The sequence below is a fragment of the Centropristis striata genome, chromosome 15, assembly GCF_030273125.1.
Source record: "Centropristis striata isolate RG_2023a ecotype Rhode Island chromosome 15, C.striata_1.0, whole genome shotgun sequence".
NCBI classification, from domain to species: Eukaryota; Metazoa; Chordata; class Actinopteri; order Perciformes; family Serranidae; genus Centropristis; species Centropristis striata.
In genome coordinates, this window is record NC_081531.1 from 29,896,586 (window position 1) to 30,027,232 (window position 130,647).

The 130,647-nt window shown below is 38.6% G+C and overlaps 1 protein-coding gene across 1 annotated transcript; it reads left to right on the top strand.

Annotated features, from left to right (window-relative positions):
• The first annotated feature begins 34,765 nt into the window (after positions 1-34,765).
• On the top strand, positions 34,766-121,665 carry LOC131986685 (roundabout homolog 2-like). The gene is made up of 27 exons (XM_059351754.1): positions 34,766-35,268; positions 38,961-39,287; positions 83,920-84,077; positions 84,226-84,346; positions 84,486-84,624; positions 86,849-86,985; positions 90,198-90,322; positions 91,625-91,796; positions 95,334-95,539; positions 97,889-97,970; positions 98,102-98,267; positions 98,747-98,913; positions 99,004-99,125; positions 101,281-101,512; positions 106,718-106,842; positions 106,948-107,119; positions 108,250-108,426; positions 109,961-109,987; positions 110,134-110,173; positions 111,701-111,828; positions 112,460-112,732; positions 113,533-113,698; positions 114,665-114,922; positions 115,702-115,910; positions 118,889-119,050; positions 119,185-119,439; positions 121,110-121,665. Coding segments are annotated over exons 1-27 (4,203 nt in total). The 5' UTR covers positions 34,766-35,213; the 3' UTR covers positions 121,112-121,665.
• Positions 121,666-130,647: the final 8,982 nt, after the last annotated feature.

Consider the following 130,647-nt stretch of genomic DNA (forward strand, 5'->3'; position numbering starts at 1 on the left):
AGTGGCATGACAGTGTAAACAAATAACTTGAACAAATTGCTTTATTCAGACATAAGTACTGATGATGAAAGACATCAAATACCGATATTATTATGGTTGTAGGAATCGACTTTTGCACTGGATGCACAATGAAACAATCCTTCAACAGTGAAATGACTAAGGATTTACAGAGGTATGTAATAATGTAATATAATATGATATGATATAATATAATTCTAATTTATGAGAAAATGTCGTAAAATAAGAGCCAAACGTCTCGTTTTATATTATTCCCTTAATTGCTGAAGTAAGCTGAAATTTTCACACAGCATTAAAAATCTTAATGAACAACTTTACTGTGCATGGTGACAGAGATTTAATTGTAGACCTACATGATGTTTGGCTGCCATATTGCAACATTTTCAACGTGTTATAGTTTCCTGTCAGTACAAGAACAAATACTAGACAGAATAAAAACATTGCTTCCATTAGTTGCCATCAAGGTATTTCCTTTCTTTACAAAAGCCACAAGAGCATGGTGTTTTATGGCAACCAATTAAAGCACCAGTAAGCCATATAAGTTATAAAAGAAATACGTTGTTTTTCATCCTTTATATTTCAGCACATTGAACTGTTTTCTAAAAACAGCAAAAATACGAAATGAAAAAGAAATACAAAACATACAAAACATATTTTTTTTATTTTGTGAAGACCTGCCTGTGGCCCCTTATCAATACTAACATATAACAATTAATAATTTAGGTATAAATTAAATGACCAGGCTGCCATTAGCTAGTTAACATCACATGATCACCTGCAACAAGTGAAAAGTCATCATGAGTTGTGACGCAGGATGTCGCAGACACACAGCGGGAACGTTTAGAAGGGGATTTTTTATTTTTACATTTTATTTGTTGTTTTGGCGTTACGCAGCTTCATGTTCAAATTGTGCATTACGCAGCATAATATCGGTCCTGCCTGCTGGTTCTCCTGCTAGATAGTTGGACCTCACACCTCTGACTGTCTGTGAGCTTTTAACCCCTTGCTGTGCGGTGGTTGATGCAATGAGGTCATTTTGGCTTTCCTGAACACTAAAGTATGGACAGACTCTGCACCACTCTGAATCATTTTGTGCTGTTCAGTCACCTGTTAATCTATGTGAGTTGAATACTGTTCTACAAAGCAAACTGCAGTAACTATGCAAAGGGTTAAACTGAGAAAAACTGCTTTAAAGTTTTTTAGCGTTTCTTAACTGGCCAGCCAAATGGGTTATAGGTAGGTAAGTGATATGACACTTATTTCTACATGAATTGATGACGTAATTTTTATGCTCAAAATTAATCATGATAATTTATTTGACCTTTGACCCCAAAAATGTAGTTGTAAATGTAGCACTATGGTTTCGCTGTAAAATGTTCTAATGGTAATGCAGAAACAGTGCAATGTTGTTGTCTCCTTTCAGCTTTTATATTTTGTTTTCAGTGAATAAACATTTCGATTTCGTTTTGCCCACTTAAATAAATAAAATATTATGAAAAATAAATTATTTTATCATTCTTATATATTGGATAAACAGGCTTACAACAGACATTTTCAAATCAGTTTTCTAATAATTGTAATACCGGCAGTTTTTTTTACCGGCATTTTCTAAGGGAATTGATTTGTTAGTAGGCGGTGCTTTTATAGATGCTGATCTCTTATCTAGAACATAACCTGCCCGCGACCAGGTTAGCTTCTCAGCATGAGTTGCCATGGTGATGTAGTCAGATTAAAAGAGAACCACCTTTGTGACACCAAAAACCCAGGAGAGAGCTGAAGTTACCTCGCTTACCCTCAATTCCAGGTTCATAGTACAGGGCTCAGGTTGCTAACTGGGTATGTTATTTTAATCAGCGTATTATCAATTTTTACCAGTGCCTCTTTAACTCTACTGAGTTTAGAGTCAGTCTATCTCATGCAAGGAGGTCAAATATTCCTCTGTGTGTACTGAGCCAAGACCTTTTATTATATCCAACTTACTAATATTTTGGGTTATGTCATAGTTGGCTTAGGGCTTATGTCACAAGAGGTCAGAACAGCTAACAAGATGTGCCGGTAAGTTGTGGTAAAGAAATGTATGCTTTCTATAAAAAAAAAAAATCCAAAATATTAAGTTGATGTTTTACTTGATACATAGTTTGTTGATTTGGTGATGATTAAAGTTTTTACAATGATAATGATAACAAGTAGTCTTACTATCAAAGCAGTATTTTAAAAAAAAGTTTTAAAGTATTGTTCCGTGTGCCCTTTTTTTAAATGTCTTTTTTTATAGAACTTTGAGCACCTTACCCTCTAAATTCCTCTGCATGGCTGTGTTAGAAGTACTGCACTTTTGCTTTGGGCAACTTTTTTGTACTTGTTACTGAGTATTTCTATTTAATGCTACTTGATGTTTTTTAATACTCCACTAGCACTCTGTTATATTCAGTTGACAATTGTAGTCACACATTGCTTTTCAGATGAAGAATTCGGAGACATATGGGAATGTAAAGTACAACACATTGTTAAAGTCCTTGACTATACAGAGCTGTGTCGAGCAAAGTGTGAGCTGTACTCCCAGCTCCTTCTCAGAGTGTTCATGTGGGGAAACCCATGTTAAACGAACTATTATAAATCATATTTTTTTATACTTAAAAACATGTCTGAGGGGGGGCTTTAAAGATTAAACCAGTGGTTTCCAATCATTTTGGCTTGTGACCCCTTTAAAAAAGCAGTGTCTAATTGGGGTCTCTCATCACAAGTTTTAGATGTCTATGGGTTGTTAGCAGTTCTACCAAATACTCCCCTTTAAACCTTTCAGATGGATTCATTAGAATAACTGTCCAGGGCTCAAAGAAGTAAAATCATCCAATAGGTCTCAAAAAAAGCAGAGGCCAGATAATTCTTTTTTTTTTCTTTAAATGTCTACACATTTATAGAACAGGACTTCCTTTTTCTTCTTCGCCTCCCTTAGATCATCTCACTACCTCACAACATTTATCTGATGACACTTGGGGGGGACCCAGCCCCTAGGTTGGGAATCACTTATACCCCTTTTCAGCCAAAACAGTTCCAGGGCCGCTTCGAAGCTGGTGCCTAATCTTGAACAAGTTCCTCGCTTTTTGACAGCTAAAGAACCGGCTCTCAGCCAGGAAAACTGGCTCCAGAGAGACTCCAAGTCTTTGCTGGTCTCGAACCACAAACCGCTTACGACAGGTTCTGGGGGCAGGATTATCGTGACCACCAAGACCAACGAAAACGTGTATCATTCATTTGATTTAATTTGTTTAAATGTAATGTGATCGATATGGGCTCGCGTAAGCAGGCTACTGTTGGCTTACAACAAAGTCTAACATCAACATCTTACATTCAGTGTTAATAAGAATGTTCTCGCCGTCCATAGATCAAGACGAGCAGAACAAATGTGTTGAACCAGTCATGTTTGGATGCCAATGTAGGCTCATAAAGAGATATTGTTGTTATTATTCTTGCTGAGAGAGCGGAGACGTATACAGACCTATACAGTAATGTAATGATGTGGCTCTGGAGCCTATGGAAAAGCAAACCAGTTCTGAGACTGGCGTCAGCACCAGCCAGCATGAGAACTAGGTTTGCATTGGTCGAAAAAGGGGTATTAGTGTCACATAGTGAGATCTACCTCCACACTGCTGTGTCTGCTCTGCAGAAATATCTGGCAGCCCTTATTATCATGCTTGGATAAGAAAAAACTTGTTTGTATGTCTTTAAACCAGTCACATGTCTTGGGCAGCACTTAGCCCCACATGCATCCACGTTTTTCCTGCAAAATAGATAGCGGACATAGTGGAAGGGGAGGAGAATTCTGTGGGAGATGGCAGTCTTATCTGAGCAGTCTACATCCAGAGAGTCAGACGAGGAATCACTAGACTAAACAAGCTTACTATATATAAAGTTTTGAAAATAAGCTCCACCTGTACCAGCTACAACAGCAAAATGCTACTCACATTATTATTGACAATCTCCTCCACCTTCTGCTTGTGTCCATTAACACAAACTGCACTGACACTATTAAAAAATACTCTGAGTCACTCCTCCTTTTTTAAAATTTCCATTCTTATTATGAAAATATTTACTACACACCATTAAAATACATTCTTTCTAGGTGTCAACCCCCCTCCAGCTTCCTATGAAAATTAATTCAGAGCTGATAGTGGGCAGTCGCTCCCCACACACATGCTCATATAAGACAATTGTTCGTGAGACAACTGGGAAAGAAAGAAGCAGCAGCCTGGGAGAGCAGAGATATCCGAGCATGCATGAAGAAGCCTCTCTTTTTGCTTATGCTGCTTGGAATGAGACCCCAGCAGGGCAGTACTGTATCCTCTGTTAACTCAAGTGTGTGCCTGTAAGGCGAGGCCATAAAAGGTGTTTGGTTAATCTCTCGCTGTCATTTGTAGTCATGTGTGTCTTCCTATCACTCGGTGTGCAGTTTTAGTCCTCTCTAGATGACACTTTGCTTAAGTTTTTCGACAAACTGATTTCAGCAGTTGTTTGACCGTGAAAGGAATTTCTGCTTTGTTGCCCCTCATTAAGAGCTACTCTACTGTCTCCAGCTATGTTTATTTCAGGGTTGGACCAATAATTGGCTTTTATGACACATCAGTCATAAAGTGGTGGTGAGGTTCCTCTTCAACAGAAATAATAAAACCTCTGGCTTTGACTTTTCTTTTTTTTCATATAGCTGAGAAACACAATTTGGAGATAAGATGCTGTTTTTTTCATGCAGCTATATAATTTAGGATTCGGGGATTTTTTGTCATTTAGTTGTGGGATTTGGATGTTTGTTGCATTAATTTAAGAATGCATTTACAGTTTGGACTTTTGCAAATATTGTTATTCAGGCTTTACACCCTGCTTGTAAGGCGCAGCCTGCAACATTAAACTGTCCAACACTGTCATGGGTAGTGGTGTGTCTCTGCAAACGTTCCGTTCACTTTGAACTTTTTAATTAATGAAAATTAATTAATCTACACCTCAACCCGACTGAGCGAAGCCGCTGCTAATTCATGTTAGCATTAACTGGGATGTTAGTTTTGGCTAGCAAAAAACAAAAACAAAATGTATGTTACTTACCTCAGTAAACTGAACAGCGACTCCTTGGAGTGTCTGTTAGTCCAACCAAACGCTGAACAAGACATTTTTACTGAACAAAACATTCAAATAAACTGTCATCAAGTGAAAATACAGTGAAAGGGTCAAAGTTATGAGACCAAATCGGTAAACATATTTTTTTCTATCTATATAACGTTATATATAACTTTATTGACACGTTGTCGTGGGTACGCATTGTTCTGCTTCTCTCCTGATGACGGCTCGCCTTGTTAGTGACCTGTCAATCAAAGGTAGCCACGCCCCAAATCATATGATTCTTTATATTTTCTTCTAAATGGGGCCCTTATTAGAACAATTAACATCAAATTGTCTTGAAGAAGATTTTTTACTACTGACTGAGAGTATTTTGTTGTCCTTAAAAAAAAATCTGAGGTAATAAATCAAGAGAGAAGTTTTCTCATTTTGCATTGAAATGAATGGACAGAAATCTTTCTGCAGCCAAACTTAGCACCCCCTGCTGGAATTTTTGGTATAATGCAGCTTAAGGCTCTTCCTGGTTGATTTCTGGACTGGTGGAGGGTCATCCTACTCTAATTTTTGAATGGGTGGGGTCGGGGGGATGAGTAATATTTAACTGAAAAATGAAAGAATAAATTAATTGATTGTTCAATAAAATAATTAAAACTTGATAGTGTTCTACTTACAAATGAATCTGTCATGTTTTTTATTTTTTATTTTGAATATTTCCAAAATTCCCCAGCTTAACTTCCCATGGAAAGTTTCTGGAAACTCACCAGAAATTTTCCACCCCTTTGCAGGCCTACTTTGAACTAATCTTTAATTTGACTAGGGAGTAATGAGCAGTCTCAGTTGGTGATTCGTTCATTTTCACACAGTACGTGCCCACGTCACATGGCAGCTGTGTGTTTGTGACTCAACTATATTCTTTCGCTCTTTTGTCACATGACAGCTACCTAGGCACTGTAGACGAGCTTAATGATTCGTTCACGATAACAATTCTGCGCCAATCAGCACCCCAGTGGTCCCAGTACTGTGGTGCTTTTTCGCACCTCCTTGTTTTTCACAAGGTTTGAATTAGTTGTGACATTTGTGTTTTATGCTTTCTCAACTGAAGCGAACCTTGTTGCCTTCAGAGTCTTTTTTTTTTACATCGCCCTCAAGAGGGCTACAGCTCAGCACTAGTTAAAATGAGCCAAATTGCTTAAAAAAAGATTTGTTCAATTTCTTGCCCGATAGTCAGTGAACTTCCCAACACTAGTGATCACAAGTAAAACAGAGTCGTCTTCAGCAAGGTTTTATTTAATCACAGAATGTTTTTTCAGTTTTGGCTTTTGGGCAGACAATATAAACCACAATTAGTGCCACAAAAACCAAGAATCTAAGCAGCCTAGTGACTGGACTAACTTGGAAATCCTCATCTCAAAGAATGCTTTCATGTCGTCTTGACCCTTCTCTTCACCTGCTCTATGAAGCTATCTCCAAAATGGTACCAGGCTGATATTTACAGCCCTTAAAAGCCATTGACGGCTCCAACATAAATTAATGAGACATGTTTATCAGCAGTGCCAGGCCACACTTGGAAATTTAAAGAAACAATCTTCAATCGATACAGTAATCTTTCTTATACATATCAGAGACAGCACTTTGATAATTAACCTCTTATAGTTTATAAAAGCATTGAAAAATATTTTTTGAAACTATTCTTTCTTATAGTATTGCTATAAAATATGATAATTGTGGCATTGAATATTTCAAATCATAAAGAAACCATCATGACACAGAAGATAAAAGGTTTATCATTTTGTCATCGAGACAACAGCACAAGCATTTTCTTTCTTTTGTTTTTACTCCCCCGACACTAACTTACAGTATGACATTAAAGTATAAGACCTAGGGGTATCACTGTCCTTTGGTAAATGCTGAGGCGGCACAATAGCATCTCTTCCCCTCTAATGCCGCCTGTTTACAGTAGGCTGGGTAACACAGTTTGGAATTTATAGGCAGTTGTGATATGAACGCGCGCAAAGACATGAAAATGTCACAGTTTGTCAAATGGCTCCTGACCTGGAAAAAAAAGAGCACTGTTTACAAAGCAGTGTGAGGCTGTACAGTGTACACTGTAACATGCACGACCACGACTTATTATAATTACCCCTCTATTTAAACATGCATAATCTTGAAATCTCATATGAACAAAGTAAATATTGGTCTATCTTGACCATTTTCTTTGAAGTTGGTATTATTAAGAATGATGAAAAAAATAGCTTGGTGGATATAGATAAAATATTCATCAACCACCTGCACATGAGCATGTCTTTTGAACCTCTATAACCTAATGATAGCTAAATATATGGCATCATTTTGCATTAAAACAGGAACACCATTTAGTCACTGCGATAGCCATGTGAACAGCCACTCAAATGTACTCCTACTCATGGAAATCATATCCTCCCTGCAAATGACAGTGACCGTGTGTATATATAGTCATTCGTTCATTTAACTGTTTGTAGCATCAACATGAAAACTAAAATAATGAGCTTAAAATTGAACTGAGCAATTGCCAATTGCCTCTGAGATAAATAGCTTTTCAGTGTGTTCTTTGTTGCCAAAGACATACCAGGCGAGAGTTTAGCCTCTTAAACCTGAATAACAGGAAAGTAAAGTATTCCCTGGGTTTTAATGTATAATGTCACAACTGCTTATATGTTTTGATGTTGTTTTTGAATATAAATGGAAATTCTTCATCCAAAGGTGGTGGTATTTAACTGTTATCTATAGGTAGGGCCTTTACTCTTCCATATTTCTGTTCATGAACACCTGTTATCTAACCTGTATAAGTATGTATGAAACTGTGCCATGTATCGCAGCTTAAACTCCTCTCATATTTATATTCTTGTTAGGCGGCACCCTCTAGCAGCCATTGACATAAAAGTGAGGTTTTGGGCTGGAGAGTCAGTGGATGGGTCAAACAATCACAGGACTTTCATCCAGAGGCAGATGCATATCTACGTAACTTTCCTTGTCATTTTAACATCACCACTTATTTTAATCAGTTAGCTTCCCCTAAACTTAACCATGTAACTCAGGGCGCTTTCCCAACCCAAAGTATAGTATGTTTCAGTTGAACTCTGGTACGGTTAAATCCTTCTCGTGGTTCATTTGGTCATTTGTGAACACTCCAATCGTACTCTGGTGCATACCACAACAACCTGTCCAGGACCATGTGCAAGAAGGGGTCTGCTTCTAGACAAGCCCTAGTGCGTTCCGATTACACTGTGAATGTAATCTGACCCAATTACAGGAAATGAACCAAAACACTGCAGATTTATGGGGCATTATGTGAGATTGAGACAGAGCAACATGACTGGGAGAGGATTGACTTGGATGTTGCTTTTCACATACAGGAGATGCTGAATAAAGTCCACAAAAACTTGGGTTGTGAAAGTGCCCTTAGTTGACTAAACCCAACTTAACTGCAACCACTTTACAACATCAACAATACATTAAAAGGATTGGCATTACATGAGGGTGTATTGAACTTTTGCCACCAGTAAAATCAGAAAAGCTCCTGTGGGTTGAATTGTTCTGGAGGACTTGTTGGTGTGAACCTTTTAATGCTTCAGTTTTTTTCTGCACCTCGACAAAGATCTAGTGGTCACTTCACTTTTCTTGGACCGGAGATGTTAGAATTTGTTTTTGCAGCAGCATGTTCAGCTCAGTGTCGGCAACATCACACATAGCCAGACACCTATACAACATTATAGCACTTCAACGTGAATCACAGAAACCTAACAGCACCTGTTTAATAAATTATTGCATATTTGGTGCAGGGGTACATTTCTGGAGTTTTTATGTGTAGAGAAGAAGAAACTGAGACATAGATGTCTCAGTTTATTTTCTGCATTAAGAGTGTGAAAGCAATCTTTGTGTTTGAGAACAAAATAAACACATTTAACAATTACAAAAAGGAATGTGTCATGATTACTAATTATTTTAATTTCAACACGGTGCCATGAAAGCCAATATAAAGGAAACTTTTATTAAACTGATAACTTCACGTTGGTGTCATCAACGTTTTGGCACATTTCTTAATTTGCTTGTTGTGTTCCAATATGGTTAATGAATCTTGCTGAGTGGGCTGTGGGACTTAATGGGAGCCAGCTGTGCATATCTTCAGTTTTAATAGCTGGTTGTTCGGATTATGGTTTGCTTACGCTGAAGCGTGTTATTTTTCTTATTCGCATTATTCGTATTGTTATGACTGTGGGATGTAAATATTCAATTAACCAATTTCCATCACTTTTTTCAATTAAATAAAAAAAAATTGAGGGTAATGAATAGTTTCACAATAAAACCTAATATATGGGGGCTGAAAGTCACATTAAATCCTCAAGGACAAGAAATTCAATTGTAAAGTAACAATCACTAGCACTAAACACAGCAGCAAAGGTGGATTTTATTAGGTTAAATGCAAATTGGCAACATTTGTCAGCTATAATAGAGGACAGCCAGACTCCACTTTGATAAACATGTTACAGCAGAAAAAGCTCCAAAAAGGCCAAATCATTTGCAGCCAGTGGCAGGAGTATCGCTCCACCTGTGGTGCTTTCATGAACTATTTACGTTATTTTGTTCAACTCCTCATATTATTGGACGAACATTTTTAATAGGGCAGTATTTTCAGTTGTCAGTTCCAATTGCTTTTCTCCCCCATCCCCTCGTCTTTACATCCAAACCAATTACCTTCTGTGTCCCACATGGGTTTAAAGGCAATTAAACGTCAACAAATGTACACAAAACAACAATCAACCTCCTAGTTATGAACGCTGCCCCCAAGCAAACCCCCCCTGCATTATTTTTTCCTGGATTTATTCCTACTTGTCAACAGCCGTTACCAATCTCGCCTCCTTCAGTGACACAGTATTAAACGATATGTAAAGATCTGAGGAAAAGGGTCAAAAATATATAACTGAGTCTAATAAGAATACAAATCAAAAGTCCCAAAAGTCTGTAGATGCTGCGATATTCATCACACCCTACAAGATGAAATATTTGCATGAAATGCAATGCAAAAATGTTTTGATCATTTCTGCATTCCTAAACTGTAAAAGGGTATGAACTTGCTGGCAGTTGTTTTGAGCAGAGAGTCAGTATCAACATGCATATTTAACATTAATTTATCTGCAGTGTATTGTCACTTTCATGGCCAAAATAAACACTTATTTTTTGGCTTTTATTTCTCTAAGAACTCAGATATTCCCTTCATGGCGAAGGATCTTGGTCAGCTTTAAACTCACTGGACACGCTTTGCAAGGTCAGTGCTCAGCAAGACGGGTTAAAGTTCAAGTCATTTGAATTCTGTGGGCAGCAGAAGTGTAAAATCCAAGAAGCTCAAGTTGCAATGCTGCAAGGTTTGGCACCATATCCCTCCTCAGAATTAAACAATGGCTCAAGCTATTGCACATTGATTCTGCTGCTGATCCTGTGTAGACTGCCTTAGAGCCTCACTTTTAGTGGCACTAAAATATATTAGGTTTGAAGCCGTGGTGTGGTTTGTAGTGAGGGTTAGATGGGAGAGGCTTCAACTGGACTTGAACAGGTGAAGAAGTGTAGATGTTCAGTAAAGGTTGTTTGTGCATTAATAATGTAACCTTTACCTTAGTATAACCCTTCACATAAGCCAGACTATTTTCTGTTGCTATAGTAACTCATTACAGCCACCCGAGCACTGGGCTGCCCAAGTGAATTGTGACATGCAGAATAAATGCATTATCTTTCAAAAGTAGAGCATAAGAGCATGGATTTGAATGAGCTGGTACAGCTAAAAGGGTTATTTTTTTTCAAGCAAAGTGAATTGTATAAATGTGGCAAGTGCTGTGTAAATCGTGTAATTACACCTTGTTACCAGAAGATGGCAGCAAAGCTTAGTTTCAGTGACAAAATTATTTCTCCTGCCTTTCTCTGGCGGGTGTGGGTGTGAGCTGGCAGATTAGTCTCCCCATTGTTCATCCATTTATTGTATATTTGAAATTAAATGTCACAACTTGATTTGTAGACACACACACACACACACATAACACCAGCCTACTAATTCCTATATCATGAGAATACAGACATATTTACATATCCATATTTTTAATTTCCTCCAACAGTAAAACTGCCTCAGATTTCATCCCTTATAATTTACTCAAGCCCACCTCACAGTGTAGTCCAATTTATGTGAGTACCCTTAAATACCATGAATGATCTGTTACTACCAAATAAACAATAAGATACACATCTTTACAATATATTGTCTCCTTTCTCCTATTGGAATATTTCTTGGGAATAGTCTCCCTGAACCTTTAATGCCAGTTCAAGCTGGAGACCTGAATTATTTGTTGTCTGTGTCTACTGGAGGAATAAAATGCTGGGGGAGTCACAAGGAGTGACACCCATCATAAATACCAGATTACTGCTTTTCACCACTTGATGGCAGTGTGACTGTGGACATAATGCATTTGCCTAAATGATAAAAGCAAATCCGCAAAACTGATGTACCATGAAGGCAATCAGGGAAAGGTTTTTATTTTAAAAACATATATAAAGAGGGACACTCTGTACAGATGACATGATGCCACAAACATCATCTGACCAACAGAGAAGGAGAAATTACTTAAAAATATGGCCTATGACTGCTGTTCATCGTATAAAAAAGTATAGTATATTAAAGGGACAGCTTGATATTTTTCAAATGGGGTTGTGTGAGGTATTTCTCCATAGTCTGTATATTAGCTTTAGCAGTTAGCAGTCAAAGTATTACAGTTTGGAGAAGCAGGCAGGAGGGCAGGCACAGAAACTAGAAGCAATGTACTGCTGTTGATGAGGGCATCAGCAAAATGTATTTCATCTGAAAAAGTGCCACTATGATGAGTTCAGGCTTTCTTAAACAATGTGTACAGACATATTCTTTAAAAGGAGATTAATTAAACAGACAGTGAGTTAAAAGTATTTAAGGTGCCTAAATCTGTATTTTCACCACTGGGTCGCTGGAGTATTTATAGCTTATTTCGTGACACATCGGTGTCAAACAAAAAGAGAAGCTAAATCATGTATATTGCACTCTTTTCAAGCACTCCGGAGATTGTAGTATATTCAGTTTGAGTGTCTTTCTTATTCAGTGGAGCAGGAGAAGCCCAGCAGACAGCGCTGTTCGAAATGGTAAACAGCATTTTGTGAGACAGTCAACATCAGTGTAATGAAGACTAGAGGCAGCCTGCTGGCCAACTTTTAATGATAATCAGGGCACTGTGTACTGTGTTTAGATGAATATTCCATTATGAATGTCACCAGCATGCAGTGTGATGACCCCAGCACTGTATAAAATGACCAGCATCCTGCTACTATCTGTGCAGTGCTTTGGCAGGGATAATTAGATGAATCTCTGCCCTGAAGATGTCAGGCTGTTCTGGGGTCAGTGGGGTGTCCAGTCTGGTGCAAGACGACTGCAATATAATGTAATTATGTACCTAGTATACTACCCAGTGGATGTTGTTAGCTGTTTATATCTCTAAGTGGGCTACCCGAGGGCATTTTAAGACCACCAACTTTTTTTTCTCCATGACAAAATATTGCTTCTCTTAACTGTGTCACCATACTGTGCCAGACTGCATGTCATTTCAGCCTAATTTATTGTTTCTTATCAATTTCTAGAGGCCTAAAACAACAAGAGGACAAAGCATAAACCATCTTCCACCAAATGGTTATTTGATACTTTTGCAAATTAAAACATTTCCTAATTTTCTGCTCTAGTGATTCCTTCAGATCTCTGATATTACTTTTGTCAAAGTTATCTGCAAATTAACTTTTCTCCCCAGCCCTGTGTGTCAGCCCAAGTTAGGCTCTGTGGCAGTCATTCAGCGGGGAACGTGGTGAAGTTGTACAAGGTGTGTCAGCCAGATACAGCAGAGTCAAAAGCCCGGGGCGCAGCGTGTATTAAGGTTAATTCAAACTGATTAGATTAAGCAGTTGGGCTGTTGCTGTGGGGAGCAGGAGCATTGTGGTGTGTCCTGCCGTGAAGGGTGCGTGGTGGGTTTTATCTCGTGCTTCTAAGTGAGCTTGTGAGGGTGCTACTTCGTCCTTAGGGATAGCAGGTCACATGAGTTCAATTCTTTGATAGCATATATCCAGCAGCTTGTCACGCTTGATGGGAGAGTCAAATTGGCAGGGTCTGGAACAAGGGACGTTCTCTGGAGGAGGTTAGTAGATGCTGGTTTTTATTAATAGTACATTCGTCCTCACCATTTTTCTATTACTTAATGTGGATTATATTGAGTTTTGTCTGCAACGTGTCTTGGTATTATGCAGTCTGTCCCAAGAGAGCTGAAGTCATTTCCCTGTCATCCTTCCTTTTCCTATTTCTATAGGAATGCTGCCTGAGACAGAAATCTGCATGTATTTCAGCCACTTATGTTTGTCTTTCCTTCAGTGGGATTTCTGCACATCAGTAGCTTCACAACATTTTCTTTTCACGAGCAAGGTCCTTACAGTGTACTTTATTGTTTCTCCCTGGGCCCTTTGGAAGCCTGTTTTCCCCACGGTAAAGTATGTGCACTCTTAATAAGAGCTCAAACCACAACTGAGCATCAAAAAAAAAAAAAAATCAAGATCCGGAGTAGGAGAAAATACTGAGTGGTTTAAAAGGCACACATTTGCCTTGAGACATCCAAAGTGAAAAGCATCCAAACAACACAAATGGCCATATTTAAGCAATCAATAATGCATTGGACTGCTTAGTATCACTGTGTGTATTACTCCAATGTAGCTGCTTCTTAATATCTGAATAATGGGCCCATTAAACAGCAGGATACCAGCTTTCTGTTGGTCAATGGCACAATCGCTTTCTGATGCCTCAGGTTAGCATTGCACCAATAATGTACCTGACCAATTCACATTGAATCTAACTATTACATTTAGGCTACAGTGCACACTGCTTTGCACAAACTGCAAATATATAAATACATATAACAAAATGAAAAATAATTAAAAACTGAAAAATTAAATCTGCAGGAAATTAAAGTGAAGTGGTAATTGCATTTGTGCAGACACATTACAAGGGAAAAATGAGGGAGAGAGACACCTGGTTTACTCAGAGAGAAAATGATGAGCAGCTTGGTTAAGCTGACAGGTCTTAAATCTGCCTGTGCTGTTGTTTAGATATGCAGATTCCTTGGCCGTGAGGATGTGACAGAATGCTGCAAACCTAGCTGATAAGAAAGATGTAAACAGCTGGTATTAGATAAAGAAGAGCCAATTAAGACACAGCCAGATGTGATGCAAACATTACAAAAATAAGACTGAAACTACCTGTAAGTAGCAAAATTGGGGGCACTATGAATTTTGACAATATAACAACTGCTAATGTTTTTTTTCTTTGGATTGGAATGAGACGATTTAGAATGTGCATATTTGCTTTTTGCATTGCACAGTTTTTTCATATGGCATCATTCCATTATAGTAAGTTGAATGTGCATGGCCCATTTTTTTTTAGTAAAAATGTTTATAGATGCAAAAATGTATGCAACAAGATGTAGAAATGCAACTACTAAATGAAACAATTACTACAAGGTGAGTAGATGAAAGTGATGTCACCAGGATACCAAAGTGCTGCCCAGAACGGCACATGCTATTGATTTAAGAAAAAAATCACAATTCCTACTAAACTGAAATTGGCTGTGAATAACACAATCGGATTTCAAATATACATCACCTAGAGAAAATGAAATCTCAGAGGACATCACTGGATATGGATGGTTCACTTGCATTAATGTTGACATTGTTTAAAATCACATCAGGCACGAATGAAAGTGTCTACATCTCGTTTCCAATTAAGCTCTCTTTACTACATATTAAGTGCTCAACTTAAGCTGCGGGCAGCAGAGGATGGATTTTAACGGAGTTGGATTTCCTTTCATTCTGTCTGACATACAGTATATGTGAAGAAATTACTAAGCCCCACAAGATTTTAGTGTTTGGAGCAAAAAAAAATAAAAAAAATACTGCAGCCAAATTGAGACTCTCTTCATCGGTAAGCTGCTTTAAGCCTCACTAACGGCTTAGCTTTCCCTTATTAGTATTGGCTGCTGTGTAGATTCAGCACACTACCCCCTTTCCCTCTATTTGCCACCCATCTATTTACCTTTGATGCAACCATGTGCACTGATCATTTCAAGCAGACTCCTTAAGCTCCCTCCCCCCGTCTTCGATATGCATGTTAACACCAGAGCATGGTGGTTTTATGCAAGTAGATCCTATTGATTGTCCAGCATGTATGCTCTTCAAACACAGTTTTCCTTCTCAGACTCTACCTGAAGAAGCAGAACAATGTGTTTTGTCCAAATGTAAACTATTTGAGCTGCCGGCTCAGGTAAGCATAATTGCAGATTTTGTCCGTAGACATTGGAGGTGAAAGTAATAGGTGACAATACTTGTTTCTGAGGACAACACCATATTTTATGTATGAAAGAGTCACATCCGTTTCTGAATAATCTAAGAATAGGCTGATTTTCCAGCTCGATGTGCAGTAAGCAGCACCTCTCCTGGGAATTAATGCAAATGTCTCGGATATATTCCTTTGTATCTTTGCAGTCTTGAGAGTGCCATCTATTGTATATTATGTATCAGTTTTCCTCTATCTGTTTGACACCCAAAACAGCAGCACTGAATGAACAAGAGTCTTGAGGCTGCTGGAGACGGCTTGTCAGTCTTACTTTTATACATTGTTTGGAACAGAATGGGTGATTTTTATGGAAATTGCGAGATATGTCTGAGGTGTTGCATATTTAAATCACGCAAAACTCTACAAACTATTTTGTACAACTTAGTGAACACTGGGGTGGTAGAGGCAGCAAATATGTTGTTTTTTTTAAGAAACAGATGTCTTTGTCGCCTCCTGCATTCACAAAAGGGCTGTCAAATCCCCCTATATATGCTTTGTTTACCACAGCCCATAAGTAGGGGGCAGCAGTGCTGTGCAGACAGTTAGCTGCAGTTGTTAATTGCTGCATTAGGAAGGCGATAAAAAACAGCAGTGGCAGACTAGGCAGGTGCTTGTGGCAGAGGTTGGATAAACAGCCTGTAATGTGTGCTATTCTGTGCAACTAAACTGTAAAGAGTTCATAAATGTGCAGCAACACTAACTAACTTACCGTCACAAAATATGCCACTTTGGAAACTAGTGGGAAGTGTGATTTGCTCTGAACACTAGGCTAAAAAAAAAACAACAATAAGCCAATGGCGACCACCACCAATATTTAAAATAAGTACTTTAACAGCTGCTCAGCACCCACAGCTGTGGCACATTCTCTTTGATTACCTCCTAAAATTCTCTGTGCTTCACACAAACATCCTTCCAGCACTATAAACATACAGCAGGGCTTATTATGTCTCCATATATACTGTATGCCAGACCAAATGAAGGGGAATTCGGCTCTGTTGAATTGCATCCTCTGCTGCTTATTGCTTAAGTTGAAAACTTGACATGTAGTAAAGGGAGTTTGATTGGAAGGAAGATGTAGACACTTTACAAACCTACTGCATCTCCATCAGGCGGTATGTGTCCAAACAAACCCCAACATCAAACAGACTACATAGTTTATTTACCTTCATTAATTATGCCGAACAGCATGCAGACCATGTCGTGACCAAGATTTAAAGACGGAATTTAAAGTGTTTTTCATTAAAATGATGATCATTAAGGCTCAAAACTAAAAACTGCATATTTATGTTGGTTTCACATACTTTCTATTATCTGTCATGAAAACATGATTGGGCAGAGTTGCACCTGCAACAGTCGACTTTGAGCACATATTTTTCCAAATACCAAATAGATTAAACAACTTCATAAATTTGACAGAGAAGCATTTTATCAAAGATCTCTCATTAGTCGTAAATTAATTAACGCAGCCATATTTACCAGTAAATGAACAGAATAACAGAATAATTATTTAGAAAAGATTGCAAAATAAAAAAGGCTTTAGTCTAGCATTCGGCATTTTAGAATTTTTCTCTAGTTAAAGACATACATAGTTAGAGTCTGACAAAACACACAGCCTTGCAGTGAAACAATACAGTTCTTCTAGGTTTTTGGCAGATATTGCAAGGACACATCCAAGACCATCAGCACAGTGTGGTGAGTTCAGCAGTTCAACAGTTGAGTCAAGCCTAGAAAAAATGAAATACACAACTCAAAACTCCTCATAATTTCTACCAAAAACATAACCCCAGAAGATCCCAACTATGCCACACAAAAAGTAGTATTTACAACTGGTGCTTACTGTTCCATTGACTATTATGTTTTAGTGTCAACAGTGGCACTATCAAAGATTGAAGTTCACTGAAGAACAATTCCAGCTGAGAAAAATATATCCTTTCCCATTCTTCCCTACACCAAGACCTCTAGAGCTGATCTGGCCTCTTCAGCACCACGGTACTTAAACTAGACTCAGGAACACAGTTGCATGCACAAACACATTAGACAGTAAACTGTCCTTCACCTTTGAGACAAATAAAAGATCTTTTACAAAGAGAGAATGCAACTTCTCAAGAATGCAAGCATCACATTACGGTGGGCCTCTCAAGGATCAAATTGAGATTACTTTTTTACAGGGGACACCATATTATTCAGCAGAATAAAACAGAAACCTGAATTTATGGAGCTAATCTCCTTTGTCTGTTTTTTAAAAGTTCCTTCTACCTGCAAGGAAGGAGTGCTGAAGGTTAGTCTCAGGATAACGGCATCTGGCAGTGTGACTTTTTTTTTTTAATCAATTAATGGGCTATGAGTTCCTACCTACAGTAAGAAATGGGGTTTTGACACTCACAGGAAGGTTATCAGGTACTTTTGCAAGAATCAAGTGGCCTCCATGTACGTCCCCCACACTGCCAATCACTGCTAAGCATTTAACTGGTGGCAGAATAATTAGCTGCAGTTTGCAACAGCCTCAAGATCTGGACAAGCTGATCTGGACAAGCACTGAATGAAGGGACTGTTGAAGTTGGAGCGTGCTAGCACAGGTGGATTTTCAAATGCAGCTTGACAGTGGGGTATTTACTTTGCCCCTTTTTTCTTCCAGGAACTTGGAAGCTGCTAACTTCCTCTGACAGACCGGGATCCACATGGACTCCTGTGGTGGCTGCTGCAGAGAAGTGCTGACTGGGCATAATTCACTCACCTGTGGTTCCTGTACTGATCTGCTTGCTCCAGTACATTTGTAATGAACCTGAGATGGTGCAAGTGCATATCTCCATGATTTGATGTTGTCATATTGTGACAGAACAGGTAGTGGGCAAACAGTGCCATTACAGAGATTATGTGTTATTTTAAAGGTGCTCTGTGGAGATAGTATTTAGTGTTACTCACCAAAACTCAGAGATAATGTATCTCTGAGGTCTAACACATGAATTGAAAGCATTTCCTTCCTAATTAAACACTAGCCAAATCGACTCATTTTAAGTATATTTTCAAATCCAGCATTATTGAATCCATGGTAGCAGTCTAGGTGCCTTTGTTGGCACGTTGGGGTATATGGCATCAGATGCGCCTTAGTAATGCTCTAGGCCCTTGGGCTACACACATTACCTCCACAATATGTCATGGCAACATTAATCCAGATCCCAACAAATTAGAATTTGAGTGACCTCCTAAACAGTAAACAGAATATGATACTCATCCTTATGGGATAGTACACCAACAATAACTCAAGATAAATCTATAAATCTGCCATGTAGGCCTGTGTGAACAGAGGCAACATGAGAAGATCAGTCACAAGTAGTGTACAAACTCATATCACTTTTGTGTTAGTTGATTTCCTGAACTGTCTTCCAGCTTTAGAGAGAGAATAGATATAATATATATGATATATGTAAACATGTGTAAATAATGTGAATAAAAAATAAATGCATCAAAAAAACTGATTGCTTGCATTCTGTTTACTTTACATTTTCGACAATGTCTATACCTTTTTTGTTATCTGGGTTGCATTTAAAATGAATCTGTAGTTGCATTCAAAAGTCCAGAAAATGTATTTAATATTATGTATGTTATTAGTATAGCCCGCCCTTAAAAAACAGTCCTGCCAAACACTTTCCTCTGGCTGCGACTGTCGATGGGAGGCCTGTGGCCTGGAACTTAAGCCTCGATAAGCCAGTGCATTAGGGCACCATTGTATGCTGTATACCATGACCTGTTGATCAGTGAATAAGTGAAACCACTTACTGTGTATTGCATTCATATACATCCTTGTGCACATGCATGAGATAAACAACACAAAGACCCACTCACAGAAAAACATAAAGGTCAAAGACTCCACAGGGAACCTTGAAATCCCAACACACTGATGCACCAGCAGGATGTTATTGCATCACAGCTAGTCTTGAGCTAATTGTGGTTTCCGATCCAACTTACTGATACATGTGTGATCTCCAGTGCACTGAGAATTAGCTTTTTAGTGAGAGAGACATACTATCCAGCAGTTTTCTTCCTTCTTTTGATATAAACAATATGTGCATGTTGATAGATTCTGCACTTAAACACAATTTATTATTCTTTTGTTATGTGTTTTAAAATATTCAGGGAGGGGATCTTTGTCTGGCAAAATAATGTGCAAGGTTGAACTAATGTCCCGGTAAAGCCACGCAAAACATGTAGCCTACAAAGCGTTATTTATCTACTTCTCTATTGCCTAATATATCATTCAGTTAAATCCAGTTTAGCTCATCAAAACAAACTTGTGTGGCTCACACTGGTAGAGCGCTTACCATTAAGGCTGAGTCCTTGCTGCGGTGGAGCCGGGTTCGAATCCAGCCTGAGCTCCCTTTGCCGCATGTCCTCCCCTCTGTCACCCCCTTTCTATCTGTCACTTTCAATAAAAAAGCATTAAAAGTACCAAAAAAAATATCTTTAAAAAAAAAAAAATGCACCATGGAAAATCACAATGAAGTATATAAAATGCCCACGATCGCAGTAAGGTTACCAAGGTTACGCCCTCTAGTCATCAATCATCACACATTGTTTCTGAGTCAGCACCGCCAATTCTTCAGGGGTTAATCTTGTCCAAAGGTAAAACAAATCTTGTCCTACTGTTTTATCCACAAAGTCCTTCCTCCAAAGACACACATCCTGTTTACCACAAGCAGTGCTCTCAAACTGGCATGGAGTAACTTGTGTTACTACTGTTGTATGAATGTATTAGCCATGTAAACATGAGGCCTAAATCCACTGATGTCCATGAAGACTTGAGCAAGTCAGAATAACATCAAGTAAGACTAGTTTTCAAGCTATGTAAGGGGCATTTTGATTGGATAATTGGATGATTGCTTGTTTGGCTTTTGAAAATATGAAATATGGCCAAACGGCGATAATGATGCACTCACTATAAGCCTACATTTACAAACAAGGTGGGAATATAAAGGAAAATACAGGCATTGTGCGTCAGAAAACAATTTTCAAAACAATAGATATAAACATGGCTCAGTAGCATAATCTCTGTAAGAGCACCAACTATAATGGTAGATCTGCTGCTCTTAAAACTAGTGATGATGTTACCCTGCCATTAAAGAGCCAATGTGCAAAAACAGATATCTTTGTTTTGATTTACCATTTAAATCATGGTTGTTTCTTTTTTGGGTGCAGTCCAGGAAAGGTCAATCAAACTGCTGCTGGGTTGTTTTTAAAACAAATTCAATTTATTTTTAAATGTTGCTAAATCATGTATCTTAAATTGTGCAATCAAGGGAAAGTGGATCAATGTGCTGTTAGTGTATTCACTTTTAAAATGTATTTGTTTTGACAAATGAACTCTTTGTTTATGTTTGTTTAATTTCAGCAGTGTTGTAAAAGGTTTCCTTTATTTTACCAGTTACTTTAATTGGTTACATTTATTTTCTATTATGGTACATGTCATTTTATTACATACTCCGAATATACAGTCATGGAAAAAGCTATTTGAGCACCCTTTTTCTGAAATTTCTTGTTCATTTTAATGCCTGGTACAACTAAAGGTGCATTTGTTAGGACAAATGTAATGATAACAACAAAAATAGCTCGTAAGAGTTTTTGATATAGCCATTTTCCATGGTGAAAATGATAATAACAAAAATCACAATCAAGAAAACCATGGAAAATGGCTAGTTATCAGCTTTTAAAATAAACTCTTATGAGCTGTTGTTGTTGTTATCTTTATATTTGTCCAAAAAAATGTACCTTTAGTTGTACCAGGCATTAAAATGAACAAGAAATTGAAGAAAGCAAGGGTGGTCTAATAATTTTTTCCATGTCTGTATATCGCACTATATATGACATCTGTGCCTCCCTCAGAAATCTTATGACTTATGCTGCCAACTCTGTCATCAATCACTGTTTTAAAATGTAATTACATTTGTAATAGTATTCGTGATGTTTTAAAAGAGTCAGACAGTGTCGTTTATACCAGGCACCGAGGTCGCTCTGCTTCTCAGGTAGCTCATCTGAATGTAAAACACAATGAGGCCTAATGACAAGAGCAGAAATAATCCATCCGCCTGCTCATATTATCATCATCTGTCACAAACATAGCCTCCAAAAATATCACTCATCATACAAATCAACAGTCCTATGTTAGGGGAAAAAAGTAATAGGCTTCCATTTACTGAAGGCCTTCACTCAGCCAATAGTTAATCCTGTGTACAGTATTAGGAATGGCATGTTACATTAACAAAACCTGACAACGTTCTCTATCATGAAGGCCAGCCGTAGAGGCTGCCTCTGCCATTCATTTCATGCGTGACATCAGTGGATAGTGAAAGAACTATAGTTACTTCAGTGACACCTGAGGGCATCACTGTAGTTAAGTTTTCTATTAGATCTGACAAATGAAGTTATTACTAAGTTCAGGAACAAAGATACACATCATAGAGGTATGCATGTCCTATTGCAGTCCTGTTTAAATGTCTCACATCCTTGTGTAGGGTCTAAATCAGCTTCACAAGTACCTTTCTTTCTAAACCTAATCACTCTCATCTGTCAATCTAAGTTTATTACCCAATTTAGCCACATATAAGAGCTTCTCCTTCAGACATTGATCTCTTTAATGAAGATCTACCAAGACCTGTCTAATTCTCTCCAACTACCCTCAAGCTGTATCACAGCCTTCCTGATTGAGCTCCACCGAGACGCATTCCACCACACAGGAATGATCCCATAGTGAGGAAAAAGAAGACAAATCTAAAGCTTAACTAGATGTCGACAGATGCTTGAACTTTTCAGTAATAGCTAGTCAGACTTGAGACTGTCCTTCCGCAAAATATGACCCAAAGGGTCCCTTATACAGCAGCTTATTACTCCCCAAATTTACGTTGTAGTTAGCTGGGCCCTCTAGTGGCCATAATCATTTTGAAGGATGTCATGGCGGTGTGAGAGCAAAGTGCAGAGTATAAAGAATGAAAAGGACCACTTCGTGTGGGCAGGAGGGGAGACAAACTCAAGACTTTTACCCAGGAGACCAAAGTAAACAGTGTTTGAAACAACACAATTAGAATTTCATGCATCACACTTTACGTCACCAATGTAAACTACCTTATTTCTGCTAGCTATGTCAGCTATGTAACTACCTCACGTCTGGCAGTTTTGTGCCTTTATTTCACTCTTAACATTTTTTGTAATGCCTGACCATGTACTTTTTTTGCCCTAAACCCTAAACAAAACTGCAACTGTTTCAAAGCGGTAACAATTCGGCATAGGGACATGTTGATCTCATGCTACTGGTTGTAATGGAGGTTAGGATCAAATGATATACTGTACGTGGTCACACGATTTGGAGGTCATGATGCCATGGTGCTTTTATTGTTTATGATTTTTGTGTCCTGAATTTCTTGTATGACCAAATATAGCACATTCTAATAACCAACATTCAGAGTGAGTGTAAATAATAATGAATAAATGGATAGGGTGAAGAAGCTGTGGTCACAGCATGATGTAATACAGTTCTTCAACATGTTTGTGCAATATTTAAGTAAACTGTTCAGCTTCCACCTGTGAATAACCTGCAAAACAAGGTGATTTAAACAAAAGCACTGACTTCAGGTTGCAGTGTTCAAGGTTAATTAATGACATATTTTTAGTCATTAGCCCTCTTACAATACTATTGCCATTAAAATTGATACAGATATTGTCAAGGTGACATCATATATCTATATATATTATATTCCCTGTATTCTCTCCTTCCAAATCAACCTTGCACATAAAAGTCTTGGCAGAATTTTGACCTCCTGTAGGTGACATTCATTCCCCTTCTCGATCACTTCATTTAAAGACCAGAGAACAGAAGTGTGTCTTCTGCAAATGCTTTTGTTTCCAATTCTTGCTTTCAAGTGGACAAAAAAAAAGAAGGACTCTAGTGTTATACTTTCTGTTCCTAACGCTCTTAACTGCTTCTTCAACCAATTGAATTTCCAATATCCAGCAACTGAATTGTACTTCTGGGCCTTCTGGGTTTTATGAGATATGAATCATGTATATGAAACAATGGATCAGCTATGTGATGATGAGTCACATATCATCTCCCCGTTGTGTTGAAAGCGCATCAATCTTTGTTGAGAATGATGGTGGGATCAGAACGGTCTGTGTGCAATGCTTTGGCGGTGTAAGTGTCTGAGTAATGTCAGGGCAGTGCAGATGTAGCAGGCTTCATGTGAGTATAGGTCTGCTGTCATTTGTCTCATGGACAGCAACACTGTACAACATTGTGTCCTTGGCTGTGTAGTACACAATGTTTTTCCAAGGTTGAGAGTCAGGAGTATTGAATTTTCCACATCAAGTGTGACTCACCTGTAAGCTAAGCTCCATCTCAGTTCTATGCTCGCTGTCATCACTGGGGATAAGATTGACTCTAATGCAATGCTTCAACTGCAGTTATGTCAGGGCTTACAGGGCTTACTGTATCTGTTGCACCAACGTGATATCTTAAAAGGCTCATATGAACTTAAGATGGAAAACTAAATTTGTTGAAAGGCCAATTGTAGTTGAAAAGGCCAAAGCTACCAGTTACAAGTTTACCTTGGACACTGAGGAAACCTGTGTATGGTATGATGGAAGACCAAAACCTTAGCAGGCATCCTCATGTATCCAGCGGTGGAATGTAACTAAGTACATTTACTCAAGTACTGTACTTAAGTATAGTTTTGAGGTATGTGTACTTTGCTTGAGTATTTCCATTTGTGTAACTTTATACTTCTACTTCACTACATTTGGAGGCAAATATTGTACTTTTTACTCCACTACATTTAGCTGCCAGCTTTAGTTACTTATCAGGAAGAGATTTAACATAAAAACTTGATCAATTTAAAATGATTAGAGCTTTTTTTTTTTATAAACTAAACCTCATAACCAGCCTGTTCTCCTGTCAAAAACGCTTATTTTGGTCATGTGTACAGGCAGCGAAAAATGAGCTATCTTGTCTGTTTTTCAATGCTTCTGGCGCCATCTTGCTGACATAGTAGTGACAGCAAAGTGAAGTAAACCATTTTTAACTTAAGATACATTGTTTACATGAATCACGTTTTTGAACGTAACTTGCCGCAGTCACGTGACCCTTGTAGCTACTCCACTTCCAGCATCTACGTACATTAATTTACTGTTTAAACTGTCTTTTATAATGCCATACCATGAGTTTTTTGGTCCTAAACCTAAGGTCAGTGGTATTACAACATAAATCCACAGAAACTGTGGTCTTTTTTTACAACTGCGGACCATACGTGTGTGCTTTTTTTTTAGAACGTGCTGTACCACGAGCTGTGATACGTACCAACATGCTGCAATTTGTGGTACTGACACACAACCTCCTGTGCCGTTTATGTAGGAGAACTTGTTGGCAAAACAGTAAGTTACGTAGGTCAAGTATCTTTACAAAATTAAAACGCTGCTTATATAAATGCATCAATACAAATAATCTGATACTATATTTAGAATATGTACAACAATCTAATCAGTCCATTCTGCATAACAAGTACTTTTACTTTTGATTCTTTAAGTACATTTTGATGCTGATGCTTTTGTTATTTTACTCCAGTAAGTTTTGAATGCAGGACTTTTACTTGAAGTGGAGTAATTTCACAGTGTAGTATTAGAACTTTTACTTAAGTAAAGAACCTGAATACTTTTTCCACCACTGCATGTATCAAGTACATCATATAAGAACTCCCCATTGTCACTTATTTGCTCTAATATATCTTACTTTTGACACTACTATGCAAATCAGTTGATAGGATCACTCATCCATCTGCTACTTGATAAATGGCTCTGTACTGCATATTTGATTTTTTTTTTAAATGCTTATGTTTTATTTTATTCTATTCTATTTTTTTTATTCCACTTTCAGATGCTCCCAAACCAGTGACCCTATGTAAGAAAAATCACAGCAGCATAAGTGCTCTGGTGTGAAAGTGTGTTGCATCTTTTTTCAGAGGTAAATCAGTTTGCAATAGGCAACAATCCAGGAATAACTTTTTATTGCAGAATGAAATGTTTTCACTACACTCTCTGCTGAATTTGGCGACACCCCAGGGTGCACGCTGAACTACCATAGCACTTTATGCCAGTATAAAGTAGCAGCAGTGATACCAAGGTCCTTTTGGATCACTAAATCTCTCACCCTGTCACGCAGAGTGAGGCCATAAACCCTTGGTTGCGAGTATCCACAATCTTATTCTTTCGGTCACTGCCCAGAAACCCCATGACCATAGGTCAGGAACACACGGAAGACTGACCAGAAAACATAGAGTCGGAAGTGATGCGCAAAATCGTTGGTCAAACTCACTGTCCCTCTTCCTCCCACTCCCTGACACACCTGAACTCTTCTGTGTGGATCATAGGACCCCATTAATGGAGCAGCCCATCATTTATCCAGGAGGGAACCATGTCCTCCGAGGTGGAGGTGCTGCCTGAGCGAGAAAATAGAATATAATAAATGTAATTTTCCTCACGTACATGCAAATTTATGCGGCAAAAGTCTCTAAAATCTAATCAAATCATCTACTATGGAGGAGTGCACCACAGGTTTCTAGGGGAAACCTGTGTTTCTGGGGGAAACCTGTGGTGTAAGTATAAGGTTTTGGCATGTATTGTTCTTGAGTTATTATGTTCTCCAGACTGTGCCTACACTGACAGACACCACGATGATGGCATAACGTCCCACGGCACTCTGAAATAAGACAGGCTTGCTACATTTTCTTATTCTTGTGAAATGAAATGAATGCTGTATAAGGTATTAATGCAATTTCTAAATTATAAGAAATGCTTTGTTAGGATTCTATAAAATACCCAGACTTGAAATGGTGTAATAATAAGAATCTAAAGAATAATAACAATCATACTGCAGATCATAATTGCCATTGTCACTTATTTCTGTAATAAATTATTTGAAATGTGGAAAATGGAAACTGCTTATAATCTTTTATTGTCCATCAACATAAAACAATAATATAAAACTAATACTCATTTAACCTCCATTTAGGGTTGTAGTTTTGAATATTGAAGAAACATTGATGCATTTAAATGAATTATCTATTCATATTGTTCATACACAACACATCTGCTGAACACATCGTAGTTCATAAAGTAATGTATCTATAAATTTTGTGCTTTTTGGAATTTCATGATCCTACAAAGTGTTGAATGTTAAAGAGCTGCATCTTTCTATTTCTCAGCTTGTTAAAACAGCAAATAATTAAAGATAATCCAAAGAAAGATAAACAGATTTATTTTATTTATCAAGTATTATTTATTTACTGAAGAATCAATTATTTCAATTTTGCATCCCTAAATGTGGCAACCTATACAAGACATTTTGTAGATACATTTTTGTTTAATATTGAATTTTTACAATGATTATGTATAAACTAAAACAACCTTGGTCTCGTGACTTCACAATGACAGAAAGTGCCTTCATATTCATAATACCAGTGACTTTATACAGTAAGTAACACATTTTTTTTTTTAAATCAATTTAATTGAAATTAAAGGAGATAACTTAAAGCGTGACATCAGGCCTGTAGTCATCAGATAAAAGCGATTGTTTAAAGTTACACACTGTGTGAAGCATTACTTTAACATATGACTGCATTTTTTTTTCTGTTTTTAAACCAGAGACCTGGTGCTGTTTTAGAAACATCTAATAAGATTAAGAGGTGAGTGATACATAACTCTCTCACCCATGACTACCCGTATGAGGCACAGAAAGAGGCCATTTCTATGGAAATGCAATGTTTACACGCATGGGAGAAGTCTATTATCTGCCATTTTGAAAATGTTAAGAGCACAGTGCTTCCTTGGGTTTCTCCTTCATATTGCTCTCAGCATTTTCTTCCTTGTTGTTCTATTTTTTGCCTGTGCTCATCCGGAGGAAAAACAAATGGTGTAAATGTCCTTGCGCCTGATTAAACAGAAGCCCTTTCTCTCTCCTACACGTCTGTATCGCTAGAGAGATACCTCGCTTGTGTCCCCCAAAGTACTGCTTCCACTTCAAGAAGCTGAATGGGGCCTTTTTCACCTTGAAAGCATTTATATAGAGTTGGTAGGATTGGGTCCTTCTCCTTCCACTCTAGCAAGGTGTGTCAGGAGTTCAATGGTGTTTTGTGGAGCGTGAAGGTAAACAGAGGAAGCAATGTGTCCACTATGAGAGAATAAAGTGATAGTAATGCATTGACAACACCACTCGTCTCCAAGAAAGAAAACCATATCTCTAGAGAAGAGGCTCCTTGTGATGTAGCCTTGATTTTGAGAGTCCTCTTTACATTACTTCAAAAGTGTCCCAAGAGGTATGGTACAGTTGAGACTTAAAGAGCAGCCTCTACTCAGAAAACCACAGTTACACAAGAGCTCAAAAGAACCCATATAGTAGAGGCAATTATCACATAACTATATTTTTTCAAAACATCCCTTTGCTTCGCAGTAGCAGAACAGAAGCATGGTTGTTGCTTCTGATGGAACGGGTATTTTGTGGGTTCATAAAGCAATATAAGATATTAGACAGCCTGTGATCTCTCTATGTAAGTGGCGGAGACGTGGTATTTTTCAAATATGCAAGCAAATACTGCAGCCTGTATCATTGCACTTTGTCCTTTATTATATGTCAGACTGGTCTCCCTCTGAAAAATGACCCCATAGGTCGTTTGTACAGGCAATAAACAGCCTGCTCTCCTGTCAAAAACGTTAATATAGGTCACATGTACAGTCAGTTGTCAGTTGGAGGTCGGAGTGGTGAATGGGTTCGACAAGCAGCGAACTTTCACCCAGGAGATTCGTGTCCCATGTGAAATCAAAAGTAAACCATTTTTAACTTAAGTTACGTTGCTTACGTAAGTTACATGAATCGCGTTTTTGAACTTGCGGCAGTCATGTGACCCTTATAAGTACCTCATTTCTGGTGTTTATGTTTATTTATTTACTGTTTAAATTGTCTTACCAGACGTTTTTTGCCCTAAACCTAAGGTTAGTGGTTTTACAACATAAATCCAGAGAAACTGCACAGCACAGTATGTGTGGGCTATTTTTAGAATGCACGCAAGTTGGCCCGTGTCGCAATACATACATATGTGCCGTGAAACGCGAGTTGCGATATGTGCCTACTTGCCTTAATTTGTGGTACTGATACATGACCTCTTCTGCCGTTTCTGTTGGAGAACTTGTTGCAACAAAATACGACCAATATTTAGACTGCACCCTCTAGCGGCAGCAATAAGTAATGAGTTATGGCAAGGTGAAGTTTAAACTTCAAAACATTTTTCGCTCGAGGAGGGGGGTGGATGGGTCGGACAACAATGTGATTTAAACATCACCGAACTTCCATGCCTCGCGTTTTGTGCATCACCTTTTTACATAACTACTGTATGTCACTTACGGTAGTCACGTCACCCTCGTAACTTCTTTACTTCGGGCATTCACGTACACTAGCGCTCAATAGTTGGGGGTCAGCTTGAAAATGTCTGTTGTTTTCCATGAAAACAAACTTCATGAAATTCAAGAAATAAGTTACAAAATGATTCGAAAATATAGTAAAGACATTGACATGGGCAGAAATAATAATTTTAACCTGTACAAATCTCCAACTTTACCTCTAGATACTCAGCTTGCCTAAAGAAGAATCATTTTATTGCTTCTCGAATTGGCACAAAACTGTTTTCAGCTCTGCTAACTAATGCATAGGTGTTTTAATGATCATTGAGCCTTTCAACACTATAAACGTGGATTAACACAATGTGCCATAGATATTTCATAAGAAAATTAGCCGTTTCCAGTTTAGCTAGTCATTTCACACATTAACAATGTCTAGACTGTATGTCTGATTGATTTAATGTTATTTTAATAAAAAAAATTTGCTTTCTCTTTAAAAAAAATAAAGACATTTGTAATTGGCCCCAAACTTTTGAGCAGTAGTGGAAATGTATTTACTTTTTATTTACTCTTTTATAATGCCTTACCAGGGAGTTTTGGCCCTAAACCTGAATCAGTAGTTTTGAAGCCTAAATTCAACAAATCTGCAGCCTTTTTTTTTTTTTTACAGCCACAAACCATACATGTATGCATAATGACATATGCTATTTTTTAGAACCTCCGCTTCTATGGGTCGATTTTTACAAACGCCCGTATGTTTCGTTATGGGTGGTATTTACAAACAACTTATTCAGCCGTTAAGGTTGGAGAAGTTGTTGTTTTACAACACAAATTGATAATCTTTTGCTTTTGCTAATCAATAAGAACTCTTACCAAGGCTTACCAAGATATTGAAATAATGAATGTGTAAACCAAGGTTAGTTCATACATGTGCTGCTGGTGCTGATGCTGATGTAAAAACTATATCAGTTAGTTATGAACTGACCTGCTGGCACTAGCACACGGCCCAGAGGCATCCGTTAGTTGTTGTGAGGAAATTGATCAGCTTAACTTGTGTTGTTTTATTGTTTTCATTGTTTTTTATTTATTTATACCTATTTATGTATGATTTTATTCTATTTTAATGTTTAATTTAACTTAATTTACCTTAACTTAACTTAATTTAACTTAATTTAACTGTACAGCACTTTGGTCAACTGAGGTTGTTTTTAAATGTGCTTTGACTTGACTTGACTTGACTTGTTTTTACTCTGTAAGGCTTTGGAGTACCACAGTGATGCTGTCCAGGTACCATTGTGTTGTGTTGGGACTGTTGAAGCAGGAAATCCCCAACAGGGATTTGCCCCTTGAACAGTCAGCTGAACCGTCCCCACTTCCACAAATAGGATAAGAGTGCAATGGGCATGCCAACCATCATGACGACAGGGTGGATAGTGCTATGCCCGCTCTACTTCTATTCAATCACTACGGCCTTTCCTTCCTCCGTTACTGACTAGCTTGTGTTGTATTAGTAAGGAAGCACAGAACCCATTTCCCTGACAGCCATGGAAACACCCCTACACATTACCCTAATAACTTGTGGAACTCAGCCAATCCCAACAATAGGGGGAGAGGCTCAACGCAGAGACTAACAACGGCCACCAAAGGCCCAAGCCACTGCAGCTGATGGATTGCACAATGCATTAATCCATAGTTGATCTCACGTGGAGAAATTTACAGCTCAATATTAGTACAATTTTATTTTTCATATACAGCAATTTGAGGGTGACTGCAATCCAAAATGATGAGCAGAAACCAGTTGGATCAGTACTGTAAATCATTTGATTACCTGGTTTTAATGATAGAAGTATTGCTCAATGAAGGTTTCGGTCACAGTAGAACGTAATACAGAGGTTTTCCTCTGTTGTGTATTTAATGTCTTTCTTTCTTAAAAACAAGCTGTGGAGTACAATGCAATTATGGAGCAGTTATAATGACAAAGTATAAAGAAAAAAGCATAAAAATGCAAGTGTTGCAGCCAAGGCCAGGGTTTTTAAAATAATAGGTTAATTGTATATCTTATAGTGCATGTAATAACATAGGAAATTTAACAGCAAGATGAAAAAGTCATGTTGGTATTGCACAATTAATACATTGCATATAAACTAAAATTAGTGTTATCTGCTTGTCACTGAAACTCAATCCAGAATGCAATTTCTAATTATTCATTCATTCATTATTGAACTTTCGCACGACAGACACATAGAGACAGAAAGCCATTCACACTCTCACTCACTCCTACGGGTAATTTAAAGTCACCAATTAAACCTAAGCTGCATGTCTTTGGACTGTGGGAGGAAGCCAGAAAAGGAGAACCCACGCTGACAGTGGAAGAACATCCAAGCTTGACACAGATAAGTCGCAAGCCGGATTCAAACTACGAACCTCTTGCTGTAAAGCAAAAATGTTTACCACCACACCACTTCTAATTATGATGTTTGAAAATAAGCCCAATTGCAACAACAGTGTTCATGCTGCATTTTAAAAAATGGTGAGGAGGGTTGCAAAATTCCAGGATTTTTCAAAGTTGGAAACCTTCCATGGGAATTAACAGGAATTTAGGGGAATAAACCAGGAATATTCAAAATTGAAAGTTGGCCCTTAACAGCAACAGGGAACTTAAATATAGTTGGGAAAATATATTTTAACATAATCTTGATAAACAGAATTCAAGCAAGATTTTTGGAGGGGGTGTATTTAAGTCAACAAGAAAATAAAGAATTGATTGTTAAAATAATTAAAACTTGCTGAAGTACTGCTTACCAATAAATCTGTTGAAATGTTTTAATTGTATTATTTTGCATGGATGTCTGCTCATGACAAAACAGAATGTTTATATTTATGTTTGGATATGATACAGTTTGTTTAAATTACCTCCAATTCCCATCAATTTCCCATAAATATACATAATTCCCATTTTTCAATATTTCCAAAATTTCCCAGCTTAATTTTCCATGGAAATTTACTGGAAATGTTCCACCCCTTTGCAACCCTATTGGTGAGTGAAACAGTGTGGCTATGACAAAAAAAAAATCGTTTGCTTGCTGTGGCTTTTAGTTGTACATAGGATGAAAATACTTGGTGTACATTTCAAGGCCCTGTGTCGGGCATCCACTGGACTTAGCACCTTAAGCTGTTAGACAGAGCTTTGTCACTTGTATACAGGTTTAGACTTTGTGGTCAGGACACATGTCTACTCTGTCTACTCTTACTAAGGCTGAGCATGCCTGCTGCTGAAACACACTGCCACACACACCATCTGTTACCTTCAGCACTCCTGGCTTGGACAAACACAGTTATGAGTAGGTAATGGTGCGGACAAAACTTGTGACCTTGACACTGTCTCCTATGTGTGATCAACAGAGTCGGAGAAAGGGAGAGAGAGGTAGATTGATGAGACCCAGTAGCTCTTTTGATTTTGGTTTGTGTGAGCAGAAAAGCAGCAGAGTCCCCATGTTGCCTGGAAACATGTCTGTCTCAGTGTGTGAGTCTTTCACTGCGTCTCTTATCTTATTCAACTTCAAAGATAAACATCAAATCGCCTCACTCAATAAATGTACATTCTCTTTTCTTGACCTTATGCGAGACATAAAATGCCATTGTGCAATTACTTATGCCACATGCCTTTCCACCTGGATTTCTTCACTTAAATGCTATTTTCTATCTCCCAACCATATTTCCAGTAAGAAGGTGGTCTTCAAAGATGATCGGCAACTCTTAGTATCCAGTAATGCAAGTTGTGTAATCTATGATACTTATTTAGAGTGATCTGATTTTGATGCTAACATTTTGTCCTTTTAAGGAGGAACTTTTTGTGTGTGTGCGTGTATACGTTTGTGAGGCACAGTGAGAAGCTATATAATCAGCTCTAGGTTGTCACTAAGCTAAAAATGAACTGGCCTGACAGATGCAGCCAAATCCCACGACATGTTAATGCTTTATTCTAAAATCTCTCATTTGAGTTATTTACAGTAGCTGCAGTCTGTGTTGCATACAACATTAGCAATGTCTCAAACAGGGGTTTCTGATGCAATGCATTTCACCATTTACAGTTGTGTTTATACTGTCTTAAACTTCAAGTCTGTAACACTGGATGATGCTCATTTATCATCATATTTTCAGCATTTAGATTTAATATTCTAATCTCTTTAGACATTGATATTTTGGCTTCAGATCTATTGCAGTTCTCCACTATGAACTGTATATATTACTTACTCTCACAATTCTCTGTGGTGAGACAGTCCTGAAAGTGCTAATGATGAATAGCAGCACCACTGTGTATTAAGTCATTTGGTACAATTAGCACTAACGTGTTCTTGAAGTTTCCTTCTCAGATCATTAAAGATCACCTTGATGGGTTTTGTGAGGTTATTCATTTCTTCAAAAGCCTATTTATTATCTCCTCACACTTTTGAAAGACAGTACGTGCAATAGGTTAAGGTCATCCTCAGCATAAAATCTGAAAAACAGTCTGTGCTGAGTATCTTCCTTCAAGTCATTGTGCTTTGCAGGAACAGGAAGACATTATTTTTTATTTTTTTATTTTATTTTTTCCAAAAATGCCACTTAAATATCATAGCACTTGAGAAGCAATAAGTCTTCACAACACCATAAGTGAGCTGAGCTGCCATAGTTACAATCTGACAGGTAAAATTGCATTGAAACCTCTGATGGATGAGATCTATCCAATTAAAATGATTGTGTTCACTTTACACCCCCTTCATATAGGCTCGATTTAGCCATCGTCCACAATTACTATTCAATCTACAGCTGTGAACACAATGCCAAAAATGGTTTAATTTCACCCTGTGGATCAATAACACCTGATACAGCCCATCTCGTTCTCGTCTCATGGCGAGGCACTGCATTTATAATGCTATTGACAATATTGAGCAGTATTGACGACATGCAGGATAAACACCTTAGGCAGTGGGTGTGAATGAAGTGCCATTTCTTTACATCTTTTGTAAAAGCTATTTCAACCATGAACATGAAAATAAAATGCCACCTGGTTAAACTAGGGGGGTTGTTTACATTTTTTAAATCTGAGAAAGGAAGGTGGTACACAATGGTGAGGAGGTAATAGGGGAAAAACAATACAGAAATAATGCTTCAACTCTGAGATCAGATGTGCAAGATAGAGGAGGCGTGTTTATTTGTTGGATAAACAAAATGGCTGAAGAGGCAAAATTGTATTATGAAGTTGCAATATTGCATACCAGAGCATTAAATTGGAGATGTAAACCTGGTGGACTGCCATTCACGTGTGCACAGAAAAGTATCCTGATGCTGCATGTAATAAAGAAACAAAATACAGAAATCATTCAGTACCAAATTACTTTTATTTATTTCTGTATAAATACAAATAAATAATGATTAAAAAGTTAATCACAGGTAATTTTAATCATCTAATTTGTATTAGTACAAACAGAAAGAAAGATCCTGAGCAACAAAGTGGCCATAACAGCACACTTCAATTTAAATACATATTGATCATGCTGCAAAAACATAATTGTTTAGATGTTTGTGTTAAATTGCCTTCCAGAGAAAAAGGAAAGAAACCCAATGATCACCATTATCAGCACGTAATTATCCAGAATGCAAAGTGCTGCTGAGTTTAAGTGTTCACATCTATTGTGTATGTTAGTTTCTCCCCGGGCAGCGGAGCGGAGTGGAGTGGAGGAGAGGAGAGGAGAGGAGAGGAGGGGCTGCGCTGCTGCACCGTGCAGCTACTCACCTCTGACTGAATCCCAGCTCCACCTTTCATCTCTCAACTTGTCCCGCGTGAGGATGAACGCGTTCCCCCGCGGTCGGACCCGGTAAAGTGTCAGCAGAATGCGGTCGGACGTGGGAACCGTCAGGAACTGGAGTGTCTTTGGGCGTCGGTGATGTTTCCAATTGGTGACTGCAGAAATTTCCAACGTGTCGGCGAGTCGACAGACCACTGCTGACTGGTGCGCTCCTGGAGAGGAAGAATGGACATGTGAATGATTTCTTTCAGCTGCTCTAATAACTGATTCGCTTCTATTTAGTTCACTAACTTGAAACAGTAAATTGTCTCAAAGTGGCACAAGTGGAAACAGGATTGATTGATTAATTGATTGTTTTTCGCTTGAGGAGGAATCCATGCGCCGATAGCTTAATACGGGGCCAATATGCCAGAATGGGTCCTCTACAGTATTTATTTCTCTGTGGACTTCTACACACCCAAACCGAGGGTAAGTTTACCATCTATTACTGCAGGCTGTGGTTGGAATAATGTCTTGCCTCACATTTAGCAGCTTCAGAAAGACACAGTGGGCTGTGACCTGGAGCGTATTCGACCCGTGGTGTTGTCAGTTCAAGTGCATCAAGAAGATACCGAGCAGCCTATGATATCCCACACGATGTACAGTGATTATGTTTCTTCTTAAATTCATGTTTGAAATCATAAATGCACCATGCCAATGCGCCATATCCTTGTTGCTTCATCCAGTCTTCATATAAGATATTGTGCCAGCCAACTGTTTAATGGCTAAGGCAGACGAAAGTTGCTTATTTATTCATAAGGGCTGCTCTAATTGCACACATTTGTTACTAGAGTACAATCTCTGGCAGCTTTAAAATTGCCTGATTTTATTTATTTATTTATTTATTTCAAATATTGAGGTTTGAATTGGTTGCTGGCATAAAAAACAGTCCACACTAAACTTTTTGTATTCTTAAAGAAAAATACTAATTAATTACGGTATAGAGAATTTAACCCTCCATATTGTATATGCTTGTCTTGTACTTGTATAGTCCTTTCAAAGTGTGGCAAACCTATCATACATCAGACTGTGCTCACAGTTTGCTGTAATGGATTTATCTCTTGTCATATTCTGTGTGGCCTGTAATGCAAAAGGTTACTCATACAGTTGGATGAGCTAGCTGTATGTCTTCTTGCTGAAATAGCTAATGTGCCATAGAGAAGATGCTTACTCACATTCTGCAAATTCACTCCTGACTATTTGTGCCTACAGGTTATTCATACAACACCTAATTTGTAAAACTGCAGCTGCATCTAAGCGATATATCTGTGCTTCTTGACAGGAAGTGTTGTCCTTATCATGAAGTGTTTTGTACCACTTTGTCCCCTGTAGCCTATATAACATAAATCTGTGTCAGTGGAGTAAATCATGTGCAGGTGTAGATTTGGGTGGTTCCAGGACACTGGAGTTGCTGTGTTGCCAGTTTATTTGGAAAAGCACATCTGTGCAATCTAAAGCAATGGCTTAGCAATTAATCCTACAGTGTCTTTGTGAAGCATAGTGATTAGTTTTTGTTGACATAATTTCGGGGAAGTGTTGATTGCATTCTAAGAGTATTCGGGACGCTGTAATTTGTATTGATCTGCTGCTGAAAGGTGTTTCTAATATTTTGAACACCCCATTTAACATCCGTTTAATCAGCATGTTTGATACAGTCTCAACAAAAAAAATCACAAGCTTCACAAAAACAGGATTGATTGCAGAACTATTGCAATATATTCAATGTGCTTTTCACCCATTTTGATTTTAGTTAAAATTCAAACATCCATGAGTAGGAGGCACCTAATACTGTAGGTAATGTGTGATACATCAGAGAGGATAATGCTGCGAGTTTGTAGTCTGTGCACCCATAAATTTTAAATTACACAGATAGTGTGCCCATTTTGACCATTTATCTATCCATCCAAGTCTTTTATAGGTTTAACTGATTATGATTTGGCAGGGCTCTGTCTGACTTTGCGGTTATGACATGTCAAACTTAATTTTCAAATGATAACGAACCTGAAATACAGGTGCTCTTTGCCTGACAATCAAATTATTCTTTTGGTTATAAACTGAAATTGAGTTCCTCTGAACTCAGCTGGTAGACAGATGTCCCCTCAAAGTGACTTTTATTGAAGCGGTCCCTGCTTACAAGCCCTAACATGTTCCTGACCAGCTTTTTCTGCCAGACCTTGAGTTTTAGCCTCAGCACCATGGACAGTTCCCCACAAACAGACCCACTGGCGGCGGAAAAAGACCTTGGTGTACACAAGCTTGATGCTTAAGAGCTTTAGGCAGGCGTAGGCTAAAGGATAAGCCCAATGTTGGCAAAAATGTATTCTAAGTAAGACAGCATTAGATTTATAACCTAAGAAGTCATCAACACGAGACTAGTTGGCTCTTAAAATGCCAACATATAAATCAAGGAGCTACATAGAATATGCCTCATTTAATTCATTTTCTATTCACACTTATTCATATTCAGGGTCATGTGGTGCCCCTAGATGGGTTGCCAGTCCGTCACAGGGCAAACAGACTGACAGGACCCCGCAGGACCTTCTTGCTGTTAGATGACAGTTTAAACCACTGAGCCACTGCACCACACACAACTTAAATCATCTAATTTCAATTCTGTTGTCTGACAGCACAAGTCAAATTGTACATTAGCCGCAGTGGAGACTGTGTAATGGGACAACCAATTAGAAAAAGTCAGTATTCCATGGACTGTGTGTTTGTTTGTGCATTCTCGTGGATGTACACACATGTTATTTACCCCAGGGACACATGTATAGGTTTTTAAAAGCACGTTAAAAACATAATGTATCACAATGGTTTGGTTTGTTGGCGCCAGCTAATGGAATGCTTTGTGTCAACAAACCTCTTATCAGTATCGACAGTCACATCAATTTTACTTCCAATTGCAGCTTTATTTTTGTTGATGTGTAGCAGCCAATCATCATGGTTGCCTTTGCAGTTTGTATGATTTGTCACCATCAAAGGCAAAAAGACAAGGGGCTAGTGCAACATCATTGTCATTTATTTATATCTTATTTATTTCTTTGCCTTGGGACAGTCCAAAAAGTCTTTTTTAGCATCTCTAAAAGTCACTTTCTAGGTTTGTTTGGCTACATGCAACGGATAGAGGAAGACCTTTTAACACAGATATTATAATGTGTTCATACACCATGAAACAGATGAGAGTTGTGACGCTGTCGTGTCTGTAAACAAACACAGCGCCACTGCGTTTGGTTTGTCTCTGTGACATTTAAAGCTAGAGTTTAAGAAGTAGAACTGAGGTGTTCACACGGCCAAATAAATGGGAAGACGGACTGCTAACTGGGTTGCGGTTACACAAATGATGATGTTATGCATATCAGGATAGGCAGGATTATTCTAGTGACATTTGCTGAGGATTGACTATCAAACACTCTGGTAAAAATCTAAGTATTAATAATGTAGCCTTTAGGGAAGGATTGTACTTTTTATATCCACACTAATATATTACAAATAAAAATCCAATGTCGCCGCCGCTGTTCTACACGCACTGAGACAACATGTTTGATGATGTCAGTGTTTGATGGAACGTGTTAATGAAAAAGCTAATGAGATGTAATGACTCCTCAGCTCCTGTCTGTGAAAGTAAATATGGGAGCCTGAGTGTAGTAACACTGCATGTAGTGCAGCCAGTAAGAAACCAACACTAATCAACTTTCCTTTCAAAGGACTGGAATGAAATTAAACTTTAAACTACCAATCACATTTACAAATGTGTGCACATCTAATGTTTCCTGTTTAAAAAGCAGGGAAAAGATATTAGTGAGAGATGAGAACTATATAGACCACTTATTATGAGATATGACTCGACATTTCTGTCTCTCATCTTATTTTAAACAGCAGTGCTATGGTATGATAATCAATACCTCCCTTAAATGTACTGTTTTTAGCTTGGTGATGCTTATTGAGCAGTTTTGGCACTGTACTTTGCACTCTGTTCAGCCGCTCCGACTAAATAGTTAACTTAATTTTTATCAAACAGACTGCTGCTACTGCCGCAGCAAAATTAAGATGCATTATTTATGTGTATGTATTTATTATGACTATTTCTTTAGTGGAACTTTTTTACTCATTTCTCCCTCCAGGGTCTCGTCTCCGCCAGGAAGACTTCCCTCCCCGCATTGTGGAGCACCCCTCTGACCTCATTGTGTCCAAAGGGGAACCAGCCACTCTCAACTGCAAGGCAGAAGGCCGTCCAACCCCCACGGTGGAATGGTACAAAGATGGGGAGCGCGTTGAGACGGACCGCGACAACCCCCGCTCCCACCGTATGCTGCTGCCCAGCGGGTCCCTCTTCTTCCTACGTATCATCCATGGACGAAGGAGCAAGCCTGACGATGGCAGCTACGTGTGTGTGGCCCGAAACTATCTGGGAGAGGCTGTAAGCCGGAACGCATCTCTAGAAGTAGCATGTAAGTCTGAGTTTTCATCACGTCCCTGTCGGCTCAAAGGTGATTCTCTGGTCAAAGGAATCTCAGTGTTGCATGGCAATAAAATGGAATATTATGCAGCTTGTATTGGGGTTGGTAACCTTTCGGTGGGTATATGAAATGTGAGTGTTAATGTTAAATCTGAAAAAGGTTTGTTAAATTAAGCATAACATTTTGAGGCTGTTGTGCTGAGATACCATATATTACATGTCATCTGTCATAATATGAGCAACGTCACCTTTTCCACCTTAGAGTGTGTGTATGCTCAACCATGTGCATAACATGTGTGCACATATGTGTGTGAATATGTGTTCATGCTGCTAGTGAGACCTGTTTGGATGACCTGTTTGAGTAATGTATGGGCAGAGCTGTGAATCGCTCCGGGGAGGAAGAGGAAAGGGGGGCAGGATTTTAACCTAGCTAACTCTCTTTCACTGTTTGGATTTGGAAAGATGCAGCCTGCTCCCAGCCAGTTCTCTCCCTGTGTGGGAGAGAGGCGCTCTGGGCTATTCACATTTCCATTATGTGCTAAACTGAGCTGATTTCTTGCCATGAACAAGATGCACACACGCTCGGACGCACACACACAAATATACTTGCGTGCACACACATACACCCACACTGTCTCTCCTTCTCTCACATTCTCACTCCTCATAGAGAAGTACTACACAAGGAGGAAATAGGGAATTCCATGCAGGCTGCATACTGACGTTGGAGTTTACATTTACAAAACATTTACCTGCCCAATAATTTCTATGGACTTGATTATGATTTATCCTCTATTTTCTTGTAATGAGAAATAGACGGGGCTCTTCCCATCAGAATTATGGTCTTTACTGCACTATTGTGGTGATTTGTTACCCACTCTTTCTGTATTTGGCTTTAAGTGGAAATCATGAAATAGGAAGTGGGGGAAAAAGGGGGAGGAACACGAGATAAGAGCCCTGCACCTAATAGCGACTCAGTGAAGACATTATCTGAGATCTTTGTGACGTTTTGTGCACCACATCCTCTCTTTGTCTTCCTGCCTTTTCCACGTTAGACACTTGTATTTCTATTATCTTATTTTACTGGTGCAGTTTCCTCTCCTTTGTCTCAAATCAATAGCGCTGAACTGTCCTGGAAATACTAATGCTTGAGAAGATGTGTGTAAATAGGAATGTGTGTGTTTGTCGTGTTACATGAGACAGCATTGGCTTATAAAAGGAGACACTGGTGTTGGATATTGGAATTGATTATATCTAGTGCTAACACTATTATCCCTGTCTCACTGTAGTCTGAAACTACACTGCGCCATACATCACATTTAGATTTCACATCTTAAGCAGTATAGTTGCATTTGAAGACAGCCACTAACTCTATCTCATAAAGAAACCAGAGACCCAAAACTGTCGTTATAGTGTCAAGAGACAAATGTTATAGCCGCTCCACTGATTCCCTTGACTGAATAGAGGCCGACTTTATAAACACAATGACTGTGTCAGAGTGATTTTGTGGGGGATTTTCTGGTTCTCCTTAAATACAATAAAGCTCATTTGTATTTTGCAGCTCTGAATTTGTTGTCTGAGTTAATTGTCACATTCATTGTAAGTGTTGGAGCTGCAATTATTATTGACAAATCGCTTTTTTCCGGTTGTAGCAGTGTGCTACTTATGTATCAGGAACACATTGGTGGGAAAATAACAAACACAACATATTGTTGTACCAAAATAAATAGGAATATGGATTATTCTTTCACTTCTTCCACTCCACAACAGCTGTGTGTTTTGAATGATGTATTGTAGTATAGGGCTGTAAGAAAGTATTGACACACTTGAGTATCGCATTATCCAAGTGCTAATTGAAAATAAATTTCCGCCTAATGGAAAATGCTGTAACATGACATATATCATATCACCAGATTCTTGCCAGCCATATTGCAGTATATTGAATCATTCATGAAGCCTTGTTTAGATCCACTCATGAATGTGGATATATAGAGTATGGGGGCAGTACCATTTTACCATTTTAGGATGTGGGGTATAGTCTGCGAATGCATACCTCAGTTAGTCCTCAGCTAAAGGAGCATGCAGACTAAATGTAGACCTAAATAATAAATTTTCAATCTACAATAAATTTCAAGTGTCTGCTGTTTGATTACTGTGAATTTTCACTTGCTGATTGGCTGAAGCTGGCACACAGCTGCAAAATGACTTTTTTTGTGTCTAACCACGTTTTTTTATTAACGTCCTATAGTTCTAGACAGTAAATCTTGCTCAGTTTACACTGAAAATTAAGTTATTTCAGTCTGTAAAAGACACTAACCTATGTTGTTCTGTGTTGTCTCCTCTTGTGCAGACAATGTCAAAAGGTTGTTTTTTTTCTGGAGCTTCTCTTACATAAAAAAAACAGTATGTCCAAGGCAGCCTCTAGTCTTCTTTGTGTAATTCAGAACAACATGGCTACAGGGATGCATAATCGCATGACTCCTTCAGGGGCTGCAGGATCCTGCCAGTATTGCTGCAGCCAAAGTTGTCATGCAATGCTGCGGGTGGGAGCAAGCGGGTAGATGAAAGTGCTGTGGGGATGCTCTGACAGTGAGCCTAGCTCAGAATGGTCCGTTTCCTTAGAGTCCACACACATCCTCAAATTTTCTAATGTGCTGTAGCATTGTATCTCAACCAGTGGCTTAGAAAATGTAGCTAACTTGAGGGGGTGCTGCTCCCTTGGGTGCATTTGTGCTGTACAAGCTCAATTTTGGTGGTTCGCCATGCATTTTATGAGCTTCAGTCTGACTTAAATTTGAAGGGGCATTATTCATTCCATGTGATGCAAAACACTTCAGCTGTTTAAGATGGTAGCAAAGCTTGAAATATGTAAATTATGTTGATTTTGCCAGAAATCTACATCTGGCAACCTGGCAAAAACAACTAATTTACCTCACAACAGTTGTTTGTGTTATAAATTCAGGAAGCCTTACTAAAAACATTTATTTCTACACTTGTTTTTCCATAGACGTTGCATAGAAGAGCTCATGACAAATGATCAATAGACAGTCACTTTGCAAATTCATTTTGAATGGCTTTTGTTGTATTAATCTGTGTAAAATAGCAAAGAAAGCAGAATATGTCAAACAAGCAGGCAACATTTTATTTTAAACCTTTATTTGCTGTATTACCCATTAACACATTTTTCAGTATTTAAAGGTTTTGCTTTTTTTGAGATTCTTTCTTACAGATATGCTTGTTCCTCTGGTGCCTAATCATTTGACTCCAGGCTCTCTTTAATACAACTATGATGTCTGTCAAGATGGTATAAACATAATTTTATTCCATCTGCACGGTTATTTTAATTTCATTACTGTCAAATCGATATTTTCCAGAATGGTTGATTTACAGCTGCAGTGCTTGACATTGAACATATATTTTGCTGAAGTTAAAAATGACTGACCTGTAAGAATTCAAAATTGTGTTTTTCTCAGAAAGCTGAAAGAGGGACCCTGGAGAAAAGCAAATTTGATCCAAGGCCAGTAAGGGAACATGGCACTGCATTCGCTGATAGACCATCACTGGGCAGAAATCTGGAATATTCTTACCCTTGTTGAAATTCTATTTCCTGTACCGTTGGGTGCATATTTGACACAAATGATAACATCAGCCATTTCACAGAGAAATGAGGCCATATCTGTTTATTATTAGACGGTCTTTTGGTGTTTTTTGCTTGATAAACAAGGCTCATTGTGTTTCTCATACTGTTGCAGCATGTCACTTGTTTCGCACATCCAAATATGTAATTTTAATAATCAACAGTCACCTGCTGTCAATGTGTACAATCACACATGGCCAACCACTGAGCCAGCTTTTCACATCTTCAGTCTATTTATTCAGACGCCGCAGCTGAGCACTACTTCAGAGCTGCGTCAACAAACAACTGTGCGACCTCCAGGCCACCAGTGGACTGGCACTAATCATCAGAGTGAGTGGCTGTTGATGGAATTAGAACAGCTCCCGCAAACTATAAAGAAGGGACAGAAAGACATAAACAGTGATGTGTTGAAGGGAGGTGTGGGTGGAAGGGCGGAGGATCCAAGGGTGTTCATTAGTACAAAACTCGAGAGCAAGATGAGTCCCCTCTGTTTGACTGTGCTAAGTGAATTAGAAGTATAGTCACTCAGCCAGACAATCATCAATTAAATCCTCCCAGTTACAGTCGGCCAACAAACTAAGCAGCCACAATGCTAGATAAATCTATTTTCTGTGTTTTAGCGTACTGTGGTAATTATTTTGCTGAGAGAAATAACATGCTGGACATTTATTTTAATTTTATTAGAATGAGTGGAATTAGTGCTTGAGATTTATTGTTTATAGTACAGTTGGGGGGTTTTCACTCTTCAAAAATGAGCATGTAATAATTGAAATAAAGGCAGGTAGCCCAGTTTTGAGTTGGTGCCTAACCTAGCATAATCATAATCAATTGTAAGTAGCAAATGTACTTGCACCCATCTGTGCGCCCATGGGCGTGTTGGTCTTTAACATGAGGTGAGGTCAGACACATTGTTGGCGCATTGTTATCTTGAGGCAGCAGAAAGTGATTAAACCACTGACCAACAAAAGCCTTGTCTGAAGCCAAGGGCATACTATTTTCCTTCTTTTTAAACAGGACATTATTCAGATATCAAGAAGAAGCTATATAGGAATTACACATACAGGGATACTGAGCAGTCTGATTCATTATCATTAAAATATGGTCATTTGTGTTGTTTGGATGCTTTTCACTTTGGATATCTCAAGGCAAATTTGTCTTTACAACCATTCACTAATTTCTGGTACTCCAAATCTTCGCTGCTCAGTTGTACTTTGAGCACACATTCGTATTAAGAGTGAAAATACTTTACCATGGGGAAAACAGGCTTCCAAAAGGTTCCCTCGACATAGGCAAGTTCACAACGTGCATACACTCAGTTTTTCTTGGGACAAATTGGGAAAACATGTCTGCTTGCTTCTCCAATTTGCTAAATCCACAATGTAAATAGCAAGGTGCCAGGTTCCCAGCTGCTAATAAATAAGCTAAAACAAAATATTTGAGAATTAGTCAATTAACTAATTAGATTAATTAGCGAGTTAGCAAAACTAAAGACTGGGGGCCTGTTTCACCAGATTTGTAATATTCAAGCTGTGATTGGCAACATGAGATTGTGTCACTAATCAAAACAAACAGCATAATTACGTCCCATGCAAAGTCCTGTAGCACTCACTTTATCTATAATTTGAAAGACTGCAATCTCTGCAAAGCAGTGCTCACAAATCCCTTTAGTAAAAGGAGATGGGGAACCAGTAGCTGATCCCTGATGTCCACACATGAGTATCTTAGAGTCACCAGTCCACATCTTTTAAAATGTGTGCGCATATTTAGAATTTAAGGATAATCTGTGCCTGCAAGCTGTATGTTGAAAGGGATGGGAAGTATCTTTAGGAAGAACTATGAACTCTAAAGCCACATATACTGTATTTCATGTTGTGTGATAAAAACTGGTCAACAATTCTACCCACTATATGTATATTACCCATGTGAAGAAGTAAAATGTTAATTTAAAGTGGTATTATTAACATTATTGAATGTTGGACAAATTGGTTGTCTAAATTTGACCTCAGCTTGTGTTTTGCCTGTTGAGAATTCATCCTCATCCTCGTTCTCTGCTTCCTTGTCACTGTGTTCTCCTCGGTGATGGCCATTCCTTTGAGCCATTCAACACTGCAGACTACACAGTAAACAACATTAGCCTAATTGGCATAATTTGAGAGTCAAATCCATGCTTTCTCCAGGCATGAAATAGTGTCCTCTCCCAAAGTGCATCACATGGAAGAATCATTTATTCCCACCTCCATATTTGTGCTTTAAAACTGGCATACAATGGCTCCATGTGGGTGGCGGATTACAAAGTATTTGTGTTTCGTCAGACCTCGGTTCTGATTGGGATTTTTTTTATGTGGTACCAGAAATGACATTAATATTATTAAGTGCCTATTTAGCGCTAGTGTTGAGATTCTAGAAAATTTAGCACACGACTAGTCGGGATTCTACTGGGAGGCACTCTCTGGTGTTTTGGAAAGTGGCAAGTTGCCATCAATCATGCGTTTCACTCTTACCCATTGACAGCATCCAAAGTTAGTGCCTGCCAGCCCTGTGTGTTCCCAGGCAGATTGTCAATGTTTTCTGTGAGTAGATAGGTTGGCCACATTGCACCATCTGTTGCCAGTCCAACAGCCCTCCTGTGTACTTATCCCCTGTTTGCCTTCCTCTGCCTTGCTCTCGTTAAGCCGGTGCGGACGCAGTTTTGTAAACCCAGCTGATCAGAACTGATCTTTCTCAGCTGTTGAGGTGTGGAGGATAAGTTTTTGTTCCCATTCTTTGCTTTCTGCCATCACCATCGGCAGTCATCTTCATGTTTTAAATAATATAATTATCTAATATAATATATAACTATAAACTCGGATGGTGGAGACCTTTGCCAAGGCAATCGGTGCATTCACGTAAGTGATCCTCCAAGTAATCCTTCCAACTTTGTGGTTTGTTCATGAGCTTTAAGTCTTAATTTGGAAAAAAAAAACATGGATGCAACAAAGAAGATGTGTTGAAAAAACACAATGATAGATGTTTCCAGTATGTGATGGGTTCTGCCATGGCTCATGCAGTCACCTTGCACCTTGTTTCATGAAAATCATTTGACTAGTTTTCACATATTAATTTGTTACCTCCTTGACAAAAGGAATAAATGATTGACTTAAATTGAATAACTTAATTGCTTCATATTTTTGACATTACAAGGCCAGAAAAAAAATCTTTGGTGACCCGCTCTGGTAAAAATCTGTACAATTTTAGAGATGTTGTAGGAAAATGCTATCATTTATAATGCTTCCACATTGTGTAATAATTCAGTTTCAACATTCATAATTAGGTGAATATTACCATATGCTTTAAAGCTGGATATTTAGTTGGATTTGTGGTAAAATAACAATCATTGAAGCACAGACACAACTAAAATTTGCAGTAGAATGTGATTCTTTAAAGGCGTTAAGTTGCAACTGATCTGTAACAAATCCTTTCCATCATATATTTCTTATCCCTGTCACACTTGGGCGTTTGTTGCAGTGGTGGCATCTTGCTGTTGCTGGGCAGCACATAATCCGCTATCAATGTCTTCTGTGCCAGCAAGCTACACATATAACTATTTACAGCCGCAATGTTAAGGCAACCAAAAACACAGCAGTAGCCGAAATACAAATCTAAAAACTTACCCGAAGGCTCAAGTGCCCCACTAATGTTCCTCTTAGCTTGATGTGTGTTGTTTATGTCGTGGTAAGTTTTGTCCGTTTAATCAGATACTGTAGCTCCGGGTGGTCAGTAATAAGCACTACTAGCCTTTTCCTCCGTTTCTGTTGTTGACAGTGCAGTAGAGAAGAACCCCCCCTGAGCTCTTACTATTAGGCGGCTGAGAAAAAGCTGCAGAGCTTTTATCTGTTCAGAGTTGAACTTTTTCCAACAAGGGTCGTTTGAGCCCTCTTTCTAGGCCACACAAAACACATAAGGAACCCAAATTACAGCTATACAGCCTATTTTCATAGACAGACAGACATATGACTTTATTTATCCCGCAGTGGGGAAATGTAGTCATAACAGCAGCTAAATGTGTAGACTCATAGATATAAAAAGCAGAATAAAGAATATAACAAATAAGAAATAGACTTCAAACATTCCATACACCTAATATACATACATTTCTTATATGGATGCTATGTGGCATTTAATATTAATAAGTGTATATTTTTTGTGTTTATTTATTTTCCTGGGACTACTTTGCATTTTTCAGATATTGCACATTCAAGAAAATATATGTAAGCATGTTAAATAGGTTAAATAGGTTGTTACATGTAGTAGTATGAACATCAATGAATAAATGCAGATGATATACACAGTACAGTATATTATATAATACATATATAATAGTATATATATTCTTTATGATATTTATTGATTAATATTCTTTTCATAGGTTAGCATTTTTTATTCACATTAAATTTAATCCTGCCATAGTATATTGGGATGGATATAATCATGAAAGGTGATGAATTGAGAGCTGCCTTTGTCTTCACTCTTCACTGATTGATTTACAACACTGTCTGCAAGGATGAGGGAAATGTTAGGAAGGTTGAAATAGGACAACCCGTGTTGGGAGGGCCTGACAATGTAATTTTTGAAGGATTCCATTAGATTAAGTAACCTATTCTTAACACTTTTGATTATTTTTGGAATACTTAAAATCAATTTGTAAAATATGCCTGGCTCTTGTTTTTTCATTCCAAAGAGAGAGAGAGCTGGGTGCCTCGTGATTTTTTTAGAGCAACAAAACAAAAACAAACTCTCAGACACCTCCACCAAGGCCATGCCCTATCTTGCAGTGTGAACAAAAGCAAACAATATTTTTTTGTTTCCACCACATGATTTTGATGCTCTTAACAATTTAATCAGTTCTACCCTCACCCTAACTCTACACCCTTTTACCAAGTTTACATGAGAACCGGGCCAATAGTTCCTCCTGAAATACTGCTGAACAGCAAACAAACCAAACTGAAAACATAACCTCTATTGGAAATAAATAAATTTATTTTTAAAGACAGTTCAGAATACCACCATTTTAATGCTTTAAGTTTCGAGCAATATAGTTAATCATATTTTGTATTTTAAATATGTAATCCTCTAACTTGTATTCCTTTACTCAGCCACTATGAAATGGGTTATTGATTTCAGTTATGTCATGTAGAAAGCCTAATGTATGTATAATTATAATGTGCAGTTGATTACCATCTGAGGTTTCACTCCATTTAGAGTACTGTAGTAAAATCCTAATGGTCTATTTACATTTTGTACATACTCGCTGTAATTGCTGTCCACTACAGTGGTTAATTATGACACATTTTCCTGTAATCTTGCTGATGAAATGACTTTGAGTAGCTCAACATGTCTCATCATTTGGTATTTGGTCATTTCCTCATTGTAAGACAATAATTAACAATACCAGCTGATTTCATAGAGCTTTGGAACTATATACAAGATATGTTCCCCTCTGTTTAAAGTGGTCTAATGCTTATAACAGAGCAGATACAGAGGTGGCCAGGGCAGGCAAGTGGAACTAATTTATGCATATTTTTTGGCTGAAGACAGTGAGATAAGGGGCTAGCATCTGGTGCTAACTGGACCATGCTCACTCCTTGGAGGTCTGTGCATTATGAGGTTCGGTAAGTTAGCTAAGGGCTAGCATCTGGTGTTAATTGGACCATGCAAACACCTTTAAGAGCTCTGGTGCACTTTCTTACAGTTGGTTGGAAGAAACATATGCCTGGTGTGAAGAAGCATACTAACTGAATTTATTGTGTTGAAGCTTGCTGTTGCTCTCTAATTCTCTAAAGAAGCAGCTGCATGTTTGTGTAAATTAAAATGATAACGGAATGTGTTACATTTTAGCATCAATTAGTGTCATTTTAATAACATGTTAAGTGTTTTCGGAATGGTTTTATGCATTCAGTGGCCACTTTATTAGATTGCACAGTCTTAAGCAACCCAATAAAACTATTTTACCATAAAGTCTTTCATGACTCCTATAATCAGTTTTTGTTGATGCTGTTTTTGCATCGAGGTAATAGTTAGTGTTGGTATTGGACTTTCCTGCAATCATGATACGTGTTTCTAATATTCTACCTCCCCATCTGAAATTGGAAGAAAACATTATTAGAAACACCTAAATATCATGTAGCTACAATGACCTCCGTAATAAACATATAATTGAGTTTACACATATCCAGCAATGTCCGCAAAAACTGAACATTATGAGTTTAAAGACATGTTATGGCAGGCCTGCTGTATTGTATTGCATTAGATTGACAGGTGTAGCTAATGAAGTGGCCTATTATACCCTGGTAAATGCTTTTAGGTGGTCATGACATTTTCTTGAATTGTATTATCTGACTTCAAATAAATGTCAGGATATGCATAGGCAATATAGGCGACTTCACTTCAATTTAAATTTAGCTTTCATTTAAATTGTCCATTTGGCACTACCACTTCTCTTAGTTCTCTAAAATCTGCTTAATCAACATTTGCAATAATGTTCATATTGAAATTGTATTTCAATTTAAATAATACATTAACTCACCATTGCATCCACCCCCTACCGAGAAGCAATGATCATTTTGTCAAGGAAAACTATGACAAAAGATATGCTGATTAAAAGATGTTAATCAGCATTTTTCCATGAAAAAAAACTAGACTGCTGAGTCTGACTAAATAAATAGTGTGCAAGGCAAAAACCCTGATTAAATTATATAATTTGATTTAATATTATGCTCTGTATCTTTGTCTTTATCTTTGATTTATTTTTTCAAAAATTGCCTGGATAAACTGTTTTACTGAATACATCATCAAATGTAGGACTATAGTGGGAATTCTATGAAAATTAAAGACCTGGCTGATACTATAGCATGATGGCATTGTAAAGAGTTCAATTCAATTCAAATTAGAAATAAGGCTGGGCTGTATTCATGGTAAAGTCCAGTCTAATGACAGCAGCAGTCACTGCCACCCATTAGTATAACTGTGGTTGTGTTCAAGAAGTCATTGGCAAAACTCTGGTAAAGGTCATATTGGGTCAAGCTGCTCCCATGCACCTGTCATATCCTGTGTCTGAGGATCCCTGTTATGAATAAACCAAATATTCCTGTCTGCCTGAGGTGTCCTGCCCACAGATTGAAAATCCTCCAGTAAAACAGTGTGGAAGGCTTCAGCTGCCAGCTTCTCCGTCCCTGTCTGACAGACAGAGCTTCTCATACAGTGAGAAATTAAATCTGTTTACTGTCAGGGCAGCTGTGAGTGTTCATGCTTAAGAATATTTACTAAAAATGCATCCAGATTTTTATCTTAAATCCAGCCAATGAAATGATTTATATTATTTGTCATACGCATACCTGATAGATTTACATAGAGAAACATTTGATCATATTGTTTCGTGCATGCACATTTGGGCTGGGTCTTGGCAGCCGCCACACCATACAATTCATCTTCAATATGATGGATCACAAAATGATTCATTACACACCCCTGTGTACCTTTCAAGGTGGTATATTGTGATGCCAAACACACTACATTATTGGCTATAATTTAATGCATTCATGTTTCAGCATTTGAATTTGAAATATGGCTATACATCTCCTTTTAGATGAGTTGGCGCTGGCTTAAGCTACTCCATTAGCAGACCTTGAATGAGGCCTTCACACTATTACAGATACAGCTGTAACTTATTGCTGCTGTCATCTATGGAAGCAGCAGCTGGCTGTAGCCTTCTGTTTTCTGAAAGCTGCATCCAGCCATGTTTTATAACCATCATATAAAGTTTGGTATCAATATTAGAATGAACAGAAGGGATTATGGTTAGAAAAAAGCAAAAAAAATCACATGAGTAATATTCACCCATGTGCCCATTCGACATGTTATGAGTGGCTTTACTTGTGTGTGATTGTGTGTGCATCGGAGTGTGACAAAAGCTAAGTCATGTGTCTCTCAGCAAAATGATAATGGTTCATAATTGTTGCTGTGCAGTGATTGATGTGCAATCTCTGCATGAAGACTTGTCTTGGTACGTGGGTAGAAGGGCATCTTCAGGCAAATTTGTTTCTAATGAAAAAAGAACACCCAGGGACATTGGCGCATTCACAAGCAACATTATTATGTAGTATCTCCATTCTTTTCTGGTATATTACACTGGACTGGAAGCTAGTCATTGTGCTGAAATATCTTGTCTTTCATGGTGTAATGCCACTAATTTGAGTCAGTTTATTCACTCCCTTCAGTGGTCTCCAGTCTGGTGGGTGTGATGAGAGTGAAGAACATCACCAGCCAGCAAGAGGGACTCTGTAGTTGGTTTATTATTCATGTGGCCTACCCAACATCCCACCAATCTAGGCCAAAGCGCTGTTATATCTGCTAAGTGTCACCTCCCAGACTTCCGTTCATTTCTCCCATTCATTCAACTCCATCACATCAGTTTGTCCAGAACAACTCCATCCACCGTATCCTCCAATTTACAAGGAGTGGAAAGTGTCAGGGCCAGGGCAGCAAAAAAAAAAAATTACATCAGACTTCCTCAGTATACACCTCAGTGAGTAAAAAGGAAAGGGAATATCCGGAAGCTTGATTAATTCATGAAATCCACTGAATGTAGTGTCTTTCTTTTATCCAACCCCCCAGCCCACACACTCAAGCATGTGTTTGTGCACGCTTTTTACCTGGGTGAGGTTATTTCATAAATAAATGCTCTTTACAAGCCAGAGTGAGCAGAGTTCTTTGGTCTGTTGCTGCCTTTTATACCATTGAGTGCTGCCCCCCAATGTGTGTCAATTCATTCGCCACTGTTGTACAGGATGTAATTGCAACAAGACAGCAAGTAAGATTCCATCCACACCTGACATGTGTTTGTGCAAAGTGAGCAACAGTTACTGTTTGTGTTGGGAGTGCAAAGGACCGGATAGTGGATTCACAGTCAGTGTACCAGGGGTCTAAGTGCTGTATCTGACCACTCTCTACTGCATGCTTTTACTTTCTGTCCTTTGCACCAAATAGTCTGTTTTGATGCCTCATTCACGTACACAGTCCTGACTTCACATTGGGCCTCAAGTGAAAGCTTTTTCATACTATTATCTTAACTTTCTCTTACTTGTCAAATGTTTTTGTGTCTTAAAGAAAATTCAAAATGCAAGAAAACTCCTGCAAGTTCTTCCAAATCACTCAGCCTTTATGCTTATATCTTCCTTTTATCACTGCTGGCACATTATTCTGACAGTAGCACAATGCAAAACAATGACATCTACATCCAAACTGCTGAAAACATAGTCTACACAGTTGTGATGACACTGAACACCTGTGTACACCTACTCTTTTCCAAAGAGAAAAAAGATCAGAAAGCATATATAGAATTGGGCTAGCATGCAGAATCAGTAATGGCACTGGAATCAATCCTCAACTTTCAAGACAGCATGTCATTTGGTGTCCTTCATTTCCTCAACCCACAGAGCTGGGGACCTGCGAGCCCCACATTTAGACATTTGCACATTATTTGTAGAATTTAGTTTCTAGGTTTTTAGTATGGATCTGGGGTATTTATGTCATGCTACTATGCTTCACTTGCTGTGTGCTTTGAGGACTCTTAAGCCCTCCTCTGCAGCTGTAAAAATCCCTTATCAGAATTAAAAGTGATAGGAAGCACATGTCATGAGCCACAGGGCCTGCACTAGCTTAACTTCATACTTAAAGACACTTTACACAAGTTCACAATGAAGGATGGCATGCCATGTAATTGCATTTGTTGTAGAAGTGAAATATCTTTTTTTGTAAGATTCGAAGGCTTTTTCGTTCACAACCATTAGTTGTATTTTTTTTTTTTGGTTTCACAACAGGCCGACATGGCTGCTATATCCAGCAGAAAATGGTTATTGTAGGCTGGACTAAGTGTAAATGTGAGGCTAACACAGCAAGGCTAAGTGGATGTTGCACAATAGCAGCATTTGGTGCAGAGTGTAGGAGCAACACTTTGCTTTTTTCTTCTTTATACCGCTTCCTCACAGCAACACTTTATACCCCAGGCTGAGTCCCCTTTTCGGGGGAAAATGGCACAAGATAACACCTAATGTGCAGCTATGTCATAGTCAAATGTACATTTTAGTTTTTAGGTAACAGTGTGAGGGCAGTTTTATAAAGCACTTGTGTTCCTGTGGAAAGGATGATGCTCTCGTGGTTACCGGTTTAGCTTGGTCTCATGCTCCAGTAGTTAATGTGCACTAGTCCATTGCTGCAGATGTTGTCCGCATGGGGACTGGAACTGAGGAGTGACCAACAGAGCTCAGCACGGGGAGGGATGGACAGTGTGTTCCAGAACAGATGTTTCCAGCCTTTTGTCATTTGGGCTTTAATCTGGTCAGTGAAGGGCATTAGAGAATATAGAAGGCAAAGGGGAGGGATAGTGCATGCACGGGGACCCCAGCTGTTTGCACCCTTCAGAAGGCGGCCACCTCAAATCCAAGCTCCTCCCAGTCAAATCCATACCCATGTACACATGCAAACCAACCAAACAGCAAACACTATGTAATTGGCTCAGAATTAGGGCACATGGTGTATTGTTGAACCTGTGGAGATTATGCATTATGCTTGAATCTGTGGAGATTATGCAGCACTGGGATATTATGCCTCCATTTTCTCTGATTGCCTCTGTATTATTTCCCTGCCTGTGCTATGGTGAATATCCCACTCATTTCATCCTTTTTTCCTCCCTAATATTGGACCTCATTTTCTTTTCACTTCCCTCTCAATTCCCTTCTGTTGTTCTGCACCCGTTACTCCTCTCCCTCTACTATTCTCTTTCATTCTCCCCTCTTCAACCCCCCACCACCACCACCCCCCTCTCTTCTCCACTTCTCCTCCTTAGGGCCTCTGGCTGTCTCCCCACAAGTGATGTTCTCCTGGCCAGATGATGCATGCATTTCTCTTGTGTCTTCTTGATGCTAACTCACGTCGACATTTGCACGGCATTGTGGGATTATGCTCTCGGTCATATTTCATGTAATGATGAAAATGATGATGGTGATGAGGATTCAGGGAGAGGCGGGGGCTTCTATTTTCTGCCCTTGTCTTTTCTTCAATATCAATCAGTGCAGTGAGATAAGATGGAAGATAATGGTGTTCACAGAAAGTGGAGAAGGAACAACAACTTTTGGTTTCACTTTCGATGGGTTCATTTTCATTTTCCATATTTCTTGAGCAACAGCCAGTCTGCCACTTAAGGAGCCAACTTCCATTATTATTGGTGTTGTGCATTGGTGCTGAATTTTAAAACTGTCGCACTTTCACAGATGCTAATCCCTTGGTTTCTCATATTGGATGTTTTTTTGTTCACCTCATGGGCAACCGTGTTTACATGAACACCATGTTCCGATGAAGAGACAGGAAGTGAAAATCATCCCTAATAGAATATAATTTTCCTGCAAGAGCGCTAACAAGAGGAAATGTGTTCTAAGCAAAAACAGCGTTGGAGGAAAACAAGGAGGATAAACACATTCAGGGAAAAAGGGAGGGGTATGATTATTGGACTAACCCTGGAGAGAGGGAGGATGAGTGGGGGGCCATGGCAGACTTTTTGCCCTCCAACAGTGTCTCCCGTGTGCGTGTGTGTGTGTGTGTGTACAGTATATTTGTGTGTCTCTATGAAAGAGTTAGAGCGAGATGGGGGGTAGTGTGCACATTCCAGGGACTTGCTGGTATGCAAAGCTCTGTCAGTGGATATAGCATCTATGGAAGAGAGATTTCTTCACAGTCTTTGCTACACCCTAATTAATCTGCTTAAACCTGCTAGGCCTGTCTCCTGCACTCTTACACATCAGAAAAGCCAGGCAGCTCTGAATCCAACCAGGATTTTCTCCATGGATGCCAGTGGAAAATCACTCCAGCCCCACAGCTGACAGCTTTCTGTCAGAGTGTGCAGAAATGCATATAAAGTAGAGACAAATAAACACCTCATCATTTCCCATGATGGATGTTTTGTGGGGAAGCAGTTGTCACAAGGGGTCATGAAGCCCCTGAAACAATCAGGTTGTGGGTTTGTATTTCCTCTGCGCATCCTCTGCCCGTTGGGTTACATACACTGCTGTAGCTAACAGATGAAGCAATTTATGGTGAATAGTGTTCTTTTAGCCTTGCCCTGGGCTATAGTTGTGATCAAGACCTTACACAAATACCAATGACAAAATGGTGACAGTCATTTTTTGTCTCTTGCAGTCACTGTTCTTGCTAGACCTGATGTAAACAATCTTATTGAAATATAGTACATTCAGATCATACAGTTAACTGTTTGTAAAAGCTGCTGTGATTAACTGCCCAATCGTAACTTAAATCCAACATACTTGCATAACTTTATTAAAGAGTTTTTGCATGCACCATTTCCGCAGCTTGATTTCCAAGAAAGTCAGATTTCCAAATTCACAAGGAATGGATTGCATCATAGCTGCAAAACTTTATGGGTATGTTAGAAAATATTCGATTTACAAAACATATTGCACTAAAGATTTTACAGTGCAAACATACCCATAAAGTTTTGCAGCTGAAATTTCCCCTTTTTGTGACTGATTGCAATTATCCATGTGGCAAAGTATGAATGTTGGCTTTGTGCCAAGAACACAGTAGGCAGAACAATGGCAGAGAGAAAAAGAAAAAAAAAAAATTTCAGACTGCGAGCTACAGGTCCTGACTGATGAGATGCATTCCTCAAAAATTCCGGCAAGGAATTTGAACGTGATATTTTCCTTTTAAAATATTTGTTCACAAGCATGACTGTGCTGCCATAATCACTGGGAAGTTTGGGCGTGACACTATTAATAAGCTTCAGTTACCACTTACTCTCTGAAGATGCTAATAATTTCACTGTAACTGCATGGCAATATTAGCATCCACTGTTGACTTTTTTTGTAGTGAGGCTCATTTGCATGAACCAGGGCAAATTTTTGCACTAAATATGCATATTACCTAAAAAGCACAGGAGCATCAAGATGCTATTTGCTGGCAGCAGAGTTAGAGATGCATTCCGCTCTTTTTGTCAGTTTCTTTTTGTCTTATTTGTAACAGTTTAGCAGCTGCAGAAGCCATGCAAACCTTTTGGGATTTTTTTCTATTAGTTTCAAATAATTGCAGTTAGTAATTGCAAAACTAATCTTTGCAGCAGTATATTAATGACAGATTTTACCGAGCCAATCAAGATACCGGATTGTTTGGAGTTTATATCTGTAGGGCTTCTTCTCAGGTTGGCAAGCAACAATGTGACTCACTCAGTACACAGCCTTAGTACAAATTCAATCAGGTGATTTAAATTGATTGATTGTCATAAAGTAAGGATGAATGATTGTATTAAATATATAAACGTTTGTGGTGATTCTGAAAAATTGGCCTACATTCTGATGTGTATGAGGTTGCTCTAGGACAATTAAACAAGAAAATGTTTTAAGTGTTTTGGATATAAAACCTGTTCCCTTTTTAATTCACAAGACAATTAAGGTGTTACCACTTGACCTGCCTTTCTGTTGATTTGGAATTAAACATCTCTTTTACTGGAGCAGCTAATGCCTTTGCAGCCATATATATTAAACTTTGAGACAGCCTGCTCGAGCTTGCTTAACTAATATTCAGTCAGACGTGTAAGTGCCGGGGCTTTTTACTATTTTATCTAATTTAGCATCCATGTGTAGAAGCAATTTTTGCATGTTGAAAAGAACACACACAGAGTTTTTTGGAGCTTTTAACATAATTAATCGGTATTTTAAGGTGTTCCACTTGGTGAGTGGAAAATGGATGAGAAGATTAACAAAACGACTCCATTCATTTAATTTGTTAAGCCAAAAAGCACTGTTTGTGTGGATTTTAGTGATGTGTTTAGTAACCTGGTTGCTCATTGTGCAGTTTAAATGCCAATAGCTAAAGGGAAGGAATGGGAGGCAAATAGATCAGCTGAAGATGAAGGTGATTTCTCTGCTTTTGAATTGCAAAGTAAATCAGATCTATGCTATCTCTGCTTTATCTGTGAGGAAATGGATTTGGATCTCTGAGCTTTTTTGTTCAGTAATTTGCATATGTGGCATATATATACAGTTTAGTATTTTTGTGTAATCAAGGAAATCTTCTGCAAGCCAAAAAGACATTATACACAAAAAGTGATGTTGATAAGTGTGACATTAAGGCTAAAAAATATATTTTAAATGTGCCTATTTTCATTATTGTAGGGCCAGGGTGCTCTGCCATCAAAGTGCATGGACTGTACAAAAGAAATAGACATGGTCTTTGGAGCCAGATGTCTTGGGGTGCATCTGACTGTGAACCCCAAAGACCCAATGCTTTAAGCTCACTTTAAATCTACACAGTGCCATAGATACACATCGCTACGTCTCCATGCTAGTTGACAGGTCGCTGTGGTACTGACTTGTACCATGTATTTTACTCTATGAGTTACAAAATAAACACTATGCTGTATTGAAAAATACGTTAAACTATTGATTGAGATCAGGGAGTAAATCAAGTGAGAACAAAGGTCATGTTCTCATAGATTTCTCTTTTTTTTTTTAAACTTCTCTTAATTGGGGTTTTTTCCTTTCGTTCACATACAAAAAAAAAGAAGATACATGTTAATTTATGCCTCAAATCAACACGAATGAACAGAATGATAGTAGGAAAATAAAAGCAATAAAAAAAAAAACAACAACAAATAAACAAAAACCTAGGTGGAGTCAAATCAAATACCAAAACAGTAATAATAGGTTTACAAATAAAAGAAGGAGATTTAAATAGTAATAATACAACTTGGAGGGTGTCAAGTGTTCTAAAATTTACAGTTGTTAATTTTTCATGGGATTATATTTGGTATAATAGTCCATAAATGGCTGCCATATTGTGTAAAAGGTATTTATCTTACTTCTCAGGGTGAATTTTATTTTTTCGAACTGCAAATGTTTCATTATATCATTCATTAAACCTTGATAGACGGGACAAATTTTTTTGTTTCCAGTTCAGCAGAATTATTCTTCGTGCCACAAAACAAATCACATTCTTCCCGTTGTTTGATAAAGAGAGATCCATGGCATCTGACCCAACCCCAAACATTGCAAGAACTGGGTCTGGTTTAAAATGTTTCTGGAAAATCTCAGATAAACTTTGAAATATCTTATACCACCACCCAGTAGGTGGCGATGGACAAGTCCAAAACATATGTGCCTGTCCACATCGATCACAGAGTGGGTTTACAGCAGGGACATCCTCGTTCTCATAGATTTCTATATAAATGTAGAGTCGCCCCCTGCTGGCCTATATAAATAATACAAGGGCAAGGCGCTTAAAATTTGGCTTCACTTTTCCCGAATCTACGTTGTTTTGTTTTATACCAACTATGATTTTTTTTGGCTGGAAGAAAAAGAACATTAAATAACTATTTAACTCCAAGGGGTTTTTTTAAAATAATGATTTATGAAATAGCAATGTAGGCTGTGGATCTTAGGAGACAAGAGTTGGCGTAGTCACAGCACGAATGCTGTTGTGTTGTGAGAAGGTAAGTTTCAATCACTTTCAATCCAAGTTCCAGATAGTGCACACATCATTTGATAAGTGGGGACTATTTTTCCATTTAATGCTAGCGTCACCATCTACACTAAATTATTCAGTTATGTATTTTCTTTTACCTGACAGGGCCAATTTAAAGTCTTTTGTTTACTGTCTATACGGCTCGCAGCCAGTCTGATTGCTCACATCGCCTCGCTCTTCTGTCCAAAACAAAGACGAAGCAACAGATGATCATGAGACACGATCTCCATTGTTAAAGAAACTTTGAAACATTTTATAAGTACCATAATTATAGCCCACTGATGCATTGACATGGCTAGTTTAAAAAGTTCACAATAAGAAAAAAAAGCTGGCTTAAGTGGGACAGACAGTACTAATTTCACATAATTTGCAATTCAGGGTACAAGTTTGAGTGAGTGCACTTGTAAAGAGTCCATTCCTTTTATTTCTCAGCTCGGTCGCTCAGACTCCCTCAAATAACCAACTTCTGTACAACACAGCTCTATCCTTGTGCAGTCATCCATACAGGATGCTTTTCAACATCAAATATGGACATTTATCTTGTCCGTTTTGCATATTTAATGGAATTAATTCATGTTTTCATTAAGTATTTACAATATTAGCTTTTTATTACTTTGACTGTACCAAGTTGAGTCCCCACTAAAACAGACAAGTTTGTAAATATTTAGTTCTGTTCTTAAAATGGATCAATTTATAATCTTGCCAGGGCTCAGTACAAGGGACTATTATAAATAACCCAAAATATTTTTTTGTCGCTTGGCAAATGTAGTTTAAACTTATGAGTAGGCGAGTTTGAATTCATTATCTCCTCGCAGAAGAGTGGATTATTAAGATAATTTATGTCATTACTCATTGTGTGAAATGTCTGACCTGATTTTACTTTACTAAAAATCTTTAGGCTTTTTAAAATCAGACCAGAAGCTATTTCTCCTCCTCCAGTCTCATATTGTCACGCACAGCTCCTTTTTCCATAATGAAGTCTGGTTTAAATAGAAGAGGTGCTCACGTCTTTGCTGTCTTTGTGTCCAGCTTACTTGAGGAAACTGAGAGGGTATTTTTTAGTTTAGTCCTAATGTTAACCCACTCAAATACAATTTTTATACATGCTTTTATATGTATTTGTTGAAAAGAAGCTTTGTTGGCAATTGCTATTAGTTACTAGTAACAGTAACCAATGTATGAATGTCTATTGAACGGGTGTATGCTGACTTGTAATGTACACTCACCCACTTTATTAGGTGAGTGTGTACCTAATAAAGCTGCAGTGTGGTTTTCTGCTGCTGTAGCCCATCTGCTTCAAGGTTGGACGTGTTGTGCGTTCAGAGATGCTCTTCTGCAGACCTTGGTTGTAACGAGTGGTTGAGTTACTGTTGCCTTTCTATCATCTCCAACCAGTCTGATCATTCTCCTCTGACCTCTGACATCAACAAGGCATTTTGGCCCAGAAAACTGCAGCTCTCTGGATATTTTCTCTTTTTTGGACCATTCTCTGTAAACCCTAGAGATGGTTGTAGATCAGCAGTTTGTGAAATACTCAGACAAGTCCGTCTCGCACCAACAACCACGTTCAATGCCGTGTTCAAAGTCACTTAAATCACCTTTCTTACCCATTCTGATGCTTGCTTTCAACTCCAGCATGTCCTCTCTAACATGTCTGCATGCCAAAATGCATTGAATTTCGGCCATGTGATTGGCTGAGTAGATATTTAACGAGGGGTTGAACTGGTGTACCTAATAAAGTGGCCAGTGAGTCTAAAAGTGCTTTACAAATGGTGATGGTTGACCTCAGAAAAAAATGGTGAATCTACTTTTATTGGTACATTTGGTGGGTGCTTACAGTTATTTTCCTTGTTTGTTTTGAGTTCTGTTGTTACTGACACCAGCTCTGAGCAGGAATGTGCAGGCAATTAGTGGTTCATGACCTGCTTTAAGCTTTTGTTTAACTTAACTTGTTGACTCCATTCTTCTTGTTAGTGCAGGCTAAATCCTTGGGCCTGCAGCCAATTTATTTTTTTTACCATTTTTTAAAATCCTTTTTGTGGCTCCCACCCACAGCAAAGTTAAACAATTTGTGTTGTCCTGCAGATCATTGTCCCAATGCAGTACTGTATTCACCCCATGATTTGGATCTGCTCCAAAACTGAATGTTTTTTTTCTCAAATCATGCTACAACGTTCCAATAAGTTTCCTGAAAACTTGGCCAGTAGTTTTCCACAATCCTGCTGATAGACAAACATGACCTTATTCAATTCCTGACCTTGGTAAAGGCCTTAAGCACAGCATTCTCAACTCCATGCCTGCCTACTTTTCACGATATCACACAGTGCTCATAGGCAGTTAGTCTTTTTCCAGTTTTCATGAAACTATAGGGTGATGATCGAGATTCAAGCCATATCTGCACACATGCTCTGACAAATGCACATGCAGTTATAGTGAACAGACAGGCAATCAATGAAATTATGTTTTAATTGGACCTAGGATGAATGCTTAAGCAGAACAATTCCAAAACCACCCTTCTCCTTCTGTGTTAGCTCAATTAATCCCTGATTGGAGCTAATTGCTTGTGGAAAGTCTATCTGAAACAACAGTGGATATGAAGTAGGCTGATCGTGCTTGGCTGTGTCTCCTTCAATGTTTAATGCAGTCTTCCTGCCAAACAAATCAAATATTTGATGACAGAGTGTCTAATTGCCTCCTTTCTGTCTCACTTACTCTCTTCCTGCCTTTGATTAACAAGTATGGAGAGGTGCATAGCATGTTGATGTGTGTAGGCTTCAGGTTTACATCCACACACTATGGTTTATACATTAACGCTGCAATGGGCATTCTCAATCACTAATTCACCATCCGCCAGTCCAATAGCTATACTTGCTGTTCTCCAACCATTAGAACACTCTGCTCTGGCTTTGCTCAGGCTATTAGCAGCTGTTAAGCTGGCTGAATAAACTGTGAGCTAATGATTAGAATGCATCTGAAATCTGAACTCTATAGCACCACATTTAGCTACACTTAATTAATCTTAATGGATTCTGAAATAAGCCAGCCAAAAAAATATCTTATCCATAAATTACTTTCCTCTGTTCCGTACAACACATTGCCACAAAGCACTCCCCAGAGACGCTTTAACTCTCACACATTAATGTATATGTATGTGGTATATGTGTGTGTAAGCACTTACAGTATAGGGACCAACTCTCCGCCAGAAACGACGTGTTTACCACAATATTAACTCCTTAAATCAAACCTCTCCCTAGTTTTCCCCTTTTCATCACCTTCATCCAGCTCTTTAATTTTCCTTTTCTAACACCATAATTCTCTGCCTGTTTTTTTTATGATGTGAGGGAACAGGGGGAGTAAGGCACTGCACCAGTGCCGGCTCAGTTATTTGAAGGGATGCCATTTAAATTTAGTGTTGAAGTTGAATTTTCCAGCAAGTGGTATTTGCTGGAGTATGTTTATTTGTTTGCATGTATGTGTGTGTGCTTGTGTGTGTGTGTAGTGCCTGCCATAGCGTTCTTATCACCTCCTCACACACCTGCTTCCCTCGAAGACTGAGCCTCCCCTCTTCTCATGCCTCCTCATCAAAGCCAGATCCAGCCACAGTTGTCGCTTCCCTTTCCCAGCATGCGTTCCCCTCCCCCTGTGTAGCTGGCCTGGCTCACGTTCAACAGCCACCACTCCCCTTGTATCACTGTGTTGTCCAAGCAGTAAGACCCTGCCGGTATCATACCGTCCCTTGGAGGGAAATTCATGCGGCTTGGCGGATGAAGGTACAGGTGCTGTGTCTCTTGGAAGGACTATTAAGGATTAGAAAGGACTGCAAACTGCTAAAAGAGGAAAGCCTAAAGTTAGCTGGGACTGGAGGGAAGGGCATATTATTGCAAACTACAGGTGCAAATCATATGTTTTAGCGAACAAAGTCCCTGTCATCTAAGTAAGGGATTATGCCCAACAAGGTGTCCATAATCAGGAATTAATGGACAACTGGGGAGGCCCAGCAACTCAGTATCACATGTGATCAAAATGTGTCATAACTCTGTTAGTCCAGAGTGCAAAATGTTTTTCATTTCACAATAACAGCTCTGAAAGTGTGATTTTATTTCCCCCAGTGCAGTATTTTAAGATCGTTTCAATTTTAAAATGGGTTTTTATAACATTTCTAGCAAGAAAACTGGCATTTTATTTTCAGAATCTTTGTTTCGTGAATGCATCTTTAGATCGTTACAAAGATTATTTTCAAGTTTTCCATCATTGATATGGTGGTTGCTGCAGACACTGCTGAACCCACCTGCACCTTGCATGTTGTTTGTATCATTGATTATATTATTTCTCCTTCAAGTCTGAAAAACATAAATAATACTGTTTTGACTGTCTCTGTTGCTATGGTTACTCATTTTAGACACAGGCTGATACGATGTAGCCAGCACATTGATTTAGTAGGTGATCAGAAAGCTTCAATGGTATCATTTAGTCTAGTATTGGTAAATTATGGACACTGCAGCCAATCAGAAGCAAGTATTCTCCCAGACCATGTTATAATGTTCAATATCTCCTACAGATACGTACTGAAGTAAATGCACACAGGCAGGGTAACATTTTGCCCCTATTTATTGGCTTGGAGATCACACAAAGTTCTGTCTATACCCAGCTATTACATGGCTGTGAACACTGATGTCCTCTGTGCATTCTCAAGTGTTTTCCCTAAACCACAACAAAAATACCATCATTAGCAGACCTATCAAATTAAAAGGCATCTGTGTAGGTGGCATCAGTTTAAATTGGTTTCCAGTCAGCCTTTGTCCTCCATTATAAACAGATTCCCTCACAAACAACAATACAGCTTACAGGAAATTTAATTAAAGCCACAAATCTAAAGCAGCACAACAAAGAGAGGAAAATTACCTCAAATGGTAAAGAGAAGAAATCCATCCCAAGGTACTGTAACTAAGTGTGTATCTTTAAATCTTCTCTAATAGTCGACGCAGCAGTTTCCAGTTTTAGTGTACACAAGGTGACTTTAATATGTGCAGTGTTGTCAAATGGAGCTGCAACTAATGATCCTGTTTACTATTGATTAATCTGATTATTTTCTTTCTAAAATGTATAACAGTTGTGGGAAATATCCATCTCTGATTATCTAGATCAACAGTCAAAATCCTAAAGATATTCAATTCACTTTCTGGTAGTTTTTGACTCCAATGGTTATAAACAGAAGTCCCATTGTATGAAAGCCTGAATTGCTAGAATCATAATAGTTTCGAAAATGATGGTCCCATTTCGAGTAAAATGGACAATCAAGCACATATGCTTTACGATGATTGATAGGTTCTTTCAAAGCAAGCTGTGTTGATGTTTTAGAACTCCATGGAGCTGGCGGGTGATTTTGAATTACAGATTCACCTTGTAGCTCCTATCCAGATATGGTCAGTTCTGGTTCCAAAATACCAAGATGGCAGTAGCCAAAATGCCAGACTTGAGGCTTAACCATAGTCCAATGAACAATCAGTGACATCACAGTGACTACGTTCACTTCTGTTATAAGGTCTGTGGTGCAGTCATGACTTCTTAATGACAAATCAGAATAATCAGATTATCAGAATTGTTGCAAATCATCTGAACACTGTGTAATTGATCAATTGACATGATCATTTTTGCTGAATTGTCAAATTAGAATTCAAAATAGAGATCAAGATTTAAGGCTATTGTTACTCACTATAATGACTTTATATGTATATATATGTGTATATATATGTGTATATATATATGTGTGTATATATATATACATACATGCATACATACCTCTCCATCTTCTTTTACAGAACTAACAAGACCTTCAATCAGCCAACCACTTAACATCTTCTAATTGCCTTCTTGTCTGGCATTGATGTACGTGCAACATGAACTCTCCATTAATTCCCCTTCCTTTTCCTTCTCATTCACTCTTATGGTTCATTTCCACATACCTCTTCATAGCAGTGGTAAAGTGTGCACATTTTAATTAACTTTTTCAAAAGAAGGAATGTCTTTGGGTTTCTAATTAACAGGGGCTGAGGTTTAAGTATACTGGAAAAGTAAAATGAGAATCTCCATTTCTTTGTCTCCCCTGAGGCTAGGCTTTTAGGAGCAATTTTGTTATGTCTCATCAAGCATCTAGTGCAGGGTTATCGTATCTGGGTACTCACCACTTTCCTGATTGGTTTGATGATAATGTGTCTGTTAAAGGATTACGTTTTGCTGGATGCTTTTTGTATCTCTTTTTATAGAGGAGCAGCTTTTTTTCTCGTCACTGAAACAATGCAGACCTCATCCATGCATGTAATGTAAACAATCCTACCTCTAGTCATAGAGCTTTTATGCCAGCATCTGTATGTGTGGCGTGCGTCCCTCCCTCACTGCCTGCTCTGCCCTCCCAAGAGAGCTGCAGCATTAATAACTGTAAGTGGATAATGCCCTAGCTCGAATTCCGATCAAGGTTTAATAAGAGCATGATTCAGTCGGCCACTGGCGGCAGGAGGCACTTTGTGTATGTGCGTGTGGTTGTGTTTGCAGGCATGTGTGTATGTATACATGTGCCTTAACATAAAATAAAAGTGCATTGCTACTGGTGCATCCTGACCTTTTGTCTCATAAAGACAGAAATGTGAGGACGAAAATGTGCATCACATGTCTCTATTGGCATCGGGGTCAAACTGTGGTCAGTAAAAATTAACAAGAGGATATCATGAGTCATTAATAATGTAAAGAGAAGGGTTGAGGTAGTTTCCTGCTCATGTACCTGTCTTCTGTGTGATTACAAACCCCTGCTGCAGGGCCTTCACTTTTCATTCTGGGCTTGTGCCAGTGCATCAATACGAGACTTAGATGATTTGTCATGGCTTTGTCTTGCATCTACACATTAGCTTCATGCTTGCAGCGGTAGATGGAGCATCTCTGCAACAATCCATAGCTGTACAGCTCTGCATATATAGTTTCCAGTCAAGTATAAACGCAGCTCAACAGTGTTAATTGGAGCATTGCGTGGATTCTATATGGGCATGCCTTCAACAGTGAGTATTCTAATACAAACAGACTGGTAGGCACTGCAACACTGAATAACATAATACATTACAGCACGAAGGACAGGGTACAGCAACGTCACATTGAAACACTTAAGAATATTAATGTTTCTATGTATTATGTAATATTAAGGTCCCAATGGAAGCTAAAGGACAATATGGAGGAAACAGCATTATTCATGTTGAGAAGACGTGTGTTTTGCTGAGAGCCATTAAACATGCTATCTGTTCATTGCCATTAACTCCAAATGCTCAGAGTGCAAACCTGACTTTGACGTCTAATCCTCTTACTCGGAAGAGGACTAATGCATGCAGAGTATACAGTACATCCGACAAACAGATTCACTTTTTATGTGAATGCGTTGAATGGCACAGTATCGATAGAATCCTGTTTTTGTCATCTCCCCAATCTGTTTTGACTCCCCCGTCTCGGTTCCTGTCTCCCCCTCCCTCCATCCAACCAGATGGCCTCCCTCTAACGGAGCAATGACACCAGATGTGCAGTTCCAGTGTCGACTCAGGGACCAGCTGGGCTGAGTGTGCCAGTGGTTCTGTTAATGAAAATGGCTCTGCTGTGTGCGTGTGTGTGTGTCTGTGTGTGTGTGTTGTTTACTGTGGTTCAGTGGCATGTGACAGTTGGGGGAACTCTCTGTGGGTGAGGGTTTCGAGAGTGAGCCACAGCGAGTTGCACTGCAGCTCAACTCAGCCATGCAGTGCTCAACAGCACACCCACCAAGGTTGAAACTATACAGCTACCCAGCCAGAATAAACACTCTTTCTCTCTACATTGTATCCCCCTCAACATCTTGCTATCAGGCGTTCTGTTTTTTATCTCTCGAGCTGTCTCTAACATCCCCCATCTTCCCTCATACATAATTATATATTCTTTCCTCTAACCTATTTAGCAGCAAGGGGATCACTGGTCTTATTACTAATTCATATACTCCTCAAACAAAGAGTAGTAACAGTCTAGGGTGGAATTTACCCAGCTGTATTTGCTTAAAAGGAAAATGTTGATTTTTATGAAATATTGCTCAAATTTAGATATTCCTATCGCAGTTAGAGTGCAAGCCAACAATATAATGAACGTTTCATTCTGATAAAACCTCAAGCCCCAGCTAATGAAGTTGTTACTACACGCTGCGCTCTGTAATTTAGGAATTTGCTCGGAAACAATTCATTATTACAGATCGTTCTGCTGATCAATTAAATGATAAGGAAACAAAGAAATCCTGTTTGCTTGGCAATAACTCTGACAGCCTCCATAGGATGAAGACAAATGAGCTAAGAGAACATTTTCTAATGAAAATAGTCTTCCTTTTAAAATAATGTTACGCAGGAAGGATGGATATAGAAGCCTACACCTCTGCGATAGCCTAGTTATCTGTGCTGATTATGTGTTGCCCATATCTCCCAGCATAGAGATTATGAGGGGGGGGTTAATACCTGCACCAAATGGCTGACGAGGTGGATGAGATTCTGCAAGCTCTTAAGCATGCTCTGAAAGAAGATTCTCGCACTTACAGGATAAATCATAGCCTTTTGAAATTTTTGAACGGAATGTGAAGTCCACTCACCTTTATACTGTAATATTTTTAGCATTTGTTGAGCCAGAGGAGGTGCAGCAGAGTGACACAGGAGTGAAGCCTCCCATAGGATTCAGTCCATTAAGCCAATGGGGGCAGAGATGTGATTCCAGATATTGGAGACTTTTAAGCTCCACAGTAATCTATCTTGCTGAACCCCAGCATTTCCATGAATAGTTCTCACCTGACTTTTACTGATAAAATGTCCTCAGTTTCCAAAAGGACAATTCACACACTGTCACCTTATCAATCACTGCATGTTTAAGTGTAAGAAGCTGAAGCTGCATTCTAGTACCAGTTTCATTCATCCAACAAGCGTGATACAATTTCGAACAAACCTTGTCGAATAAATAGAAATTCGGGTAACACTTTATTTGAAGGGGTATACATAAGACTGACACTGTCATAACCATGACATGACTTCTGTCATTAAGATGAAGCAGGCTTTATGCATGCTTATGAATGTTGTCATTAAGTGTCATTCAGTCAATTAGTTCACCTTTAATGCAAAGTTGACATTGTTCGGGATGTCTTTGACAAGAACACAGGACTGCTTACATGTACATTTTGTACTTTTGGGGGGAAAAAACAAAAACAAAAGAGGATCACTTGTTCTTTAAAAAAATGTGATCATGTATGTTCAAACAGAAAGTAAGGAAGTAGTTAAACAGATTATGATACTGTTTTATAAATACCTCAGTCAACAACTTAAGTATACTAATACATTATTGGGAGGAGTTTTCCACTTTTTTTCTTTGCTGTGATAGTTTCGGACATCTTAAACAATGTCAACTTTGCATTAAAGGTGACATAATTGACCGAATTTTTAAATACAGATGTCATGTTAGTCTTGTGCACACCCCTTTAAATAAAGTGTTACCCAAATTTGTATTGGATAAGATACTAATTTGCAACAGTATCAATAACAGCAGTGCCGTCTTTGCCTCTTCCAGTGGACACACAACTTCACACACACAGTAGCACTGCTGCAGCCCCTCCTCTCACTAGCAGCTGGACAGATGAACACTAGTTGACGTGCAAACAAACTTAACATGGAAGGTGTTGCTGCAGAAAGAGAGCCTTCCCGACTGCTTTTGGTCAAAAATTGAAAAAGTAGAATTACCTTATGGAAATATTTTGCTTATGAGGCAGACGAAGGTGAAAGAGGTCCAGAAGTAGTATCCTATTTGCAAGTAATGTTACAAAGTGGCTGCTAAACATCTGAAAGACTGACATCCTGGTCTTCTTGGAGAATTTCAAGTAGCTGATATTGACATTAGCTGTGCTTACAGTTATCATTAAACTAGTGGTTAATAATAAAACAAATAATGTTAATATGGTAACTGGGCAGCAAATATTATCAATCCTGCCCATCTATAACCTTAATAGACAGTGTTAATTTAACACAGTTATTTGTGTCTGAAAAGTGTTATTTCTTTGTCATACCTTACAGTTATGTTACTGTCTTTTTGCACTATGTTGTCATTGGTATTGGATTGGTATTGTTGTAATGTTGCTGTTTTTTAAAATATTCAAGCTTTAATTTTTTGTCATTTTTCCCCTGTGGTGTAAAAAATTATAACGAGTAGTTTCCTGGGTATTGGTATTGAGTTTAAGATTTGAGTATTGGTATATATTGCACACATCATGAACATTTGCTGCCTCATAGTATTGCATGCATCTTTCCACATTCAAACTAAATTTATTTCTGCAGACAGCTGCAGGTAAAGTTATCAGGTTACCAAGGTGCAAGACTAATGTAGCTTGACATTTAACACAAGCAAAAGACAGAAAAAAATATATTGACTGAAACTAAAAACAACTAAAACTCTGATGATGTCACAAGATGAAAAGTCAGGGGATCATGTCTGCACAAAATTTCATGACAGTCTATAACTAATAGATGATGAGACATTTCACTGAACACCAAAATTTCATTCTCATCTTCTGGGGAAAGTCAAAGTCTGTACCAAATTTGGTGCCAATATATCCAGTATGTTTCACTTGATAGGCTGGAGCAGATGGAGTCAATCCAAGCACACACTGGGTGAGAACAGGTTCACTCTGAACAGGTTGTCAGTCTTTTACAAGGTTATCGCGCATATCTGACAAACACATTCACACCTGGCTTTAATTTAGAGTTTCCATTTGCCTAAAGTGGATGATTCTGGACTGTATGAGGAAAGCAGAGCACCCAGAGGAGACCCACACAGATGCAGGGAGAACATGCATATTCGTGGACCTTCTTGCTGTTTGATGACAGTGTTTACCACTTAGTGTTTTTGCTGCTCTAATAGTCTTTTCTGCAAAGTTTCACATGGCTCACCCTGTGGATTCCATTCTAACATGAACTCCAATATACATAGATATTTTATAACAGAAATATTTTATTTACAAGAAGTCCTGTATTCCGAGAATTTGAAAAAGAAAAAAAAGCATGTGTAGGGGCTCAAGACTCAGCGTGTCAGTCTAACGGATGATTCCTTTGCTGCTGTGTGGATTAGGCTGTCTACTGAAAACACTTTGAATGCAACTGTGTTTACTGCTGCCAGAAAAAGTGAAACGCTGAAATGCACAAACATTTTTTTGGTTTAATCTTTATCCCTGAAATGTCAATTATTACTCTTGCAGTGGAATTCAGCACAATTTGACATTTGTGTACAACAAGAAAGCAAATATTTTATTTTGGAGAAGCATATTTTAACATTGACTGTATTATATTTATTCAACATGTCCGATTCACAGTATTTTATGCTATAGTCTGACTCCAAATATGATGAAAGCAGCGACCAGGTAGACTCCACACATACTGTAAGCCAAGTAATAATTTGCCGTGGGACTGGATGCTCCAGTGGGTGTGTTGTTCCACGGTGTCTCATCAATTACATTCCCTGAGAGAAAACACCCGGCTGTTTTCTGTTTCTTCAGATGCCGGGGTTAATGGTGCTTTTCTCAAATGCCTCTGCCAGCCAGTAATTGGAGCAACTTAACAATCATAAGTGCACTCTTTGTAGTGTAGGGAGCACAGGCTGGATGCAGCTTTATTATGAAAAACTTTTATTGATTGACCCCTTCTTCATTTCTCCTTTTCTTCCTTCTTTCACATCTTCTACCTAGACTCTCGTTTTTTTGTACTTCACATTGAAAAACACCAGCAGGCCTTTTCTAATGAGCAGAAATACCTTAAGATTCTCGGCTTTTCTAATAGGTATCTGGAAGCATCTGGGTGCTTACCTAGAAGATTAGAATCTTTATTAAATAGCAGGGAAAGGAAAACAACCGATAACCTTTATTTTTTCGGCATTTCAAGAACCTTCTGTTTTTTAAATGCAATTAAATAAATGGTATAAATAATTGAGGCATTTTGCTGCCTGCATATACTAAGTTTGTCGAAGGCCAGCAATGTGACGGTCAATGCCATCCCATTTCAGAATTGCTGAATGACACATTGAAATGTCAATATAATCACTGCTCAATGGCATGAAGCTGGCTCAAGGTAAATGTTGGACACCCTGTTTGCAGTATTGATGCTATTATTTTATTAAATTGTTTCAGTGTGATGAAAAATCATTGAATTTCAATAATGAGTAGAAAGAGGACAGGCTGTGGAAGCCAACTGGGTATATTTTGTTTGAACTGTCTGTTTGTATGCTGTGGGAGTGTTGGTTGATTTTCCTTATCCAGAAGATTAAGACAGGATTGTCAGTTTCCTTACGCCTTGTACCTAGAGAATATGTGTTGGCATCTATCTACGTGCTTGCATCTGTCAGTCATTTATTACATGTCTTACACTTCTGACCTTTCTTCTTTCTGATACGTGACACAGATGTTTTCTTGTCGCTTTTTTCCCCCTCTCTTGTTCATCTGACCACAGACTGGGATTGGCTTTGGCACATGGCGTCGCATGCAGATCAGACAGTAAAGTCAGACTGGCTCCACTGTGGCAGCAACAGACAAGTGCAGCACTTCATACTGCAGCGTCAGCCTCTCACAGCAGTCATTTTACCATGATTTAAGAGGTTATTACATTGCCTGCAGGAAAGAAAAGTAGCATCACTGTGTTGTGTGCTGTATTTCATCAGGGGGAGCTCTCTGTGATGAGTGATAGCATGTCAGTTAGAACTCTGATTGACAGGTTATGAAAGCATCAACACACATGATTTGATTCTGATAAAATCAGATAAAGCATGGGGCTAGAAAATCAAATTGGTCAGATCCTTCTTTATATAGAGAACATGTGAGCAAACTGTGTTGATACACATAACGTGTGTTTGCTTGCAGAAGGATTTTGTCTGTCCTTTTTCACCATACGACATCAATATAAAAAGAGAAAGACAGAAAAGAAACAAACAAATAAAAGCATAAATGGATTAATCATATATCATGCACAGTATACAATATATAGTATACACTGTAAAAAAAAAGATAAATATAATAGCTACTCAATAAAATTGAGGCAACAGATTGCACGCAATATTATTAATTAAATCTAACTTCGTTACAGGTTGAGTTAATAACAATTTAACAGGAAGTGCCTGTCAATTAAAAACGGACTAAATCTATTGTGTTGGATTCATTTAAAATTCTCGTGATTTAGAATGACATACACATAAAGATTATATTTCATGTGATCGAAATAAGCAGATTCTATCTCAAACATTTTTATATTAAATTTACTTAAACAACTGCCTCAAAATCAAGGACGCATTTATATTTAATACATTTTATCAAATATATTAAGTAAAATGAAATGACTACATTATAATTTATTACAGTGTAGATTTAGTATAACAGATCTACTCTTTAGTTCAGTTTTTATTTTTAAAAAATATTGCACACATTTTATGATAATTTAAGACAATTGTGCAAAAAAAAAGAGTTTCTGTCTGCAGACATAATTATTTTAAAAAGTGAGAGAACAAGATCTAGAATATCTGAATAATCATTGGGGAAAATAAACAATGAACATTATGTTATTTTATTTTTATTTAATCTAGTCTTGTGTTTTTTTATTTCATGATTTTAAATGAATTTAACTGTCTCCCCAGTTTTTTTCAGCCACCACTATTTTTCTTTATTTCTAGGCTTCCTCAGTTTTGGTGTAAGATTGCAGCAGACTCAGTCACATGTTTTTAATCAAAGGCTGTATGATGCAACACAAAGACTGTGCTGTTTGGAGCTGCTCTCCAGGACCCACAGATTCACAGCTTATCATGTCTAAAAGTGAGCGTCAGGCCAGTCTGCTGCCTTTAGCCCACTTGGCAGCCTGGTGGCTATTGCTCATCTGTCCCCAAGCCAGTGTGAGCACATCACCGATCTGGACCGGGATTAAAAGACCTAATACTAACAGCTGTGCTGAGATTAGCCATGTCAGTATTTACAGTTATTTTGTCAACCACTGCACTACACACTCTGCTCAAATAATGAACTGCTGTATTTGAATTTGTGTTTTCGTGTCACTCTGAAAAGCATTTTGTCATTAGGGAGAGGTGGATGGAGAGAATTAGTGTGTTGGAAATAGACAGGGTTGAAGAATGATGGTTGGGAATAATACTTAGATATGTGGATAAACAGAGTTGGAAGAAGCCACCTCCTTTGTTTCAGAAAATATACTTTAAAGGGGTGTGGAGTGAAAAGCAATAGAGAGGAAGACTGACAGAGGATGATCAGATAGATGATTAACTTGAAACGTGAATGTCTGCAGCATAAAGATGTTGATGGATCGAGCCGTTTTATCATCTGCGTGTGTGTGTGTGACAGATAGATGAGATCTTGTGTGTGGCTGTGTTTGCACACGTACCTTCCTCTGTGTGTGTCAGTGTGTAGCCTCACCAGGAAGCGCATGAATATGCATGTGTGTGTTCACACGGGGAACGACGTGCTCTCTCAGTGGAGACTGATCACCCCATGATGGGCGATCACTGGAAGATTGGACGGATTTTCCATACCTATCTGTCTATGGAAATGTCGTATATAAAAAATGAATGCCATTTTGTGAAGTGGCACCTCAGCCTTTTTCTTCTGATAGATGCATTTTAATCTGCTTAAACACTTTGTGTGATGGAAGAGGTAGGAAGGGATCGTGGGAAGGTGTTGGAGCAGCGGGTCAGCGGCAGCCACCAACAGCTGCTCGCTGTGTACATACAGGATCTGTGCTGGGTGACCCTAGGTTTACCAGGGGGTCTGCGTAGATGTGATTAACAGAGATTTGGGGTGAATAATCTTCTAAGCTGCTCAGTAGAGCATCGCTGTTGGGGGCTGGTGTGGAGATGGGAGGAGCTTAGGGCAATAGACACATACCTGGAACCCAATTCTTTTATTTCTAGAGAAAAATACTGGACTAGAATCCAGCCGGTCTGTACCCCTCAGATACAGGTACAGTATGGTGACCTGTAAGTAAAACTTGTCTTTGCTGCCATTACATTGTGTGTCCACTAGAGGGCCCTGATTAAATTGTCCGACTCAGTAAAGTAATCAATCAAAGATCTTTTTCAACAAAAAACAATATCTGCCAGTTTATCAATATTAGCAGAAATATGCCAAGATATGGCAATGCGACATCAAGGACTAACTATGCTATTAAAAACTAACAAATGTTAGTGTGTGCAGCCTGTCATTGTTTACATTTTTGACACATATTCCAGCACCATGGACAAAGAGTAGTGCTCTACTTATCATTATGCATGTGTTCAAAACACAGCAAAAATTGCAAATTTGGCAGAATATATATTCATTTATTGTACTTTCAAAGTACAAGTGTCTGATCAAGCAGGCTGATTTTCAGTCCTCAGTAACATGACAATTAATAAATAAATTAAAAATGAAAATAATAATAATCCTAGACATCATTTGTGATGTACTCTTTTGTGTACAAATTTATTTTAATAATTACCTATTTTTATTTTATTTATTTGGAAGCCTGATTCTAACATATGGCAACTGTCTTACCTTACTATAAGCAGTTGATTATCAGATTTTTTTAAACTCAAGTATCAAATATTGACACTGGTGTCCTGGTGCAGGTGCTGGGGGATTATGCATTATGTGCCTATGAATGCTGCCACCTCCAGGTCACATGAACCTTGTGTACTACACTCACATTTGATCATTTCAGTAAATTTTCCCATTTAGAGATCAAAGGTCAAATCAGTGCAAACATAGCGAACCATATATTATCAGTCTGTGACATTACCATATTAATTAGTTTTCTTTTGTGCCGAATGCCAGCAGTAGTGGGGGTGTAGTGCCCTGCTTCATAGCTCCAAGCATTTATTCAAATGCATTCACACATATATATACAATCCAAACATGCACATATTGTGGCCCATCTGTATGTACCCATGCAAAGAAGGATATAACCAGAATGTTGTGGTAAACACAGCTTAGTACCACCATCTCTGGTGGCCATCAGGAGATGTGTTTGATCATGCAGGATGGCGCAGACGCACAGATTATCGCAGACGATTTTGGCTTTCTCGAACATCACTTTCTTCCATTAGATCCCACATAAGTCAAGGCAATGGGGAAATATGATATAGCCTGTAGAGAATTACAGCAAAGGTGTAGAAAAACAGATGAAGTCTTTTTAACCTTTAAAGGTCTGAGCGAAAATGCTTTTTTTATCCAGTTCATTCCGTTGTGATGGAATGATGATTGTGAAACACAGCAGCGTGCATAATTTCAGTTAGAGAAGACGAGTGCATGTAAGAAAGCTCCCTCTCTCTGGGTGACCGCTGCTTTAGTGAAACAAGGCGGATAAAAGGCTAGATTCTGATCCCTGACTCATTTTCCAGCTCATGTTGTACATCTCCGCAATATTGCTGTAAGGGTCTATGATATCCATGGTCTTTGAGGAGAAATAATACGATCGCCTGTTTTTCTTCTATTCTTCTCTGGCCTTATTTTTCATATTAATACAATAGGAACCAGAGCAATGTCCAGGTTTACTAACATGGGGGAATTTGCCTTCCAGCCCAATGAGATCTCAAGGTTCCTTTAAGTACTGAAGAACATAGGAAAGGCAGAACATTACAATTAATAAGGAGTTCAGCATTCTTAAATGCAAAATCATGCTCATGGTTTGCATAATGCTGTGCACAAAATATGCATCTGGATTTACAGTTGTAAATAGATGAGATAGTAGGGAGGAACAGGCGGATTTACAAAAGGTTAGTCTGAGAGATAGAGGAATGTGTTCTTGTGAAGAAATGCATGGGGACAGGAGTAATTAATTATAGATGTGGAAATGTGGTCTGAGGGAATGCTGTTACTGTAACTAGAGGCATTGCAAGTGAGAAATAAGGGAATGGGGATGTGGTGGAAAGGGGGAAGGGAGAACTCTCCTCCTATAGCATCCACAATTTCAATTTACATTACATGACAGGAGAATGGAGGTTAATTAAACATGACAATGGTAGGGCGTTTATTGTTAACCCTTTATGGTGGTTGACTGACTCCTAACTCAAAGGCCAAAGAATGCATAACGAATATGGTTTTGTGTAAATTCACATTCAGATATCTCATGGAAAGAGAGGGAATGAGTAAAGATATGCAAGGCCCTACGGTTGTGTGTGGTACAAATTAGGGTAAAAGTAAAAAAAAAAAAAAGTAAAACCTATTTCCATTTTTATAACCACAGCTACGGAGGATAATTCTGAAGGAAAACAGCTTTTACCATTAAATTCCGCCTCTGTTAGCTATAGTCATCCCCAGTTTACAGAAACTAAATTGCATCTAAAACTCTGCTAAATTTTGTGTTGCCAGAGGCGTGCCCGCTTTTCACTGTGCATCTATTTCCAACCTTCATATTGACGCTAATTGGACTCGACACTAATGATGCCAAAAAAGCAAAGTGAAGCGATGCTAGGCCTTCTAACTGCCTGCTTATAATTTTGGAGACGGCAGACTTTGGTTACCATGGATCTCCTGATCTCACGCTGCCTTGGAGATTAAACTTTATGTTGGGTTTTAAAAATGGAAATGAACTCGGGTCATATTTGCTCCATATGCGGCGGCAGTCGTTGATTAATGTTTAAATAAAATAAACAGACATTTTTACACATACACACACTTAATAATGGCCAATAATACATATTAGATTTTTATATTGCAGCACCTAATTTAGAAACTATAATGAGGCTTAAATAGGGATTCAATTTACCATTCTAAACCAATATTGATGTACTTTTTCTGCCCTTTTTTTCTCCATGAGCAAATCATCTGGACATCATACCCTAACTAAATGCCAACAACTGAAATAGAATCAAAATTGAAATATTGTCCACAATGTCGGGTACCATATTCTCTCTGTGAAACTGTTTCTTGATTTACTCGTGCTGGGAAAGCAGGATTATAATAGGTAATGTAAGTCTGTGCTGGGCTTGTAGCCTCGGGGGACACTGTGTAAACGCTCCCCATCTCCCTGCTGATCGCAATCCTGACTGATTGCTGATGACTTTTTTAGGGCACAGACATGTTAAGTTGTTTATTTATTCAAAAAATCCCCAATGTAAATAGCTCTCTCTCCACTCTCGGTGTCCCTCTGTCCCCCCCGTCTGTCTTGCTTTCTGTGTCTGTCTCTTGAACAGTGATGATATGTTGTGGTCATCAGCAAAGTTTGTGATATAAGAACAGGGCAGCTGTTTTTTTTGTTTATGCATGCGGGTGTGTGAGTGTGTTTGTATGTGTCAGCGTGCGTTTTCTGCATGTGACAGATATGGGACATCCTTGACCGCTGTTGAGAAAGTGACACACCCCTACAGGCTATGGTGTTCAAAAAGAATCTTCAGCAAACTCCAAACCACAATTTAGCAGACCACTGTCATAAGAAATCACTTAGCTGTTGTGATGCATTTTCAGATTCTAGATCACTAAATATATAAAGCTTTACAACAGTATTATGGTTAGTTTACCATCACAATGGCTCAGGCGCACTGCATATAAACCAGCAATATGAATATATAAAGGAATACCACCTGATTGCTGTTTAGACCTGCTATGTGGCGAGCTTTGTCCACATGCAGCACATCACTTCTTCACTGCATCGGTGATTCCCAAATGGAAATGCAGCCATCTGTTATACGCAACAACTCGCAAGGTGTTAGTGTCTTCATCTTTCCTCATATACTATTCTGTTTCTTTTTGCCTCTGCAGTGTTGCTTCTCAGTACAACCACAACAGTTTTCTTTTGGGTGGGGCTTTATATTCCCCTGCTGGAACACCAGGCAGCTTGCACACACACACACACACACACACACAGAGAGAGGCATGCACAAGCAAACAAGCAGATCACTACAAAATAAACAAAATGCTGCATGAGTTAATTGGGCTGTAAGTCTGTCACCCGTCACCATCTGTCTGTCTGTCACACCTTGTTTATTTACCATTTTGTATTATGAAGTGAATGAATGTCTTTTTCAATTCATTAATGTCATGAACTGACTCAATTAGTGCTCATTTAATAGGTCAGAAATGATTACAAACTGCAACTCCTGAATCACACTTCAGTTTGCATCTTCCTTCTGTTTCTTTCACAGATGCATGAACATACATGGATGGATCTCATTTGTATTTTGGGTTGCATTACATTTGAGATTAATGTCATGACACATCTACATTGAGTAGAGGAAACTGAAATTGTATTGACTTTGCATTACAGGCTTTTTTTTAACTTCCAGCATCAACACATTAAAAGATTATTGCTGCTTGCAATAATTAAAACAGGACCATGAGTCTCTTTAAGGCTGCACTTATGGTACATTTCCCCAAACTGCTGTGCAGTGCAGGGTATGAGGGTTCTTGTAGGTTTGGAAGAGGGTTGTGTTGCGTTCACTTGTCTGTATTTGCAAATTTGCACAAAGTGCCTGACACAAGAAACTTGGACCAAGCTATAAAATTGGGAGATGTTATTCTAAAATTAATCAAGATTCAGCAGTGGCTTTGCTTGTTTCTCGCCTTAAATGTTTTCAGAAATATAAAGTTTACGAGTAGGCTGCCATTTAAATTTTCCTGATTGAAACAGCAAGCAGAGAAACAGTGAGCACCCAACAAGCAGCATGTCCAATTATGGACCAAAACTCATTATGCTGTATTTTTAGGCTGAATGGCGATATACGATATATATTGGTATTTTTATAAAAAATTTGCAGTTTTAACTCAACGTCACAAGAAATCATAATCAACCTGTTTTATTTAAAGACTTTATCAAATTCAAAACCTTCCACCTTTTGAAGAAATTTGAACGTTGTGTTGCTCTTTATCTGCAATACGAATACCTCCAAATTGCAGAACCATTGTTTTTTTTTCATAGGAACTAGATCGTTAGCTAGCATCTAGCATCCTAGCATTCTAACAAATGCTTGTTAGTACTTAACATAAAATGCAGCTGATGATCATTTGTGCAGGTATATGTTGATAAACCGGACTAATTATAACCTAATGGTGTTGTTAAAGACAAATCTGTGGATCACTGTATCCTGAGGAGGATATGAATGTGTGTACCATAATGGTGACAACACATTCAGTGGTTGTCAGACATTTCACAAAAGATAAAATATAAAAAATGAAACAATAAGGAAAAACCTCATGGTAGCAATAGAGAGTAGGATTGGCCCTCTAGGGGGAATAGTTGAATAGTTGTGGAGTTTAGAGTCAGAACTAAAGTAGTGGTCCCACCGACAGACTGGCATTGACACCCCTAGAGTCATGCCACTAGCTTGGCTTAAAACAAAGATATTGTGGGAGACAGAGACTAAAGGGAGAGATAGAGGTCTTGTCATGACTGTCAATGTCTGAACCAAATTCCATGGTATTTCGTTACACTCTGGGCGGGAGTGGGGACCGACAGGCCAAATGACAGACAAACCTGCATTACCGTCCCTCAAATACAAACACAACAACTTTACTTTTCATAACACTCAGCGTCTCTGACTTGCATCATTGAGGAGAGACGCTTCTGTGAAACTATGCAAGCCTAATGGATTCATGAGACATTAAGTGTACCAGACAAGATAATAAATGCATTGTCTGATAAATGTACTGCAATGTTTTGAAACATCACCCACTGTACTAAACAGGCCGCTCTGAACCCTAGCATATGTCACCAAATGGAGTTGATATTTTACATTTGAATGATTTTGCAAGCTTGTGAGCTGAGAAACATGCATCACGATCTCAAGTGGGATGCTCATGGATGTGATAGTGAAATGATGAAATGACATTCAGTTATAGAGTGCTGCTGTAGCTGAAGAGGGTCTCAAGAAATCAGAAGATGGAATATCTAAAAAATTAGCAACAACCACCAACCCCCTTCTTCTATTAATCATATAATGAGTCCCTGTATAGTTATTTGTATTCAGATACTTCCACCTTGTCACATTATTTTACCACCCATTGTGCCATGAAATGAAGCCCATTTACAAATCATTCTCCTTCTGATTTGATAAATGAAACTGGTGAACGAGTGAGCCCCCTGAATGGCTTGTTTGAATAATTGAGCAGTACTCAATCAGACAACATTAGGCAGTGGTGGCGGCACCACCATCTCAAATAATTACCACCCGAAAACAGACTGCACATGGGTGCTGCCTCCACAGGGGCTCCGTATTCCAGGCCGATAGATTAGAACGACAAAAACCGCCCCACCTCCACCCCACACCTCGCATGCCTTGATGAACACCACCTACAGAAACCTGCAGAGGCCTCTCGGTGAGAACAGGAAAGGAAAGGGGACACCCACAGCCGTGTTGGGGGTGCGGCGAAGCTGTCAGTGCAGTGGTGTAATGCATACTGTCGGGACTGAATAAATCACGAGCACAGAACCGGTAGTATTTATGTATTTGGACAAAGACCCCTCCCCCATACCCTTTTAAATTCGCAGTAGCCTATTACCAAGAGATTGTATATAATTAGTAAGTCACTTCCAATTTATTAAGACATGATTTATTATGTACACCATCAATCATAAAACAAATGAAAATGCTATTTTTTTGTAATTTGGGGGTGAAAACATTCTTAAAACCCATGACATTAAAACAATAGATAAAACATGAGAATTTGGACACTTTAAAGTGAGGTAGATAGAATTGCCAATGGCTGACATTTTTTAAGCTACTTGTACTTTACTTGAGTATTTCCATTTTATGTAATGTTACACTTATACTCCACTGCATTATAAGGCAAATATTGTGCTTTTTAGTCCGATACATTTAGCCAACAGTTTTAGTTACTTTTCAGGTTGAGATTTAACATAAAAAAAACATGAGAAATTTAGTGATTAGACATGATTTTTATAAATTAAAGCACATAGGATTATATTAAGTAGATAAAATCAGCCCTACATTGAGAAAATTAAAATGCTGCTTACATAAATGCATCAATAATAATAATACAACAATACATTTGGAATATAAAACAATCTGAGTGAGTTATTTTACTTTTGATGCTTTAAGTACATTTTGATGCTGATACTTTTGTACTTTTACTTCAGTAATTTTTTAATTCAGGACTTTTACTGGTAGTGGAGTAATTTCACAGTGTGGTATTAGTACTTACTACTAATGTAAGGGATCTGAATACTTCTTCCATCACTGATGTAAACACTAGCACCTGTAACAGACAACGTGTTGTTATTTGTCTCTTTGTTAGCATAGGGCTTTTAGATGCTGTAAATAAACTGTTGTTCCACTAAACTGCCAGCTCCATTTATGACACAATACCAATTCTTTGCCTTACTTTTGTGTAATTGGGTTTTCACTTGTCTTGAATTATCCCACTTTTCCTTTTTGTGTCTGGGTTTCACAGTCCCTTGAGACGAGCTTTTCCGTTACAGAAGGATCTTTAATGTGACAACACAGGAACAGCAAGGTAGCTGTGTGACTGGATGAGTGTTTTCTGTATGGGATGGGTCACTAAGTGTACCGTACCATGTGACAGCCAGCCAGGCATATGTCTGCGCCAAAGTAGTGTCTGCAACTGAGACTCATTTACTCCTGCACAGAACGGATGTGATTGACAGCTGGGCCGAAGGGCCTTTGGCTCCTTCCTGATTTTCTCTCTCACTAGAGGTGTCCTCTGGGACTTGGAATTCATGCTTCAGTATATCAGCAGAACAGCTTATGGCTGTAATGAGGATGAAAAGCAAACTGAACACGGAGCCAGTGTTATCATTCGAAGCTGCTCTGAGTTGTACAAGTTTTTGTTATGCACTACTAGCTGGTAGGAATGGGTTTGTTTTAAAGAAATATGATACCAGTACTAATTCCATCCCTCCATCCATACATCTATTATTTCCACTTATCCTTGGCTGGTTTACAGAGGCAGCAAGGTTAAGCAAGGTATTCCAGACGGCCCTCTTCCCAGCAGCAATGTTTTCCCTCCTCTTCCCGTACGAATACCAGTAGCCTTAAAGTGTTACCAATGAGTGGGTATTAATTAATAATAAATTAAAATATAATAATAATATTAATATACTTAATATAATACTTTGATACACTACCGTGCAAATGGAAGAATTCAGTTGTGTAAGATGCAACAATCAATCCATCCAAATGATTTATAAATGCAAACATTACACAACTGCAAACAATTATACCATGCTCAACTTCATCACAGCATAAACCGTATAGGTTGTATCTGCTGTGGTAGTCGGCCAATCCCATGTCCCATTATATCAATGTTTATAACAATGTTTGCGGTGATTGACTGTGAGTAAAACCATGCAAATAGTCTTTTTTAAAATAGATCCAGGTACAAAAAGGGAGTTTTACTTGGTATTCTTGGTACTGGGTTAGTTTGGTCTGATAAATATGATAATCAAAAAGAGAACATTTCTTAATTTTACTTTTTCCAGCAAGTGTGAATTGTAATTAGGTTCACATTTTCTTTACTAGCCATTCGTTGTATCTGAAATTAGAAATGACACTAAGCAGCCAATATTTATTCACAAGCTGCTAACTATTTTCTTTTAATTTTTACAGTTTATTTTAACCGTTGTCCCACAAGGCGCTTTATTATTCAAAGCTGGCCTACAGTAAAGCATTTCACAAAAACAACATGTCATAAGGTATTAATGCAAAGCGGGCACAACTCATCGCAGGATCCAAATTGTGATCTCTATTTTTAACCATACTTCCAGTGATGACAATACAGTCATTCTTGAAACTACTTAAAGCAGCAGCTTTTGAAATGATATTTGGCATAACAGTAGTGACAGAATTAGGAAGATTTGAAGCTTTAACCTTTTAACCTAGCAGCAGATAGCTCTTACCTCTGTTCAAAATGCATGAATATGGCTTTTACAGACATTGCTTGACAATTCTTGATGTTCTCGCTCCTTTGAACACACAAACTCAAGTACAGACATCCCTGCCATAGATAAATTAAATGCTTGTCCAACAGTTGAATAATGCATAAAAAAGTGCTCATAAATGGAATTCTAATGAACCAAAGGTGTGTACGTCCGAGATGAAAAAAAGCCATTTTTTACCCACTGTATTTCAAGTAGCTGCCAGAATTCCAGGCTCATTTTTTCAGTATAAGAGAGTTGTTGCCCCACTTCTAGCTACAATATTGATTCCTCTACAGTGTAGTGTGGTGCATATTTTCCAATAGTAGCGGTATAACACTCTAACAAGAACATCTCTGACATTTTCTGCTCTTGATCATATATTTTGAAACATTTTTACCCCTGGTGCTAAATGAGACCTTGTGCCTGTTCCCTCGTCATTTCATAAAGCTTTATAAAAGAATGAATCAGTCAGTATCCCTGGCCACTGACGCTTTCTGTTCCAGTTTGTACATGAAGTTACGCAGCCTCTTTTCAAGTAACCAAGGTCTGACCCTGTGCCTGGAACAAAGTGCAGGGCCCTCTTCAAAGTGCTGTATTTGTGCAAGGTCTCATTACAAAAAACATGTCTTGAGCCTGGAAAACTGGAATATCTTGTCTGTCGAAATAATAATTTTGAACATTGCATCCATTAGAGCCCACAGTGCAGTTTCGAATGTATTGATTCATGTATTGCATTCATAAAATTATGTTACAAAATGTTCCTTTCCAGGTTCCCAGAGGATGAATGTTAAAGATTTCTTGAACCAGCACAACCATCAGGCCAAATGCTGTTACTACTAATACTGCTTGTACATACAAAACTACTTTAATATAACCTTAACGGGCTGAGCTCATTTATACTCCCCAGAGGAGAGTATAAAGTGTACTTTTGCACAAGTCAATGTCTGCATTGCTGCTGTGAAAAAAGCACTATTTTTTATGTAATAAGTTATTTCTTATCTAACACCTTCCATGTGGGATCTAAGGAAATGTGTATCTCTCAACCACCATAGGCCTGTAGAAATGTTTGAATTTTTAATGCACAATCTTATTGTTCTACTCCTCCTTTTTTGTGCATTGCTTCTAAAGTTTTACTTTACTTCCAGATTTCTTGTCTTCTGCTAGATGTCTCATGTATATTGTACTGTTAATTCTACCTGGCATTATACTCTCTTACATTTAGCTACTGAGATCAAAGAAGAGTCCATGCTTGCACCCTCAGGGAGACAGCTGTATTATTAAAGACAGAAAAGATTGCTGAGGGTCCTGTGAGGCAGTAAGTTGATAGAATTATCTTTGGACATTAGAAAAAAGGTGGTGGAGGTCAGTAAGTCCAAGACAGCTCGGTCTCAGAGCGACTTTCTGGTTCACATATTGGAATCAAGTTGGAATTAATCAACTGAATGAGACCCTGTTACAGTTGGAGTAACAACCCCTGCTCCCTGCTTTTTGTCTTATAGTGTTACGCGACGACTTCAGGCAGAACCCACAGGATGTGGTGGTGGCAGTCGGGGAGACTGCGGTTCTCGAGTGTCAGCCTCCACGGGGGCATCCTGAACCCACCACCCTCTGGAGGAAAGATAAAGCCCGACTTGACCTCAAAGATGACAGAATCACGGTGGGTTACTCCCCTGGAAGCACTCCTCTGCCTTTTACACGACCCTTATTCTCTGAATCACATGCTCACTGATTCACCTGTTCACATTTACCTGCAGCTGTGACAATGAAAAGGGCTTTTGTATTCACCTGGTGCTTTTTTTTCTCAGGTTCGAGGAGGAAAGCTAACCATCTCAAACACCAAGAAGAGCGATGTGGGGATATACGTGTGTGTGGCAATGAACATGGTCGGGGAGAAAGAGAGTGAAAAAGCTCAACTCTCTGTGTTTGGTAAGAAATCTGACATTCATTCAAAAGGGAATAAAGCATAACTTTGTGCAGGTATTTGCTGCACACTGGCACATACAGTATTTACCACTCTGTCAAAAGTATATTAAGCATCTGTGTTATGTGTGCTGCCCACATCCAGAAAGGCCAGTGTTTGTGCAGCGGCCTGTGAACCAGGTGGTCTTAGTTGATGAGACTGTGGAGTTCAGGTGTCAGGTTCATGGTGACCCGCCTCCTACGCTGCGCTGGAAAAAGGAGGATGCGGAGATTCCCCGCGGGAGGTGAGGAATATGTGTAAATGTGTGTCTGTGGATAATTCAGAATATTTATAATGCAAAGCAACCCAATACAGTAGCCCTACAAAGAAATGGTACCTAAAGTCAGCGTTGATTCATTTCTGTGGTCATTTCTTTGGTTGTTTTGTGATGCTCTTGTACTGAATTGTTCATAATTGAAGGTGTTCCTCTGGGTTGGTCACCCCTGTGTACCCACATCATAAACACATGTTAATTGCCTTGCAATCCCATTAGAGCACTTTTTTAAAGTCATTATCAGCCTGTCATGTGGGCACTAATAGTTACTGCTCAGCAGCTTTATACTTTTAATTACACTATGTCTCATCATGTAATCTGGCCATCCATCAAAGCCTTTTAGTTCTTAAGTAAGGATTGAGTGTAGGTTTAAGACTTGATGACATTATTTTTTTTTCTTCAAATGTGATTTTAGCTGGACTTTAAATGTTAATGACACCAGTGTATGTCATTAATCACAGTTTATAAGAGATTCATTAATTACGAAACAATATTCTCTGTTAACCTTTTGACTGTTTACAGCGTGATTTCAGACACATCATCAGAAATTATAAAAAAAAACAAAAGGATGTCAACACCAACCTCTGTCATTCATTTTGCTGCTTATGTAAAGTGCTTAATAACAGGAGAAACATTGTGCATTTGTGTGAAAACTGATTAAGATGCATGACTTAATTTCATATTAAATCAGCCTTGGTGCAGTACCCACTTCCCTTGCTTTTGGTTGTTACTTGTCAGCTTAAACTAGTTACTTAATGGATATAATAATTAACTATATAGTTGTATAAATATAATTTAAAAAAATGTTGCTAGATGTGTATTACTAGAATTTATATTAAGTACCACATGAATCAAATACAACAGTATTAATTAAGCAGATAACTTTGGTAAACATGGAGCCTGTAATGCTCAAATCTAGTGGGTCAAATATGACACATTGATTATATATTTTAAAGCAATACTAAAAAATGCCATCCTCTGCAAAACCACCACACATTAACCAGTGCAAAAAGTTTAAATTACACCTGTTACAAGCGGTTACTGCTGTATTAAAAAAAAACAAATTGTGAGGTAGACTTTAACTGTCTGTCTCCCTGTCTGGCAGTCTGTCTGCCCACCTGTGTTGTGCCCTCTACCTCAGTACCCCTTGACTCTAGAAACATGTCCTACTTTCAGATCTGCCTCGCCTCACTTCCCTCCTTCCACTTTTTTCATTCTTTCCGTAAACCCGTCAGCCTCCTGGGAAGGCTGTATCTGGGTCAGAGATGTGCCGTGAATGGAGTCCTCCGCAGACTCTGGACAGACCCTACAACCTCCATCGATATTCTGCCCACACCCTTTGGAACATCTATTTCAAATGTGACTTTTTCTCACCCCTTGTGCCATTTCTCTGCCTGACTTGTCTCCCATCTCTGCATCAGTATGGCTGGCTAGACAATTTCACAGGATCTCTCACGCCAAAAGGGACCCCAGAGAGGGAGAGCCCGACTCCTTGCACTTCCACTCTTTCTATCTGTAGCCCCTCTGAGGCGCTTATCTAAACTCTGGTAGCTGAGATGTTTCTCTCGCTTTAACTGCGCCACTGCTGCCTTACAGTATGCTGCACCGGGGGATGCACACTGATGCATGGAACATATCTATGAATTAGTCATTTCTTACTGCTCAGCTCATTCATCAAATTCAGTTTCAGACTGTGCCACTCCCTTACTCTCAGACTGTTTGTCTGTCTCTCCCTCTGTCTCCTTCTCCCTCTCTTTGGCTTCTTCTCTCCCCCACGGATACACTCACACACACATATAGCATAACATACTGCACAGCCCACACCACAGTGGGTGGCTCGTCTTTATAAATATTGAAATAGTGGAACAGTCAGGGTTCCAGCTGAAAGCACCTTTCATTTTGCCATGCCTTCATCTCAGCATAATTGCCCCCCTTTTTCGCCTACTGTGGCAGAGTGTGTGCAGCAGGGAGTCTTAATTGTCTTAGAAATTCTGTCTTTATTCTATCAAAAATGACACAACCTTTATAAAAGCTGCTATCTGAGACATCACACAAGTTAACGCTACCTTGATTCAATTTCAGCGCTTGTTGATTGTATTTACTTTATTAAAAATAAACATTTTGATGTGCATAATTGTTACTGATCTTCCCGTTTTATGAGAGATGTCACTTGACTTGATGTCGCTGTCTCCAGGTATGACATCAGATATGAAAAAGAGGACTTCCTGCTGAGGATAAAGAAAGCAACAGTCAGTGATCAGGGAACCTTCACCTGCCTAGCAGAGAACCGTGTGGGTAAAGTGGAGGCTTCTGCCTACCTGACTATCAGAGGTTGGTAACTGTTTGTGGACTCACTTGTAGCAAAGCTCATAACCCATCCCTGATATTTTTGTGTCTCCCAAAGCAGGCCACAGCACAATCAGTCCTTTATTGCCCACTTTACGAGTGTTATTGCCCCCCTGCTGAAAGGCTGGGCCTAGCCTCAGCTTTTCTTTCATATAGCAGGCTGATATAGTTGATTGCTCCAGATCTCCAGCCAGGCTCCAGATATGAACAATCTAACCAGCTTTAAGTGAACTGTTATGACTTCTCCTGGGGGGCCCATTCTCCATCCAGCCCACTCACTCCATATTTACACGATATCAACGTGTGGAAGCTATTTCATACTAAAGGTTTATACTGTAGCAATAAAAAAATATTGCTATTTGGCAAATCAGAAACCCTCTGCTTTTTGCTCTTTTTTATTTTAACTGGAGAGCATAAGAAACATTCATACAATTTACAATAAGTAACAGTTGCCTTGAAACCAACCCATACTTTTAAGACCTGGATAAGTGCATCATACATCATCACACATACTGTACATCACAGAACTCATAACATAAACTTTCCATTCCTTCTTTATTACTTCAGACTTTATATATTAGATTCTTCTTCTCCTTCCTATAACTCACGCATGAATTGTTATGAACCCTAAAAGGATCTTCTGATCCAATATTAAGACTGCTGTTGGAGTAAAACACATGGTCGGCAATAAAGTTGGAATAAAATATTTTTTTAACTCTTTCCATGAAATGATTGCGACAATGTGATTTATTCTCGACAGTTAAAGTATATATATCTTCTTAAGACCTTACTAATCAATCTCTTCCAAACATATCACAATGAAAATGAAACCACAATTAACAGAGGTTTGTACGGTGGCCCTGAGAGCTCACAGCACTGCAACTTAAGAAAACACATGCTAATACACAAAACACAAGCAAATTGAGAAAACATCTTCATCAATTTGACAACACAAGCGCAGCATTTAGAAAGCACACTGCAAACACCACAACACAACATAAGTGTTTCCAGAGGACACTTAAAAGTGATGCACACATCTGGACACACTTGTGATATTATCACATTATTTAAAAGACATTATCACGTTATAAGATAATGATAACGTTATAACAATCATAGCTTGCTAACGTTGGTGGCCAATCAATAGCATGGTAACATTAGCGGCTGATCATAGCGTGCTAGCGTTAGCCGGCGATCAATAGGATGCTTACGCTAGCCAGCGATCAATAGCGTGCTAGGCGTAGCGGGCTAGCTAGACCAAGACCAACTCGTGCCTTTGAAAGAGACCAACTAAAACGTGTATCATTCATTTATTTGATTTGTTTGACTGAAATGTGATTCATATGAGCTAGCAGGCTGGTGCTATGTATCACATTATAACATGAAAATATCATTATCATGATATAACGTGATGATTTCAAATTATAATGTGAAAAAATCATTACCTTAATATAACTTTATAATATCACATGCGTGCGCTTTTTCTTATTTTGTTGTGTTGTGGTCTATTTGCAGCGTTTTTTTCTTATTGTGTTGGGTTGTGGTCTTTGCAGCGTGTTTTCTAAATGCTGCGCTTGCATTGTCAAATTGAGGAAGATGTTTTCTCACTTTGCTTGTGTTTTGTGTATTTGCATGTGTTTTCTTAAGTTGCAGCGATGTGAGCTCTCAGGGCCACCGTACGGGGGATTGTTATTCCAAATTTATGGGCGAGCGTGTACTTTGAGCTGTACATCCCTGTTAAGCCAGATTTGTGTTTGATTGAAATTAAATAAGACATGTACAGGAAGCTGACGCAGATCACTAATACACTGGAATGGACATTTCCAAATTTTTCCAAGAAAATGATAACTTATAAGGAAAAATAAGATGACAGTCAGTGTTTCTGTTGTTATATTTGCAAAAGCTGTTTTTCATCAATTTCACTGATTAAAACTCTTGTTAGATGAGATACTTTAGTTGCGACAATTTGTGAGCCAGGTGTCAATGATTTGAATTTTGTGGTAATTGTTATGTGCTATTCAATCATATTTAACTGAGTCTGTTCTCAGCATGCCCTTGTCAGAGGCAGTGTTGCCAACTCTTTGCCAGTGAAAGTCGCAAACACTAGCTCCAGAAGTCGCAAAAAGTCACCAGATGGTGCTCATTTGCATGTTGGTGACATCATTTAGCCTCATTTGCATAAAGCTTAGTGGTTGGCTGACTACCTGCCCGTCTGTGCACGGTGCAAGAGGAGAGAGAGAGCCCATGTTGGTGGCAGAAGAGCCATGGACAGTGACTGGAAATGAATTACAATAATAATAATTTCTTCTTTTTTCAAGTCATTAAATTTATCCTAAGAGGGTCTGAAAAGAGATTCTTGATCCACAACAGATTTGTTAAATGTGTGAATGTTTTCCTCTTGTGACATCAGTATAATTGTTCAGCCAGTGGTTTTCTGGCTCTGTTACCCTTTCTCCCCTGATGTTGCCGTGGTGCCATTTCCTTACGGCCTATGCCATCACCTGCTTTTGGTGACTGAGCTCCACCCTCCTCCTCCCCCTAAATCTCATGGATGGAAACCCAACTCCATCTCATTCATTTCTGATTTTCATTCTTTTTTTCTGTTCCTCTGTTTTACTCCTCTGCTCTCCTTCTCTCTGTGTTGTGTGTTAATCTCACCCACACCATTGTTGTGTCACCAGCTCGCCCCGTTGGTAAGTAAGAGCTGATCCCATTTTGCATGAGTTGCTCTCTTTCTTTTTTTGATCACACACATGTATGCATGTACTATTGTGGCATTCCACAAACACCTTCATTTGACTAAAATTGGACATGCATATCGACATTGTTGCTATCAACCCCTGACTCCTCCTGGCAGTTTGGATTTATCACCTCACTTTTTTTTTCAAATTGGGGGTCCAGACACAGTGTGATTGATATGCCCTAGTTCCAAAACTCAAATTGAGAAGGACGTTAAGGCACCCTGCTAATTAGTTGATATCATTCATTCTGATGTTCTGTCAGCTGGATGAATGGCTTGTGTGATTGGCATAGTCAAGAAATAGTTCTGAAAGAAATGACAAAGACCTAGTGCATGAACGTGTTAGCTTTAGCTGACATTCAGTCAAATCGTTTATTCTTTAGAACTAGGCCTTCTGTAATAACTCTGGAAGTCTGTGCAAATATATTGTGTTGTTTTTATTTACCTTTAACCTCAGAGGCACCCCAGTTTGTGGTGCGACCCAGAGACCAGATTGTGGCCCAAGGACGAACAGCCACCTTTCCTTGCGAGACCAGGGGCAAACCTCAGCCCACTGTCTTCTGGCAACGAGAGGGTAGCCTGGTGAGTAAACTGATTTTGACAAAATGTGCTTGTTTATGCATGTGTGCATGATGGAACCAACTTTGTTATATAGATTTCTGCTGCAGCATCCAGAGAAAAGAAGCTAAAATACAAAAAAATGCCAAGAATCTCACTAAAATGATCCAACCAGGGGACAGTAATATGCGGACCATTTCCACATACAGATAATAAAGTGGTCATTTATCACCAATCTACACCAGTCTGACTCGCCAATTCACTTATTAAGAGACAATGTCATGTGCAGCATTAGAGTCATTAGACATAATGAAAGCAGGCTAATGTCCTTTCCTGCCCATCAGCTTGTCTGCTTGGGGTGCAAAAACGGACAACGCTGATGCCTCAATTTCACGTCCATGACTGCAGGTTATTACAGCAGGATACCCACAGGAGTAAACTGCCATTCAGACCTAGTAGGAAAGAGACACTGACCCACTTTTGTTCATAATTGTTGGACTATGTAAGCAAATTGACGACATGTCTTCACACAGCAGACTCTCAAGTTCCTTGAGAGTCAATTGTGTTGCCCAAATGTGTAAAATACAATACATAGGCTATGCATTAGATATATTAAAGTCTTTACGACGATCAACACTTAATTTGGCAATGTTGCTGAGAATAGCTTGAGTCACTACAGACAAGAGGAAGATATAAATCGGTGTCGTCTGCATACAATGCAAATAAGAACAGTTTGAGTCTTAAATTAACCCTTGGCATACAAAAAAAATGTGATAATGTGAAAATGTTTAACAGAACATTGTCAGAAATATGATTTTAAATACTCAAGCTACTGACAATGTCAAGGATATTTGAGATAATAGTTCAAATCATTTAATTAAAGCAGTAGAGAAATTTGTGTGGGACATAATATGTAGTTCATACTAGATAAAAGAAGGAAGCCTGTAGATTTCTAATTAAGGATAGAAACTATAAAAGTATATACGCCAAAAGATACAATGTAACACAATATAAAGATCATCTGAAGAATGACATTTCTTGTACTGCAAATTGAGCCAGTAGTGGAGCATAGTTTTATTTATTGCATACAGATCATGTACAGATTAATGAGGCTTTGTGAAGATATAGTATCTGCTCAAAACAACTCAATGGTGAATTTTACAGCATTTAGATGGAAAATGTCCATGTCAATAAGAAGGAAAAGGGGGAAAAAAGAAAATTCTTCTTTAAAGGACATTCCAGTTCCTCGATTTTATACCTTTGGGCTACCGAACAAGTATGCCATCCCATTTTATTGACATTACTTCCCTCTTTCCCTCCCTGTAGGATCTTCTGTTTCCCAACCAGCCAACCCAGGGAGATAGCCGGGTTTCTGTGTCTGTGAGTGGAGATTTGACCATTTCATCTGTGCAACGCTCTGATGCAGGGTATTATATCTGCCAGGCCCTCACCGTAGCAGGCAGCATCATGGCCAAGGCCCAGCTTGAGGTAGCAGACGGTAAGTCTGGACACACACATGATAAAATATGAGAGCTACTTTTATTTGTTACAGTGTGTGTTTTAACAGTACCAACATGTGCTAATAGCAATTATGTTTCAACATTTGAAACCAACATTCTGTTGTTACGCCCTGTTAGGTTAATTACTTTATGAATCAGAAAGCACAGGCACAGTATTAGTGGATACGAAACATTATTGTATTGTTGCATGGCTCAATGCACCAGTAATTTCAACAGAATGAAACCATTACTTTTCCCTCATGCTATCATCCAGAGGGATTTCTCCTAATAGCTCTTAGGTGACAGAAAACACCATTGCTTTATTTAATGATTTTTAAGAATCATGGAAAATGTCTAAGCTTTCAGTGACAGCTGTTTGGAATTCCAACTGCTCTCAACAGCCAGTGTCTTCTTCATGTTCCCGTTATGATATTAATTAGACTTTAGTGTGTGGAGCCATCAAATACATTTAACTTATCTTCTTGAAGTCACAGGTTTGTTTTAGCACTGTTTTAATAATTATTTTAATTATAATTTGAGAGCCTGGTCACTAGTATTATGTATTTGTATTTGATGCATTTTCACTGTGATGTGTAACCCTACAAAAACACACATATGTTTGCAGCAGACCTAATAGAACAATTATTGCTGCTATATCAAAGGCTATTCGTCACCCCTATATACTCCGATGCAAAGATGGATCTATATGTTGTAAAGGCCAGTCACCCACAGCATGCGTTCCATTATCACCTCAAAGTGGTAGATGTGAATGGTCCAAAAAGATGGAAACTATGTAAAATAAACTGTCTCCTTGATGGAGAGAAACTTAATTTATTTATTTATTTATTTTTGACAAAGCTTTAATGTCAACATTAAGTGCTGAGCCGCTGCCAGCTGGGAGCTGTTTATGCCTTTCTCTCCATTTGTTTCTTGGCTTTTTCTCCCACACATTATTAAATTAACATCAGTTGAAATGTTTTTGGAGAGGAAATGACTCCTGTTCTGTCACTCAGAGGAGATGGATCGATATCAAAATGTTTGGTGCAGAACATGAGGAATGGGAGGAATGCGATTGATAGATGGCTGTGAACGGAGACTCGACTTGATACCAAGCTTGATGTGACGTTTTATAGCATTACTCAAGATTAGGGGTGTCCAAGAAAATCCTGCAATGGATGTAAACTTTCTGAAAGCCCAGATATGGACTAGTGCGCCACACTGGTGTTGAGGCGGATGTGTGACTGACAGGTTCATTAATTATACAGTCAGACTTGAGAGAAAGATACGTGCTGCAACTTAAAGATGAAGATACAGTGATTCTACAGTGAACACTGTAAGAAAGAGTCATGCACTCTGATGCACATACCCCACTGCATACAGTAGCATGCAAACTGAGGAAGGCTGTTTGAGAGAACTCAAGCAGAGGCATTGAGCCATTTTGATTTGCTGAAAGTTTTTTGGAACCTGAGATCGCTCACAGTGCACAGACAGTTGAGATGTAGCAGAAGTGTTTTGACAGTTTGACATGAAAACTGGGTCAGCATTACAATCCAGTGTAACTGCTGGGAATCCAAGCTGACCATGGCCATTGCCCTCCACCTAGGAGCATGCTACACTATTTTCAAAGCCCTATTCCCAGCCCACAAGCGGTGAATATTTGATACTAGATATATTTTGTGTGTGGTATTGCTTCAACCTGTCCAAATGATTCCTACGGACACTGAGGATGCCTGGAGGCTTAAGCAGCTACTGGTGTAATGCTCCATCAAATAGACATTTTCTGTAATGAGGCCTTGTACTAAGTCTGAAATCCAATCTTATTTCAGTTCAGAATGACATTTAGGATTTTGGTTTTGCAGAAACATGTTTCTTTACTGCATTTAGCAAAAAAACATCTTATGTTGGAGATATAAGGAGAGTATCGATTTTCCAAGTTAAGAATCCTAAGCAGCGGCACTGTTGTTAAGTCTGCATGGTAAAGATGGTGAAGGTGGGGAACAACATAAAGACAGGATTTCTTCAGATAAGATGGGAGGAGGAAGAGAGGTTTTTTTCCTATCTTTGAAATTTAAGATAAGATCAGAGAATAAGTTAGGACCTTGAGAGTTAATTTTCTACACAAGTCTATAGCAGTGATGTGGTGGTATTTGTAGAAATTGATGCTTGGATTAGATACGCTCATCTAATCAATGTTTTAATAATTAACATTCATTCAGTACCATGCACACAGCCAGTAGTTAGGTTGCATATTATCCCTTTATCTAAAAACCTACTGTAAAACAATACCATTTTTTTCTGCAGCCTCTGGTCTTGATAAGTGATAAGCAATCTCAAAAAGCAGCATTTTATTATTACTTTTGTCACTAAAGCTGCAGTGTATGATTGCATTTCTTACAGGACTGAAGCTAAATTAGGAAAAGCAATAATATGTTGTTGTTGGCTCTTTGATCGCTTGGGGGTAATGAATGCTATACAGCAGATGTAATGTTTTCCTGAAAATACAATACAGGGCTGTCTATCTTTAGCCAATATAAAGACTAATTTTATGCTCAAACGAGGCTCAACATGAAATACTGATTGGTAAGCATTCATTCCATGTTCATAACACATAACACACAAATCCCACTAAATACTTCTCATCAGCACAATGTAGATGTTCTTATGTTGTCACATAAATGCAAACAATTTAACCTTCTTTATCCCTGACATATCACATATGGTTGTGCTGACTATACCCACACCTAGTTGTACTTTTCTCTGCTATTCTGCTTGAATTGCCTTGTTCCTCATTGTGCTGAAGGAGGTGTGATGAAAGATAAGGCAGGGGGAACCTGCTGTAAACACTTGTACGAATGGAGACAGACCTGATAACAGTGGAGAGCAGCAGTGAGGAAATTGGAAGCGGGGGGTAGTTACAAGGCCTAGAGAGCTTCAACACTCCAGAAATTACTGTTGCAGAGTGCAGAGGCTGTTTTCTGGATGATATAACATGCTTTAAAAAGCTTTAAAAGGGAGACATATTGTTGTTCTGCTTGGCATGCTAATTCAGAGTTTAGTTTAGTTTTGTGTGTGTGTGTGTGTGTGTGTGTGTGTGCCATGAGTCAGAGCAGGAAGAGCGAGGACAGGCATGAATGTGTTGAGAGGTGTTATAAAGAAGGTATGGTAATTAGCACCACGGGTGAAGCATCGTTAATCCTCACCTAGTAATTAAAGCTCAAAGGTGTGATGCAGTGCCATGAGCACACTGCCTTACTGTGGAAAAGGCTCACAAAACAGTCACTTCCTCTCACAACAAATCCATCAGATTGAACCCTAACATCTTGGGCCTGCAGTCACTAATGCAATTACTACTATCACAAATTAACGCTTTGTGATAAGGTCATTCCCCCCCCCCACCCCAACAATCAGGCAAAATCTAACCAATTACGATAGAGAGTCATTGCTCCATGCCAAGACCATGACATCAAAATTACAGTGGTACAAATGTGTGTGTTTTTTTTAAAAAGTAACACCTGTTCCTTAATTGTTATCCTTAGCCCTGAAGGACCGCCCTCCACCCATTATCCGACAAGGCCCGTCCAACCAGACGCAGGCGTTGGGAGGTGTGTCCCTGCTCAGGTGTCAGGCGTCAGGGGACCCTGAGCCCACGGTCACTTGGCGAAAGAATGGTGCCAGTCTGCTTGGAAAGGACCCACGATTTTCCCTGCTGGAGCATGGCAGCCTTCAGATCCAGAATACCAGGGTGGGTTGTAGTGGATAACATATACACAGGAGTTAGCATGCAGCATTGTACGTGTACAATTATGTGGCTAAATGGTAGACTGATACTAATACTTATTGTAAAGACTTAAAAGATAAGTCCGGGTGTATTGGAATTCAGAATAGAGTATAGAAAAGATTTTTTTTACATTAGGGATGTTACAGTTTAACATAGTTACAATACAAAGTATAAAACTGATGTGTGTACAGAGAGTTTGTAGCTATTGCTAATTTTCAACTCTTGATCCTAGATGGGGTTATACATGAACAACAACATAATCAGCACAAAATGATACAAATGATGCTTAAACTACATTTCACAATGATAAAATACATATACACTATCAGCATAATAGGATATAAAAACTCCATTACACAGTATACTAAAGATCATACCACAAAGTCAATCCTGTCTATCATTATATGTAACACATTCAGGTCTTATCTTTTTAAATTTGGCCATTAACTCTGTTGCACCAAAGTATTTGCAGAGAACTGGGAAAATTGTGACTTTGCTACAATGACCACATATATACAGGTCTGCAAATTTCATGGTTATAAGGTTATAATTAGCAAGTAATGTATTTTAAATGTATTTTGTAATTAAATAAATGTTAATATTAGTTATTATTAATATTACCTAATTACCATTTCATGGTAATCAATCAATCAATCAATCAATCAATCAATCAACACTTTATTTTGGACTCAGGGGCGGTCCATATAACAATAAAATAAAAAACACAATGATAAAAAAATAAAATAAAATCAACAAGACAGAAACAAAAAGGTTAGTTTCATACTTTGTATTGTAACTATGCTAAACTGTATCATCCCTAATGTAATACAATTATATTCTAATATTAACATTTGTTGGCCTGTAATATAATAAAATGATGGTCATTAACCAATATTCCAAATTTGATTATGGTCCTGTAAACAGCATATTCCTTTTCGTTATTCCAAATTAAGCTTTTACCAAGATTCCCTTCCTTTTTGTGGTACCTGAAGTAGCACAAGCTATTGCAGCAATTTAAGTTTTTACTGGCCATGGTTCTGTCAGATCCTGGGGATTAATTATTAAAAACAAAGGACTGTTAATTAATCTTTCAGAAAATGTTTTACCCCGAAATGAAAATAATCATTTCCTACTCAGGGCCATATCAGCTGAGTCCCCTGTAGATGTGTGCCTGCAAATAATCACAGTGTGCACACATTTTACATTCTGCTTAGATGTTTACAATGCAGTGTAATTTTTCTTCTTCTGTGGCAAGGACATCTATAATGTTACATTATTTACCTTAAGCATACCTTCTATTGTCAATAAAACCAGGGATAATGAAAGTGTCTTCATATTGTGCATACACAGAAACACACAAACGGAAAAACTCAAGCACACTTTTGTTTTTGTGTTTGTACATCGCAGCCTTGTATTGCATGTGAAAGAAGAAAGAGAATTTCTTTCATCTGCCTGCTCATGTCAGCTGAATGTAATTCAAATGGACAAGTGCAGTCGGGTTGCTTCTAAAAGATGAATAGCGAGTATTGATTTTTATAAGTCGTTAAATGCTGCTATTTAGTCTGAATCTCTGAGGCTGCAGTTAGACTCAAGGACTCAAGGACAGGGACAAGTAAGAGGAGTCTAAAGGGGGTAATATAAGAGAGGAAGTGCAATATACAGTGTCCTGTCACAGTGTCAAAGTGCTCTTCCTGTGTCACTCTCTTCTTCTCTCTCTTGAGAGATAGCACAGTTCTGAGTGGCTCCAAAGGCATTGGCAATAAAAAAAAAATAGATTGTCATATCTCTTATTCCCTGTGTCAGCACTGACGATGATAATGTTGATGGCTCTGGGAATAGGGGGTGACCATTATTGGAGGAAATCAATTAAGAAAATTAATGTAAGCTCTTACTGGGCTCTTTTTATTTTTCATTGGCCGGTGTTAAAGTTTCCTCATCCACTCTCCGGCTTTTCTCGAGCCAAATGCAGGCCAGTGGAGGTTAATGCATTTTTACTGTACTACAGGCTGCAAACCTACTTCAAAAGCCCAGAGTGACGCAAGAGCTTGTATAAACCATCAGGGATCAGAGTTACAAAGACTATTGGATTCAGTGGAACACAGCGAAAGAGCACAGCCTGGAGTTCTGTATTAACTGTATGAGAAAGAAAATCTTTATCAGTCAAGTTCATAGAGATAGTTTCACCTAAACATCTGGTTAAAAATGCTGAATTTGTTTTCTTTTAAAACCCTGAAACAGCTGTTTCAGGGTTCAGAGAGTAATTTTACAGACTAAACGGGAGCTTTTTTGAGCTTTGTGATCTTTCTTCCTTAGCTGTCTGATGTGGGGCTGTACACCTGCGTTGCCACCAGCTCTAGTGGAGAAACATCATGGAGCGCCTACTTGGATGTCAGAGGTCTGCTTCATTGGAAATAATTCATATGAAATATTAACACAGTTTTAATGCATATAAAGCATTATATTGCTTGATATGATTTGCATTTGCAGGTATTAATTTTTGTCTCTCTATGTTTCCTCCTCTGTCAGACTCCACTGACCTCTTAGACTTCATGTCTCACAACGCAACGGCCCTCCCGGGGCCACCCTCCAAGCCAGAGGTCACTAATGTGACCAAGAGCAGTATCTCGTTGTCATGGAAACCGGGGCCAGAGGCGGGCTCCCCAGTGTCCTCCTATGTCATCGAGGCCTTTGGGTATGTCTGTGACCTATGGCCTCCAGCTACATTTAGTGACCCCAAACTTTCACTGTGGGTGCTTCCGTGGACAGTTTCAAGCAGAACATTCTGGATTGCTTACAGTTAATTTTACAAGAAAAGTCCTCTAGTATTTAAATTTCAATGCTAATTATTTCGCAAGCTCACTTCAAGCAGAAAATGATTGGCACATTAAAATTAGTTTTTTTTTTCTTTCCTTACCAAATAGTAGACTAAAAGAAATGACTACAAAGGCATAGCATGTGTCCTGATTGTTAGTAACTCTTTTTGACAGGAAGTGTTTCTAAAGATTTGATAAGCAAGTACGGCATGTCATTACTGTGTGACATGTGATTTTTGCTTCCAGTCTTTATGAGCACAGCCTACCAGTGCCTCCCAAAACGAAATGTCTAGATCTCTTCTATAGTGATGAAAAGATTCCTCCTAATTAATTCGATTTAATCATGTTCTCTCTACAGTCAGTCAGTGAGTAACAGCTGGCAGACAGTGGCAGACCATGTGAAGACCACAAACTTCACTGTCAAGGACTTGCGACCCAATACTGTCTACCTATTCATCATCAGGGCAGTCAATGCTCAAGGTCTTGGGGACCCCAGCCCCATGTCTGAGCCTGTCCGGACTCAAGGTAAAGAGATCAGATATGTATTATAATGGATTCTTCGCGATAAGCGTTAATATTCAACTCCTCATGCCTGCGTTTCTTTCTCTCTCCCAGACATAAGTCCCCCAGGACAGGGAGTGGACCATCGTCGTGTGCAGAAGGAGTTGGGAGACGTGGTGGTCAGCATGCATAACCCCGTGGTCCTTAGCTCCACTTCAGTGCAGGTCACATGGACTGTGAGTATATAACATTTTTGAAAATGAACATTGATTTATATTTGTTTTACCTTCCGAGCTGTAAAACAAATCTTGCCGAAGCTTGTTTGGGAACTTTGTACTTGGCATGTCACTATGTTTTGGATTCGTTGGCACATGCACGGAATAAACACTGAAGGATGGCTACACATTCATAGTCTGAGCAGCTGGCGCTCCATCAATTTAGAATGGCTTGAAGTGATGCAGGAATCAAGACAAATGTTTCTATTCAGGACAAATACATCACCATTAGGTGCTACATGTGTCACTTCTGGAGGCAGTTTGCAGTCAGCCCTTTATCTGGGAAATGTTATTTCTGTCTGATGGCAAGGTGTCCCTACTGTCTGCTGCTGTAGGTTAATGACACACCCAGGATAGGCTTACACCATGTATCTGCTATTTCATGCTTGTCTGTACAACAACCGTGTGCTGTAATGCTGCTCGCATACTGACAGTGATAGAATAAAGCTGCGTTCGTGGTCGATCTGAACTGGCACATGGACATTATTCGATCCCAAAGCAGCAGAAGAAAAACTACAGTCAGTGGTTGTTTGACTTAGCAACACGTTAAAACTAAAGGAACATAATTGGAAGTGATTTTAGACTCTGATTTTAATTATTATTCTCATTCTAACAAGGTCATTAAAACATCCTTTATTTCATCTTCAGAATAGAGTTAATGTCAGAACTGTTATTCACTAAGAAAGATGCTGAAATACTCACCAAAGCTTTTATTACTAGCAGTTAAGACCATCATTGCTCTTTTTATTGGAAGGACATAAAAATAAAAGAAACAAAATGACAGCCCTCCTTACAACAAAAGGTCATTTTATCTTTCAGCCAGATCACAAAGTTCTTCCAACCCTCTTCTTTTTAAATAGCAGGCTCTTTTAGTATTATTTAAAAAGAAATTAAAGACATTTCTTGTCCATCTGGCTTTTATATTAAGCAATGTTCTAACCCTTTTTTTTTTTACTTTTTTTTTTTATTCCTGTCATTTACTTTTTTATAGATCTTTAATTTCTAACATGTTGTTATTATCTTGCAAAAAATATTTTATTGTTATTTATTTTAGTTTTGTCTTTGTTATTTCATATTTGCTCTGTGAAGCACTTGTTTGTATCATATGTGCCATGTAAATTAAGTTGTAAAGAGTTAATTGATTGGGCTCAATTAGCAGGAAACTCACTCATTCATAAGTCAATGTCAAGTAAATCAAAGTCATTTGTGTTCACTGCTGGATTTGGTGTGAAGTCTTTGTCGTCCTGTAAATGTTCTGTGGGAAAAGTTGCACAAATGTAGTTTTCCCATTTCTGCTTGCATAACTCATTAAACTTTAATTGGATATGTTACTCTGTTAAATGCCAGATGACAAAACTGAGATGCTCAACAAAGTGTCACTCACTTAGTTGTATCCATAACTGATTCCAGACTTCATCATGATTAATTTTGCAGCTATATTTTAAGACAATGCAAGAAGAAAAATAGGAGAGTGAACACATTTTGATCCATGGCATCAAGCATATAAATCATTTTTTCAAGAAACATAGAGGCATAAAAAACATGATTGGCACTACATCTTTAGTTCTGAGTGGCTTGACTTTCGGATTCACAGATCATTATGTTATTGATGTGGACTGCTACTACATAGAGAAAGATAAAAGAAGAAGAAAAGAGATCATCTTAATATATTTTGACTGGTCTGATGATAAACAGCTGCTTTATATCACTTGTAAAAGCCTTTCCTTGCTTCTGCCCTTGTTAACAATCCATTACTATGAGTTGTATGTGTTACATATTTTACTCTTCCCCTGAAATGCTCCAGCAAAAACAGAAAGAAAGTCTGACTGACTGTTTTGATCCAGTATTTTGAGTCCAAATTATGCTGAGGGTCTGACTCAAGGGTGCTGTTTAGCTTTGGCAAATAGACTACAACTCTCTTCATGTGGTTTCTTGCTCCTCTGCTACTAATTAAACTGTATGATTAACTAAGCGTGCATTGTCGCTGACAGAAGACACAAAGTGAATGCTGATCCACAGCTCTGAAGCACTTTACACACAGATGTATGCCACCTCCCACATCATTACCGTACAGCATGTCTTCATCCCGCTCACTCTCCTTCTCCTCTCCTCTCAGGTGGAGAATCCATCCCAGTTTATTCAAGGCTACCGTGTTCTGTACCGGCAGACTTCAGGGCTGCCCTCCCCAGGGCCATGGCAGATACACGACTTGAAGGTCGCCTCAGAGAGGGACATAACTCTCTCCGGTCTGAAGAAAGGCATCGTGTATGAGATTAAAGTGCGGCCATACTTCAATGAGTTCCAGGGTGCAGACAGTGAATCCATGACAGCCCGCACCATGGAAGAAGGTAAGCGACAAATTAATTCACATTCCTGACCAAAATCAATTTCTCTGCTGACTTTATGTTGCAAGAAATATAAGATTTAGTTACTTATGCATGAGCAGATGCTCTTGTGTAAATGGTTTTACCCACTTTTATATTTAGTTGCCGCTAGTAATGGCTTCATGGCTAGATAGTAACGGATAATGGCATTTCAAGTACACCCGCCCACACACGCATTCTGCTGCAGTGCCATGTCCCCTGTGCATGAAAACAGGTCTCCCAGACAGCGCAGTAGGGGTCTGTGACAAGCCCAGGCCTCTGTGGGTTTGTGGGCAGAGGGGGGAGGGCAGAAACTGTCTCCTTTGACATAAGCTCAACTCTCTCTCTGCTCCTCTGCGGACCCCTGCTGCCATGTCTCCGTCACGCACCAACCAGACCTGCGTGATACACTGTTTCAATCTGGAATTTATAATAACACTTCTTGGTGTCATCCTATCATGCAGATCAAACGATCAGTTGCAAAATCTTCTAAGGTTAACTGTCTGTTTCACAGATTAGTGTAACGTAACATGATTTTTATCCATAATGTATTTGTAAAAAATGGATGACTTGCAGTATAATTTGAATAACTAACTATAGCCCTGACAGCTTGTCCCCAAGTGATCAAATCAAATCTGAATACATTTACTTGATACACAACACTTAAGCGTATCAATATCTCTGACGTTCATCTCAAATATTCATCCATAAATCCAGTTAAAATACAAAAAAAGATACTCCCTATAACTACAGAACATGCCTAAGAATGAGTGTTATCTGTCCATCCATGGGTATATTAGAAACAGGAAGGGCTAATCGCTAAGTCAGCATACCTTTAATCCTAAAATGTAAAGAACTATTAGTTAAAAAATAGGACTCAAGTTTTCTCAAAGCCTGCAAATGGAGATTGTAAAGAGTCTCAATACAGTAGCTGTTTCTAAAGTCCTAAATGTGCTTTGGATTACAAGGCCCTGGGGTCGGGATTGTTTCCTCAAAATAATGTTTCCAAGGTCAAGAATGAACTTGCATGCTTGTGTTGTGCCTGCTGGCTGGGCAGGAGGACCCCTCCATGTAGTTTATTACAGTCATGTGCTGCACCAGCTGGACTGTGTGGAATATGGTTTGTACTGAACTGAGAGCAAGTCATGATGAGGCCATTAATGCATCTTTCTCACAGTAGGAGGATAAGGATGGGTATGAACAGGGCATACAAAGAGAACTTCATCTCACTGTAGCCCAATTAAAATGGCCACTCTGGATCACTAGGGTCTTTGTGGACTGGGGCACATGCTCTGGTTACTTGGTATCCTGGAAACAAGGCATCAGGGTAAAGGAAAAATTGGCTTGATCCACGATACTCCAGAGGCCGGAAATGTGCTGGTCTGCAGAATTATGAGAAAAACAGTCTATCCATCAAAGGCAGATTGGGAAGGTGCCACTGCCTTTGTGAAAACCTAGCGGAGGGCATCTTTGGGGTCTCAGAGGTCAAAACAGCTGGTGTCTCCCACTGCATACAGGGGAAAAGTGTATATTAAGATTAATGATCCTCACATCCTTTTGATGAGTTGTTGGTGTGAGCAATGCAGCCAGAGGCAGTAGACTCAGTAACGTCACCGTCATCACTCTCGTCCATAGGGTCCTCAGACGTCCCACCAGTGCCAATGGCAAATCAAAGGAAATGCTATGGTGTGCTAAAGTCCATAGCTGCTAAAATGATGATATACTGATATTATGAGACCATGGCAAGAGGGTCAGAGTTTGGAATAGAATTCCATGATTCTACTAGATAAGATTATTTTTTCATCACACATGTGTTATATGGGGACAGGTATGTAGACATAGAAATGTTTGCTAATTCATGAATAATTAGCCTAATTGATGCACTCATTTGCATAGCAGGTTATGTTAACCACCCGTATAGCAGGACATTAAGCAGCTTAAGTGCCTTTTGTTTAATTGCACAGCTGTGAGCAAAAACTGAAATGTTTCCTCAGACATTGGAAGCATTGATTGCTTAAAATTGCTCCGTTCATCAGTCTTAATATCAGTATTAGTCGCATTATTAAGAGCATACTCTTTGACCTTTTCCGCTGTTGTGACCATTTATTGTAATGTTATCCTGAGTCATTACTGGTATTGTAGCCATTATTCATCCTCAGGGATTGTTATACGGAAATTGCAGAACTACACTTAATGGTTCCTGTCTTCTCCTAATGTACATCTTGGACTGACTGGGCAAGATCCAGCAGTTTGCTGAAGCAGCATCACTGAAATGACATTTGGAAATCTGGTGCTCACTTGCTTGAATGTGCACTCACATTAATTTAACTAAAATATGTATATATACTGTAGTTTTAGTTAACATTTTCAACTCCCTATAGATGCCAGAGTCCTTGGCCAACATACTTTCAGAGGCTGTAGCTTTTAAGATAAAGTGATGATGGGTTACTGGTGTCATACTAAATTAGAAGATGTAAGGAATCCATTAGTACCATGTCATAATATCTTGTCTCTACTTGGCACTGGTTAACTAGACATCTCTAGCATTCAGATGATGTATACCTTTCTAGGGTATACTAACAAAATGCTCACCATGCAATTGCATTTCCAAAAAAAAAATATATATTCTTACAGTAATCTCCAAAATGCCAAATGTTAGATTTTAGATACTCGCTTAAAGCATGGATTTTTTTTTTTATGTGGTAGTTTTTTTTTTTACCATTGTCATCTATTTTCAAGTGGAAAAAAATGTTTAAATTTAACACCAAAGGTGTCTGACAAGTGCTATCAACCCAATAATTGCTGATGAGAAATACTTTAACAGCTAGATTATTTTCTTTCTGTCTTTAGCCTTTTTTTAAATCCTTTTTATATTTAGACTGTTGTGCTTTTAACTTGTAGCACTTTGAGATTTCCTTTAATGTAAAGTGCATTATAAATAAAATGTATTATTATTATTAGTAGTAGTAGTGGTTGTAGTAGAAATATGAGAAAGACCATCATATACTTCCATTATAATGTTTTAAGCCCTTGTACATATAGAAACATTTTACACACACTGTCATACCATGAGGGCATGATTGACGATCTGTCAAACTTAATGCATATTGTTAGTAGTCACTGTAGCCTTTTAGTAATTATTCTGTGTTCATATGTAAAAGTCCATCCTCCGGCTCCTGAACAGTTTTGTATCCATGATTTCTTTTCTCTTTTTTTAAAGTATAAACTAACTAGAATGCTCCAACACTGGTGGAAGTTTCCAATTTTTGATTGTTTGTTTTATTCCTCAGTAGATTTATGAATATAATTTGATTTTGTGAAATTTGGCCTACAGAGATGATGGATTGCCTTAGAAATTAAAAACTGGAGAGTCACAGAGAAAATCCTGTTTTGTTTTGCTTTTTCAGAATATTGATAGGCAGTCCAAATAATTGCTTATGGCTGACTTTATTCTACTACAATCAACCTGCATTTATACTTCTTAATTTTTGTTTAAAGCAAAGGCTATTTCTATCCATACCAGATGGTATTTCAGCATAAATATGTCATGTGTAGGAGTTTTAAATTTTTTGGCTGTCTTGTCATCGAATGAGTCATTTTGCTCTCCGAACAGTAGAATTATCACTGTATTTTGACAGTACATCTGTGCAAGTTGGTTTAACAGTAATTGCTTCAGAAAGTCAATACAATCCACATGGCTGAATATAGATATCCTCAAACAGGGTTGAGTCAATTTGTTAAATGTAATAAAAATAAAGTGCCTCTCATATGGCAGATTTAATTCCTTTGTACTGCCGGGTTGTCAAATATTTTGCTGATGTGCCATATCTGTTTAGAGCCTCTCTTTTAAGCACATGTTGAATCACTCAAAGAGATTTGTTTCATCTTTTCAAAAATCTATTGTTTTGCCATCATTGACTAAATGAGTTAAATGGTACAGATGCCGAATGCTTTTTCCAGCTGTCAGAAGATAAGAAGAGTTGTGTCTCAGAACTAGCGCAGACACTCATTCTTATAGGATGGCCTGACTTTATTTCTCTACCAATACAATCGCTGCTTGCTGTTGCCTCCCTAAGACACACATGCCCATGTTCATTGCGTTTCTCTCCAACCATCTACAGAACTAATCCCATCTGGAGAAGTCACAGTAACCATGTTGCTCTCTGGCCAGGTGGCAAACAAGACAATCCTGTCATGGCCCACCTGCTTTGGCTTCTCTGCACCGCTGTGGCATTCAGTACCCTGCTTACATGGATCCACTGCAGATAGCATTATTTTTTCAGTTCCTTAATTGAGTTCAGAGTAGTTATTTCATTCACTCAGTCAGAACATAATGATAGTTTTAATGGGAATCATGAGAAACTGTGTGCCCAGAGCGGGTTATGTAGTCCGTTCAGTGAGAGATGATGATTTGCTCAGTTGCATAGACATGGTGTTTGCCTCCTGCTGCCTGCAGTCTCTTTAAATCACCAATCTGCCCATGCAGGTTATCAGGCCAGTTTGATATATTTAAAAAAAAATCACTCATTAAAGAAGGAGTTTGAATTTGGCACTGTAGCGCTACATTTCTGTTGACAAGCCATCTCAGAATCCTCATTATAATACATCGTTACTGACATATTCATTCAGATGAGACATGCAACATTGAATACAGCTACTTTGAATGCATTTACACATGGTCATAATGGCTTTAGACTATTATGGGAATGATGGTATCTACTAGGCTTGGCCATGTTTTTTCTTGGCTGAAGAAATTCACTTGTATTTTAACTTGCTGGTCTGCTCGGAATAGTAATTGTACATGTAATTAGTAAAGGAGAATGTGAACCTCAAATGCTGACTGTGTATTACTTATTATGCCAGTAAGTTTATAGAATCTTAAACTCAATATAATGAAAGAATGGTGCTTTTTTTTTAGGTCCCAGTGCAGAAAACAGAAAAAAGTCCTATCATTAAGATATGAAATTGAGATGAAGTGCTCTGGTAGCCATCTGCCACGCTGGCTTAGAGAGGACCTTGTTGTATGAGTTGCTGTATGAATATGAGTTGAGGTAGTGAGTGAGACAAATCCCTCTTTGAAATAAAAAAACAGGAGACGCTTTTCAATATGCTCCATGATTTTCTTCTCTGTTTTTGTATGTGTTTTTGTATTCTGTTTTTTTAATCGTTTCACCGCTCTTCACCCATCAGCACCTGGTGCGCCTCCACAGCTAGTGACAGTGTTGACAGTTGGGAGCCATAACAGCACATCCATCAGCGTGTCATGGGACCCTCCTCCCTCCGAGCAGCAGAACGGCATCATCCAGGAGTACAAGGTAAAGATCGAACTGCACCTCATATGCTGTAGAAAAATGGAATATTTCAGTAATGTACTGTACAACATTACAATGAATTCTGTGTGGCGTGTCTGTCTTTGTCAGATCTGGTGTCTGGCCAACGAAACCCGCTTTCATGTCAACAAGTCTGTGGATGCAACCATCCGTTCAGTGGTAGTTGGGGGACTGCAGACTGGAGTGCAGTACCATGTGGAGGTGGCTGCAGGCACCAGTGCAGGGGTGGGGGTGAAGAGCAAACCCCAGCTCATCATCTTGGGTAATCCACTCTCACACACACCAAACCTGAAGTCAAATGAAATGACCTCATAATGGGGGACCTAGGTCTCCGTCGCGGACTGGGGGGGTCTGGAAAAATGATTTATCAATTTATCGCACTTGAAGAAAGAAGATTGCGCTTTACAACGCAGACGTCTACTGAGAAATCAATTGCGGTTCATTAAGTGTAGTGTCTGGTAACACTGTGCCAAGTACTGTTAGCCATATCAATAATCCTCTTCAATATGTGGGCAGCTGGCGCTAACAAAGTAGACAGTGTTTTTGTAGGAGCTTATCAGCCTATCACATCTTATCGAACAGCTAAAGCATGCCCAGAGTATATAAGCCCAGAATCAATATCGCAGCCCAGGCCAGATGCTCTTCATCTGTGACTTTTGACTGATATATAATAACACCCTTAACGCACAGAGAAAGGGAAACACAGGCCTGTGGACTGAAGCTTAATGATGGGGTGGGGTGTGGGGGGTTCCTGCTGGAGACTGTGAATCTAATTTCACAGCACAGTAGCTGCAACAGAAAATCAAACTCTGTCAGAGCTGCTCTGTCAATCTCGTGTCTTGCAGCTCAACTTGATAAGTGCACTGCTGAATTGATTTACTCTGCCTACATATTGGATGCACTGATGCTTTTTTTTTCTTTTGTTGTGTGTTTTTTTTTTTTTGTGCGTTTACCACAGTTGCCCCCTGTATCTTTTTTTTTATTTATGTTTTTTTTTATGTATGGTCTCATCTTTTAGCTGTTCCCTGTGGTCTCAGTGTCTTTAATATATGTTTATTTTATCTTTAAGTGCATCATTACACCTGAACAATGGATCTTTTTCTTGCACTATTTTTCTAAATTGAGTTTCCTGGTGAGTTAGCCAAAAAAAGGGACCCATACACACAATTAGACAAATAATACGGGTAATTAGTTGGTTTGTTTTTCATTCACATTGCCCTCTTTCATCATATTTTTTTCATATTTCAGGCATGAACAATAATGGAAATGGAATTGATTTCATGTTCATCCCAAATTATTTTCTTGCACTGCAACTACTGAAATATAAATATTTGTTCATTTCTCTCTTCTTCTTGTTTGTGTGGGGTGTGTGTTTGTGTGTGGTGACCACAGGTGCAGAACTGAGAGACGTAATGACGGGATCTGAAGGTAACAATAGCATCTCAGACGTGGTGAAGCAGCCGGCCTTCATCGCTGGTTTGGGAGGGGCCTGCTGGATTGTCCTCATGGGCTTCAGTGCCTGGCTGTACTGGAGGAGAAAAAAGAGGAAGGGACTCAGCAACTATGCAGGTAAAAAATCAATTTACATGGTTCTGCACCAACACAGAATCTCAAAGCATAGTAGGTTTCTCTCTCTCTCCGATGAAAGCTGATGTCATCACAGATGTGACTCCATTTGAGCTGGCTAAAATGCAGAACAAAGGAAATATATTCAGCACAGATGGAAATAGGCCCTATTTACTTTAATTCACTGTGCACTGATGTGCATCAACTGTGCTGAGTTCCATCAGCATCGCACCTCAACAGTCTAATACATTCATGCGAGATAAGTAATTTAACATCCCCTTCCATTATCTGACCATGGCTGGTGTTGTTTGCACATTAACACACGGCACGTCTAGGTTTACGTATGAAATATTCTCTTATCCATCCATGAGTCAAGCATATAGCTGTGTGCCATTATCATAATGTGTATTGCAGCTTCCATTGTAGTGACTTGGGGAGAGAGCAATGTGATTTCCTAATTCAGCAGGGATTTACATGATTGAGTGCTGCTTTTCTGATCCTGTCTCTCAAATAAATTGAGGAGTTTAATTCCAAAACTCCACATTTCCATTTTACAAAAAATGTATAATTGATACAGGAATTGTTAAGATAGAAAATATTATTTGATTTATTTGGCATGTTAAATATTTTCCCTTAAATTACAGTATAAGGAACTTTAATTATGTGTTGATTGTGTTGCCCCTGTGGACAAAAGAGGGGGTGTTTCCATGAGCACCACTGCCTTGTGTTGTATATCTTGATCTGGATAGTGCATTTATTTGTCTTGGAAGCAAGTAAACTTTGTTTTAGCCACCAAAATAAATTCAAATATTAATGTAAATCCACATATTGCAATTTATTTCATGAATAAAATAGACATATTACATACCTGTCTGGAAGAGGGCAGCCAATTCAGGATTGGTTTTGAATCCTTTAAAATCCTGCAGATATCTTCATCTGATTGTTTTGTTTTTCTCTTTTCTGATCCTGTCCATGTATCAGCCTTCTATTTTCTATGCTGTTTATCTTTTCACTGATGGTGTTGTCCACTTAAGTAGGTCATATGGAGGCATCAGTGTTGAATTGAAGTTATTTGTCATTACCAGGTTTTTTTTTTAAAAAAAACCCTTTTGTTGTTTTAAACACAAATAATTATAATTTGTCCTCATTTCAATATAAACCTCTTGTTCCTCTTTCTCTTTTTATAAAACCCTTCATGCTCCAGTTTGTATTTTGGAAGAAATAATAAACACAATGATGATTCAAAAGCCGCAGGGCAAAAAGGGTCAAATGTGTCACCTTCATTTGAACCTTATCCCTCGGGGCAATCAGTGTAATTGAGAAAATGCTGTAATGCAGTGGTTAGATGCATCAGCGCCCAGAGTTTCATCAAAATGTGACCAGTGCTGACAGACCATCAGTGATCCATGAACAAGTAAAGCAAAGATGAAAGGACTGCACCTGCTTTCCTGAATGTTTTGAACATGAGTATATGGCTGCATCTTTTTGATATTAGTATGTATGATTTATGACACTTTTTCTTCCCTTTGAATTGCAGTTCAGTCCTTCACCTTCACTCGTGCAGGTATGTCTTTACATCTTGAAATTCACAGTAATTTAGCTGCCTACATTCTGACAGCTGTAATGTATTAGTCATTCGAACCAGTGCTGTACATTTTTAGACAAAATAATTGCAGTCATTTTTTTTCTTGTCTTTCCTTTTTTTACAAGTTACATTCCAAAGAGACAGAGGCCTGATCAGAAATGGAAGGTAAGAATATAAAATTAACTTTAAAAAATCAAAGTAACCCTACAGAGAGAGCTTTCCCACTGACATTTCACTGCCACACAAAATAATGCTCAATCTGTCTTCTCAATGACAGGAGCCTATTGTAACATCTGTAATGAAGAATTATTTCGTGATGAATGCAATTTGCATACATGTTCCAATATTCCCGCTGCTTACTCATTTCAGTGTATAATGTGCACTGATGTACACTTGATGAAATCATTAATCACTCCTTTGAAGTGAGTGTTACCAATTAATGCAGGTGAGGGTTTTATTCACTGGCTCTCTGAGGTTGTTGGCAGAGCGGGAGGTCGTGGGAGAAAGGGAGAGGTGATAAATGTGCTGTTTGAAAAAGCTTGGCGTACAGTACACTGTGATGGGTTGCATGTGCTGCCGAAACTACAAAGTGCCGGACTTTGAGAGCTTACCTACCTTTATATCGCCGAATATCGCACAAGAGAATGGGCCGAATTTGCTTTTCAGAAAGTGAAAGACTGAAAGACTTTTTTTTTCCTCTCTGTTCCCTCTTTCCGTTTTGTCACACCTAAGCAAGCAGATAAGCCCAAAGCTAGGACAAATGCTGCAAATAATGGACTAAAAATAAACAGTTTCTTGTCTAACCCTTTTGTGTGCACGAGTGTTCCTCCACATTGTATACTCATGCATGTGTCACTGTGTTGGTGTTGGCACGTGTTTCCAACCAAATGTATGTAAATGTATGTATATGCTTGTGTATTCTAAAATGGAAATTATTGATGTAATTGTTTGAACACCTTTGAGCCATCACCAAGTCAGCTGTGAACAATTCCCTTGGCACTTGGCGAATCAGCCTCAGTGGAAAATTCAGTGTGTAGCTGCACATTAAGCAAACATATGCAAACAGGATGCACGAGGCATGTGAATGTTTTGCCTTTTTTTCAGCAGCTGATACGAAGTGGTAGTAAATTGTCTTTTTTTTCTCCCTGAATTTCTGCCCACAACTTTCCTACCTTGAAGTCAAAGCCTGTATTCATGACCGTTGTATTTCACTAAGACAAAATGACACGGTAGCTTTCCTAAACCACCTAATGGGCTTTTGCTGTCTCTGTTGCTATGGAGACGGTGCGCCAGTGTTGCCGATCTGCCAGAGGCTGTCCATGATTCTCAATTTAAAATGTAAATTTCTGTTGTGCTAAGGCTCTAAAGTGGATTTAGTGTGTATTTAGGCCTGCCTTGTTTCTCCGGGGAGAGTTAGGGGTGGTGGAGTTAAGGGGAGAAAGAAGTCTGATTTATAGACTTGCCATTTTATGTCTCTCTGTTGTTTATTGTCGCTTGTGCGCCGGGGCTGCTCCACAGGCGAGAATATGCTGAATGAGTTTTCACATCAATTTGTTGTTGATGCAGCAGGAAGAAAATGAACAATACTGTTATGTTGCAGGCTGGAGATTTAACTATGTTGCCGGTTCTCTGTCTTACCTCCTCTCCTTTTCTCTCCTCTCTTTGTCTCCCTCTGCAAACATCCTCTCACAGCCGTCCAGGGCTGTTGAAAGCGGGTGACCCAGGCCTCCCCTGGTTGGCTGACTCCTGGCCCTCAACAAGCCTCCCAGCTAACGGCAGCTTAGGGAGTCCGAAGGGCGGCAGCAACTTTGGCCGAGGAGGTAGGAAACATAAACAGGCTGGAGTGTTGGAAAATACAGTTTTAGCAATGCCTGGTCAGACAGTTTTGATGCTCATCCATTGGGAAGCACAGTGACAGGACATCACACTTAAGCATGCATACACAAACAAACACGCATGCAAATTAAAAGAGCCTTTGAGGGCAATACTTTACTAATTTGATTTGACAAGCCTGATATTTAAGTTTGTGGTGTTTGCATATACTTTTTGCCCATCTTTCTCTCTCTTTCCCTGCCGTTGTGCCTTTTTCAAGGTTTTATTTAGTTCAAGCACATGTGTTTATTGTGCATGTTCTCTCAGCTTATTGGAACCCTGGTGAGCTGCAGGCATTATATGTGCAAGACACTGGGGCTGAAGGTTAGCGCTGTTTGAATATCCCTCTTGTGAACACTCCACCGGGCTCCCACAGCGTGTTGCATGCTAATTGTGGCAGTAGATAATCACTTTCATTTATATCAAGTCCATTTGAGACCTGTATTTAACTAATACAGAGTGCCAGAGCAGCAGGGAGTGTTAATGACCTTAAAGATCGTTAACTTCATGTCAACTTATCTCTCCATGATCCCTTTTCCCCTTCCGTCCTCGCTCTGTCGTCCTCATCTTTTATCTCAGATGTTTTACCGTCAGCGGCAGTGGAGAAGACGGGCACCATGCTGTCTGATGGTGCCATCTACAGCAGTATTGACTTCATGGGGAAGGCAGGCTACAGCAGCCCAGCGCGGGGCAGTCAGCCCACCCCTTACGCCACCACTCAGATACTCCAGTCCAACAGTTTCCACGAGCTGGCTGTGGACAGGCCAGATCCCCGCTGGAAGGCTTCTCTGCAAGCCCAGCAGGAAATAGCAAACCTGGGCTACTCGCTAACTGACAGACGCCCTGGCACTGGTATGAGCCACAATGAAGATAAATTCTGTTCAATTCTGTTTTTCTTTTTCGTGGTGGGATGTTTGCACTCTTGTCTATGTATCTTGAGTCTCTGTGGACTGCAGCAGTGCCCAGTAAAAGCAGCATTTTGCAATAAAATGACAGGTAGAGTTTGTTTTTTTTCTCTGGGAAATTACTGCAAGGGAGTTGGTAAACTAAACTAGAGAGCAAAACAAAAAGGGGGAATTAAAATTACACATTCAATGAAAATGGACCCCTAGGATAATGTTCTTAATTACATTTCTGTCTTCATCACAATTCTACCCCGGGAGCTCATCTAGCCCAGAAATGTCACCCAATCATGACGCATTTCTTTGGGTTAACTTGATTAGTGATGGCGGAAAATCCCTCAGTGTTCTGACTTATTTATTCAGTGTATATACATTTAGTAAAGTACTTTTGTAGCTTTGCACAATAGCCTGTGTGCTCAGCTAAATGTCAGGCTTAGCGGAGATAAAGTAGCGCAAGGAAGGAAGCTGTATGCAGGCAACTTAAAGTGGTTCGCCGCAGGTTTTGGTGCCTCTTTAAGAAATGTCAACATTTAGAAAAAAGTCTTAATGTGCTGTCAGCACACAAAAAGGAGAAATAATGAACACTGGGTGGGAGACAGATTTGAAAAAGTCGAGATAGCAGAGAATGATAGAAGATAGCTTTCAAGGCTGTGCTGTATGTGTGAATTCAGTGTGAAATATGTGTGCGTAAAGGATTTTTTTTGCATTGTGTGAGGAAGACTAAACTTCTTTCCATCTTTACCTCCCCAGCAGGTGCAAAGGTTGGGAAGAAAAAGAAGGTGAAGGGTGGAACAAAGGCCTCTAAATCAAATGGGACGTGCTGGGCTAACATGCCCCTGCCTCCACCACCCATGCACCCTCTCCCTGGTACCGAGGTTGACCTTGAGCGTTACCCCCAGGAAAACCACGGAGGAGGGTAAGACACATTCATATCTCATCAATCTCTGCCCTGAAACGGATGCGCACAAACGCACAAACACAAAAACACATGTCGACAGAAGAAACGCATGCAACAGAGGTCACAATATCCTGCACCTGTGCCCAGTTTGTGTGTGTGTGTGTGTGTGTGTGTGTGTGTGTGTGTGTGTGTGTGTGTGTGTGTGTGAGTGTTTCCCATAACAGAGCTTGGACAAGAGCTTTTTATAGTTCACATGATGCTAAAATAGAGGTCTAGCTGTCTGTTTTCCTAATATAAAAAACACCCCGAAATAATCTATATCAGTGTTACTAAATTTAAAATATTTTCACTGCTTTACCTTACTGACAGCCCGTTTTAGTTTATGCCGGGGCAACTAAAGCCGTTATCTAGGCTTTCTTCCAAATCACAAGACTGCTTTGACAAAAACAGTTATTTTACCTTGCAGAACATGGGATTGCTGGTCTACCACTGCCTGGGTCTGTTATTTTGCTTGTGTTATTGGGTCACTTTGGTGTTTTAAAGGGTTAGGTTGGATTCACCAAAGTCACGTTATAAAACTCGACAATTGAGACAGCAGTAGTAAGCAGTAGACCAGCAATTCCCATGTTCTGCAAGGTAAAATTACTGTTTTTGTGAAAGGAGTCTGGTGGCTTTGAAGAGTGCACAGATTTACAATCAATTCAATCTTTACAGATTTCCTATCTTTCAATAACATGCAATCAGCTGTTCAGCAAAGTCGATGTGATGAGTATGCACTAAGTTGTATATAGTATATTATTACTATTATTATTATTGTATATTTGTATATTGTTAATATGTCTTTTCTTAGATTGTTTATTTTTTATCTTTATCTTAATTGTGTGAAACTTTGCGGCTGTAACAAAGAAATTTCCCCACTGTGGGATTAATAAAGTCAAATCTATCTATCTATCTAATACATAAAACATTTTGTCCACATGCCAGATATGACAGCAACAGTTGGGCCCCACCCATGTCTGTCCAGACCTACCGCCACCAGAATTTGGACAACGAGGTTGAGGAGGAGAGAGGTCCCACTCCTCCCCTGAGAGGAAGATCCTCCTCGCCAGCAGCAGCTTCCTTTAGCCAGCCCTCATCTTCCTCTCTTAGCTCTGCCCACCATGAGGAAATGCAATCCATTTTGCAGGCTCACTTGGATGAGCTGACCAGAGCTTACCAATACGAGGTGGCCAAACAGGCATGGTGAGGATCTTTTAAATCTCCAGTTAACTACATTCTGAGACCACCTTGCTTCTTTAAAAAATGTTTTTTAAAAGTGTGACTGTTATATCATGTGAAAGCTTTATACTGTGTGCAGGCATCGTAATTTCGTTCAAATACATTTCCTTTGCACAGTAAGAGAGATACCTGTAATTTTATTCATTTTATTCTGTTGATAGTTGGGTTTTGCATATCAATGGCCGATGTTTCAGCGTCTTATAATACTGGTATTTACATGTGTCAGCCCAAACCTGCGGTCCCTGCTTCATGCGAGCGATAAACACAGCTCTTCATTGATTGCACCTTTGATGGAGCATTGGAAAACTTGACAAGTCAGAGGCGACACGTGTTGGAGGGTAATGACTGGGTTTAGTCTAACATGCTGTTCTGACATCAGTAAATAGAGTTGCTAATTATGCATGCATCTCCTCTATGGCGGGATGTGAGCCATCATGGAGGACAGCTGTGGGGGAGATAACAGGCATGTTGGTGACAGCCCTGCCCATCCAGATATCCTTTATCCAGCCCAATTACAACCGCATTGTGTTAGCACAACACACACCAGCGCTGAGAAAGTAATCAGTGAAATCACTGCAGGCATTCATAGTCTCTGCACATTGCATCTCTACCTTTCTGAATATGCACTGATTCTGCATTCTCAAACTTGATTTGCAGTATTTATGCTCATTATCTGACCTTAATTGCTTTTTTAAATTTGTATTTTGTTCATTAATGTACAGTATTTCCCCACAATTCATTAGGCACATGAAGGGCAGTCCAAACGTGTCCACCACCCCTATCCCCCCATTGGACTTCATGTCCAGTACACTAGGCTCTGATCTGGGAACAACTCTCCTTTCTGAAGAAGACGAGGATGTGGAGGAGGAAGAAAGATATGCTGTGGTGTCAAAGAATTTGTGTGGCTTTGAATACACTCCTGGTCACAGTGTGGATAACCTTGAGGGCTCAGGTATGTTTTGCATCTAGTCAAAAACAAATTTGATTGAAGCCATTGCTTTTAAATAAAATGACCACCTGGGAATAAAGTTTAAAAGGCAGGCTCACCACTGACTGGCTCTGTCACCACATCATTTTCATTGCTGCATAGAATATGATGAAACCTTGAGAAATATGGCCAATGCAGCTGTATTAGACAGAGATGGATGAATAAAATTGTTCATAGACAACACGATAAGACAAACATACCAGATACAGGCATATGAAAACAATGTTTATTAATATAAACCAATATATACAGTTTATATACATTTTATGTATCATTATTATTAATCATCTGAAGTCTTGGGCTATTATGTGATTTTTTAAAAAAAATTTTTTTTTTTTGTTTTTTTTTACAATGTCATGTTGGTATCACTTTTTTCAGCTCAACCTCACCTATATGTCCTGATAATTCATTTTTAACTTTGACTTACTTGATCAAAATTTTCAGCCCAAAAGAAACAAAGGAGAACATAAAATCTGATCTTGAAAATTATATTTCACACTCAGAAATGTACATGTTGCAAATATAACATATAACAGGCAAAATGAGGACAATCTCTAGTTCTATATTTTTATACTAAATATATTTGACATTATCTCGGTTTTAATTGGCTGAATATCATCCAAAAAAAATCTGGTATGGAGTTTCAAGCCAGAACTTTAGAGGGCAGCTGACGGCAAGACTCAATGTTGCTTCATTTTTATGTCTTCACGTCATGAGGAAGTTAATGTGCGGGTGATTTCATGGACTCCAGAGGGTTAAAGGGGCACTACAGTAAAGAACATGGCTGTCTATCCAAAGAAAGTGTTCAATCTATCAACTGCAGACACAGAATATTCAGATTTGCATGGTTGGATTATGAGACAATGGACCCCTGTGCAAAGATTGGACATATAGATCCCTTTTCATGGTATATTTGTTTATCCTTATTTCTAACAAATGGAGCAGAAATTCAAAACATACAGTCATGGAAAAAAATTATTAGAGCACCTTTGTTTTCTTCAATTTCTTGTTCATTTTAACGACTGTCAAGACTAAGGTACATTTTTTTGGACAAACATGATGATAACAACAAAAATAGCTCATCAGAGTTCAATTTAAGAGCTGATATCAAGCCATTTCCCATGGTTTTCTTGATAATAACCAAAAGCAGTATCAAGAAAACCATGGAAAATATCTAGATATCAGAAATTGTCCAAACATGTACCTTTTGTTGTACCAGGCATTAAAAGGAACAAGAAATTGCAGAAAACAATGGTCTAATAATTTTTTCCATGACTGCATGTTCAGAAACACAGATGGAGCAGTGTATCTAAATAAGTCTATATATACGTATATGAAAATGTGTTAGTATTCAGATGTATAGTAGTTGTGGACAGATTATATTAAAAGTGCAGACACATTGCTTTTATTCCTCCTATATGAAGCAGAGGAGGCTGCAGCCACTTGTGCCAAGAAATTATATTAATATTATATGATTTTGCAGTACAGGATTTAACTCCCATGACAATGTCCAGTGCCAGTGCAGGAAGAAGTGATGTAGCAAGGGAAATGTGTGTGTGGAGCTCAGGGTTGTGCATGAAATTGTGTCTGACCAACAGTGTCTGCCTTTTTTTAACCCTGAACACATAAGCTTTCCTAACAAAACCTTTCAGTTGTCATGGATAGATATTCCAGGATTAAAATAATGAGAAAAAAACATGGCATTGGATGTTCAAAACCGTCATCTTTTAACATAATCCAGGGTTTCACACAAGCGTCCAATATCAATGTTCTTGTCTGCCAATTGGGTTTGGACCACTGAGGCAGCAAACACTATAGTCTGTTGGCTGGCTTAACTATCACCTACGGACACACTGCATAGAACAAAGACCAAAACGCACAATAGCCCATTTAATCACATGCATACAAGCTCCCCAACACACTGGTTTAGTAGTTGTCTTTTAGGACATTTCACAGTAGATCAGGGACATGTTTATGTAGCCAACAGGGACAGTGGTGGACTCGAAGGTCGTGTAGAAACCGTAGCTGGTGTAAAGTAAAAAGTTTTCATAGCCTTAAAAATATTCAAATATCCTAGTCTAAATCATAGATTGCCTTTTTCACTGTAAGTATTCTCTGTCAAAGAGATATTCAGACAGTCTGTGAAAAGTTACTTGAAGCGATTCTTCCATTGACATCAAAAGCATAACATAGAATATTTTAAAAACTTAGGTAGTGCTCTGCTGGAAAGCCACATGTCTTAAGATTTAGAATTTGATGCATTTATAAATAGGGTTCTGTTTGAAGGTGTTTCTTTAGAGAGAAACTTGAAGGCTTCTCCCACCGGGACAGAACTGTACCATTTTTAGACTCCATTGTTTGATAGGTTAAGAGATTGACTTGTGCATTGAGAATATGTTTTCTCAACACTTATAATAAGCCCTTGCCAGGTCAGTGCAACTAAAAATATTAACAAATATTAGCAATGCAAACATTTTATCCTGTCATGTTTGGCTGTCACATATTGTAAGTCATCATATTAGAAGTTCTATCAGGCAGATTGAGAAAATATTTTCAGACCAGTGAAAGAAACCACGAACAAAGCCAGTGTGGTGGTAGTATTTCCACAGGGAGTCTATATTTGCAGTTGTGCATAAATTCTTTAACTGGCATGTCGGTAATACATATTTTATGTCTGATTTAAATAAAACTTTCAAACACTATTCTAGGTTTTAAACTTCGTACAGCGGGTTGCTTATATAGGCCGTCTGGTTAAAGTAATTATATCCTCTAAGAATGTATACTAAGTCTTATGAAGGAGTGATGGAAACAGTTTGCTTATCTTCCTTCCTAAATTAAGTTTCACATATTGACTGTTCACTAGGTGCTTGTATGTGTACCTTAATATAAAGTGTTACTCTGATTTATTTGAGAAATCTTTATTTTAATCTTTATCTCTGCAGGAAAAAGCTCGCAGCAGTGTCGTTCAGACAGCTCTGGCTCAGCAGACCATGGTGCACAGAGCTCACATAGCCTTGGCCACAAGAGGGCGCCACTATCTGGCCTCAAACCACAGACAGGCAAGGTCGGGACTCTGCCCAGACGGAGAGACACCAACACAGACGGTAAGTTAAGTCTTTTACACTCTGAGCCATTATTTGCCAAATAATCCTCTATCATAGTAAATTCAAAGAGGAGTGGCTCTATCATGATGTCTCATTTGTATCCAAAATACCCTCATCTACCATCCACTCCACAGCCCACACACCGGCCATGAAGTCCCTGCACAGCGTGGGTTCCCGCATGAACAGCTCGTGGGCAGCTGCGGCCTCAGACCCCTCTGAGGAGTGCATGGTGACCGTGTCGACGTTGGAGCGGCAGCATATGGCTTCCTGGAGCGGCACAACAACATCCAACAGGGCCACCCTGAGTAGGGGTTCTCACAAGAGACCTGGCACAGATCCCTCCCACAACGGGCATCCTTCCACAAACAGCACAGAGAAAAGGGAACACTGTAGGTGTTAATCCTCATGAGGACCTATTTGTGTGCACATTACACAGAATGGATTTCATCTAAGCAAGTTAATATCACCTATATCTGCAGAGAGAAGTGGCACGAAGGTTTACCGAAACTTTCTTGACATTTTACTACTCCATTTGATTGTTTTATTTTGATTTACTCCGATTGGGGAAGAATAACAGAGAAGCCGTGCAATTTGATAATTATAGAGCACATAATAAATTGTAAATTGTGGCTGTCACTTCTTTAACAATTTGTGAAGAAAGACAAGGCAACTCAGATTTGCCTTTTCTAGTCGGTGGTGACAGCATCACAATACAGTTATACAATGTATACTTCTCAATAGAGATACATGCAATGAACAAAAGTGTAGATTAGAACATTGCAGCTCAGCAATAACGAGACAACAGTGGGGAAATGATTTGATTAGATAAGAGGTAATACTGTGTAAGATCTCAAAGTCAAATGATGATATAATGCATATAAGCATTGTTATAGTGTTATTAGCACTTTTAACCTCCAAGAAATTCCATGTGATTTTGAAGGAATTATTCTGACAGCAGCCTTTCTTTCATATTGTGAAAACATCAACTCCATTATTATCAATGTATTACCCCATAATGTTATCATATTAACTTTATATTATCAAAATATTCTACAGATTAAAATCATCTTATTGTTATCAGGTTACCAGAGAATTATTATATGATTAATAGCTTTAATTAATCAGTTGCGTCTTTAAATGTATTTCCTCATCATAACCCTTTGTTTTTGGCGATCTATCACCACGTAACATACATTTCAGTACCATATTACCCAGATATGCCCAATGTTAATACCAAGCTATTACTTGTTTATTACTTGTAATATATGTATTAATGAGCACAAGGGAGTCCTTATTAATAATAATAAAATCAAGTGCTTATGATTTATGCTCCGCCACTTTCAAAAGGAAGGAAAGTTGTAGAAGCCAACCATTTTTTTTAGCTTGCATCCTACATTTTTTCTCCAGGTAGGAGATAAATAATAATAAAAACAATAAGTCAACTTATTGAGTTCAGTGAATTTAATTTCAATTTCAGTGAAAATATTCGTCTGAAAAAATCACATCTATTACATTAAATCAGATTTTGCCAGTAAATAGCAATATTAACCTACTACCAAGAATAGCTCATTTATGTGTAGGGGTATTTTAGTATGATTACAACTTTAAATATTGTGGTTATTGCTCATTTTATGACATGATTGATGAAAATCAGGTTGTAGCTAGCTGTCTACCTAACTGTTGGGATAGATGTGCCGTTTCTCTTGAACATGTTCCTCTGGTGACTTATTGACGCAGACTTTATTCTCTACATTGTATTTCAACGTTATTTTCTACATTTAGACTTTATTCTCGTCATTTCGACTTTTTTCTCAAAATTGTATTTCAACTTTATTCTCCACACTCCGACTTTATTCTTGTCATTTCAACTTTTTTCTTGAACTGCATAATAATAATAATAAAAAATCTTCCTCTCATTATTTTTTTCTCCTACCTTGCCCCAATCCTCTTCCATAACATCCTGAGGTTAGGGAATGCAGATGCTGATATTGAGACGTATTTCTTCTATTCAGTGTCACTGGGATTTAACATTGTTGTTTTCATTGTGCCTTTCTTCCAGAGTCTTTGTGAAGCATCATTCCCCGCAGTTGCTGCCTGTCCCAGGACACCTTGTTTGTAAGCGCTATGAGATTTTCTCTCTGCGAGTGACACAGAATGATGTTTGGAAGACAGAGAGGAGACAGAATGAAGACAAAGGAACAGAGTGCGAGATAAAATGCAGAGCTGTAAATGTCATGTACAGACACAGACACAGACACCAGTCTCACAGTGTTATTTTCATCCCCTTCTTCAAAAGAGTAAGCAGTAAGTTATATGTCCGCTTCTTTTTTCTGTCACATGGTGTACAAAGATTCACACAGTGGAGATGAAGAAGAAAAATCACAACAAAATGACTAAAGGACTTGCATAATTTGTAAATATATTTTTTAATGTTTTTCTCTTCCTTTTGCTTTGCTATGCAAGCCAAACCCAATGTTGTCTCTTTTGTGATTTATTACTGTGAATGATTTTTCATTAATGCTCAAACTGTTAGCTTATTTTGATGAAGCTACTGTATCGTTGTAATTTGCACAGAGCGTTTTGGTGAAAATAAGCACAAACCCATTGTCAGCTGAGCTGAGGAGGAGAATCATAATGGCAAAGAGGGATGTCTATGTTAAACAGAACCTAAACAGAAGATATATACTTGGCTGTGCTATAATTGTTTTGAGAAACACTCGTATATTGAGAGTCAGAAGGAAAAAAACACAGGTTAATATGCCAATATAACAAACTGTGTTTCACACTACTTGCTGGGAATCCTTTTATGCATTATACTAACAATGATTTTCAGCAAATGGTTACCAGAGCATTGTTTTATGGTAACAAAGCAACACATCAGTTGTGAGATCCAAAGCAAAGACATAGATAATAGGTGTGTGTGTCTTCCTTGCCATTCACAAAAAAAGAGTATGTTAATAAAAATATATATATATTTGTTTTGGTAATTATTTTCCGAATGCATACAGTGACATAGTGACAGTGCAATATTAAAAGGACAATATGACAGTAAAGGGAAATGTCCAGGCCAAAATGTCCTGATGTCACCTGAAGACTAATGAGATGCAAAGTTTAACAACAAGTATATACGATGTTTAACATAAAAAAAACATTACTAGATTTGTTGTTATGTAATTACACTGTTGAATGGTTATGAATTTACACTACCACCTTACAAAGATGTATAGACTTGACCAGCTGCCAAATTTGAAGATGTTTTGAAAACCAATTTTAAAATGCAGCCAACTAGCATTTTCTGCCAATGAGATTCACGATGCGATGTTTTTCCACTTTTGTTCTGATCATTGTTCTGGTAATGGCTCTCTCTCCATTTGAAGAATCTTTACTTGCCAGATTGGTTTGCCCTCAGGAATACGCAGCCACATACAGTCGGGCCGTTTTTCAATCCTTTGATGCAAAATAAAATGTGTATGTGAAAACGAACCAGAGTCTGAACCACTGCATTTACCAACCAGTCATCCATTTGGGAATTTTTGAAAATTTTGTTGTATACACTTCATCAAGCACTTTTCATGTAGACATGTTTTAGATCGGACAAGTGTGTTTCTTGACATCTCATTTCCATTTTTTGATAATATATGAACACAGCTAAAATAAATAAATACACATTGTCTTCTTGGTCTAAATAGTTATCTTCCTCATATTCAATTCCTCCAGGGATTCTATAAATCAGTGTTACAAGTACGAGCACCAGATATGTCATTTTAAGACAAAATGAACATTTTTCTTTAAACGGCTCACACGGGTCCTACGCAGTCAAATGATGGATTCTTTTGTTGTGTTGTTCTGACTTTATTGATCTTATGTGATTCTATTTCTCAAACACAGCTTATGGCAAAAGTCAGATAAAATATCCGCACACTGTGCTGATAGCTCCCAGCAAATTTGATTTAACACAGGAACATTTCGATCTAACAGAGATCTTTGTCAGGCGTTGTCAAATAACCATCACAAAGCAGAACGAGATAAAGATATAGAATGCCTCTCCTTTCAGAAGGTGCTCTGGGTGATTTATGGCTCATGCTTTGCATTTGTCTGGATTTCTTTTTATGAATTTGATTTAGTGTGGTCTGGTATAATAAATTGTCTTTTTCTTTTTTTCTTTATGTTTTTGCTCTGTTCTCAGAGGCATGCGTTGTTCCCTGTAATATACATTTTTGAAGCTCAGGCAGGGATCTTTTCTAATTGGTCTAGTCCAGCCTCAGAGAAGACTTTTAGTCATGTAGATCACAAGTTCTCTGTTGAAATATATTTAAGTTAATGTGGGTTTTTGACCCAGCTCCTGTAGAACTTTTGTTTTATGTGTGTACCCTAAACTTTGTTGAAGTCACCTTTTGAAATCTTAAAAAAATTACAATGATACTTAAGGTTGACCATTATCCTTGCACAGCTGAGCACTCCTGCACATGTGGGGATTGTGGATCCATGAAGGGACTACTTGTCCCTGCTGTGCACAGTCCCAGGGGCCCAAAATTTCAGGGTCCCCTGGCCTTCACCTGCAAAATATCACTCAAAAGTCCCTTTCAGACTGCTGTTTTAACCCACGATATTTATGCTTCTGTGACGTTTTGCCTGCAATCTGAACCAGTGGCGTAATGGGGAACCAAGTGATCCCATCTCTATACCGAGAGACACATACCAATAAGGAACAGGCTCTTAATGACCACAAAGAAAACAATAATCACTACAAAAACATGCAAACAAGAAGAAGAGAGAGACACACAGAGATTCACTATAAAATGAGACAAAACAACCAGACAATGAACAGCAACTAAATGTCAAAACAATTGTAAAGTGACACAAAACAACTAGAAAAACAAAATGAACATAAAGAGACAAACCCACAGAGAGATTCATGCATCACAACTACAAAGAGACACATTGACAATAAAAAGATGCAAAACAACTATAAAGTCTTTGTGTCTTTCTCCTATGTGGGAAATATGTTTGCATGGCAGTGCCCAGGGGCCTATTATCTCATTATCTGCAATGTGTGAATAAACTCCTAGAATTGCCTGACACACTTCTTGAATACATGGTGATGTCTTAAAAACTTATTTTTTTCTCTTGGCCATAGTTTGAACAAGTTTCACATTTAACTTTATCCCATAGGAGGGACTGGAAGTCATTTAGTTATCTCTGAATGACAGCTCCCTGAGCAGAGATCTGGACAGAGTGGGGAGGATAGCTCCAGGCGATGGTACAATAGGTGCTATGCACAGGGTGGGACAGCCTGTCAATATTTGAATCTTGAGATGGATAGACAGGGATTAGGATTGTCTGCAGATATTGTGCAGCCACGGCACCATGTGCAATCCACCATTTAAGCTTTAAATCCAACTGTTTGGGTTTCCAGAGGTGCACGGGGACAGAAGAATTGGTATTGTGTAGTCAGTTCTATACACAATGTGGCAACCCCATTCTTCACTATCTCACCACCAAATCCTGCACATGCTTCTCCTAATTTACCCAGTTTGTAGTACATGTGATTTTAAGTGAAGAACCATAGCTGAGCCCACAGGGCCCAATTACAAGGCTCCACCTGTATTTACAGAGTTACAGCTCCATCTTATAAAGATGTTTAATACACTGGTTTTGGAATGGTGTGGTCACTTAAGGGGTATTGTGGTTAAGGTTGGATGAAAAAGCAGTTTACTGTGACTGTTATTTACTGCTGTGATATTTTTTCAGCACTCAGGGGAGCAATTTGGCCTCAAACTGCTTCACTTGTCCGCACATGTAATGGGGATCCTTTTTCTACAGAAAGCACTTGTAGTGATAATGACCACAAACATAGACAACACAGCACATTACGAGCATTCATTTTAGTATTTTAAATGATGGTGTGACTACAGGAAGCTTAAAAAAGTGTGAATTAATTTCCTTATAATTTGTAAGTAATTAACCAGCTAAAAAAAGGTGTTAATATTTAAGACGGTTCTTGCGTGTGAAATTGTGACTACCAACCTAAAACTCTTTCCATCTGTGAAGGTTTGCCACCCCAAATAGATGAGGATATTACAATAAAGAAATCTAAACCAAATTAGCCAGTGTTCCCTGCAGGAGGGGCCGTCTGATTGTGGATGCCAAAAATATATTTATTTTTAAAATCCTCTGTGTAAACCGCCCCCTTATCTAGGTGAACATAAATGAATAATAATGTCAGGCTGCAGTTTACATGAGCAAAATCAGCCCCACGAATCAGACAGTAGACATATTTATTCAAGATGTAGCAACATGCAAAAACTGATTTGCATATTTACATAGAGGATATTTGAATCCTTAGTGCCACCATCGCAATGAAGAGCCAATTTTAGACATAACAAATGTCAGAATCATCTATTTTCAAAGGAAATATAGACAGTGATAACAGAGCTTCTACAGCTCTACGGTATATTTTGAAACATTATGAACTGCAGGCTAGGTTGTTACTTTTCACAGTATGATGGCTCAGGCGACAGATTAACTGCATTCATTATGCTGCAGTTAATATAGCCTTTTTGCAGTACATAACAGCCAGACATTATATTCACAGTTGGTTTGATAAAATGCTGTAATATCTTCGCAGTTATATTTAGTTAACCATTCTATTTAATTTTTTTTAATGTTTTTTTTTTTATTTATTTATTATTTCAACACTGCATAAGCTGCATCATTTCATTAAATGTTCCCTACATGTGGTGGACAACCTTTTCACTATGATTATATGTAACATTGCCTTGAAAGGCTGATTTGTGACTCATGACATTATGATATTTGGCTAATTGCAACATTCAAACAGTGTGGTGGTTTACATGCACACCACCTGGGACCGTGAGTCCCGCTCTGTGGCTCAGCTACCCTGAGGGTACGCCAAAGGCCAGTGGTCTCCTGGCCTTAAGCTCCCTCAGTGACCAATTTACTTTCATCTTGTTTCACCCTGATGGTCCATCTATTTCTTTTATGCTGCCACTTCACATTATGCCCCTGACATGAAACAGCGAGGCCTCTGCTGGAGGTCTCTGATAGAGGGCATTTAGATAAATACAGAAAAGACACGTGAATGCTGATATTAGTATGTTTCTCTGTCTATACCTGCTCTAAATGACTTACTGGTCTCAGCTGAGAGTCACTCTGCTGTTCAGTCCCGGAACCAAGACCTAGCTGTAGTTTTTGGAAGCTCCCCTGGAGAGTGGAGTGGTAAACTTTTAGTTTAATATTTCCAGTAAGGAATTGTCTTTGCACTATTGCCCAAATATTTTTCTTCAAAAGTCTTGACTTAAAATGTGTCTGTTGATGTTGTCATGGGACTCTCGTTAAGCCAGGGCAAAATCACTAAAGCTGATCAGAAAACAATACAATAAAACAAGCCAGTGCATTTACTATATAGTTGTTAGGTTACAAAAATGGCTGACATTTAATCAAAAAATAATCTGAGACACATAGAGGTGGATGGGCCAGACAAACCCTGGACTTTGCCCCAGGAGGGCAATGTTTGTGTCCAGTGCATAGACTGTATGAATAATGGACGTAATAACGTCACCCGTTGGTTTGTGGACTGCCCATTTGAGGCATCGAGTTCAGGGTTACACTCGTCACCATCTTGCATCGCCATCTTGTTTCCGATACGGGGAGCAGACCATATTTGGACTGTGGAGGAGCGAGAGGGACATGACGACTCTGACTACACGCCTCTCTACCTCAACCTGAGCGAAGTCGCTGCTAAGCATTAACTGCTGCATTAACTGGGATGTTAGTTTTGGCTAGCAAAAAACAAAAACAAAATGTACATTACTTACCTAAGAAAAATGAACAGTGACTCCTTGGAGTGTCTGTTAGTCCAACCAAACGCTGAACAAGACATTTTAAATGGGGCCATTATTTGAACTATTAACATCCAATTGTCTTGAGGAGGATTTTTTACTAGCGATTGAGACTATAGTGTTGTCCTAAAAAAAATTCTGAGGTAATAAATCAAGTGAGAAGTTTTCTCATTATGTATTGAAATGAATGGACGCAAATGCTGTTGCAAACTTTGTCAGCACCCCTTGTTGGAATTTTGTTAGAATGCAGCTTAAGGCACTTCCTGGTTTGCCTGCTCAGACCCGGAGGTTGCCGCCTGGTCCAGTGTGAGACCAAAAGTCAACATAGTTCTTTGGAGTCAGCCTGCATAACTGTGTCCAGTAGTGAATGGTGGAAGCAGTGGCTTTTAAGCACAGCCCTTTTTTTTACCCTAACTTTAGTGTGCAAAGTACTTTCTATAAATCCTAAAACATGTTGTTAACCTTTCTTTCCGTTTGTGGCATAATATCCTTAGTGATTAAGTACATGTGACTGATTTGTTACAGCTCCCTGTCTTGAACGGTGCCATAACATTTATATTTAAATTTTACAACTGTCTTTAAATGCTGCTCCCTCTCTCCTGCTGCCAGATAAGGCTATGTCATCATCCTCTCTGCCTTGGATGCAGCTTTCATAACTTAGCATTCCCATCTCATCTGCATCAGTGAGTCCTCTCTTGGCATTGACTCGTAGGACACATCCTCCCCCGGTTCACAGTCAACTTTTATAGTGACAGACAGTGAAATATCTCCATAAACAAATTTGAATTTACCACTGTTGGATCGAGCTCCACCTCACCACCAGATTCATTATCTCTGACACCTCCTAATTCCACACCAACTGTCTGCTTTAAGAGAAAGTAATCTTCCTCAAACACAACTGCAGTAAATTTGAAATCATAAATTCTCTCTTCATTACTCCTGCCCCCCTCCACTCATAACGTCTCACTCAACACCAGTGTCACCTCACCCCCTGCCTCTAAGTATGTCAATGACACAGGAAAACAGAGCTGAGAAATGTTTCCTATCTCTGACACCACCTGTTTGTCTCACTGCAGTGAAGCTAATCAATGTCTTCATCACCTCCAGACTTCTTTCCTGCTACTCTGCACATGCTCAATAAACCTCATTATGTAGAAAATCCTGTTGCCTGAATGACTGCATGTACCTGTGCAAGAGCTCAAAGCCTGCCAGATCTCCAAAACCTTCCAGAATAATACTTTTGGATTATTTTAAGTTTCAACATTTGGTGTGTGGTAATGGCAGGAAATTGAACACATAGACTACATATGGTGAGGTTTAGCTGGTAGGTCAGAGGAGACATCTTCATTTGCAGCAACACTCAGCCATACTGTCTCTATAGATCTGTCCCAATATAAAGAGTTTTTCAGGGTTGACAGCCATCAGTTTTTCTAGCATTTCTGCCACATTTGCCCTAGCTGTCATGGCCGGCTCTTTGTCAACAGATTGCAGAGAATCTGCTGGATAAACATGGCAAAATTGAAAATGAAAGTTGGCAGCACACACAAGCACACACACACATTCACACATAGTGTCCTAGAAACCGAGGCAAACACTTGTGAATAACCTACTGTAGACAGTTGTCCTTGAAAAAGAGAAAAAAATTAGAAGAAAGTGATGGGGAGGAAGGCAGATGGTGTTGAGAAGAAGACAGCATTACTCATTCAACTGAATCTTACTCAGAATTCTATTTGGTTACAATCAAGTTATTGGAATAATTCATGAAGAGGCTGATTGCACGAATGACTCGGTAAACATGATGTAACTTGAATTTCTGGAGAAAGTTAGTGCTGGATACTGAATTGCTACAGTGCAATGCTGGAATGCTATCAGAAGAAGTGGTAGGAATACTTGTGCTAATTATATTTCTGTGCGCAGAAAATTTTCCCACATTAACAAAAATATTTCTGCACCTGCTAGACAACGTTTTTCCACGTTAAAACTATGTGTGCACATTTGTTTTCATGCATTCACAAAATATTTCTACATCTGCAAAACTTTTACACTTTAAAAAAAAAAAGGTCCAATTATGGTTTACATTTTAAGTATTTTGGGGAATTTTGAAAATATGTATTTTTTTATTTTTCGACATACATTTTTAAATTTTATCAACTTTTTTTTTTAAACTTTTTTAGACATGCTATACTGCCCTACAAAGCCAAACTGCAGTAACTACACAAAGGGTAAAACTGAGAAAAACTGCTTTAAAGTTTTTTTAAAACATTTTTAACTGGCCAACCAAATGGGTTTTAGGTAGGTAAGTGATATGACACTTATTTCCACATGTATTGATCATGTAATTTTTATGCTGATTTATTTGACCTTTGACCCCAAAAATGTAGTTACTGCACTCTGTTTTTACATTGCTGTTAAAGGTTCTAATAACATAAACACAAAACAGAATGCAGTTACTACAATGTTGTTGTCTTCTTTCAGCTTTTATATTTAGTTTTCAGTGAATAAACATTTTCAAATTGATTTTGTGTATTGTATATAGTGCATATACACTGTATCACAGTGTATGTTAGTGTTTTTATTATAACACGTTTATAACTAAATCCAACGACAGCTACATAAAAAAAACCCGACATATCATATCAGATGATGATACTGTGCATGTTTTCAACTTATTAAATAGCAATAACAAATCAAAATAACATTTTTTTTAAATCAAGAACGGATTCATTTCATAAATATGGAAATGTATTAACATATCAAATATTCCTGTACTTTTGTTTTAGCTATTAAATTACAAGAACAACATTTGTTTAATCAAAAACGGATACATTTCATAAAAACAGAAATATATTAGTATAACAGATATTTCTGTGCATGTGTTAAAGTTATTAAATTACAATAACAAATTACAATAACATTTTTATTAAAACCAATTAATTTAATAGAAAAGGATATATATTTACATGTTATATGTGCGTGTATATCTATATATTTATATATGTGTATGTGTGTGTATATATACACACCATATTATGGTATGTCCAATAATTAAAAGAAACAAACTCTAGTTTGTCATTTTTTGTCCAAAATGGTCAATTTTTTAAATGCCTAAAAATGCTGAAAAAATGTTTTTTTTATTATTGTGTGTTTTCTATCATTTTTGGACGAATGATATCTATCAACATACTATAATACTAACATTTTAAGCATTTTCAGGCATTTTATCACCTTTTTAAAACTTTTTTTCGACATGCTATAGTTTGGCGTAAAATTATATACGCACATAATATTTTTTATTAATGACACACATAACTGTACACACTTCCGACTAATAATATACATACTGTACAAATCAAGTAAAATCAAGCCTCAAAGCACTCATTGCAGTAGGTGGTCATGTGTTTGGTCCCTACAGATGTCCTCCTTCAGCAAATAGCAGAATAATAAAGGTCCAAACAGCTCGCAACAAGGTAAACATTGGTGCATTGTGAGATTTCCTTGTATGCCTTTTGGGGAGCTGGGGACTGATTGGGTGTTGGATGAAGTCGTTGTTAAGAAGGATTTTTGTCTGCAAACTGCTAACTCCACTTTTTATCTGCTTTGCACTGACGATCAATCCAGTTGCAGGACTAGATTCTGTTTGGTACGTTGATGGAAACCCTAACACACACTTTATATATCCATATCCATATCCAGCTAGAATTGGCCAAGAAACAGGGTACACCCTGGATAGACTAT

Coding starts and splice junctions, on each gene's coding strand:
- LOC131986685 (XM_059351754.1), top strand. CDS start 35,214: ATGGGTCCTCTACAGTATTTATTTCTCTGTGGACTTCTACACACCCAA. Junction 39,288..83,919: donor CGCATCTCTAGAAGTAGCAT/GTAAGTCTGAGT, acceptor TTTGTCTTATAG/TGTTACGCGACGACTTCAGG. Junction 98,914..99,003: donor TGAGCCTGTCCGGACTCAAG/GTAAAGAGATCA, acceptor TCTCTCTCCCAG/ACATAAGTCCCCCAGGACAG.